At 43.8% G+C, this 125,476-nt stretch overlaps 1 protein-coding gene across 5 annotated transcripts; it reads left to right on the top strand.

The window, feature by feature from the left end:
- Positions 1-20,733: 20,733 nt before the first annotated feature.
- ppme1 (protein phosphatase methylesterase 1) lies at positions 20,734-108,027 on the top strand (the record flags this gene model as incomplete). Of its 5 annotated transcripts, XM_084320907.1 has the most annotated exons (15): positions 20,734-22,855; positions 25,472-25,565; positions 27,565-27,657; positions 29,004-29,061; positions 31,300-31,395; positions 31,668-31,719; positions 40,311-40,465; positions 40,837-40,927; positions 82,930-82,995; positions 83,097-83,223; positions 83,805-83,934; positions 87,686-87,730; positions 105,226-105,290; positions 105,413-105,480; positions 105,759-108,027. In XM_084320907.1, the coding sequence occupies exons 1-15, from the start codon at positions 22,770-22,772 to the stop codon at positions 105,760-105,762; spliced, it is 1,230 nt and encodes a 409-aa protein (XP_084177033.1). In that variant the 5' UTR covers positions 20,734-22,769. The 5 variants fall into 5 exon arrangements, with proteins under 5 accessions (XP_084177033.1, XP_084177035.1, XP_084177032.1 ...); XM_084320909.1 differs by lacking the exon at positions 31,300-31,395; XM_084320906.1 differs by lacking the exon at positions 105,413-105,480.
- Positions 108,028-125,476: the final 17,449 nt, after the last annotated feature.

The raw sequence follows: 125,476 nt of genomic DNA, 5'->3' as shown, positions 1-125,476 counted from the left end.
AAACTAAATACAATACGGAATAAACTAAATAAACACATTTGGCATGTCATATCCCAGTCTGAGTGCAGTTGGGATATCCAAACGTGGCAGTGGAAAAATATGGGTGATTTTGCGCAAACTCCCACACACTCGCCCGTATTCCGATGTGTCATGAATATACAAACTAAGCAAGCTCTATACATTACGAAGTAAACAAAATAGAATACAAAATGAACGGAATACTAATGGTGAAAAATACTGTTATGTCTATGCCTCATTTCGGGTTTATTTTTCCCCTTCCTGATATCTGCCAACAGTGCTGTCAGGTGCAGACTGCTCCGCGAGCCAACTGCGCTGGAGCAGATCAGGAGCAAACTGCACTCATTAGGGCGTGTCTGCGCTAGTATCTCATCCGCGCAATGTCCTTTGTGGATAGCTCGCAAAGACGGAGCAGATACCGTGCACTAAACTCATGCAGTTAAAGGTACAATTAGCACCGCACAATCCATTCTTTGTGGATTCTGCCCTGAATGTGGAAATAGCAGTAATACCATGTTCATTGATACAATGACATAAGGGATGGGAAGGGGGGATGACCGTTTTAGAACGGGGATGATATTGACTGTTTTTATTTCAGGGGGGATCTCATCCCCCCTCAACTGGAGTATTGATTATTATCCTTCCTCGTGCATACATGAAAAGAGCATTGGACCGTGGGGCTCTGCCGCAGCCTCCTCAAACTCAACTGCACACAGCCACACACACACAGCCGCGATCGCGGTAGAAAGACATATCGGATCAACGATCAAATTTATATATAGTGTTCTTACCTTGTATCTGATGTAATGCAAAATAAATAATCCAATTATCTCATCGCCATTTGAAGTACTGGGCGTGGAGGTCCGTGCCACGTTCAACAGCATTGCATATTGATGGGGGGGGGGGGGCCTCGCCGATGCATCGGTGTATCTGCCTACCTCGCCTGAGTATTTAAACCACGCCTGCACGGCTTGGATTGTCCCGGAAAAGAAACTAGACCATTCCCAATGGGGTGCAATACCAACTGGAAGGCGTAGGCGGCGGTATTTGCCCTTTTGCAAGCTCAAACCCATTCCCAATGATAACATCAGGCTGGATGGATGAAAATGAATGGATATCGCTAATAAAATAAATAACGATTAAAACTCGACTATACTCGGGTCTGGCGCTCAAGCGATGGTGAGTTAACCCGACTATCATCGCGACTGGCGCTGAATGAGTTAAAGGCGATGCATATTGTATTCTGATCAGAGATCACATTTGATCTGCAACATCTAGTCTGAAAGTTGGATCTGAATTTCGTTGTTACAGGCTCGTGCACCACTGCACAGAAACAGCTTGTTGAGAACAGGACTGAAACAGTGGTATAGAGGCTGCTAGAATGCTGATTTAGCAAATAACTAGTTTAGGAGACTCAAGAAATACCTATATTAACTTGTTGAAAAGGTCTAAAAGATGTCCCCTTTAAACTATGCCAACAGGTCTATTGTGCTATGAGTTCAATGCAGAGGTTCCCTGAGTGTTGCTGTATAGTTTATTTATTTATGTTAGTTCTGCTGACCTTATACCAAGATACTGGTATAAGCCATGAATGCACCGCTATGAAAACCAGAGACAAAAAATGCTCTGAACTTCATAAAAGTCAGTCAAAGCTTGCTAAAAGCTTCAACAGTGATCTCCAAGCCCACGTGGCTAAACTCGAACAACAAAAAAACAGGCTAAGAAACTATGATCAAATCTGCAAAAAAGAATTTCATCAATGATAAAGCTGAGGAAAACAAAAACAAACCCTGTGAACTTTGGAAATTACTCAAGAATCAACTAGGCTGCAGTAAAAAACTAAAATCCAGATTTACAAACGTCAACATAAATGGCTGCTTTTTTATATAGCGCTTTTATCCAAAGCGCTTTACAATTTGTTACTCACATTTGTACCCATTCATTCACACATTCACTCACACCGACGGCGGAGGCAACCATGCAAGGTGCAACCTGCTCATCAGGAGCAATTAGGGGTTAAGTGTCTTGCTCAAGGACACATCGACAAGCTGCCCGGAAGGAGCGGGAATCGAACCGGGAACCTCCGGATTGCCAGACGACTGCTCTACCTCCTGACCCACAGTCGCCCCGCATAAACACATCAAACACTCATCACAGACAAGCTGGATGTGGCCAATTACTTAAATTACTTCCCACTCTGGGAACTTTGGGGTAGAACACACCCTAGCCTTCTACAAAAACCTAGGGGTCCGCAAAGACGACTTCAAACTCAAAATGGTAATAACAGATGAGGTGCTCAAAAAACTGAGCGCCCTCCAACCTAACAAGGCCACTGGCCATGACAATATCCCCTCTAAATTCCTCAGAGACTCAGCAGCCACCATCACCCCAGTCATCACCCACATAATAAACCTATCCATAAAACGGATACGTCCCCAAAGACTTCAAAATTGCGAGAGTGACCCGCCTGCACAAAAAAGGTAGCAAATTAGACCCAGGCAACTACCGCCCTGTATCTATTCTTACCTGTACTAGGAAGGGGGAATAACAATGTACCTAGCTTTATTGAGGTTGATGGGGCATTTATATATTTATTTATGTCAGGTGCAAACAGTCGCCCTGTGAGCATTTTGCCAGTGTTAGCGAAGATAATGGAGAAAATAGTGTTTACACAAATTCAGAGTTACTTCAATGACAATGAATTGAATACTGATTTTCAGCATGGCTATAGGGATGGTTACTCAACAGCGACAGCGTTGACACAGCTAGTAGATGATTGTCTAATGGATATTGATAGAAAGAAATTAGCAGGATCAGTGATGTTAGACTTCAGTGCAGCATTTGATGGATCATGAAATACTACTGGAGAAACTTAAAGACGGGCTTTGCTTCATCGTCAGTTTCATGGATAACTAGCTACTTATACAGTAGAAACCAGAGAGTATTTTTTAACGGTAGCCTATCTGAAGCGAAAAAAGTGAAGTATGGAATTCCGCAGGGAAGCTGCCTTGGACCTCTGTTATTCACCATTTATACAAATGATTTGCCGTTAATTTTAGAGCAAGCGAAGGTGGCTATATATGCGGATGATACAACCCTGTACATGGCATCCTCCTCTGTGGAAGATCTGGGTGTGGCACTAAATAAAGAGCTACAAAAAGTAGAAGAGTGGATTAGAGCAAATAGAATGGTTTTAAACATAGCAAAAACACCATATGCTCACCATATGCTAATTGCTAATCCAAAAATAATGATGGGGGGAACTGAAATTGAACAGGTAGAAGAAGCAAAGCTACTAGGTATAACATTGGACAGTCATCTGAACTGGTCAACGCATATAAATAACATAACAAAAAAGATGGGGAGAGGGCTGGCTTTAATTAGAAGATGTGCAGAATTCCTAACTCCAGAGTCAGTGATCCATGTTATCCAGGCTCTGATCCTTTCACATCTGGATTACTGTCCGGGGATCTGGGGAAGTGCTGGAAGAGAAAAACTGGGAAAACTACAAATGACAGAACAAAGCAGCGCGCCTTGCTCTGAATTGTAGGAAAAGGTCAAACATAGTAAGTATGCATGAAAAACTGTCATGGTTAATGGTAGAACAAAGACTAAAAGTAAATATCAGAATGTTTTTTAGAAATATATATAAGAACAAAAAACCTGCTTGTCTATATGACGAGATACAATTCACAATCAACAGACACAGTTACTCCACCAGGCATGTGTCAATGGAAATATGTACTGTAAAGATGCCAAGAACAAATGCAATGAAAAGAACTGTGATGTATAGAGCCATGACTGCATGGAATTCCTTACCACCTTATTATTATTATTATAAAGGGTTGAAGACAAACAGACATTTAAAAAACACCTTAAAAATCATATAAGAAAGAGTGGTACTGTCAGTTAAGTAAACATAGTGGGTGATTGAGAAGATGGGTGATTGGTGAACTTAGATTTTTAATATATTTGTATGTTGTATTGAGATGTATTGTTGTGCTTTAAGTGAACATATATGCCTTGAAACATGATTGAGTAGATGGGTATGTGTGATTGGTGAACTTATATATTTTATTATATAATATTTGTATGTGTTATTGAGGTGTATTGTATTGTTTTATTGTATTGTATTGATTTGTGTGGACCCCAGTAATAGTAGCCTATGCCTGTGGCAATGGCTAATAGGGATCCGAATAAACTAAACTAAACTAAACTTACCTCCATCTCGAAAGTTATGGGGAAAAAAATCTACGAACAGGTCGAAAACTACCTTGCGGAAAAAAAGCGAATCTACGAATTCCAATCTGGCTTCAGAACATCCCATTCCACTGACACATGCCTTCTCTATTTGAACGACGACATCAAACAAGAGGTGGACGTGGGCAAATACTGCTGCATGGTCATGCTGGACCTCCAAAAGGCTTTCGACACTCAATCACTCCATTCTGATTGACAAGCTAAAAGCAATTGGTTTTGATAGTTCATCAGTGAGCTGGATGCAATCCTACCTGGAGGGGAGGCGTCTATTCGAACGTGGAAATACGAGTTGTTTGGGCTTCGAATAGACGCGGAGGGGAGAGAACAGATGGTGGAGGTGAACGGTACACTGCCCCCCCTCCCCCCCCCCTCCCAATGAGCTGTGGTGTTCCACAAGGAAGCATACTAGGACAGTTACTGTTCCTAATTTATGCAAATGACATGTCATCAGCTTGTGACTGCAAATTGTTCCTGTTCGTGGACGACTCAGCCCTGCTGGTCTCTGACAGGGACAAGTTGCAGGTTGAAAAGGGCCTCAGCTCCGAACTCGGCAGAATCTGCACCTGGCTCGCTGATAACAAACTATCATTACACCTGGGTAAAACAGAGTCCATTCTCTTTGGATCAAATAACAAACTCAGCAAGGCCAACGGCTTCTCTGTTACAGTGGGTGACAATATTGTCACAAGGAAAGATGAAATTACCTACCTGGGTTCCATACTAGAGGCAAATCTTTCCTGTGACAAAATGGTAACCAATGTAATAAAAAAAAGTCAACCAACGAAAAAGATTCTTGTACCGGATCTTCTCTCTGGTAAACAGTAATACCTTGAAGACTGGAGCACGCATTCAAGGGTACTATGACTATGCATGCACCTCATGGTACCAAAGCACCTCAAAGGCCCTAAAAACAAGACTACAAACATCACAAAACAAACTGGTCAGACTACTGCTTGACCTTACTCCTAAAACCCACCTTACCCCTGCCCATTTTGACAACCTATTATGGCTTAGAGTAGAAAACAGAGTACAGCAACTTGCAATGGGCCTGGTCTACAAGATACACATGTCGAAATACTTCCCAAAGGTCAGTGAATACCACAACACCAGAGGGAGTTCCACAAATCATGTTCAACCCAGATTTGGCACAAACAAAGGACTAAACACGTTTCGCAATTATGCGTAATTTTTTTTTTTGAATCGCTACCCACCTTCAAAACCGCTCTCAAAGAGCACCTACGGGAGGCTGCAATTCGAAACTGGCCCCCGTAAATGTCCAAATCCCCCCTCCCACCCACCCCCTCCTAATGTACAGTTCCCTCCCCCTAGTATGTATATATTTTCTGTTAGGATCTGTGACGTACATGGGTACGTGGGTTGGTCATTACCATTATTACTGTATTTATGACACCATCTGAACATCAGGTTAGTATATGTATATGTTCCAGAATGGAGTGAGGAGGTTGCCCTCTCGTCTAGCTGTCTGGAAGTGATATCTTGTGGTTTCTCTTTGTGTCCCATGACGGGCACAATTGTATTTATATTATTTACTAAGTGTTTGTTTGTATATATGTATGTCTTGTTTGTCCTCCCCTACTTTTTCCCCTTGTGCATTATGGTGGAGGTTTCAATCCCTATCACCATAAATATATAATTTACTATTTGGAAAACATCTTGTGTTGTGGCTTTCTTACCTACCTGGGACATTGCTTTAAACGCATTTACTGAGAGAGGCTGTTTTTTGTTCATGTGCAGCCGGCTCCAGTTATTATTCTGTGTGGTCCTTAGACCTTTGTACATGACAGGATCTCTGTTTAACAGTACTGTATATTTGCATATCTTGTATGTCACAAATGTAACAGTACTGTATACCTGTATGTCATGTATGTCATAAATGTCATGATATATATCTGTATATCTGTATGTTGTGTATGTCATAAATGTCATTATGAATTGAAAATGGGGGACCCTGATGTAAACAAGACGAAAGTCTTTCTCTGGTCTGCATCCCCTTAACAATTGTGTGTATTGAGCCGTACTGTATTGTACCCATTCTGCAATCTGTTAATAAAGCTTTCAATCAATCAATCATGTTATATATTTTTTAAATCTCACACCTGACATTCAGATTGTATACCTGAAAGGGTTCATCAAAATGTGTTAATTTCAGCGCTTTTATTTTGAAGGCAAAATCGCTGAACAGGAAGTACAAGCCAAGGAAACTATAAAAGGAGGAAGGGTCATCACGTCAATGTGTAGTGCGTGAATGGTGGTTATCCTATAACCCTAGTTATATGATTACTGGCAAAGCGTCTTGCTTAGCCTACTGGACTTCACCTCGCGCCTACTGGGCCTACTGAAAGATGTTCTCATGCACCTTTACACCTATCTAACCACGGCCACTTCCGGCCAGTATATAGCCCAGGTGGCGTGGCCATGCTCGCCCTTCCGAGTCTGAATTTCATACGAAAAGCAGTCAGGGGTCCTCAGGGCTTCGAAAAGCAAGACGCTTTGCCAGTAATCATATAACTAGGGTTATAGCCTTATAGGATAACCACAGTTATATTTCATACTGGCTCCGTGTCTTGCTTCGCCTACTGGACTAATGGCGGAACAAGGCGCGTAGCCCTGATAAATGTACCCCCTGAGGTCCCCATTACGACCATCAAAGAAACGGGGGGGGGGGGGGGGGGGGTAGGACTCGTCCTAACGAGGAGCGGAGGGTAAAACTTCGACTGTGCGTAATAGGGCACAGTTACCCAAAACACACAGAGTGAGTAGATCATGCGAAAACCCGCCATCTACCTCACCATGCATCCCGCCGGTTGCCTAGCAACGGAATGCAGAAGAGGTTCCAGCTCTAAGGACCGCACAAGAGACAGGGCCATCAGCCAGGTCCCCGAGATAGAACCCCACCAAAGGTCCTGATGAGGACCATGAAGCTGCAGCATACGTGTCCTCTCGCAGGTTTTTGACAGCGCCCTACCTCCATCAGGGCCGCTGCGACATTCTAATGAACAGTTGACTGGAAGCCCCAAGGTCCCACGTGCGTCTGTAAGATATATCGCCAGCGCACGGAATAGGGAAAAATAGGTGGAGACTGTCTTCCACCCCACTTGCATGAGGGGGAAGATGGAACGGCCCTAGCACCACAGCCCCAGAGCCTCGTTTATAAGAGCTCCGGGCAATTTTTGGCACCAAGTCAGGTCTACAGAGTAATATCCGCTGTATAAGCAGGTATACTCTGGTCGACCTGGACGAGCGTGTACCCACCTGCGCGTCTAATGGAGGTAACCACCAGGAGACATGCAGTCTTTGAAAGACAGCTGCTCCAATAGCTTACGCTCGAGAGGTTTAAAACACCCGAATAACCTAACGAGGGCTAAAGGTTAACCAGAGTAATATCCCTTGTATATAACAGGAACTCTGGTCGACCCTGAACAAGCGTAAAACCCACACGCTCGTCTACGGAGGTAATGGCCAGGAGACATGCAGTCTTTGACAGACAGCTGTTCCAGTAGCTTACGCCTGAGAGGTAAAAAAATTAAATAATAATAAGACCTAATAGCCTACCCAGAGGCCCCCGTTTTTAGGGGACAAATCACGTTTTCACAGGCTTGAGACGCTCTCTTTTGTGCTCACAGCAAAACACGTTTTCCCAGAGGGCGATGGAATAGAGGTTGTGCTCTCGAAGCTTATGATATGGGGACATAGCCGCAGCATATGCCCCACTATCAAGCCGAGGGCCTAACCAAGATAGACTGTTTCTTTACAGAGGGAAAAAACCGAGTCTACAGGATATGACCTCAGGTCCAAATCCTCAACCCGTCACCACTATACATATACAATATACATCACAGCCTGCTTGAACCGCGGCCATGGGGGGAGCGCGCGCACTCTGCTAACGGTATCCGTATCAATACCTAATTTGTTCCATATTCAACCTCTCGGCGACTAGGCCACTTACCAAAGCCGTGCGCCGAGAGAGGGCTCCCGAGACCATGGGCATAGACCCGCTGAATTGGCGTTGGATTGGAACGGGGACCAATGGGCCGAACCTCTTTCCGGTCCGGCACCACCAGGATAAATCCTGTATCCCCAACGTAGCCGCCCGCTGTAAAACTGGTGTACCAGACGGGGGGTGCACGTTTTACCGTAAATCACAGGGGGCACTAGAGGGACTAACTGCCCGAAAGCAGCTCCGCGTTGGCCCACCCACTGGGTGGGGAAACCCCCCTGTGACGACAGGTTTGATTGATTGATTGAAAATTGTATTAACAGATTGCAGAATGGGTACAATACAGTACAGCTCAATACACACAATTGTTAAGGGGATGCAGACCAGAGAAAGACTTTCGTCTTGTTTACATCAGGGTCCCCCATTTTCAATTCATCATAACATATGACATACATGACATACAGATAGACAGTACTGCTACATCTATACGTTTATGACATACCAGATTTACAAATAAAGTACTGTTTGTGATACAAAGAGTGTCTAAAAGAGAGAGTATATACATTTGACGAAGTTGGGTAGGTGGGGTGGGGGGGAAACTGTACATTGGAGGTGGTTGGGGGGGGGGGGGTAACTGTACATTGGAGGGGGTTGGATTAGGACATTTACTGTACATTGGAGGGGGTTGGGTTGGGACAGGTCCCCCCCCTTATTTCCTCGTTGCATTCTCTGGGCTACGTCTGACGAGACAGCCACATATAGAGTTTCCCGGAAATGCAGAGGGCCTTCAGGCTGACAGGTTTCTTAGCAAGAGCCGAGCACGACTGTCGCCTGGTGGACACTAGGCTAAACTGATCCGGTCCGGCGTGGCCAGGATGAGTCCTGTGTCCCCAACGTAGCCGCAATGCTGTTAAACTGGTCTACCAGACGGGGGGGTACACGTTTGACCGCAAATCACAGGGGGCGCTAGAGGGACTAACTGCCCACTGCAGCTCCGCAGTGGCCCACCCGCTGGGTGGGGAAACCCCCCTGTGATGACAGGTCTGCCCCGTTATTTCCTCGTTGGAGTCTCTGTCTGACTAGACAAGCCCTCTCACCCAGAGCCTCCTGGAAATGTAGAGGCCTTCAGTGTTGACAATCACTGACTGTGTTGACAACATTAGTAATAAACACCATCAGTTTAAGTATACTAACAAATAAACAAGGGAACAGGAAACTAAATAAAAATACTGACAAACTGATAAGAAAACATGTCTTCTTTATGGTAAAAATTATATTGAACATAATCAAATTCTCATTTAAACATTCATATGCCATTCCTTAACAACAAGTGTATACCCTATGTCAAAAGTTTAGGGTATACAAGCTTAAATCATGTAAATCAGGCTATATGTACATGCATGTGTAAATAGAACCATAAACTAACATTGGAATATTTTACCATGTTCATAAGTAATATTATATTACCACATTAAGAGGTGATGGGAGGATTTGTCAACTCAGTCAGCATACATGTCAACACTGTCAGATAAAAACTTGACGGAGTTGACAAAAGGGCTTTCTTTTCATGTCAAATGTGTATTGTACACTGCAGCCATGTAGTTTTTCCTTAGTCCATGTTTTGTCCCGACTCAAGAATCAGTGATCTATATCGAAGGTTATCCTATAACCCTAGTTACATGAGTTCTTGTAAGCATTCTGCTCTATGGGACATGGGAATTAACCTCATGACCTATTTATCACTGAAAACTTTCGCTACATGCATCCATCATTTGCCCGGCCACGCCCATTTCCGCTTATGGATATAAGCGAGGGGCGTGACCGTGCCTTGTCCTTCCCAAGTCTTGACCTTCATTCGGAAGACAGTCAGGGGTCCTCAGTGAGTGAGAGCAGAACGCTCACAAGAACTCATGTAACTAGGGTTATAGGATAACCTTTGTTACATTTCGTTCTTGCTCCCGTTCTGCTCTATGGGAAATAGGAACGGGGCAGGACGCGGAGAGCCTGACAAATGCAACCGCTGAGGTCCCCTACAACCATCATAACACTGGGGAGGGTCCTTCCTAGTGAGAGGTGGGGGGGGGGCAGGACACCGACGTGCGAAAAAGGGGACAGCACCCCAAAAAAGCATAAGGCGAGTAGACCGCGGGGCAGAAGGACCTGCGACCACCCCACTGCGTGCCCCGCTCGCTACCAGGGAAAACGTACGCGAAGCATAAGCTTGTGTTACCGCAGGCGAAGCCAATACAGCCCTGAGACACACCAGTCGCGCGCGAAGGCAGGCGGGCGACCAGCGCTTCACTTTCGCTCCCATGTTAATGGACGTAGCTGTGCCCACTGGCCGCAAGCGGGCGAGCGACTCGCGGGGTGGAAGCGATCGGTTTCGCTTTGGTTGGATTCAGAGGCGTGCGCCAAGTGCATTTTCACAGAAATACACTCAATATCTGCATTATTACCACACATATAGATGTTGTTCAACCAGCTAATGTGTCTGTATCTTTCCCAATACAAATAAACCATATTACAAACCATATTACTATACTTTTTCAGGAGTACAGTCACACTGATCATCATTCTAAAATGAATTCTAACCAGGGAACAAACATAACTTTTTGACTTACCAGCCATTTGGCTGGTAGATTTTAAAAACTACCAGCCGGGCAGATTTTTTACCAGCCAAAAATCCAATTAGTATTTATATTGTAACGTTTGGCCACTTTAAATTAAAAAAATAGAAGGCAGGCCTGAAAACCTACCTGTTCAAAAAGGCCTTTGATTGTTAGCTTTTTATTTTAATTTTATTGCGCTTTTGTTTTTAAATTGTCTGTTTATACTGTTTTTAATTAACTATGTTCTATTTTTATCTTATTTTTATTCTGTATTTTATTTTATTTGTTTTACTAATAACTATTTTATTTCAATTTTTTTAACTGTTTTAACCATGTAGTGTAGCACTTTGGGATCCCAGTGAACAAAAAGTGCATTACAAATCCAATATATTATTATTATTATTATTATTATTATTATTATTATTATTATTATTATTATTATTATTATTATTATTATTATTATTATTATGTGTGGCTGCCGCCCTGGCGGACATCTGTGCTCTACTGAGTGCACCTTTCTAGTCTAGAGAGAGAGCGCTGATTCCCCAGCGAGCAGGGTTGCATTTTGTCAACACAAGTTGGAACCCTGGAGGAAGCAATATAAGGAAACGAATTGCCAATAAATGTGAAGTTATCTTTGAACCTGTTGCAGGGAATATGCCTCCACATATTATCAAATGCGAAATAGTAAAATATCAGAGCACAATCAAAAACGCCATTGCAGAGTTTTCTTGTAGGCTAAAGAATGGGTGATATAAGACCTCATGTGCGTCTCATGTTACAAACTTGAGCTCGTGAGCAGAGCGCATCTCATTTACATTTAAAGGCACACACACACACACACGCAGTTTCAACTCACCTTGACCTCGTGAGCAGAGCGCATCTCATTTACATTTAAAGACACACACACACACACAGTTTCAACTCACCAGCGCCGCATCATATTGACACAGAGCACAGACGACCCATTACCTGCCGGCCGCGGTAGATGCAGTGTATTTTGTTAGCCGCCAGGTGGCGGGCAGACCTTAAATTCTAATCGCCAAAGAATAAATCTACAAGCCAATGGCGCTGGGCGTGTAACTATTTTGTACCCTGATTCTAACATTCTAATAAATTATATAATAACTGGTTATACATGCAAAATGGACAATAGACCACTGGAACAGGAAATCTTTAAGAAATCTTCAAACGGGGACTGACTTCGCATATAGACTAGGCATTTACAGCTGTTCCAATGTAAATGTGCCTTCCTCTGTGCACTTTCGCCCGCTCTGAAGTCGGACTCGGTGTGCCAGGCCACGCGCGCGATATTGCACGGAACCTGCGAGTGCCTGAGTGCGCAACTGGTCTGTTTGCGTCGTTAGCAGCGGGGCGCGGAGGAGGTCCCAGCCCCATGGACCACTCAAAGGCAGGCCCGCCGCCGAATCCCAGGGCCCTCATTTATCAATGGTGCGTACGCACAGATATGTGCATAACCCGTGCGTACGATAATTTTGAAGCAAAGTGTGTGACTTATCAATTTGAACGTGTGCTTGACTTTGTGCGTATATATACGCACAGCTCTGACCATGCGTGTGTGGTAGAATATTATTATTACAACGCGGAAATAAGCTTCCGTGCATTAGTTCCAACACTGGCGCGTGTTCTGTATGAACCGTAATTCATTATAGTTTATTATAAAATAGCGACAGTAGTGTAATTATAACGGGCTCACGCGCGAACAAGAGGTTGGCCTGCTTGTTTGGCACGGGGGGGGGGGCAGACGCAGAACACCCACCTCCAAACGCGATTAAATATTGTTTCAAATAAAAAGCGAAATACTATTATTTTGTGTGTCATGTTTCCAAATAAAATTGGTCACAACGAAATGCTTTCTACTTCAATTTGTTGGTTAGATGACCTCCGTTGAAACTTCACTGAGACTAACAGCTAGCTCCTGCACAGACGTGATAATAATAATAATAGCTTCATTTTATATAGCGCCTTTCAAGAGACCCAAGGTCGCTTTACATAGATAGAGAAATAACAAAGTAACAAACATAGTGGACAGACATAACATATAAATATGATGATGGGATTCAAGTTCGCGTTTTTATTGATCACATAGGCAGGCTATACATAGGCTACATGGCACGGTCCATCGTGATATTGGAGATGGATCAAGCAATAGACTGTTACCCATGTAGCTGTCAAAGCTCCATCAAAAATGCAGTTATGTGAATAGAAAGGTTCTTGTATATGCTCTCGTATTATTGTTTATATGTGACCGCGACCAGTGCTTTAGCCCACATGTCTCCATTTTCATTTTCCAGATTTTTCCAGATTGTGAAAGTACAGAATGTAAGCTTTCAAATGATGTGTCATACTTTGAAATATGAGAATGTTTTGAATATCATATATTCATTTAAATCTTGTAACTCAGTCTGTTGTCTAAAACACTCAAGGGGAGAAAACGCCTGTCAAAGATGTTCACACTTCAGCTAGTTTGGGGGGGGGGGGGGGGGGCGTGGACAACTACCCTCACCTGAATGCGTCCATCGTTAACGTTAATGACTCTCTCTGTGTGAATGCCTTTACCTGGCTCAGTGAATCTGAATCCCAACACGCAGCTCTATTCAGATGCAAAAATAAACCCAGCCCCCACCTCTCCTCTGTGGAGAGCACAAACTGTGTTTCAAAATGGCCTTTTTTAAACACAGAATTCTTACAATTAGAGTTATTATATCTGTTCGCTGTTGTACTAAATATGTTCTTCAACTCTCGAACTGTAGTTATATATAAAAAAAAAATATCTTTTTTTATTGTGTCTATCTGTCATTTCACCCTGGCGACTTGTAGGCTACATCACCAGACTGGGTCACATATAGGCTACCCAATGCCGACATCAAAATAGATTGTATGCCTCTACAAATCATATGCAGGTAGAAAATTGACGGAAAATCCATCGCAATTTGGAATGAAATTGACGGAGAACTTTAATCCCTGGGTATTAATCGAACGAAACGAAGAAAAAGCAGTCATATTCCAGCATGGTTATTAATGACACCAATGGCAAACAGTGGTTAACTGTCTTTATTAGTGTTTGCGCTGCCCTGAGGCAGCAATGGTCTTTAGGAAGTTAATAGATGCCTGTCGCGTATTTCTCCGAGGCGTTCGGTCGGCTTAGTCCACTTTTCCACATTTCATGGGGGTGTTCATTATGGTTAATTACAGGCGGTGCTATATGCAAATACGTAAAACCGTGCACGAGCGCGGAGCATAGGACAAGTGGCATAGAACCTGTGTACGCATGTGTGATAAATCCAGATTTTTCTGTACGTACACACATTCTAAATTCTGTGCTTAAGAACGAAAATAGAACACTTTCTAAGAATTGTTGATAAATGAGGGCCCAGGAGCCAGGACCTGACAGAAGGGACCTGGTGAGGTCAACAAGGCCATGGCATCGAGACCTCTCCAGGGCCCTCACGTATCAATTTTTCTTAGAAAGTATTCTACTTCCATTCGTAAGCACATAATTTAGAATGTGTGCACGCACAAAAAAAACGGGATTTATCACACGTGCGTACACAGGTCCTACGCACGGCACACCTGTCTTGATAAATATCACTTTGATCCTACGGTTGAGCTCGTGCATGGTTTTAAGTACTTGCATATAGCACCGCCCTTAATTAACCATATACGGTAATGGACCACCCCCATGAAATGTGGAAAAGTGGACTAAGCCGAGGGAAGCGTGTTGTACACGGTGATGTCGGATATTATATCTATTAACTTCCTAAAAGACCATTGCTGCCTGGACACCGCAAACACTAATAAAGACCATTAACCACTGTTTTGCCCGTTGGTGTCATTAATGCATGCTGGAATAAGAATGCCTTTCTTCATTTATTTTTAATATTAATAATTATTATATTACAATAAAAGACAGCTCCGTCTTTTAATACACACATATATTGTACAGTAACGTCAAATAAATACGTACAGTCCCCGCTGAAATAAAGGTTCTGCACGCACATACCAGCAGTGATCTACAGCATAAAAGATAGCCACTTTATAATACTATTCTGAGTAGATAATTCATCTGTATCGCAACAGAGTCACGGATCTGGTCGGGGCAGGTAGCATTATGTCGGGAAAATCTTTATGAAATAAACAAATGTGAATTAAAGAATTTAAAACGAAGTTTAGCATATTAAATCGTTTTATAAGCTTTCTGAGTAGATAATTCATCTGTATCGCAACAGAGTCACGGATCTGGTCGGGGCAGGTAGCATTATGTCGGGAAAATCTTTATGAAATAAACAAATGTGAATTAAAGAATTTAAAACAAAGTTTAGTATATTAAATCGTTTTATAAGCTTATAGCTTTTTTCGTGCTGATTTGAGAAGGGTCCAGCTGCAGAGCCGGAGAGCTCTCAGGGCCAAGATAGCACTTATACTATTTTGAGAGAGACAGCAGAGAGACAGACAGACAGACAGACAGACAGACACTGTTCCACAGTGTGTGTGTGTGTGTGACTACTAGTCTCCTAGTAGAGACCCCCCCCCCCCCTCTGGACCACCTCCTAGTAGAGACCCCCCCCCTGGACCACCTCCTAGTAGAGACTTCTCTAGGAAGAAGACGAAGATGAGGATTAATGACTTGACTTTTCTGGTTACAGCCGTGTACTGCAGTGAAAGGGTTAAGTTTTGCTTGCGGTGGTTGCAATTCCCCCTCCTCATCGCAGCCGGTCGTACAGTCTCTACTAGGAGGTGGTCCAGAGGGGGGGGGGGGGGGGGGGGAAGGGAGTCTCTACTAGGAGGTGGTCCAGAGGGGGGGGGGTCTCTACTAGGAGGTGGTCCAGAGGGGGGGGGTGAGTCTCTACTAGGAGGTGGTCCAGAGGGGGGGGGGGGGAGGGGAGTCTCTACTAGGAGACTAGTAGTCACACACACACACACACACAGTGGAACAGTGTCTATCTGTCTGTCTGTCTGTCTCTCTGCTGTCTGTCTCTCCGGCTCTGCAGCTGGACCCTTCTCAAATAAGCACGGAAAAGCTTTTTTTAAAGCTTATAGCTCCAATTTGGGTCCCAAATTGCGGTACAAATGAAGGAGGTGTCTCGGGTAGTGGACTCTAGTTAATATTATGTTCTCTCTGCAATTAGACTGCCCCTCATTCATTTATTCATCCCCATCTGATGCTATCTCTGAAAACAGTTCCTGTGAACGCAGTCAGTGCACCCGATAACACTATATATAAACCATATGCTGCATTCATTCGGAGAGAAAGACCTATTCCACATGCTATTTAGGGTTTGACAATAATTACACTACTATCGCTATTTCACAATGAACTATAATGAATTACGGGGGTCATACAGAACACGTCAGTCAAGCTTATTTCCGCGTTGAAACTAATGCATGCAACTGATGAGAGCTATGCCGTTCGTCTGCAGTCCCCATATTCTACCACAGGGCGTCAGCTACGCATGGTCCGACCTGTGCTTAAATATACGCACAAAGTCAAGCACAAGTTCAAATTGATAAATCCCACACTTTGCTTAGAAATGATCGTACGCACGGGTTACGCACATATCTGTGCGTACGCCACATTGATAAATGAGGGCCCAGGTGTTTACTCGTGACACCACCCTTTTCACCGCCAGCACATCAGACAGGACACAACAGGTGAAGGCCCTTCTCCGCCTGGCACGCTGCGAGGAGCCCCTGAGGAAGAGGCTCCGAAAACCCCTGGAGGAGGAGGCTCTGTAAGGAGGCTCTCTCTCCGGGGAGGAGGCTCTGAAAACTCTCTGAGGAGGAGGCTCTGAAAATCTCCCCGAGGAGGCTCTCTCCCCGAGGGGGAGGCTCCAAAAACTCCCTGAGGAGGCTCTGAAACTCCCTGAGGAAGAGGCTCCGAAGCTCTCCGAGGAGGCTCTCCCCCATAATCCCGTGGGGTCAGCTGGCATACCGGGGAGACAACCACTCCAAAAGAAGAGGTTGATCCCTTAACCCAGGCCGACAGGTAACTAGAGCAAAACTACACAGGAGCGCCTAGAGGGGCTGACTGTAAAAACAGTACCCTGACGGCCCACCCGCCGAGCGGGGGGGAAGGGGAGGGTGTTCGGCATGCTGTGCACAATGTCACAATCTCGCAGGGTCATAATCTCGCGGGGTCGGGGTCCCGACCCTGCCACGAACCCTGACCCCGCCAGTCCATTAATCCTGCGGGGTCGGGGTTCAGAGAAAGAGTTTGACACAATTGGCAGACGTCATAAAACATGCGGGGGCATACTCTCGTGGGGTCGGGCCAAACCCGGACTCTGCCAGAGAGTTGACTCCGCTACCGGCATACCGGGGAGAAAACCACCCCAAAAACAGAAAGGTTGCTCCCTTAACTCATTGAATCTGGGAAACACATCTGCATGTATACAGGCTGTATAACGCATTAAGGTGTTTCAGGTCTAAAATGGGTTAACCCAGGCCGACAGGTAACAAGAGCAAGGCTCGCCTGCGCCTGGAGGACCGGGAACTACACAGGAACGCTTAGAGGGGCTGACTGCTAACAAACAGCACCCCGATGCCCCCCCCCCCCGGGGAGGGAGGGGAGGAGCCCCTGTGGCGTCTGGTCTGCTCTGGCATTTTCCCCCCGGAAAAGCACAGGGCCCTTTGGGTTAACAGAATATATCGTACAAGCAATGCTCGCCTGTGACCCGGTGGACACCGGGTTGAACTGATCCGGTCCGGCATGACCAGGATGAGTCCTGTGTCCTTCAACGCTGCCGTACCTCTTCAAAGGAGAGGGGGATAGGTACACGTTTCGATCAAAACACCACAGGAGGCGCCACCGAGACGGTCTGTATATGCGAACGCACAGCTCACGGTGGCCCACCTAACGGGCGTGAAAATCCCTTGTCGACGCTTGATCTGCCCCGCCATTTCCCCCCAGAAATGCATGTGAGCCCTCGAGCTGGCAGTGTCCTGGCACTCGGCAGAGGTAAACTTTTTCCCGGTCGACCGCATAAACGCCGTTATGCCGTTCGGACAGACCAGGGTGCACCGGTCCATAAAGAATCTGTTTCAAATAAACACTTGAGAACAAGCCTGGAGCCAGGCGCTGATATCGAACAGCGTTTAGGCTCGTAAAACCCGAGAACGGTGGGTGGCGAATTCTAATAAGAAAGAGCCCCCAACTCATCGTCTCTCCCCCCTATTTGGGTAAACCGGGGGAAGACCGGTCCTCGCAAGGACACCGACACAGGGTTTATATACAGAGCCTGGAAAAAAAAACATTTGTCACAAATTCCGCTCTCACGAGAGGGGAAGACGCCAGGTTTATCCCGTAGAGACCTCTCATTCGCCAACGCAAGTTGGGATCCGCCATGCAGACCCCAACTCACAGGCATACCCCTCGGGCCAATAAGAGAACTCGAGCCCAGTGACGTCGTTATGGCAGGGGATGGAGGGAAGGGGGCCCACAGACGGTGTAGGCTCGGTCCCACACCCAACACGCCCCATCACATGGGGGTCCCCGGGGCTTTAACACACTCTGAGGAGGAGGCTTCCTCACTGAGGGGGAGACTCTGAAACTCTCTGAAACTCTCTGAGGAGGCTCCCCGCGTTCATAATGCCACAATAATAATTGACAAATGTCATAACCTCCCAGAGGAGGGATCTGACATAACTGGCACAAGCAGTGCTAGCCCCGCGATGCCCACCAAAGGAAAAAAACATACGCCTCACGGCTTAATTTCACAAGATAGACAATTGCCTACTTGACATGAACTCATAACTAGGGTTACAGAATAACCCTCGTTATATCCCGTTTCAGGTGCACGTTCAAACATATTTGAGTGACATTGCTGCATGTTTGTTTCAACCAAAAAACTACCTGGGTATCAGCCTCTGTCACGAGAAGTGACATGTCGGGCTGCCTACGCTTCCCCACAGGAACAGTAACGCAGCCCAACGGCAGAGGGGGAACAGAGCTCTTAATTTCGCATTGTGTACGAGCAGGAAATGCCATTGCCTGCTCGACGCTACGGATGCAGAGGGCGTCAGCCCCAACCTGACAGAGCGGAATCCCACGTACGTGCGTCACCACGCTGAGCGTACAGGGGAACTCTAGTGATGGGAGCACTCGTTTTACGCTACCTGCTCACCACATGCACCGTCAGAATTTCACCAATGGATATAACACACCCAACGGAATGGTTTATATCCCCCAACTTGCCGCCCGCCATATTTCACCTTACCACGTAGAGTGAAGACATATACGAGGCGAAAGGGGAGCAGTGCCCCTAGCCATGTGCTGATGTACATTGCTTTGAAAATCCAACACACACCATAGCAAGTCACCAATCGTGAATTCAGGGTCTACACTTGTTCAGGCACACACAAAATACACAGTGAAAAGATCACACGTTTGTTCCAACAAAAACTCGCACTCAGAGGGATTTTTATTTAAAACTTAGCATTTGGGGGGGGGGGGGGGGGGGGGTAGGGGGTTAGGTGAAAAACAGGAGAGCGGGGAAGAGGGGTAGAGGGAGGGGAGACACAGTCAAGGTCCAACCCCTCGCCCGTCACCTCCAATGCCCGCTCGACGCTGGCGGGAACGCTTGTTTTGCACCACCTCCTCGTCACACGCACAGTCAGAACATCACCAAATTGATATAACACATCCAATGAGCGGTTTATATCCCTCCCCCAACCAACCTCACGTAGTGCCTCCAGCCGTGTGTTGTTTTCCCAAGCGAACCCATATGCGAGCATATGGCCATATGCACGCGTCATCGCACAGAAAAACCACAGCATGGAGCTAGCCACCAACCCTAGATCCACGTCTGAGGGGGGCACTACACTCTGCGCCATTTGCCACTGGGGGGAAGGGCGGAGGTTGGGAGGAGAAGTGCTGGTGGAGCCCCAGGGGCTTCTCGAGTCTTGGTGGTGATGCCATCTCGAAGAAACAGCTACAAGAAAACGATTAGCTAAATTTACAACTGTCTAATGTGCGCTTGTAGCGAAACCTTCCGAATGAAAATATGCGGGAAGGACGAGGCACGGTCACGGCCGTCGCTTATATCCATAAGCGGAAATGGGCGTGGCCGGGCAAATGATGGGTGCATGTAGCGAAAGTTTTCAGTGATAAATAGGTCATGAGGTTAATTCCCATGTTCCATAGAGCAGAACGGGAGCAAGAACGAAATGTAACTGTACATATCCCTTAGCCTTACCTACTAGTTATACCACTGGCCAGTATGACTTACCAGTGTCTTTATACACTTCCCACCAGTTAAAAACACACTTCTTCAATATTTGAAATGGAGAGAATGTTTTATTATAATTATAATTATAAAAACGAACCTACTTGTAGCAGGGTGGATTATCCCTGCTTAGTGGGAACGGTTGCTGGCAGTCACCAGGTAGCTGGACACAGTAGAGCTCCGTCTGACTGCACCCTCGTCTTTGGGCCTGAAGCGTCAAACTGGGACCCGGTAGTGGGAGTGAATGGGGCCCGGGATTTACCAACCTGGTTTGGTACTCTGGTCTTCCCCGCCTCTCCGGAGCGGTCAGCAGTACTTCCCCACTTGCTCTCACTTCTCTGTTTACCTCCGTTAACCCTCCCACACCTAGTGACTGATGTGCATAAATGGATTCGTTCCTCCCGCAAGCAGTACCCTCCCTTGATGACCACTAGAAACCTTATAATGAAAAGGGGAGAGTTGGGTAGGAAGGGGTTAATCATATATACGTTACCCACACCAAAAGAGTTAATGCTGGGCACAGGAATGGACACGCACACAGAACCCCATGGAAGTCTTTATATTAATTGTACTGTTCAGTTACAATTATTTAATAGGAGTGGTCGAATGGACTGAAGTCCTACTATAGCTCCTGTGTGTAACTCAATACCGCCTGAACACGTATATTATACACCCACCTCTGGGTTAATATCAGGGATAATATACTTCACTGTGTTTGACTCATCACCCACGTCTGGGTCTTCACCCTGTATAATACCTCAAAAGGCTTTAATTATACGGCCAGAATAATACCTCAAAAGGCTTTAATTATAATGCACCAGGTCTGTAACTTCCCCACAGGGAAAGGGTTAATCGGATGGGAAAATATTATTAAACACACATGTTATCACGCTCAAAGGAAAGGAAAGAAAACAAAAGTGTGGGCCCACTAATACCTTGCAAAAAGCCCTATTCTAATGCCGGCATATATAGTTTGGGGTTCCCCTTATACACTGTAATAGCAACGCTGACTTCGCCCGCGGCCTGCACCACACTGTGTATGGTGTAAGGCTCCGGAGCATAGGCGCTTGTTTATACTCATCCAAAATGGCCGCCTCGCCGCGCCACTGTTGTCCGGAAGGCAAGATGGCGTCGAGCACTCTCGGCGAGGACACTAGCAGGCGGGGCTGGAGCAGAGAGGCAGTGCTGGCTGAGAGTGTGTGCTGGGCGATGACGACCTCTGCTGGACGGGACGACTCCCGTGCTGGCTGCTCCCAGCCGGTGCAGAGCTGATGCAGAACGCCGGTGAAGACAGCTGCTGACGGCCGGAGCAGACTGTTTGTAGGTCCCCGCACGTATCTTGGCTCGCACTCTATACCGGCACAGTAACTGCTATAACCCGACTACTAAGGACTCAGATATGTTATTAGCCGCACGCTACTTATACCGCACACAGTAACTACTATAACTCGATAGTGTTAGTACCTTGTTCTGTACCGTTTGCTCACACACTATCGCTGGTACTTCTAGGATATCGCATCAACTAGCAAGTACTTCATATCACCCGTCACTATTCCACAGGGCTCTCCAGTTTCACTTCTTCAACGGGGCTATTCCAAAGCACACGCCCGTTGTGGCTGCAACCGTTCACGGTCAAGTCCAAAGCCGAAGAGAGCGTCTTCCGTCTCTCTCCTCCATATATCTCCTCCCAACTCTCTCCGACACTCTCTGCCTGCTACCGCCCCCTGCTGGTCGCCTACTAGCTCCACAGGGAAAAGGATTGTAGAATATGATCCAGTAATGTCGTTTATAATCCATATTCCAGTGATAGAAAGAAGGAGACGCTTGTGTCATTGTTCGTGCGAATATCAATGAAACTAATTAGAATGTCTTTGTGCAGAAAGGGGAGACAAAAAGGCAAGTCAGCAGCTCTGAATAATAAGCAATATCTTCAGGCTGCTACATACTGTATTTTACTATCATCCACTTTTCCACAAAATAATATTCCTTGCATATATTACTACCTACTATACTAATAATTATGTCTTTACTACTATGCACTTGACTTGACTCAACACTGTAGCACCCAAGTTTCAACACTGTTTGATGAACATTGTTACTCAGCTGAAATAGTTTTACCCTTCCTTGTACAGAACTTGTAAGTCGCTTTGGAAAAAAGCGGCAGCTAAATGACTAAATGTATACATGTATCATTGTACATATTTATACTAAAACACTGCACATACATCTGATTAGCATTGTTACTCCGTAGTACTAATTTATATATTTTATATCCAGTTTAATCACCAGGCTGTACATTGTATATTTCTATTGCACTTTTCTGTTACATTTGCACACTGGTTGGATGCCAAACCTATTTTCGTTGTACTGTACTTGTGGTGGTGTATAATGACAATACAATAAATTTGAATCGAATCTAAATCTGGCACCAAGCAGAGCATAGCGCGCTGGAGTTCTGACGTAACGACCCTTCCTTCTTTTGTAGTATCCTTGCTACAAGCCAGGAAGAAGAATTAATAACGTTAGCCTACAGCCAATGTTAGCTGTTTGCTACTGAAATGTATCCCGTCTGAAAACAATACAGCTTCACTACTGATATTGAAGAAGACTATATGCTGCCAGAGAGGGGGACGGTCATATTTGATTGTTCATGAAAGAACGCCCCCCACGGTTAACGGAATGGAGAAACTGATTCATGTAAACCTGTTAGCTTCCAGACCTCCAATCGCAGGTGGTTTGCAGTCGGGTTCCAAAATGAGAATGGGGTGAGTTAGCTAGCATGCTAGCTGAGTTAATAGCATGCTAACAACTTTGACACTTAACGCGTTTCATGATGTAACTTACATCGTTCGCAAATCAAGACATTCGTTATCTAAATGATATCCAACAACAATGCTTTATTCTCAACAAATTCCTGCTGAGGCTCATCTGAGGGCTAAGAAGGTGCTACTGCTAGCTGACTAGCTAGTTGTGTTGACGTTTGTTAGCTACTGTAGCTGTTAGTGGAGCCTATTTGGTTGCAGGGCTGGAGTAAATTTCACGATCAATCACGTGAGAAAGACGGGATTAATATATATATATAAAAACATTTTAAAACTGAATTTCTCTCTCTATATATTTACCTATTGAGATATGTGATGATTTCTTGATTCTGAACGGAATTCTGTCCGGAACCAAAAGAGTGTCGTCTCTGCTTCTGGGTGTGTCTCCATCACAACTTCCCCAGAACTGTCAAATGTGCTGTTGCTTTTGTAGACACAAATGTACTAATATGGTCATTCAAATAGTGTTATAGCTATATAAAACACACGAATGTACCATATCATGCCTATCCCATATATCATGACATAATACCTTTTAGGTAGCCTAATAATATGAAAATGGCATTGCCCTTGTTACAATTGCTCCCAGTCACTCTTATGAAACAAGCTTCTCTGGAAAGCAAGAAATATATGGTCTTGTAGGGATGAGAATTTATAAGCTTTTATTGATACCAATGCCATTATCGATTCTGCTTATCGTTCAGATTCTTTATTGATTCGTGATACATTTTCAGTTTGATGGAAAAAGCCCTCTGGATCCAGCAAAAAGTTGACACTGGCCTCTCAAAATCACACCTTTGGCTTACCTAATATCAATGATAGCAAAGCATGCAAACTAAATTTCCTCCACTAGACACTGTTCACTAGGACACTGTTCACTAGACACTATTCACTAGACACGGCTCACTAGACACTCTTCACTAGGACACTGTTCACTAGACACTGTTCACTAGACACTATTCACTAGACACGGCTCACTAGACACTCTTCACTAGGACACTGTTCACTAGACACTGTTCACTACACTGTTCACTAGCCACTCTTCACTAGGACACTGTTCACTAGACACTGTTCACTAGAGACACTGTTCACTAGACACTGTTCACTAGACGCTCTTCACTAGGACACGGTTCACTAGACACGGTTCACTAGACACTGTTCACTAGACACTCTTCACTAGACACTGTTCACTAGACACTTCACTAGACACTTCACTAGGACACTGTTCACTAGACACTGTTCACTAGACACGGCTCACTAGACACTCTTCACTAGACACTCTTCACTAGACACTCCTCACTAGACACTGTTCACTACACTGTTCACTAGACACTCTTCACTAGACACTGTTCACTAGACACGGCTCACTAGACACTTCACTAGGACACTGTTCACTAGACACTGTTCACTAGACACGGCTCACTAGACACTCTTCACTAGACACTCTTCACTAGACACTCCTCACTAGACACTGTTCACTAGGGCACTGCTCAATAGACACGGCTCACTAGACACTGTTCACTAGGGCACTGTTCACTAGGACACTGCTCAATAGACACTGCTCACCAGGACACTGCAGTGCTCACCAGGACACTGTTCTCTAGAAACTGTTCACTAGGACACTGTTCACTAGACACTAGACACTAGTTCACTAATGCATTACCCTAAACCGCTCTAAATCCATACTTATATTCACCACGGTATAAAACGGGAATGTATGGATAGAAAAAATATCCCTTTTTCACATCTTGAACGATAGATACTCAATGTCAAATGGGCCATATATAGCTATAATATTTAAATAGTTATAGCCCTGCAAAAAAGGTGAGCGACTCCATAGGTTTAATGCATTGGCAGCACATAGTCATATCCTGTTCCCAACGTGGCGGTCAATGAGTTAATGATGTTGATAATGATGTAATGCATTGAATATTGTTGTAAGTGCCGGACCCCAGGAAGAATAGCTTTTGTCAAGTGCAAAAGCTAATGGGGATCCTAAATAAACAAACACATAATGAGTTTACGTCATGTTACCTCAACATTACTCGCATGAAGTAATTGTTTTTAGATTACCTTCACTCTGTCTGCAACAGGTCTCTTCGCTTGTGGAATGGCATGTCCGTATCAATACTAGTCTATGAACGCAATGCAAAGTGACAATTTGAAAATGCAAAAACATGAACCGCTGTTTTAGTGCTAAGCTAGCTTTCAACACAACAAACGGCATGCTCTCATGCTCTACAGCTGATCAGTGTTGTCTTACTGCAACAACTCACGCCTCTCAGGTTTTCAGAGTGATATTTCTGTTTGAATGGAACAAACAAGCACTGTTGGTAATAAAAAAAATCTAGCACCTTCAAAAACCACTTGAGTTCAGCTGAAACGGCGAGTAATCGATTACTCATGCCCATCCCTACTCAACATAATATTTTATTTTGAATTACATGCTATAATCTGAATGTATTTCTTCAGTCAGCCTGTGAGACCCATAATTCAGCAGTAGGGGTTCAGTATGTGGTTTGAGTTGTCTATCTTTTGTCTCCCCCCCCTGACTTATAGACCCGGACGGAAGAAAGACTTCTCGCCCCTGCCCTGGAGTCAGTACTTTGAAACAATGGAAGACATTGAGGTGGAAAATAACAATGGCAAAGACATATCCTTTTGGCTTTAGTCTTGTTTCTATTGTTTCTAGTCTGTTTGTCCACAATAAATTCAACTTTGAAGCTTTAGAAATCGTATTGCTGCGTGCAGCCTGAAAGTATTATTTTGTATGAAAAGACAATGGTCCTCATTCACAAACGGACTTACAAGAAAAGTTACAAGCAAATTTCATTGTAACTCCACTTACTTTCGGGCCGATTTTGGCATTCTCAAACGGTTCCTTCTCTGGGATTCGCTCGTAGCTGAGAGCAGGATATACGAGTGCGGAAAGCCAGTCATAAGTCGGACAGACTGGTGTGCGCTAGAGCTGTGAATCTTCACTGGCCTCACGATTCAATGTGATTATGATTCAGCTGTCTTCGATTCAATTCTACGATGCATCTCGATGCAGCTCAGTAATATATTACATCCTCAATTTTATAATCTATTACTGCACTTGGCTACTTTTTCATCAATTAATACAAGCAGTCTGATAAATTAACTTTTTTATTTAGAAAGTTCTTAAATCCCGGGGTTGTCACCAGCTTGGCTGGCCGTTCACACTAATACAATTGGCAGTATTAGAGGGTGGGAGAAGCTAGCGGGGTGGGTCCGGGTCGTTGTAAACAGCGACTCCTACAGTTCGGTCGGGGCGCCTGCTAAGCGCGGATAGGATCTAAGGGCGGTAGTGTGATCCTTCCACACGTTACACGCTCTCAGTGAGAGTCCGCGCTGCCAGGTGAAAAGAAGCGGTTGATTGGCTAGACGTGTGTTGGAGGAAGCACGTGATAGCCTCCACTCTCCCAGACCGACTGTGGGGGGGTAAGTGCGCAGCGACCAGGAAGGGGATTGGGAATTGGCATAACAAATAACATTGGGATGGGAGAAAATCGGAGGAAAAAGGAGGGGGAAAAAGATCAATACAAAAAAATAAAAATAAAATAAAGTCAGAATGTCAAAATAAATGTCTTTACTAGTGTTACGGTTCAATACTCTATTTTATTAATATAGATACTTGAAATAGTTCAGAAATTGTTCAATAAGCCCTTCTATGTGGCTACAGATGATGGGCTTCAAGTAATTTTTTTAACATTCTGTTGCTCCAAAAAGCCACCAAGCAGAGTAAATACCCCAAAATCTCTGCTGATTATCCTGGAGTGCGACAAACGTTAATCCAGCTCTCCATTTTAGCTGAGTCCAAACAGGTCTGTCTCCCGACCTTGTAGTCCAAGATTCAATGCATTGAGGCGGTCAAAGATGTCTGCTAGATATGCCAGCTGTGCCAGCCATTCATTATCAGCAAATTTCTCTGCCAATTGGTTGTTTTTGTCTGCAAGGAAAATCCGCACTTCCACGTGCCTCCGTGATTATACATGCGCAGGATGTAGTGAGATATATTGGAATACTGTGTGTCTGCCTTTGTTGATGAAGGGGTGAGACATGGCAAATACACATAGCTGCCAGGTGGAAAACTCGATCGGAGTTGGGCTCGTCGGTTTTTCTCTTGATTATTATTATAATTTTTTTGTCGTAGTTTGAGAACCGCTGGTCTAAACCAGATTAGATTCTAATCTAATCTAATTTTGATCAGTCGCAAATTGCTTTCGCACTACCTGTTGAATATTTTCACAGGGGTCAGCACAACCGGGTTGCAATGCTTAACCTCTCCCTTCCATTATAAGGAGCTGTTGAATCAGTTTGCACATGGTCCTTGCATGCCCTATAAGGAGCTGGCGGGGCGTTTCTGTATGCAAATTCAGGTGTACGAGAACGCACCTTCAGTTTAAGAATGCGTGATGTTCTACATTCAGCTGTGATCATTTTGGCCATTTACGAGCACCGCTCAACGCATTCAGGTATCCAGAGGAGGACTATTGTAGGTTTCCTCTTACAAACTTCTTACAAGGTTATTTACGAGGAAACTACAAGAATGTTAGTGAATGAGGTCCATTGATGTCAGAATTTATCATCTACATTTTTTGCTTGCTTTCATTTCCTTGACTTCGTGGCACGTTTTTAGAATTTACTGCAGTGGTTCTCATGGTCCTGTACTGCTGCTGCTCCATGGAGGAGGACACTCTGCTCTCTCTTGGGCAGTTTTCACTGTGAGTATAACGGGGTTCGCACAAGGTCCTTGAAGTGCTTAAAGTGCTTGATGTTTTACCAAAAAAACTCAAGGCCTGGAATTCCTTGCAAACAGCCAATTTTTTAAACAAGGTGCTTAAAAAGTCATTGAAATTCAAATCAACCATTTGCATTGAAAGTTTTGTTCATCCATGATTAAATAGTTCTGAATCAAGAAATATAATTATTTGATCTAAAGTGTAATTAATTGTCGCAAATAGGTTTTAAGCCATAACAATTTTATAAAAAAATAAAAGAAAAAGAAAATGCATTTAAAAGTGAATTGTATCATTTTTAAATAAAAGATTATGCTTGGAAAAGTACTTGAAAGTCCTTGACTTTAATTTCGCAATGTCTGTGGGAACCCTGGTATAATAATAATAAGAAGAAGAAGAATAAAGAGTTTTCTAGTAGGGATGTCCGATATTATCGGCCGATATTGGCATTAAAATGTGATATCGGAAATTATTGGTATGTTAAAAAATCTTTTTTTTTAATTGTCAAAAGTATGCATAATGTTGTGTTAATTCCACGACAAGAGATATGTAATGTTAATTACCTGAAATTATTCCGTTTTTGGGGGGGGGGGGGGGGGGGAACCCTGCACATATCTGTATCTGTTGATATCGGTTGATATTGGTATCGGAAATGAAGAGTTGGACAATATCGGTATAAAAAGCCAATATCGAGCATCCCTATTTTCTAGCCTTTATTTACCCAGGGATGAGACGCTGAGAGCAACGCCCTGGATTAAATCACATTTAGTGATGAAACAGTTACCGGTTTTAATGATTAACCACGGTCAAATTCCCTGATGGTTGGCAATACCAAGATTTTTTAGACTAAGTGTACGTGTATTTTGGTGTGTTGGAGTGCTGATGGAAACTTGATCAAAGATTTAAAAAATAATTCAGGACATTTTAACAATACTGTGATAATACTGATAACTGTAATTATTTTGGTCACTATAATCGTGATGTGTAACTTTCATACTGTTACATCTCTAATCACATTCATACGTTATTCACATTCACACCTCCAAGCTGCCAAGTATCATGTCAGCCTCCTACTGTCTGCCACTGAGCTGCTCTACTGGAGTAGCGAGGGGGTGAAGTGCCTTGCTCAAAGCCACTTAAACAGTAGTTTTTGTGTATGGGGATTTGAACTGGCAACCATTTGGTCACAATACCCGCTGCCCCCTGATCTCAAAATGTCATTCCCTTTTTTTTATCTCAACACACGACTGCTGTATGTTTTCAAGCACATTTTTGAATGATGGAGGCTAATGATTTCAATTTCAAAAATATGTATGCATATGTTTTTGCAGTCAGTGATATGCAGCAGGATTAACTGCAGGGTTGTGGCTATGGACCTGCGAGCCCATGGTAAGTGCTAGAGGTGGTCAGAGTATCAAGTACATCTAATGTGTTATGCTGTCCTCCATCCATCCATTCATCCATCTTGGTTAAAGTTTTAGCCTGTATGGGAGAGACTAGAAGCCCTAGTGGGAACATACCTAGAATGCCTTGTGGTCCAACTAAGACCAAGCACCCGTCGGGAGGCTTTTAACTCATGCGTACTACGGTCACAGACCCTCTTTGTGATTGTAAAGTTACTAGACTGCTAGCCACAATAGACCCATTTGACTGTAGTTAGCAAAGCCAAGATACATAGCATGCTAGTCGCTAACGTTACCACTCGGTCCTGATGTTGTGTAAAATTAAACAAAATTATTAGTGCTGTCAGGCGATTACATTTTTTTATCTAATTAATTACAGGATTTGTAATAAATTTATCTAATTAATCGCATAACCATTTTATGCCTGATATTCTATATTCTATAATCATATTCAAATAGCATGTGTCCGGATTATTGATATTACAATTGACTCAAGCCTAGTAACAGACACAGTATTTCTGACACTGGGAATACATTCCCTGAGATCCATAGATGTCCCTAGAATCAGATACCAAGAACATGCAAATGGCCCATATTAAAAAGAAGTCTGTAAATGTGTATTCTACGTTCTTATGGAATGAATGATAAAAAAAATATATATATAAAAAAAAAAAAAAAAATTGTAATACATTGAGTTAATTTTCATAACGCGATAATTTGCTGTGTAATTAATTAATCTAATTAACGCGATAAACTGACAGCCCTAAAAATTATATAAAGTCACTGTAGCATTGTCCAACTAACATAATCACGTTAATAGCTTGGCTTCTACTCCTGACCTGCTGATTCTACAGTCCGATCCGAGTGGTAACGTTAGCGGCTATGTATCCTGGCTGCCTGTTACTGTTCCGCAACTGTAAGTTACTTCCGGGGTAGGCCTGATTGGCCCCGACAGGCACGTGACAGGCGCGGCCACGCCCCGCGGCAGCCAGAGCTGTCTATTGCCTCGCGCTGCAACGCGGAAATAGGCTGTCTATTGCCATTCTCTAAGACAAACTCTAACCTTAACCAGCTCCTTAACAGCACCTAAACTTAACCCTTTAACCTTAAGCAACTCCGAAACTATGCCTAACCATAACCTTAACCTTAACCATGCCTAACCTTAACCATAAGGCATAACCAACTCCGAAAGAATATTGCCATTCTCTAAGACAAACTCTAACCTTAACCAGCTCCTTAACAGCGCCTAAACTTAACCCTTTAACCTTAAGCAACTCCGAAACTATGCCTAACCTTAACCTTAACCTTAACCATGCCTAACCTTAACCATAAGGCATAACCAACTCCGAAAGAATATTGCCATTCTCTAAGACAAACTCTAACCTTAACCAGCTCCTTAACAGCGCCTAAACTTAACCCTTTAACCTTAAGCAACTCCGAAACTATGCCTAACCTTAACCTTAACCATGCCTAACCTTAACCATAAGGCATAACCAACTCCGAAAGAATATTGCCATTCTCTAAGACAAATTCTAACCTTAACCAGCTCCTTAACAGCGCCTAAACTTAACCTTTCTAACCATAACCAACTCCGAAACAATGCCTAACCTTAACCAACTCCGAAACAATGCTTAAAGTTAACATGCCTAAACTTAACGGCAAACGAATGCACGTTAAAAAAGAAAAAAAAAAATTGAAGGGAATCGAACTTGCCAGCAACGGACGGTAGGATCCACACCAATGCAACGCTGCCAATTGAGCTATTTCTGGATAGTGAAAAAGGGCGTATTACTGCTACATAATGCTGCCGCGGAGCGTGCCGCGCGGCAGAGAAAGTTGCGCGTTCTGAGGCTGCCGCGGGGCGTGGCCGCGCCTGTCACGTGCCTGTCGGGGCCAATCAGGCCTACCCCGGAAGTAACTTACAGTTGCGGAACAGTAACAGGCATCCTGGCTTTGCTAACTACAGTCAAATGGACCGCAAGGCATTCTGGGTATGTTCCCCACAGCAGGGCATCTAGTCTCTCCCAGCCTGTATGGAGTAGTACCTGTTTTGTGTACATACTGACAGATCTTTGGTGGGCATATAGTACATGGAATCATTGTATTTACATTGTATTGATAGTTGATCTGGACTCGTTCATGACTACAAGATTCTCACACTATGGCAATGGTGAGAAGACATACAGTAGTTCTATAACCTTATATAACCTCTCATTGCATCCAGTCACCATGAAACCTGGTCCACCACCACACGGTCATCAATGTCCAGCTTCCATTGGACATCAAGACCATTGGACATCAAGCCAAAACTCTGAATTTGGTAGACCGAATGCCCACCTGCTCTGCTTTTATGTAAACACATTGGTGGCAGACTTCCTCATCCATTCATTCATCCACTCACGCATTCATTCATTCATCCATTCAAGTATCCATTCATCCATCAATCCATTCATTGTAGTAAAGTCAAATGTGTTATTCCCTCCAGAATATTGTTACAACACACGCCGCCACAGGCGTCACCCATCAGATTATTCTCTGTATATTCATTACCATAGATGTAACAGTGAAATTACTTTCCCTCATCTACTGCAGGTGACAGCAAAGTAAAAAATGTGGATGATCTCTCAGAGGAAACAATGGCCAAGTAAGTTGTCTGTTCACATGTACTTGGCATGCAGAATTTAACTCGGATGAGCTGGTTCCATTATCTTAATGTTGTTATTAGTAATTGCTAGGGATGCATCAAAATATCTGTCATCAAAAATATTCGGCCGAAAATAGCAATTAATAACACATTCGGCATTCAGCCGAAAGAGTGACAAGGCTGAAACTTTTACAGAATGTGTGTTTTTTTTGTTTATTTTATTGTAGCAAAAGTATAGACAGAAATGTGATGCTAGTTTCCAAATAATTAGATTATCTCTATGGCTGTTTGCTCTCCTGCAGCTATTGATGACGCGCTCAAACCCCAAACGCATCACATTAATTTCCTATGAGAGCCTGATGCAAACGTTGCCGCCAAGCTCCTCCTACTCAGCCGCTCAGACCGTGGTTCAAACAGTGTCGTCAAGCTCCTCCTACTCAGCCGCTCAGACCGTGGTTCAAACAGTGTCGTCAAGCTCCTCCTACTCAGCCGCTCAGACCGGGGTTCAAACAGTGTCGTCAAGCTCCTCTTACTCAGCCGCTCAGACCGGGGTTCAAACAGTGTCGTCAAGCTCCTCCTACTCAGCCGCTCAGACCGGGGTTCAAACAGTGTCGTCAAGCTCCTCCTACTCAGCCGCTCAGACCGGGGTTCAAACAGTGTCGTCAAGCTCCTCTTACTCAGCCGCTCAGACCGGGGTTCAAACAGTGTCGTCAAGCTCCTCCTACTCAGCCGCTCAGACCGGGGTTCAAACAGTGTCGTCAAGCTCCTCTTACTCAGCCGCTCAGACGGTGGTTCAAACAGTCAAGCTCCTCCTACTCAGCCGTTCAGACAGTGGTTCAAACAGTCAAGCTCCTCCTACTCAGCCGCCCAGACCGTGGTTCAAACAGCGCCGGCAACTCATGCTGATCTGTGAATGCAATGCACTCCGGACTCTGAACCCATGCACTGTATTTCAAGACATATAGTGAAATGAAGGTGGCCATGCCCGCCTTGATTGTGCAAAAAATACAATAATAATAGAATAATATCCCCCGCGTGGGACGGTATCCGTACGGGGACGACGTTAAACAGACTTGGGTTTGCACCACTCCCCTGCCCTGCACGCAGTGGAATCCGGGTGAACATTCTGGCGATTTTATACTTGGCCATCGAGACTTTGTGACTGTACTTGATCCATGGTATAAAAACCATGACTTTGTTGTGGGGGAAAATCAGCATGCAAGCCGCCTTCTGCCACATCCTCACCTCCCATCGAGAGGCAGGGTCTAGTTAATATGAGTGGGCGGAAATTAGACTTGCTGCATCCCCAAATAGTCGTTTTCACTGTGTGTTCCAGTAGGAAGAGAATAGCAGTCTTTTCAAAGCCCTCTGACTTTTGAGGGAAGGGAATTCTTAATTCATATGAGGGGGGTGGTTATTTGGAAGAATTCAACTTTGTAAAGGGAAACCACTTATAACTCCTGAATATTATTCCTATGCCATAGTACAGTCCAATCTGAATTGGTGACTAATTAAAACACTGTTGTCCTTTTTGAATTGGAAACATTGCATATGATGCTGAATATGGATGTAATTAGATTAGATTAAAATGTATTGTCGTCATACAACAGTGCAAATGTAACAGTAAAGTGCAGTAGTAGGTAGTAGTAAGTCATACTGGCCAGTGGTATAATATGTTCGGTAATATTGAAATTTCCGCCTTTCTTAACTCTTTCAGTGCCACTCACGAGATTTCTCGTGTTTTTTTATAGGTGGTTGCTAGCCACTCACGAGATTTCTCGGAATTATTATTATTATAATTTTTTTGCGATCTGAAAAATTATTGCATCACCCGAGCCTACCCGAGTATTGCCGAGCTGCGCCAGTGATCACTGTGGAAAAAAGCGCCCCCTGTCGTCTCCCAGATGACATAAGTGATTTTGGAATGGACTCAATGAAAATGAATGGGGAAAAAAATCCGGTACTCCACATTTTCCAGTTCACTGATCCAGCCGGGGTTACTAGAGTTCATTCTGGAGCCTCAGATCCCCGCGGATCATGGAGATCCACTGTGTCGCGTTGGATCCATACACGTATCGATTTTTTCGAATGGTGATCAGGAATTGGAATATACCAGTTGGATACCATCTGATGTCAGGTAAGGACTCTATGTTATCAGTGGTAGGATAATCAGAGTAAGTTTGATGAAGTTATAAGCTGTTTTGTGAAATGTCTTCTTTCGGTTTCAATGTAAAACTCCGAGAGGAAATCAACGAGGTGATTATCCGCGCGCGGCCGTAATGTGCGTGCGTGCACGTATAATATTGATCATCTAGCGTTTATTTGAAAACGATTCATAAAAAGGCCGACGAATATCAACGTTGTGGAATATTCTACTAAAAGACGATTTTCATAGAATGCTCCAGAATGAGCTGTTTTTTATATCAAAACGGGGGCTTTTCTAACTGCTCTGAAACGGCAACGACGCGATAAAAAAACAATCTGCCTTCACAGCACTGTCTGGAAAATAGTCTTTGATAATGCGATGGGCAGATTAGACACATAGCCATAATCTAAAACATAGATTAGGCGATATTAACGTTAACATTGGCGCGGATGGTGGCATTCAAGCGGTAAAATGGAAAACCAGGCGTGGCACTGAAAGAGTTAATTACTTTAAAATCCCCCTTTTTCCCTTCTACTCCTGGGATGTTCATCCAAATTATTCAGATTGAGATTATTTTATTGTCACTTTATTGTCATTTTAAATGTACATACGTTCAGAAAAACGTGAGATGCTTGTTTTTCCCAGCTAAGGTAAAAAAGAACTGCGGAAAAATAAGAAATGCATTATTCTACAGTGTAAGTAGCAGCAGTGTGTGCGTGTAATAAGTAAATATGTGTGCTTGTGTGGTGTGTAAGTCACTTAACACTTTCCGTGCCGCGGGTCCGGTGCCCCGGAACCCTGTTGCATGCCAACGCCCACTTCAATGATAGAGCTCTCATATTTGCGAACGCATAAACGATATCTTAAATTATGGCTATGTGTATAATATGGCCGTCGCTAGGCCTGTCACGATAACACATTTTGCTGGGCGATTAATTGTCCCAGAAATTATTGCGATAAGTGATATTATTGCGGTTTTGAGAGAAATAATTTTTTTGAGAAATGTATTTCCCAAAAGTTTTCAATCAACTTTTTTTTTTTTACTAATATAATGATAATAGCATAATAATGCAAGGAAACCGTTTCAAAGTGCAATAAACCTTTATTTAACATTGGAAGACATTTTAAATATCCTAAATTACTACCTAACCAATCAGATATGAGGTAGCGTCAGAAGCAGAGTAACCTCGTTCCCAGTTTTATCTCCGTGAGAGCAATGATAAAACAAGAAGCAGGTTGCTACGTTTACTGTAGGAAGGGGCTTTTAGACCCATGTTTTTATTTTTTGCTTCGAAAAGAGGGACGTGGGACATTAGGTAAAATGGCTGTGCAGTATACAACCAAAAGCGGGACACCTGGTCACCCTAATTGTGGCTCGCGTTTGTTTACTGTGGCTCGCGGATTATGTGATGGGCAAGCTACTTGGAAAATGTAGTAAGCTACACTACCAGTTACTCTCGATTAAAATATAGCTCAACAATAATCAAATAAACACAAATATATACTATCTCTATTGGAATGGAGACTTTTCAGCACAGGATAAAATAGGGATGGGCAAAAAAAAACAGATCGATTGATCACATGATGTACTTGAGTACTCGTGGAGGAAAACGCTGTACAAAATAAACGTCTTTTCCGGTGTTTTAGACTTTGCTCTTTTATTTTGAAACCCACCGACCGGAAGTATTGTTGTTATTATCCTAGCAGAACCTATGAGCGGACAACTTGTGTCGTCCAGTTCTGTGTTTTTGAGCTAATGATAAAACAAATGTTGAGATTGTTGGTGAACAACTAACTTTAGGTTAGTTTTAACGTTAGCTACTAACGTTAGATGCAGCTACTACAGGCAATCAACGATGAGGAGGAAGCGTCATAGCATCAACGCTAGATCTTTAATCTTTATTTAGCAGTCCAGTTTCTCCGGGCAGTAGCGTATAGCGTTTGTTAACGCTACATCACTACTTGGGTCTAAAAATAGCTACACTACAAAGAACGCTACTTGGTTCAAAAGGAGCGACGCTACCATCACGCTACTGAGAAATGTAGTTAAGCTATGTAGCGTTGCTACTGCCCAACATACGCATGGTGCTCACTAGGGGTGGGAATCACCAGTTTCATCATGATACGATACGATATCGATTCTTTGGACAACGATACGATATTTGCCGATATCACAAAGTCTCTCACGATACAATACGATACGATTAGATTCAGGTGCCTGCGATCGATATGAGATGATATCATATGCCCATTTAACACAATCAGTTATGCGACTCGCCACAGGATTTTCAAAATAAGAGTATCGATATGAATCGATCTTATTACATCGCATCGATCCGATTCGATCGTTGATAATTACATCGATGTATCGATCTGGATCGATGTATCGTCCCACCCCTAGTGCTCACAGGAGCTCCCGTGCTGTACTCTGTAGTAACGTCAGCGGCCCGCCTCCCCACACGGAGAGGTACTGGTTCCCGCCTCATTAAAACAAACACGCAAATAGCAATTAATTGCGCCCGTCAAAATCATTGCATTCATTTTCATTATTGCGCGATAAATTGATTTATTGCTTATTGCAACAGGCCTAGCCGTCGCTTATCAATGACTTGTTTGCAGTCAACATTGTCGAAACGGATTGTTTTTTAATCGGTTCATTTCCGTTTTATACCATTTTGAAAAACTCGTTTTTTGAAAGTTTCAGGAAAATATAAAGATTCTGTGATAATCGCCCTTTACTGGAATATACTGGAATACACAAAAAACGTTGTAATTTTTCTGCCTATTTATGAATCGTTTTCAAATAAACGCTAGATTATCGATAGTATATATGTACTTATGCACGCTATAGAAGCGGGCTGAAAAATCGATTATCCATTTCCTGATCAGCACACACACACACGCATACACACACAGGGCCCACGTTGATATCTCTGTGAAAAAAGCTCTGATTATCCTAAGAAAGACTGGTAAAATAGATTCCTTACCTCAGATGTTCTCCAAAAAGATTATTCCAATTCCTGATCGCCATTCCAAATATCGACGCGTTTATTGATCCAACCCTGGGTGGTCGAAACACAGATTCCACGCTGTTCTGATGGTCCACAATGAATCCGATCGGCTCGAGTTACATGCCTGAGAAGTAAAATGTGGAAGCAGGATTTTTTTCCCCCATGCGTTTCATTCAATCCAATCCAAAGGGGTGCAGTACCACAGGGAGAGACGATAGGGGGCGGTATTTTCCCAATGGAGCTCAGAGAGAGTTTGCAGTGGTAACGTGAGGCTAGATTGATGAAATATGAATGGAAATCGCTAATAAAAAAAAACGAGATCTATCGTCGTTGGCACTCAACGGTCGGCATGAACTAACGAGAAATCTCATTGCTGGCACTCGTGTTAAGGTGCTTTTGTGTGTATGCTCATGTGATAATTTAGACTTAGAGTATCTGTCTGTAGTAGACTTCAGTACCATCTGTCAGATGGCATGAGCTCAAACAATGTGTGGTTTGGGTGGCTGGGTCTTTCAGAATCCTGTGTGCCTTGCTGACGCACCGCTCGGTCAATACACTGTCTATGGTGGGTAGCTTGCATCCGCAGATCTTTTTGACCATTCGCACTACTCTCTCCAGTGCTCGGCGGTCGTTCTGGTTGGCGTTTCCAAACCATGCGGTGGTGCATCCCGTCAGTATACTATACTCTCTGTGGTGCCTCTGTAGAAGGCCCTCAAGATGTGTTTATGAAACCAACATGTTAAAATATAAATTAGATAGTGATGGGTGTCGTAGAAAATATCATGTCATTATAGATCTGTGTTGAGATATCATTTTATCTTTGTACAGCTTGACTGTTTATGCCCAGCTAGTTTAATGTGTGTGTGTGTCTTTAAAAGGTCCAAAGTACCCAGTTAGCCAAAGCAAGAGAGAGAGAGAGATAGTTCTCCAACTTGTGTGAGTTGGAGTGATATCCTGGTTGTTCCCCACCTAGGTTATCTAACTATTGCGCTGGTGCAACTAGAAACACTGGCCTGGCCTGCTTCTAAGTTCAGTGGCCTGACTGCATACATTTTTATTATTTTTTTTTGACAAAAAAAAAAACCCTGCTCTATAGGATGGTTGGTTGGTCCATAAAAATTCACAGTCGCAGCTTTTACAAATTCTCGCTCATGACGACTCTATTCTCACAAAACTAAAAATATCAACTACTCAGTAACTCGTCCAGTCGTGATGACATTTTAAATGTGTCTATGATGTTCTGCTGCCGCCATTTAAATTTCTTTATAAACACATCTTTCCTGCTCCTCCCAGGCCGTTCACTTGATTCTCATTCAACCTCTTGTGTGGAATCCACTGAAAGATAACAGCGTTTCTAGCCTTTGATAATTTAATCCACTCGTCACCTGCTGCTCCGTGACTGGCCTCCGCGTTGTGTTATTTTACTTGGATATCTCATTAGCTGTCTCACACTGTATCAACCCCTGTTAGTACATCCGTAGTCAGAAGAAACGACACTGCAACGTGATCTCTTTCCTGATGTTTATTTTCATAAACATAGCTTCGTACGTGATGTAACCCATTCTGTAATGTCCTTGAACAGTCTAAAACTAAATTCATTATTCTCCACCGTCTCTTCTCTCATTAGTCCAATGATTCTGAGGCCTCGTCGTAGCCAACAACCATTCCCTGTTAGCCGAAGCTAGTGATGATGTGGCACTTCCCCTCCCCCACCCAGCGAGGATGAGGAGGGATTTCAAAGTCTCTGATCAGCGCGCATGCTTGATTCCACGTTGTGTCTTAACACTTTGTATGCCACTCACGGCTTTTCTCGCGTTTACGCCCCGACCATTGAATGCCACGTCACGAGTATTCTCTTTTTTTTATTTTTATTTTTATTTTTTTTTAATATTAGCGATCTGAAATCATATTGCATCACGCAAGCCTACCGTTGGAGATCCAGGGACCGCCGGCGCTCAGATGTGAAAAAAGCGCCCCCTATCGTCTCCCAGATGGTAAATCACCCTTTTGGAATGGACTCAATGAAAGTGAATGGGAGAACGGATTTCTGACTCCACATTTTACTTCTCACTGATGCAGCCGGGGTCTACCAGAGTTCATTCTGGAGCCTCTGAGCCACGGCGAATATGGGTTATACTGTACACACGATGGATCAATACAATTATCGATTTTTTCGAATGGCGATCGGAAATTGGAATAAACCATTTGGATACCATCTGACCTCAGGTAAGGAATCTATGTTATCAGTGTTAGGATAATCAGACTCGTTTTCACGGATATATAAGCGTTTATGTGATATGTGATATGGCTGTTTTGACTGTAAAAGCCATGAGGAAATAAGAGCAGCGATTATCAGCGCACGGCACGAGCGTGCGTGCGCACACATATACTATCGATCATCTAGCGTTTATTTGAAAACGATTCATAAATAGGCCGACAAATGACAACGTTCTGGAATATTCCAGTAAAAGGCGATTATCATAGGCATGGGTTGTTTTTTTCCCGAAAACGGGTGATTTTCAAAATGCTATCAAACGGAAATGAAGCGATAAAAAAACAATCTGCCTTGACAATGTTGACTGGAAAATGATTCTTTGATAAGCGACGGGCAGATTAGACACATAGCCATAATTTAAAACATAGATTAGGCGATATTAACGTTAACATTGGCCGTGGATGGTGGCATTCCAGCCGGTAAAAAGGAAAACACGGCTGGTGCTCAGTGTTAATCTAACTTACCCCGGAAGGAACTCGCATCTCATAACGTCTCCCCCTAGCAACGGGCCCCGCCCCCTCTTCTCGTTACTACGTGACACGCTACCATGGCAACGGCTGGTCACCTTTAACACACTAAACGTCCGTCTCTATCTATGTCAAACTCTCCCTGTAGCTCTGACCAAACCTCCCCCAGTGCTTATCAGTGTTTATGTTAACAACCTGCCGACGACCTTGGAGCCCAGGGCTCTATTAGCCTGTGGCTTCCAGTCTAACTTGAAAACACACACCACTAAATACTGTCCTCCTCATCTGAGATCTAATAGCAGATGCTGTCATCCACCGATATTTTACATTATATACACATTGAAAAAGATAGATTCCTTCACTAGGGACATCCATTTTTAGAAGCTGTATAAAGAAAACGAGTATCCCAAGCAGTTTGACCAGATTAGGGGCATAGTCAAAAGGTGTCATTGAGCATCGGGACGTTTCAGGGTTATATCCTGCTGTTGACCACCATAGGTTTATGGAATGCACCTGATTGGATAAATGTCATGCTGGTGCTCTAGTGCGACATCTAGTGGCTAAATTTGATCTATAGCACCTTAAGTATGTTTATACTTATTATTATTTTGGTGTGTTATAGCGTATGTGTGTATTCATGCTTTTGTTATTCTCTAAAAATGAGTGCTCATTGGCTGTTTTCTCTTCACAAGGGATATTGGCAAAGTAGTGGAGGTACTCTATGGCGAGAATCCTCCTCCAATCATGATTATTGGACACAGCATGGGCGGAGCTATTGCAGTTCATACAGCTGCAGCCAATCATATACCATCCCTTATTGGCCTTTGTGTCATTGATGTCGTAGAAGGTAAGTGTCAGTGGAACATAGTTTTTGTGGTTGTGTATCATAACATCTTAGATTAGATTAGTTTCATTATACAGCACAAGTACAGTACAATGAAAATAAGTTTCGATATTACTACAACTGTACATATTTCTGATTAGCACTACTCAGTAGTACTAATTTGTATATTTTATACCCAGTTTAATCACCTGTACATTGTATATTACTCTTGCACTTTACCGTTACATTTTCAATCTGGTTGGATGCTAAACTTCTTTTCGTTGTATCTTACCAAACATCTTGACTGAAATGTTTTTGTTTATAGTGTCTTGCCAATTCCACATACTGTTGTAATTGGTACGTTGTTCACAATTGTTTTCCATTATTGTGCTCAGGGACCGCGATGGATGCTTTGAACAGTATGCAGAATTTCCTCAGGAGTCGGCCGAAGACGTTTAAGTCCTTGGAGAATGCTATTGAGTGGAGGTAAAATAACGCATACTTACTTGGATGTCATTCCTTGCTTTGTCAGTATATTTTGTTTGTTATTATTTTATTTATTTACAACAATGAGTTTGAACCTTGATGCATGCATTTTTTGTATATGTAGCGGTACATATACAGCTGTGGTATGAAGCGAGCAAAGCATAGCGGTACATAAACAGCTGTGATATGAAGCTAGCAAAGCGTAGTGGTACATATACAGCTGTGATATGAAGCTAGTAAAGCGTAGTGGTACACATGGGCAAAACGGAGTCCATTCTCTTCGGTTCAAATAACAAACTCGGCAAGACCGACGGCTTCTCAGTTACAGTGGGTGACAATATTGTCACAAGGAAAGATGAAATTACCTACCTGGGTTCCATCCTAGAGGCAAATCTCTGTGACAAAATGGCATCCAATGTAATAAAAAAAGTCAACCAACAAACTAGATTCTTGTACCGGATCTCCTCTCTGGTAAACAAGAATACCCTGAAGACTCTGGCAGGAGCACTCATTCAAGGGTACTACGACTATGCTTGCACCTCATGGTACCAAAGCACCTCAAAGGCGCTAAAAACAAGTTTCAAGTTCAAGTTTATTTTTTTTTGTTTTGATCCACTTTTTCTCCCATTTTTCTATATTTTCTCCCATCCCAATTTCGTATCATCCAATTCAACCCTCCCCTGTCACGAACGCTGTTTCTTGCCTCCCACAAGCCGGCTGCAATGTGGACTAAGTCATACATAGCACCCCAGCGTCTCCGTCGTTTGTGGCGAGCGCCTTGCCCACTACACCACGTAGCCGCCTAAGTTCAAGTTTCTTTATTAGTTGTCATACAGAAGTACAGAATACTTTTATACAAAATGCTTCTTTCTGTTACGCTCCAGAGACTGTGCTAGACAAAAATAGATAAGTATAAAATAAAATAAGTATAGCAAGTAAAAAAAAGTTACGTACGTGGACACAAGTGTTCAGTATGTACAATGTTCAATGCAGAGTAGAAGTAACTGAGTTACAATATACTATACAATATACTAATATACAATATACTATATAGTGCAAAGCAGAAATGGGATGAGGTACAATTTAGGTACAATTTACAGTAAGGTGTAATGAGGTATGGGTTGTAGTGCAAATTCTTTACCAATAAATATAAAGTGTGTTTAGGTATTCTAAAGTGTGTAAAGTGGGTGCTGCAGTGAGTTGTTTGTTTAAGTGAGTGTGCGTGTGGATGTGTGTGCTGTGAGTGCGTTTGATGGTTGTTACATAGTGTTATTGTTTGTTGAGCATCCTGATGGCCTGGGGGCGTGTATCCTTTCCGCAACGGAATTCGGTTTCCGGGTTCCTCTGATTGGCCGCGACCCCCACGTGACCCGCCCCCCTATCCACCGATCTGGCGCTGCCGCGGACACGCTCGCGCTCGCTTCCTCAATTTATACGCATGGAAGTATTGACTGAATGAATGAATGAAAACTTTATTTAACAGATTGCAGAATGGGTACAATACAGTACGGCTCAATACACACAATTGTTAAGGGGATGCAGACCAGAGAAAGACGTTTGTCTTGTTTACATCAGGGTCCCCCATTTTCAATTCATATAGAACGACTACGCCGTAACAAATCATTAAAAAAATATACCGTTAACTGGAATATGTTGTGCCTTTACACATATGTTGGATTATGTAATTGGTTTGTCATGACAAACAAATAAAAAAATCGCGATTTACCCGCTAGCTACAACAACACACAGTGATCGCTGAGCTCTGGCTCTGACTACATGCAGTCACTGAGTGTTGTTGTAGCCAGCGGGTAAATCACGATTTTTTTTAATTTGTTTGTCGCGACAAACCAATTACATAATCCAACATATGTGTAAAGGCACAACATATTCCAGTTAACGGTATATTTTTTTAATGATTTGTTACGGCGTAGTCGTTCTATATGAATTGAAAATGGGGGACCCTGATGTAAACAATGAGGAAGCGAGCTCTGCCGTGCACGGCAGAGCGGTGGATAGGGGGGCGGGTCACGTGGGGGTCGCGGCCAATCAGAGGAACCCGGAAACCGAATTCCGTTGCGGAAAGGATACACACGGCCTGGGGATAGAAGCTTCTTCTGAGTCTTTCTGTGCTTGCCATGAGACTCCGGTATCGCTTGCCTGACCGCAGCAGTTCAAAGAGGCAGTTGTTTGGGTGGCTGGAGTCTTTGATAATTCTCTTAGCCTTACCCATGCACCGCTTGTTGTAAATGTTCTGGAGAGTGGGAAGCCCCCCTCCAATTGTGCATTCGGCTGAGATTACAAACATCACAAAACAAACTGGTCAGACTTCTACTTGACCTTACCCCTAGAACCCACCTCACCCCTGCCCACTTTGACAACCTAGGATGGCTTAGAGTAGACGACAGAGTACAGCAACTTGCAATGGGCCTGGTCTACAAGATACACTATACGACTAAGGTACCCATGTACATGTCAAAATACTTCCCAAAGGTCAGTGAATACCACGACCACAACACCAGAGGAAGCTCAACAAATCATGTTAAACCCAGATTCGGCTCAAACAAGGGACTAAACACGTTTCGCAATTATGCCACATCAATGTGGAACGCCCTACCCAAAGCTGTAAAGGAATGTGAATCCCTACCCACATTCAAAACCGCTCTTAAAGAGCACCTACGGGAGGCTGCAATTCGAAACTGGCCACCGTAAATGTCCAAACCCCCCACCCCCACCCCCTCCTAATAGACCGTCTCCTCCCCACCGCATGTATATATTCTCTCCCCGCCGTATGTATATTTCTCTCCCACCCACCCACCCCCTCCTAATGTACAGTCCCCTCCCCATCATATGTATATACTCTGTCAGGATCTATGGGTAACAGTACTGTATATTTGAATATCGTATATGTCACAAATGTAATGGTACTAAATACCTGTATGTCCCTATGCCATAAATGTCATGTATATTGAGTGTCATAAATGTCTATGAATTGAAAATGGGGGACCCTGATGTAAACAAGACAAACGTTTTTCTCTGGTCTGCATCCCCTTAACACTTTGACGACCAGGCCTCGCCATCTAATATGTGGCTGGAGGACAACGCTTTGTAAACAAACCGATGTACTTTTGGACAGCTATATATACAGGGAGCGAAACTTTTTGACTCACCGGCCAGTGGCGGGTAGATGGGAAGAATCTACCCGCCAAGCATATTTCTTACCCGCCAACTTTTTTTTGATAAATTCTTTTTTTATTATTATTTTATATAGATTTTTTTTTTAATAAAATATATATATTATATAATCATACTTGTGATTGTGTTATCTGCGAGACATCGCCACCTCGCTGTCTGCAAACAGCTCCACTGTCTGTGTGTATACTCGAGTGGCCTCCAGCTCCAGCAAGGATTCTCCGGGGGTGCAGCTGGACCCTAAACGCTACATTCAGCATGCAAAAGAATTCTCCGGCGCTGCACCTGGACCCTAGTCAGCAGCCCTCACTCATGCGATGTAAACCAGGGACTCGAATACGCATGTTGTTGTTGTAGGACATTGATGCCAAGAGCTATCTGTAGCTACTGCTGGATGGCGTTGGTGAACTATTTAGTTTACTGCGACATTTCGTAGTGACTAGTTACCTAGCCAACGGAGGTATTATGCACTGGACTATTGCTGGAGGATTTGTTGATGTCGGGAGCTATCCGTAGCTAGCCGGCTGGATAACGTTACACAATGCCTCGTGTATTAAACTAAGTGAATAGTTGACTGGGTCATTTTGTAACGGTAGCTAACGTTATCTCACGAAGGTCCCACACTGACTAGACTAACGTCACGGTGAGGCAATAGCCTCTGTTTACATGCAGGCATACAGGGGTAGGAGCAGCAGTGCTAACTAACGTCACGGTGACTCGGAGGCAATAGCCTCTGTTTACATGCAGGCATACAGAAACAGGTGGGGAGGGGGTAGCAGCAGCAGTGCGCGGTGCGCGCTTCATGTCTGCTGAGACAGCGAGTGAGAACTCCGCTAAAGAATTGGATCATGATTTTCGGTTTTCACATGACTATTTGATTGCCCGTCACACGGCGCTCAGACGTCTCAGTGGGAGGCGCCAAACGTAAAAACTGAGCGCAAATGGCGGGTGGCGCTCTCTAGTTTCGGTCCCTGTATATATATATACTTTATAGTATTGCTATCTGTCCATTCTCATTGTCACTTGAGTGCATAAACCGTGCCTTCATAATGGCTTAAAGAAAATAAAAATCCATCGGTTGGTTGTCATTTTATAGCGTCGTGAATATAAGCTTTATCGCAGTTTTGTCTCGTATTTTTTCTGGAAAGCTATTTATAGGGCTAAAGGCTAGTAACGTTATATCGAACGGCATTTCTGTTGTATATATACACGAATGAAATAAAACAAAATGCTTATCATCCGGACTATGGCAGAGCATCTATGGATGAAATGGGGGCGGCGGGGGACGCCGATTAGTATTATTGATTAGCAATACAGTGCGTTCAAGTAGCCACATTCACTGATCGATCGCTTGCGTTTTACAACAATGTCTGATCCGGCTGTAATTTGGGTGAAGAGTGTCCTACTGTCAGCCCATGTGATCGCCGGCAGCATTTCCCCATTATTCATCGGCATCTGGTAGATCGATATGTCCATTGGCTGATCATAAATCCCATTATTCTAGGCTGAAATCTGCGCTTCGAACCGTGATCAACGGTGGAGGATGTTCGCTTGGGATCCAGGCTCATATGAAACGCCCATAGACGGTAAAATAATTTTTTTCCCCATTCGCCCTCAATGATACTGCAGTGGAGCGATGGCGCCCCTAAGAGGATCTGGCCGGTATTGCATGTTGCGGAAAACACATATGCGGGTAGATCTGCAGAGTCGATCGGGGACGTTGATACAGTGATTAATATGGAATAAAACGATAACAACTTGCCACGAGTTAACTCAGTGTTTCTCAAAGTGTGGGGCGTGCCCCCCAGGGGGGGGCCCAGAGGCATGACAGGGGGGGGCCTTGAGATTATTTTTTTTATTTAAAAAAATAAATAAATTGGATTACAGAAAAGTATCACTAAAGTGCTATCTGTTGCAGCTGCACTGTTCTCCATGAAAATACCATATTTGGATAAGTTTGACCATTTCTCAATCTGAAAATCATTATTTAATAAAACACAGTCAACACGATTTGGCTTTGGAGACACATTCGTCAAATGGGTTAGATTGCTTTGTACAGGGCTTACGGCAGAAGTTCTGACGAATAGCAAGGTCTCTAAACCCTTTAAAATTAGTAGAAGTTGCCCACAAGGGAGCCCTTTATCGCCCTTACTTTTCATTCTTGCGATCGAACCATTTGCTATAGCGGTGAGGATGCACAGTGATATTCATGGGATTCGAGAAGGTCATATAGAACATAGGATAGCCCTCTTCGCCGATGATGTAATATTAATGCTAAAAAATCTACACAGGTCTATCCCAGCACTCCTAAGTCTTATTGAAACATTTGGGAAAATATCTGGCTATAAAGTGAATCACTCCAAATCATCTATAATGTTACTCAATGAAAGAGAGAGGGAGGATGGGCTTGTTTGTGCTTCTACTCTCAACTCAACAGATACATTCACGTATTTGGGAATAAAAATTGTCCCCGAGGTGAATAAGATTTCTCAGATAAACTATGACCCAATTCTGGAAGCTAGTACTTCTTCAATAGAGCGTTGGACATCCCTACCCATCTCAATTATCGGCAGGATTAATATTCTAAAAATGAATATACTCCCTAAATTTCTCTACCTATTCCAGAATATCCCTTTACCTCCCCCCTCGTCTTTGTTCACAAGAATCAAGAAACTGTTTACCAACTTTATATGGCAAAATAAACGCCCCAGATTACGTCTATCTCTACTTTACCTACCATATGACCGAGGAGGCCTGAAATGCCCAAATATCCAATGGTATTACTGGGCAGCACAATTGCGGACGATCATGTTTTACTTCTCATCGGAGAATCCCCCTGCTTGGATCCATTCAGAATCCTGCTCTGTTAAACCGAGCTTACCCTTGCACCTGTATTTGTATTCTGGAGACCGTAAATATCTGAAGAAAAATACAGACAACCCCATTATTTTAAACATGATAGATGTGTGGTTTGACACACTCAAATATTTGAATATAAATACGTCCCGATCCAGGTTCAGTCCTATTTGGGGCAATGCCAATTTTAAATCAGGGCGAAACGATAGTGGATTTAAAGTATGGGCTGAAAAGGGGTTAAGGAAAGTGCAAGACGTATACAGGGAGGAGGATGAAGTATTCATGTCCTTTGCGGAAATATCTACAAAATATGATATTCCGAAACATCACTTTTTTAAATATCTTCAGCTAAGGAGTTTTATATCATCTCAGAACCATTCATTGGATATACCGAACATTTCCATCTTAGAGGTAGCAGTCACTAGACACTGTTATGGTAAAGGTATAATTTCAATGCTATACGACTTATTTGTATCTGGTTCAGATGAATCATCTGAATCAAAACTGAATCAATGGAACGAAGACATAGAGGAGGAAATATCTTTAGAAGAATGGAGCGTGGCATGTAAAGAGGCACAGAGTCAGACAGTCAGTAGCAACCTAAAACGTATACAATATAAATGGCTGATGCGTACATATATAACTCCTGTTAAATTGCATAAGTTTAATGATAATATTCCAGATACTTGTATTAAGTGTAGTGAGGAAAGGGGGACACTGTTCCACTGCATATGGGAATGTGTGAAAGTGAAAACCTTCTGGCAAGATGTTATTGATCTGATCGATCAAATCTTATCAAAGAAGTTGCCATTGAATCCCAAGCTTTTTATTCTTGGTTTATATCCTACCACCCCACATCTACAACGCAAATAGTTTAGATTTATAGATATGTGCATATTACAAGCAAAACGTGTAATAGCTCTTAATTGGAAAAATGTTGATGGACCAAGAATTGGTATGTGGATTAAAGAAATGGCTTCAAATATGTCAATGGAAAAGATGGTGTATATTGTTAGACGTAAACAAAACATTTTTGATAATGCCTGGGGACCATTTGTGTACTTCTTAAAGCATAATACGAATGTTGGGAACTTGCTTCAACAAGAACGGGATTAGGGGGAGTACTGTGGGACAACTCTTATTATTGTGTAAAAACGACAAGAAACACCCTTTACTTAATGTGTAAAACATTTTGGTTGTATTATTATTTATTTATGTTTATTTTTTATTTAAATCTGTATCCTTCCTATGTGAACCTGTTTTTGAAGTTAATTATTATTTTGTGTGGGGTGGGGTTAGGGGAGGGAGAACGGGGTGAAAATGTTTGCTGAATACTGCTCTGCTGATATACATGTTGTAATTTGCAAACTAAAACCCAATAAATATATTGTTAAAAAAAAAAAAACACAGTCACCAAGATCACCAAGTTACTCTGGATAATTCTTTTTACAGACAACATTGAGACAAAGCTTCCTGACACATCTCCATCCAAACTCTTGGAAGAAATCTCATCTGATACCACCTGGAGAGCTAGTTTCAGAGTGTGGTGCTGAGTACCAAGTATCTCATGATGCAGCAGTTAAGGTGTTGATACCATTCAGCACCACATATCTGTGAAGCTGGCTTTTCATCCATGACAGCTCTGAAAACAAAATATAGGGCCAAGTTGAGCCTTGAGGATGCCATGCGTGTTGCCTTGTCAAAGACTGACAGCAATAAAGACTGTTTGCTTATTTCCTATGTTCGCTTTGTAAATTCCCTGAGTGAAGATCTGCTGTTTTGCAAATATGTCAAAAACAGAGTGACAGCTGATGAGCTCTTCAAAATTATTGACAGTTACCTGACAGAACATGGACTGAAATGGGAGAACTGTGTGGGCTTTTGCTCTGACGGTGTGCAGGCTATGGCAGGGAAAAGGAGGGGGCTACAGGCGCTCATCAAGGGGGTCTCGCCAAACGTGCAATGGACGCACTGTAAATTCACAGAGAGGCGCTAGCGTCAAGACAGCTTAGCCCTGAGCTGAATGAGGTTTTGACAGAAGTTATAAACGTGCTAAATTTCATCTAAACCCGACCCCTGAAAGCGCGCCTGTTCTCTGCGCTGTGTGAGGAGATGGGAGCTGACCATTCTGCAGTGCTGTTTCACAGCGAGGCAAGGTGGCTCTCGCGAGGGAAGGAGTTGTCAATTTGAAAGGTCACGATATTGGTGTTATTTCAATACATTTAAACATGGCCCATTTCATGACTATTTTGTTGGGGCGAGGGGCGGGGGGGCCCAAAATATTTTGGTCCACCAAAGGGGGGCCTGACAGAAAAAGTTTGAGAAGCACTGAATTAACTCGTGGCTCTGGTCCACAACGCATGGCACCAAAACCAGAGTTAACTCGTGGCTGGTCCCCATTGTGTTAACAATTGTGTGTATTGAGCCGTACTGTATTGTACCCATTCTGCAATCTGTTAAATAAAGTTTTCATTCATTCATTCATTGGTACATATACAGCTGTGATATGAAGCTAGCAAAGCGTAGTGGTTAGGGGTGTAACGGTACGTGTATTCGTCCCGCGAATTTACGGTACGGCCATCACGGTGCGGTACGCGCGCCATACGGCGAATACGCCTCAGCGCAAACACACCAGTTGCACATGCGAGAACAGAGCGCGGCACACCGTCACAGTCGGGATACAGACTCGAGCGAGCGAGGGAGAGAGAGCGACAGAGAGGGAGAGAGAGAGAGAGAGGGGGAGAGAGAGAGAGAGAGAGAGACAGAGGGAGAGAGGGACACGGAGCACCCCACACACACGGCACGCGTGGGGAAACACACACGCAGTCGGGAGCGCGCGCAAAACACTCCGCATCCCTCCCTCTCCAACTTCAGTTCAGAGCGGCGAAAGTGCACGAGAAAGGCACATTTACATTGGAACAGCTGCAGGGTCGTTTTCTTGTGCGCTCAATAACGTTAACCAAATGAAACCAATGGAAAGAAACACACACATGCGCCAACAAACACATCAACATTCTCCCCCGCCGGACTCACAGGCACAAGCACAATCAAATAAAAAGAAGAAACATACTTTTCCGGACAGATCATCTGAGCTCCACTGTGTCCAAATATCCAAATAATCCTCTGCCATTGTTGTAAGTAACATGTCATCTGTTCCTGAACACAGAATGACACCAGTATCACTGACTACCACGGCAAGCATATAGAAAATTATTCTATTTAATAATAATTATTATTATTATCATAAATATAATGTATATAAAAAAATATATATAATTATTATAAATATTTCTTTTCTGTTGTACCGAACTCGTACCGAACCGTGACCCCAATACCGAGGTACGTACCGAACCGTGGCTTCTGTGTACCGTTACATATACAGCTGTGATATGAAGCTAGTAAAACGTAGTGGTACATATACAGCTGTGATATGAAGCTAGTAAAGCGTACTGGTACATACAGTATACAGCTGTGATATGAAGCAAGTAAAGCGTAGTGGTACATATACAGCTGTGATATGAAGCTAGCAAAGCGTAGTGGTACATATACAGCTGTGATATGAAGCTAGCAAAGCGTAGTGGTACATATACAGCTGTGATGAAACTAGCAAAGCATAGTGGTACATACATACTAGGGGTGGAACGGTTCACAAAATCGACGGTTCGGTTCATATCGCGGTTTTCGGTTCGGTATACGTTGTTTTAATTTTTTATTTTTTTTAACACTCCAAAAATACACAATCAACATAAGATATATAGCCTAAAAATAATCCCAACTTTTCAGTTATTCTCAAGGACGTAGTCATGCAAAAACTGAAAGAATGAGGCCATTTGACATCAGGCACATTATTTTGACAGTGACGGTTAGAGCTAGGAGAGATTTTGGTACAGCAAGAGGGGAGGCATTGCTGATTTAAACATGCTTCTCATTTATTTGGTAAAAAAAAATGTTTACCTTTTAATAATGTTTGGCACACAAAGACCGAACTGACTGAAAAATATAGGCAATTTTTTTTACTTATTAACTTATTGCAAACAAAAAATTATTAAACCTTTCCATTTTTGTGGCCACATTATAGACAAAGGCCAACATAAAGTATGCATAGCCTAATGCTCAACCAGCACTAGACTTTCTTATCAAAATGTAAAAGTCACAGAAAAGATGATTAGGGTTTTAAATAAGGACGTTTATGGGGTTTCTTGTATTAATAATAATTTGCACTAAGGAATGTTGTAACTGTTATCTTTAAAAAAAAGGAGATGTTACAAGGGAATGGGGAATATAAACCCGCCCACACAGTGGTGTGTGGAGTTGGTATGTCCCAGCAGGGACCAGGATGTTATGGGTTGCAGACGCACACGCTCTAGTCTCCTGGCTCGTTATTGAACACAAACAGTTATCTTTGAACCTCTGTTGTCAAGCCTCGTCAATATACCCCCCTTCCCCACTAATCGAACTGGTGTCGTGGAGTCACTTCTCTGTGAGCGTTTCCACGGTTAGCTTGCGGCTAACATTAGTTAGCTCGCGGCTAAAGTTAGTTAGCTCGTAGCTAACGTAACGTTAGCCTAGCTCAAGGCTAACGTTATATAACCAAACAATACACACATGCCCCGAACCGTGGAGGTCGTACCGAATGGTGTATGGTACGACCTCCACGGTTCGGGGCATGTGTGTATTGTTCGGTACACGGTTCGAATGCGTACCGTTCCACCCCTAGTACATACAGTATACAGCTGTGATATGAAGCTCAAGCTAGTAAAGCGTAGTGGTACATATATAGCCGTGATATGAAGCTAGTAAAGTGTAGCAGTACATGTATAGTCGGGAACCAGCGACTCTCTCGCTGGGCTCACTGTGACATTACTGTACACACTTCTACGCAGAGCTGTCAATACGCCTGTACATCACAGTACACACACACATATTGTATTATCTTGCTCCGCAGAGATAATGCACAGCAATATACCAGCAATATTGTCAGTCAAAACAATCAGCTTATAGACTTGAAACTTGTTTTTAAATGTTTCTAAAACCAAACCAATGAATTTTTCTAACGCCAGGAAGATACCTGTGCCCCCTCCCAGTGTGTTCTCCTTACAAGGAAACAGATCGATTTAGTGCTGTAGGATATTGTGCATATCATGAAGAACGTGCTCAGTCAACTGAGATCCAGTTAATAAAGTTTATTAGCCAGACAGATAGAATATATATACAAGATAGTTAGATACATGGCTGAGGCTTCCGCCCCAGGTGATCAGCTGAAAATGACCCAGGTAGTGAAGACCGATTGTTGTCGGGAGGAGCCCTTTATAGTGTGAAACCGGGGGGGGGGGGGGGGGACACACACACACTCATAATAGGTAAAACGAGTGGGGGTGGGAGACATAGGATAGGGGACAATGGTGATGGGAGGGGGACATTTGATATCCACGACAGTTTGGTACTTTTCTCTTATTAATGTAAAATAAAACGTCTTGGTTTGGGTCTAACAATCACATAGTAATCCAAAATTTTAAACAATGTGATGGTAATCTGATGGTTAATAATTTACTTAATAAAAGTCAATTGAAGTCTTTAACTTGGTGGTTGAAAGAAAAGCTTAAAATTGAAGATTTAATTAAGATTGACTGGATTAAGGTATGTGTGTTATTTTGATATCAGAGATGTGGGAATAGATATCACTTTCTTTTATTAATAATGGTCTGATTTAACCACTCAAATACCTATATCAATGAGTGGTCCTCAACTCTGATATCAAACAACAAACAACATAATCATTAGAAACTATAGCTGTGCACATATCTTGGCCTGGCACTTACCTCCAGTCATTCACGTTGTGAATCAGACATTTAAGTGTTAACTATGTGTCTTCATGATAATATCAATGGGAGCTAAAATCATGGTTGCACACATACAAACATAGTAATACCCAACCAAATAACGCATGTGAACACTGTCTCTGTGTGGTCAGAGTGCAGGGTAAAAACACAAAATCGTGTGCATAATTATCAGGAACAGGATTTACAAATAGACATTAACCTAGTGGCTAATGTATAAAAAAATAACATTTAAAACCGTTAACCTAGTGGTTTATAAAAAAAACTGACAAAAGGTGATTATGATAACCGTTATGCATTGTTCTAGTATATTGTTGTGGTGCATACTATCAACGGTCAAAACAAAACTTGGTGTCTTCTTTTATGAGACAACAAACCAACTGATTCTGTCCTGTTTAACAATATAATTTGGCAACTTAAGGTTGTTCAAATGTGATGCAATGTGACTGTGATCATTCCTTCCTTTAGCAATCCATTTTTGCTTGTTATTATAAAATTGGTTAGTGCAATCTTACTGATTGTATTTCATCACATTCTTAGTTCATAATTTTCCAGATACATATGAAATTTGTGAAACAGTTCTGGTTTGTGAAGGCATGACAGATGCCACTTCGCTGTTGACAAGCTGTTCTCTGCCAGGGGTGTGTCCTTCTGTGGTGATCAACGTATCGTACATTCAGTCAATGTTTCTGTGAGTCTGTCGTGTGGCAGCGCCAGACAGTAAGGGCCTGCGTCCACCTGCCTCATAATTATGACCGCAAGCATCTTTTTTCAATGTATCCCAATGGGGAGGGAGCGTATGCGGCCGCTTGGGGCCGCCAATAGGAAATGCGCTGCAGTCGTCTTCTTTTTTCAGCGCCTTTCAGCTTTTTTGTGCGGCACACAGCGGTTAAAGTTGAAACTTTCTGAACTTTTCAGAGCGATGCGCTGAGCTAGGGCTGGGCGATATGGCCAAAAACGTTATTGCGATAAAATTATAAAATTATTTTCATATAACTCGATATCGATAATTATCGTCGATATGTCTGTCAAGTTTAATTAACTTCTTATGCCCGGCGCCGATGGACGGGCTATTAATAGACTTGTTTTGCTGCTGCGAATGTCTCGAGTTGATGCCGTCATCAGTCCGCGCACGTTAGCAGTTAGCCAGAGCAAGCAGTGTATCCCATGACAATGTACTAAATATGACCCTAAAATACTCCGTTCCGCCCCAATACATTGCAACGACGTCCACCGCATACCCCACACTACTATAACCGTGGCCTCAGAATTCACGCCACACACCCACTCGGCACGTAAACTATAAAATAGCTGCCCTGTGCAAGCTAATTATCCTAGCCAGCCTTGTTTCCAAGCGGTGTATCACATGACAATGTACTAAATATGACCCTAAAATACTCTGTTCCGCCCCAATACATTGCAACGACTTCCACCGTATACCCCACACTACTATAACCGTGGCCTCAGAATTCACGCCACACACCCACTCGGCACGTACACTATAAAATAGCGCCGTGCAAGCTAATTATCCTAGCCAGCCTTGTTTCCAAGCGGTGTATCCCATGACAATCTACTAAATATCACCCTAAAATACTCTGTTCCGCCCTGATACATTGCAATGACGTCCACCGTATACCCCACACTACTATAACCGTGGCCTCAGAATTCACGCCACACACCCACTCGGCACGTAAACTATAAAATAGCGCCGTGCAAGCTAATTATCCTAGCCAGCCTTGTTTACTACTTGAGTCCTACCTCTCTACGTCTCCTTCTGCTGTCGGCCATCTCCTTCACTGATTGGTTGTTAGTGCGTGTGCTCATATCCAAGCTTGGAAAATCGATATATCGAAACTTTGCGACCACGTTTCATGTTTATTTCGAGGAAATAATTTATCGTTATATTGATCGTTATCGTTTTATCGCCCAGTCCTACGCTGAGCGTCTTTTCAGACAACCAATCGCAGCCTATCATATCTACCACTCTGTTTGTAACCTGACACCGGAGCTGCCTGCCTGTCTACCCACAAGAGACGGCACAAATAATAATAACTACACGAATACACTAATAAAAAGCTAATAACAAGCAAAGGGCGAACTGTGGTGTAATAACAATATATATATAATTAATATACAATAAAGTATATTAAAATATACTATATGTACAAAACCGCGGCGGTAAAATACGATAAGTTATTATTACAAGATGGCTGTCATGTAGGTGTCGCTAGAGTTCTTTCTCTCTCATCATCAGGTAGGTTGGTGACTGACAGCTCGTTGTCATAGCTACAAAAGGCTCGCGCTGCATTTCTTTTTCTCACCGCAAGCGCTCCACCCCAGTACTTCCAGCGCACTGCCAGCGTTTTTCAGCTGGAAATGTGAGATAGGTGGACGCATGTCCTTAGACAGTAATCCCAAAAAAAATAACAATGTGGACATTATGTGCTAGGCTTGTTTTACTGCAGGTGTTAGGCGTTTCTCGTGTGTTCAGGTCGCCATCCACTCCTTGTGTACCTTGTCAAAGGTCACTGGTAGCAGTGGGGTGGTCGACTATAGTGACCTTGCAGACTCCCTTCCTGGAGCCTGTGTTGTTCTCCACCATCACCACATATCTGCCACTGAGTGTGCTCACACTTGGCCTTCATCAGGCCCAGAGACATGGTGGTCAGGGTGTTCTTGAACGTGTTGTGCTGGTCGGCCTTCCACTCCTCGTCATCCCGGTACCACTTGATGGAGGGCGAGGGTTTGCCGGTGTAGCGACCAGTAGGGATGGGTACCTTTCACATTTGAACCGATACCGGTACCGGTACCTGTGAATCGATACCGGTACCCAACGGTACCTATTTTCGGTACTTTAGTCTCAAGAAATTTTATTCACCTACCTCAGTCGTAAAAAAAAAATCCAAACTTCAAATAACTACAATTTCGACAGTTTTCGGCTTGTCATTGCTCCGACTGCTTTGTTGTTGAATCAAGTCAAATCCTAGGTAAGCATATATTGTGCGTGTGAACGTTGACATGAAAAAGAAAAATTAATAATAAAAAAAAAAAAATTAATACAAAACTTTTTTTTTTCTTCTTTTTTCCGGTTTCTCACTTGATTCGATACTCGGTAGTACCGACGTGTTTCGGTTCGGTACCTCAAAAGTACCGAATTCGGTACCCATCCCTAGCGACCAGTCAGTAGGACGCTCTCTCTCACACGGATGACAATCTTGTCATGGAAATCCACCTTGATGGTCGGGGGCTCCAGCTCCCTTCTGCAGGTGATGGGTTTGGTGGAGATACACGGCGTTGGCCTTCATCTGCCGTAGGCTGCCGGGATGGCACAGTAGGCCCAATCTCGTTGACGATGATAACTCTGAACTCGTAGGTGTCTCCCTCTCTCAGGCCGTCGAAGGTGAATCTCCTCTCCGTCAGTGTCTCCTTGGTCAGTCTCCTTGGTTCGTCGCTCTTTCACCGCCCTCATCTGGTTGTGGGTTGTCCAGGTCTCTGGGTTGTGTTCCTGCCGCTGTTCGTGGTTCAGGCCGCGCGTCGTCTCACTTGTCCTGTCCTCTCACCAATATATGATCTGAGGATGATAAAAACCTGCCTTAGACAACTCCTCATATACATGATTCAACACCTTTCTGCTAAAGAGGAAAATCATTTAGGATTAATTCAATTCATTGTGTAATACCATCATGCATTTGATATCGCTTGGATCTGATCTTTGCATGGAATCAGACAAAAATGGCTCTTTATCTTTATAATCTGTGATGTCAAATTGAAGTTGATCTTACCTCAGGATGGGTGCGATGGGTGTACCTCAGGATACATACCTCGTCACGACTTCTCTGGCTTTTCCCACATCTCTAGTGGCTCATGTGTCACAATATTATGGCATCCTCCGTGGACCTGTTGGCTCTGTAGGCGAACTGGTGGGGGTCTAGTCCGGGTGGGAGGCTAGAGATGCCTACAGAGCCAACCGGTCCACGGAGGATGCTGGTTGGGGGTCTAGTCCGGGTGGCAGGCTAGATGCCTACAGAGCCAACAGGTCCACAGAGGATGCCATCGCCACAACTCTTCACTCTACCCTGTCCCATCTAGAGAGAGAGGGGGGGGGGCTACGCACGGCTGCTATTCGTGGACTTTAGCTCTGCATTCAATACCATCCTGCCTGACAGACTAGTGCCCAAACTCATGGATCTTGGACTAAAGTTTACCATCCCCTCTGCCGGTGGTCCAAGGACTTCCTGTCTGAACGCCCCAGAGGGTCAGGATAGGCCCCCACACCTCCACAGCCATCAGCACCGGATCCCCCCAGGGCTGCGTGCGGAATCCCTTATTTTACTCTATTTACACCCACGACTTTACCGCAGTCCACCCCAGCAACACCATCATCAAGTTAGCTGACGACACCACCGTGGTGGGCTGTATCTCAAAAGGTGACGAGACCGTGTACCGCGATGAGGTAGAGCAACTGTCAGCCCTGTGCAAAATTAACAACCTGCAGCTGAATAAGCTAAAAACCCAGGAGATGATCGTGGACTACAGGAGGAAGAAGACCGACATACAGGCCCTGTACATCGACGGGGGATGCGTGGAGAGAGTCTCGGACTCTCGGTCATAAAATTCCTGGGCGTCCACCTGGAGGATGACCTGACCTGGACAACCAACACCAAGGCGATCGTGAAGAAGGCACAACAGAGACTCTACTTCCTGAGAATACTCAGGAATTACCACCTTAGACAAGACCTGCTTGTGTCCTTTTACCGCTGCTCCGTGGAAAGCATCCTCACCTACTGCATCAACGTGTGGTTCCTCAGCTGCACAGCCGCAGAGAGGAAGGCGCTCCAGAGGGTCGTCAACTCGGCCCAAAAAATCATTGGATGCCCTCTCCCCTCCCTGGAAGAACTTTACAACTCCCACTGTCTTAACACATTCGGGACGGGCCACGTATAAATCCGTGTTTCGAATCCATGCGTTGTGGACAGAAGCACGGATATATCCGTGGGAAGTTGTTATTGCTTTTATTCCATTTTAATAACCTATTCAAGGTCGCCGAGTGGCACTGCAGATTTACCCTACTCTATGAATTCGAGGAAAGTGCAATACCGGCCAGATCCTCTTAGGGGCGCTATCGCGATAAAGCAGTGTGCCCTGTGGCTGAACGGATCAGTCTTTTTTTTCTTTTTTTTTTTACTTTCAATGGAGATTTCAGTTAGCAGGATTCTAGATGTGTAGCCTGTAGCTTGGATTACGTTTTGGATCGCAGATTTCACCATGCAATAAGGGGATTTATCATCAGCCAATGGACATATCGATCTACCAGATGGCGATCGATAACAGGGAAATGCTCGGGGACATCCCACCGGACCACGGTAAGATATTTTTCACGTAAAGTACATCCCGATCAGGCCTTGTTTCGGCTTATGAGGCTAACGCGGTTATTGGTAATCGATCATCAGAAACCACGTCCCCCGCCCCCCCCCCCCCCCCCCCCCTTTCATGCATACATGCGTGAGGATCGTACCGATCATATGCAGTTTGAGTTTTAACTGGAGCGTATCTATAACCGAAATGCCATTGGATTTAACGTTATTAGCTATTAGCCCTGTATCTCGGCTTCCAGGAAATATACTAGACCAAATCCGGTATAAAGCTTATATTCACGGTGCTATAAAATGAGAACCTATTGATGAATTTTTTTTCTTTAAGCCATTTTGATGGGACGGTTTATGGACTCAATTGACAATGAGAATGGACAGATAGCAATACTATAAAGTATAGATTTAGCTGTACAAACATTTGTTTACATTTCCCGGTCCTCTTGAGAATAATTAGACTCATAGCAGTGGCCGCGATTGTGTTAAGAAGGCAGTCAAAATACTTAAGGACCCACACCACCCTGGCAACAAACACCTCATAGGGCTGCGCTCGGGCAGGCGTTTCAGCGTCATGCCCACCCGGACTAACAGACTGAAGTTTAGTTTTTATCCCAGGGCCATATGTGCACTAAACTCAGCAAAAATTTTAAACAACAATCTCCCTGCACGCACACACACAGTTTTAAGTACCTCAGAGTCCACATATCCGAGGACTTGACATGGACCACACACATTGACAGTGTTGTGAAGAAGGCACAGCAACGCCTCTACTTCCTCAGGCGCCTAAGGAAGTTCCAAGTCAGTCAGAAGATCCTTAAGAACTTCTACTCATGTACAATAGAGAGCATCCTGACTGGCAATATCACCTCCTGGTTTGGAATAGCACCGCACAAGACCGTAGCAGACTACAGAGAGTGGCCCGTTCAGCCGAACGCACAATTGGAGGGGGACTTCCCACTCTCCAGAACATTTACAACAAGCAGTGCATGGGTAAGGATAAGAGAATTATCAAAGACTCCAGCCACCCAAACAACTGCCTCTTTGAACTGCTGCGGTCAGGCAAGCGATACCGGAGCCTCATGGCAAGCACAGAAAGAGTCAGAAGAAGCTTCTATCCCCAGGCCATCAGGATGCTCAACGAACAATAACACTATGTAACAACCATCAAATGCACTCACAGCACACACATCCACACGCACACACTCACTTTAAACAAACAACTCACTGCAGCACCCACTTTACACACTTTAGAACACCTAAACACACTTTATATTTATTGGTAAAGAATTTGCACTACAACCCATACCTCATTACACCTTACTGTAAATTGTACCTAAATTGTACCTCATCCCATTTCTCCTTTGCGCTATATAGTATATTGTATATTAGTATATTGTATAGTATATTGTATGGTAACTCGGTTACTTCTACTCTGCATTGAACATTGTACATATGTACATACTGAACACTTGTGTCTACGTACGTGACTTCTATTTTATACTGCTATACTTATTTTATTTTATACTTTTGTCTAGCACAGTCTCTGGAGCGTAACAGAAAGAAGCATTTTGTATAAAAGTATTCTGTACTTCTGTATGACAACTAATAAAGAAACTTGAACACACACACACACACAACACTAAGGGATAGTGCAATTATCTTTTATACCCCCCCTGTTTATGTTTGTTATGTCTATTATGCCCTACTCTTGTTTTTATATTTAATACTGTGTTTAGGACTGTTTTTATGATTTAGGGCTGTGTGGCGGCTAGCACCTACATTTTTTATTCCGTTGTAACATTGTAACAATGACAATAAAGATCATTCTATTCTATTCGATATTAGCATAGAGAAAAAACACAAAACGAAAACCTCTAGGCAGCCAGGCAGTTATTTTGCATGAAATACATTCATTAATTTTCTCATCTACTCTTAAGTAGCATTAATTCAATTACCTCTAATACACCTTGTGCATTTTGATAATCATTGTGTAAATGATTATCCTGCTTCCAACTGATAAAAATAAATCTAACCCTAACTAACCTTATTGTCATGCACTTGTCCTAATAAACTAACCTACACTGTAGTACTCAACACTTTGATGGATGTTGTTACTCAGCTGATAGAGTTGTGCCCTTCCTGATGACTTGTCACACAGAACTTGTTGTATAAAACTTGTAAGTCACTTTGGATAAAAGTGTCAGCTAAATGACAACCATGAAATTGTACACCTTGTACGTTTTGATAATCATTGTGCTCCAACTGGTGGTTTTGATATTTGCAGTCATGGAAAGTACTTGAAATAGCAAGGATTTAGTGGTTATAAGCAGAGGATAGATTGATTGATGTTTTTTATTTGTGTCTTACATACAGGTGTATGCCCAGCCCATATGGGCTTACAAGACACATAACAATAAGTATATAATATTATACTTGACAAATTACTTGACAAATTATGACATATAGACCAAGATAGGAGGAGCAATTCTACTTAGTCTGATTTTAATCAGAACTCATATCTCTAATTCGTGTGCCTTCATGAACAGAGAGATGATGAAAATGACTGGTTAGTTATTCTGTTAGTATGAGAACTAGGTAGCTTTTCATAACTGCAATATCATCACCTGTGTCTAATTCATGTTAAAAGTTATGTAAACCGTGGTGTTCCAAGCTGGTAGGCTTTGCATTCGTTTAGCGTGTAGGGTCCACCTACAAGATACCAGATACTTTAATGCCCTTTATGCATTTGCATTGTCTTTGTCTCCCTCATGCCCTCCCCTGTGGTTTTCAAGTGCCCACTCTGAATAGTGTCTGCTATTGTCTTTGTTCCTGTAAAACTTATTTACATGAGGGTGGTTGGATGCAGATTTATTTCAAATGGTCAATCGATTGCCCTTCAGCTCCAAACCGTCCTCAGCTGAATCTCGTGTTCACATGCAAATTATTGGAGTCTCAATTTACATGGCTGCAGCAGGTATTTCAATGGTTAACAGCTGTAAGTACTATTTTCAATCAGTCTGTGTCCTGTCTGTGTTAACATGCAAATCACTGGAGTTTCAATGTAGTATGTCTTTTGTGATACGAGTGATTGTTTAAACACTGCTCTGTAACTTAATTTAGAGTTAAATCAGTCTGTCTCTCGATTGTCTGCTGGGTGAATGAATGAATGAATGAATGAATGAACTTTATTTAACAGATTGCAGAATGGGTACAATACAGTACGGCTCAATACACACAATTGTTAAGGGGATGCAGACCAGAGAAAGACGTTTGTCTTGTTTACATCAGGGTCCCCCATTTTCAATTCATATCGACATTTATGACATACACAACATACATGACATTTATGGCATAGGGACATACAGGTATTTAGTACTGATACATTTGTGACATAAACGGTATTCAAATATACAGCACTGTTACCCATAGATCCTGACAGAGTATATACATATGATGGGGAGGGGACTGTACATTAGTAGGGGGTGGGTGGGTGGGAGAGAAATATACATACGGTGGGGAGGAGACTGTACATTTGGAGGGGGTGGGTGGGTGGGAGAGAAATATACATACGGCGGGGAGAGAATATATACATGCGGTGGGGAGGAGACTGTCTATTAGGAGGTGGTGGGGGGTTTGGGCATTTACGGTGGCCAGTTTCTGTGTTAGTCTGTGTTAACATGCAAATCACTGGAGTTTCAATGTAGTATGTCTTTTGTGATACGAGTGAGTGTTTAAACACTGCTCTGTAATTTAATTTAGAGTTAAATCAGTCTGTCTCTTGATTGTCTGCTGGGTGAATGAATGAATGAATGAATGAATGAATGAATGAATGAATGAATGAAAACTTTATTTAACAGATTGCAGAATGGGTACAATACAGTACGGCTCAATACACACAATTGTTAAGGGGATGCAGACCAGAGAAAGACGTTTGTCTTGTTTACATCAGGGTCCCCCATTTTCAATTCATATCGACATTTATGACATACACAACATACATGACATTTATGGCATAGGGACATACAGGTATTTAGTACTGATACATTTGTGACATAAACGGTATTCAAATATACAGCACTGTTACCCATAGATCCTGACAGAGTATATACATATGATGGGGAGGGGACTGTACATTAGGAGGGGGTGGGTGGGTGGGAGAGAAATATACATACGGTGGGGAGGAGACTGTACATTTGGAGGGGGTGGGTGGGTGGGAGAGAAATATACATACGGCGGGGAGAGAATATATACATGCGGTGGGGAGGAGACTGTCTATTAGGAGGTGGTGGGGGGTTTGGGCATTTACGGTGGCCAGTTTCGAATTGCAGCCTCCCGTAGGTGCTCTTTGAGAGCGGTTTTGAATGTGGGTAGGGATTCACATTCCTTTACAGCTTTGGGTAGGACGTTCCACATTGATGTGGCATAACGTGTTTAGTCCCTTGTTTGAGCCGAATCTGTGTTTAACATGATTTGTTGAGCTTCCTCTGGTGTAGTGGTTGTGGTATTCACTGACCTTTGGGAAGTATTTCGACATGTACATGGGTACCTTAGTCGTATAGTGTATCTTGTAGACCAGGCCCATTGCAAGTTGCTGTACTCTGTTGTCTACTCTAAGCCATCCTAGGTTGTCAAAGTGGGCAGGGGTGAGGTGGGTTCTGGGGGTAAGGTCAAGCAGTAGTCTGACCAGTTTGTTTTGTGATGTTTGTAATCTTGTTTTTAGCGCCTTTGAGGTGCTTTGGTACCATGAGGTGCAAGCATAGTCATAGTACCCTTGAATGAGTGCTCCTGCCAGAGTCTTCAGGGTATTCTTGTTTACCAGAGAGGAGATCCGGTACAAGAATCTAGTTCGTTGGTTGACTTTTTTTATTACATTGGATGCCATTTTGTCACAGGAAAGATTTGCCTCTAGGATGGAATCCAGGTAGGTAATTTCATCTTTTCTTGTGACAATATTGTCACCCACTGTAACTGAGAAGCCGTCGGTCTTGCTGAGTTTGTTATTTGAACTGAAGAGAATGGACTCTAGTTTCAAGTTTCTTTAATAGTTGTCATACAGAAGTACAGAATACTTTTATACAAATGCTTCTTTCTGTTACGCTCCAGAGACTGTGCTAGACAAAAGACAAGTATAAAATAAAATAAAATAGTATAGCATGTAAAAATAGAAGTCACGTACGTAGACACAGTGTTCAGTATATACATATGTACAATGTTCGATGCAGAATAGAGTAACTGAGTTACCGTACAATATACTATGCAATATACTAATATACAATACTATATAGTGCAAAGCAGAAGATGAGGTACAATTTACAGTAAGGTGTACTGAGGTATGGGTTGTAGTGCAAATCCTTTACCAATAAATATAAAGTGTGTCTAGGTGTTCTAAAGTGTGGAGAGTGGGTGCTGCAGTGTGTTGTTTGTTTAAAGTGAGTGTGTGCGTATGGATGTGTGTGTTGTGTGTGTTGTGTTGTGAGTGCATTTGATGGTTGTTGCATAGTGTTATTGTTCGTTGAGCAACCTGATGGCCTGGGGATAGAAGCTTCTTCTGAGTCTTTCTGTGCTTGCCATGAGACTCCGGTATCGCTTGCCTGACCGCAGCAGTTCAAAGAGGCAGTTGTTTGGGTGGCTGGAGTCCTTAATAATTCTCTTAGCCTTACCCCTGCACCGCTTGTTGTAAATGTCTTGGATAGTGGGAAGCCCCCCTCCAATTGTGCGTTCGGCTGAATGCGTTCGGCTGAACTCTGTTTTGCCCATGTGTAATGATAGTTTGTTATCAGCGAGCCATATGCAGATTTTGCCTAGTTCCGAGCTGAGGGTTTTTTCAACCTGCAACTAGAGCTGCCGCGGTATTGATGTTTTCCTTACCGCACAAATTTGCGAAATATTTCCTACCGCCGCGGTTATTACCGCACGCACACACAAAAAATTTAAAAAGTTTGAATGCATTTTTTTTTAGTAGTCTACTCTTTATAGCATATAGCCTGCCTCTAGTCTAAATGTCTATCTTTAGAGGATGACTTTGCAGCATGAATATTGTTTGGGATTCGGCAAGCACGCATTCGTTATTGAAAGTGAAACACTGATTCGAAGTTTCCCCTCTGGTCGTGCGCCGTTCACTCGGTGTCGCGGGCAGGGGTGGTTACCCCCCCGACCATTTCTTCTTCTTATTATTATTATAAAGTTACTACTTTATAATAAAGGCATTCGTTTTGTGGCATTAACGTTATATAGTTACACGTTCAATAACATCAGCGTATTTACCGGACCATAGCAAGGCAAGCATTACTCGATTCATATCTCAGTTCCTTTCTTTGCTCAGAGCGTGCTGAGTTGTCCCATTCTGCGGTCTGTTAATAAAGTTTTCAATCAGACAAGTGTATAGAATGAAGGGCTTTTATTATAACATTCGTTGCAGTAAAATCATTATGCCTCGTTTAGTACTCCTGAGGAGCGATGGTAGTCCACTCCGGCGGGGAGCTAAAGCTAACGTTATTAGCCGTGTTGTGAGCTCTGATCAATGGCTGACATTCAGGACGTAAAAAACTAATATGCGCTTGCCGATTGGTGGTAACACACTGCAGGACGCTCCAACGTATGACGCGTCTCTCTTCTGACCAATCAGTGGTCTGAAATGTTTCATGTGACTTTTCTGGTACACAATAGGGTCACTTGGAACCTCGACAGAGGAGTAGGGTATATCTGCAGAGCCGCAAGCCCAACGAGAGCAGGGTACTTTATTATTATTATAAAAAACAGCTGTGATGCGGTATTCAGCCTAACTCTGCGGTGGGCGTGATGTAACAGCGATACCGCGGTAATGCGGTAATCGTGGCAGCTCTACCTGCAACTTGTTCTTGTCAGAGACCAGCAGGGCTGAGTCGTCCGCAAACAGGAACAAGTTGCACTCACAGGCTGACGACATGTCATTTGCATAAATTAGGAACAGTAGCGGTCCTAGTATGCTTCCTTGTGGAACACCACAGCTCATCACAGCTCACTGTGAGGGGGGGGGGGTAGAGTACCGTTTACCCCTACCTGATCACCACCACTACCACCACCTCTACCCGATCAAAAAGTTTAAACTGAAATTGGGTTTCTTTTATCGCCACCGCCACCGGACATGCTTTACATTTGCTGCCAGGAAGACGTTTTTTTTTTAACAACTGTTTTTTTATTTACCCTTTTTTTTTTAACATAAAACCAGACACATAATACATAAAGAGTAGAAATCCACAATAAATCACAGGACTATGATTGACATAATAATAACAATGACGAGTCCGGTATGAGAGCAGACGGGTAACACACGTGCGATAGAGCTCCTGGTCAAATGAGCGAAAAAACGGATAAAAAAGGACCCGAAAAGTGATTAAAAATGAAAATGCACACGAGAAGTAAGGAAGAGACAACGATTGTGAAGGAAAGAGAAATGGAGAACACACGAGAAGAAGAGAATTTGAAGAAACAGAGTCCCCGAAGCGAAGCCGAGAAGAGACAGGCGGAAGAAGGGGGAGGTCCCGCTGAGGCAGACACGGGAATGCCAGGATGGGCCGACGGCCGTGGTCATGCAGGCCGCGATACTGGAGAACATAACAGCGGCGATAAAACTGAACACGGACACGATAAGGAATGATATTGGGAAGCTACGGGAGGAATTGAGGAAGGAACAGGAGGACTTCAGAGGTGAAATGAATACAGAACTCAAAAGGGTGGAGGAGAAGATGGCGGAACAGGACAGAAACGTGACCGAGTTACAGACTAGGACGGCACAAGCGGAGGAATGGAACACAGAGATACACGAGGTATTAACATGTGCGATTCAGAAACAAGAACAGATGGAGACAAAGATGTCGGACATGGAGGGGAGGTCACGGAGAAATAACATCAGAATATGGGGATTGAAAGAAGGAGTCGAAGGGGAATCGGTGACCCATTATGTAGAAAAGCTTATCAAGGAGCAATTGAAGGAGACGGGACTGGAAAAAATGGAGATTCAGAGGGCCCACAGGGCGTTGGCTCCGAGACCGAAACCGGACAGACCTCCGAGAGCGGTGATTATTAACTTTCTGAGATTTGAGATTAAGGAATTGATACTCAGAACCGCGTGGACCAAGAAGATTGAAATCGAAGGGAAAAGACTATCGTTTGATCACGATTACTCGACAGCGGTAGCAATAACACGCAGGTCCTACGCGGGACTGAAGAAAACTCTGAAAGAAAACTGAATGAGATTCCAGTCACCCATGACCTCGCTAAGGATTCACTGGGAGGAAGGGACGGTGACGTATGCGACGGCACGAGAGGCGGCGCAGGAGATGAGACGACGGGGATGCAGATGGCGGAGGACGGAGAAGGAAGGAGACAGGAGGACCAGACGCGGAGCCTGCAGCAGAGATTGGAGGGGGCACGCAGATGGACCAGAGTAGGAGACCGAAACCAGGGAGAGGAGGGAGGAGAGAGGAGAAGGCCGAGGTGAAACGTGACAGAACAAGGGCGGAGACGGACGAGGAGGCCAGAGACGGAGAAGGAGGGGAGAGGTGGCGGGAGGAGGCGAACGGATGAGTACACGCACAAGAGATTGAAAAAACTATTCAAATAGAGACAAAATATAGAAACTGAAATAACATATGCATAAACACACATTCCCAGGTAGAGGCAGGATATAGAAATGAACATAACGTATACATGGACACATAATACACAAGCTGATGGAGGAAATAAATGGAAATATAACTAGGTTTGATAGACGAGACACAGAACATACTGAAACAAATACATAGACACACGCTGCGAGTAACACAGTTGGGAGGGATTATGGGGATAAATGGACATCACATAGAAAATAGAGGGGAGGAAAAGAAAGTAAAAAGGGATACACAGGAGACACCGCACACGGGTATGGGAGGAAGGAGGGACATTGAAACATATGAGTCACATTGAGAGGGACCTAGGAAAAGAGGGTCTTTGGTCAGAAGGAAGGACAGAGCGCTTTTGACCAGGAGCTCGACAGCACAAAAAAAACAGTAAGAAAGCTGGACAAATATGACGAGCGATTGGGGGTAAGGGTTTCAAACCCCCAAGCCGTCAGGAGGGGGCCTCTCGCTAGGAGAGCAATTACCCCTCACCCACCAGCAGGGGACAGGGGGGGACACAGGGACCCCCCGAACGCCTTGGGAGCACTTTATGTAAAGTTTATGTTTTTTATTTATGTTAATCATTATATGTATTCGGTGAAGAGAGCGGAGGCTCCAACCGGAGGGGGGAATGAATGTGACATGGGGGGGACTGACAGACGAAAGAAGAAGAAAGATGACAATGGTTAAAGGTATAAAAATGATGTCGTTAAACGTTAATGGAATGAATAATGCGATAAAGAGGAACAAAGTGATGTTGAAATGTAAAAAAAGTGAGATGGAAGTGATTTTTCTGCAGGAGACACATTTGGTAGCACAGGATCATGAGAAATTGAAGAGATTTGGATATGAAAATGCATACTATAGTTCCTTTAAACGGAACCCGAGGAGAGGAGTAATCACGTTAATCAAAAACAGTTAAATTTGAATTGATCAAGGAAGTAAGAGACAAGGAGGGAAGGTTTGTTCTGGTGAAGGGGAAAATGGAGGGCCAAATGGTTACGTTAGTGAATGTTTATGCACCCCCAGAGAGTGAGAGGGATTTATATGAGACCATTTTTGATATGATAGTGATGGAACTAGAAGGGATATTGATATGCACGGGAGATTTTAACGTAGTACTGAATCACGACCTAGACACCACGAGTACTAGAAAAGGACGAGCATCCATCAGTAGATATATGAATATTCAGATGACGGAAATGGGAATTACAGATGTTTGGAGGGGGATGCACGCCATGGACAGGGAATACACACATTACTCACACCCACACGTGACATATGCGAGAATAGACTACTTTTTGATGACGACGGGGGACAGTTACAGGGAACGGGAGAGCAGTATAGGAGTGGCGGACATATCGGATCACAGTGCCATATATCTGACAGTAGATCTAGAAGGGAGACGGAGGAACACGATTTGGAGACTAAATGTAGGAATATTAAATAACAAGGGGGTGGTGAGTCAGATCAAGGAGGAGATAGCCAGATATAAGGAAGAAAATGACAACGGGGCGGTAGACCCGAACATTCTATGGGACACACTGAAGGTGGTGATAAGGGGGAAATTGATGGAAAAAACAGCAATGCTGAAGAAGGCCAGAACGGAGACATATCACAATCTGATAGGGAAGCTGAAGAAGCTAGAGGGGAGACACCAGATATCAAAAGAACAGGAAACGCTCGGAGAAATCAAAGAAGTAAAGGCCAGGATAAATAGGGAATTATTGACGGAAATAGAAAAGAAAGCGAGGTTCATGAAACAAACGTACTATGAAGGGGGACCAAAAGCGACCAGACTGTTGGCTAGGAGAATTAGGACGCAACAGAAGTTGAACACGATACACACAATAAGGGATACAAAGACTAATGAAATATTGAGGGACCCAGCTGAAATAGAGAGGACATTTAGAGAATACTATGAGAAATTATACACACAGCCAAAAGCAGCGGGAGAAGAGGAAATAGAAACATATCTGGAGAAGCTAGAGTTACCATCGATAGGGAAAGAACAGAATGAAGAATTAAATAAAATAATTACGGAACAAGAACTGGAAGAGGCAATTAGTAGAGCTAAAAACAACAAGTCTCCGGGGAGCGACGGATTCCCATCGGAATTCTACAAGACATTTAGAACTGAATTAGCACCCATGTTAGGGGCGGCGTTCAGACACACGATGGAAGAGGGAAAAATGCCCCCCCCCCCCCCCTCGTGGAAGGAAGCCATAATCACCACGATACCGAAGGAAGGGAAGGATAGGGATTTATGTAGTACAGTGGTGACCAACCTTTTTAAGCCAAAGATCACTTTTTATTTTTTTGGTGAAGGCAAGATCTACCTATTGAAGCATTGAGAGAAAAAGACAGCCAAGATTGTACTTTAAACTAAATTACTTTTATTTGCCTGTATTCTAATTACATGCAATTCTTTGGTCCAACATTAAAACGTTAAAGTAGAACTATTATGTACTTTCTCAGTCAGTGCTAAGTGCAGTCATATTATGCAGCATCACTTTTCACATCAAAACAAAAGTAGAACTGTAATGTGGACTCTCATATTATTAACATTGACAAACATATTTACAATTAGCATTTTATAAAGTAGAACTGTAATGTGTACTTTCTCAGTCAGTGCTAAGTGCAGCATTACTTTTCACATCAAAACAAAAGTAGAACTGTAATGTGTACTTTCTCAGTCAGTGCTAAGTGCAGTCAGTGCTAAGTGCAGCATCATTTTCACATCAAAACAAAAGTAGAACTGTATGTGTACTTTCTTGGTCAGTGCTAAGTGCAGCATCACTTTTCACATCCAAACAAAGGTAGAACTGTAATGTGGACTCTGAGGGTAAGATCTAAAAAAAAAAAAAAAAATCATGGAAAGATCTACAGGGACAGTCTCAAAGATCGACCAGTCGATCAAGATCGACGGGTTGGTGACCACTGATGTAGTAGTTTCAGACCTGTGTCCATACTTAACGTGGATTACAAGATGTATACATCGATAATATCAAAGAGATTTGAGACGTTTATGCCAGACATTATAGATGAAGATCAAACTGGATTTATTAAAGGGAGACAGACACAGGACAAAGTGAGAAAGACATTACACATAGTAGAGGAGATACAAAAACAAGGGGGTAGCGCGGTACTGATTAGCCTAGATGCAGAAAAAGCATTCGACAGTGTGAGCTGGACATTTTTATATAAAACATTGATAAGGTTCGGACTGAACGGGAGGGCGATGAAGATGATCAAGGCGCTATATCAAGAACCGACAGCAAGGGTTAAGGTGAATGGCAGCTTGACGGATAGAATCAGATTAGAGAGGGCTACCAGACAGGGATGTTGTCTCTCACCGACGCTCTTCGCCGTTTTCATAGAACCACTGGCACAACTGATCAGACAGACCGAGGACATTAAGGGAGTAAGGATAAAGGGAACGGAATATAAACTAGGCCTATTTGCAGACGACGTGATAGTATACATGAGGCAACCAGACAAGAGTTTCCCGGCACTGATGGATCTACTGAAGGAATATGGCCACTACTCAGGATACAAACTAAACGTGACAAAGACACAGACCTTAGCATGGAACTATACCCCAACGACGGAAATTAGAGAACAGTACGGGATAAGATGGGACATGGACAAGATTAAATACTTAGGGGTGAACATCACGAGAGGGGTGGAGAAACTGTTTGAGGCGAACTATACACAGATAAATCAGAACATCAAGAGAGACTTAGAGAGATGGACAGTAATGCCCTTGGACTTCAATTCAAGAATAGAGGTCATTAAAATGAACATACTATCAAGGTTACTGTACCTATTCCTGTCACTACCGATACAAATACCACAGAATCAATTCAGGGAGTGGGACAGACTGATATCGAGGTTCATATGGGCGGGGAGAAGACCACGGGACGGGTCAGATATAAAACACTACAACTACCAAAGGAAGAGGGAGGGATGGCAGTACCCAGCCTACAAGATTATTACTATGCAGCACAACTGAGAGCAGTGACGTGCTGGTGTAACGACAGATATGAGGCAAGATGGAAAGACATTGAAAAAGAAGGGGAGGGATACAAGGTACAAGCTCTGGTGGGAGATAGGGAACTATTTAAAGAAAAAGAGGGACTATTAGATCCAATCACCAAATGCACCTTGACCATATGGAACAGAGTAGTAAAAACACACAAATTGGAGAAGCAGTCAGGGGTCCTGAGATGGGTAGCACATGACAAGAGATTCAAACCAGGGAGGTTAGACCATGGATTCAGAAGGTGGGAGAGGGGGGGGGGGGGGGGCAACAGCGATATGCAAAATGATAGAGAAGGGGGAAATGCAAACACTACAAAAATTAAAGGAGAAATTTGGACTAGAAAACAAGGACCACTTCAGATATCTACAGATTAGAGATTACTATAATAAAGAAATAAGAGGGGACAAGGAAGAAGAACAGAATGGAATAATTAGGATGATAGTAAGGGCATACGAAGGAGGGAAAGGAAGGGTAATATCAGCACTGTACCGGGCTATAATGACCAGCAAGGGACACACGACCGATTATATAAGGGAGAAATGGGAGAGAGAACTAGAGATAGGAATAACAGGGAAGGAATGGGGGAACATATGCGAGGTGCAACATTCAACAACAGGATCGAGGATATGGAAAGAATTTGGATGGAAAAACATAATCAGATTCTTTATAACCCCAGAGCTGAAGGGAAAATATGCACCAACACAAAGAGCATGCTGGAGGATGTGTGGGAAGGAGGGGGCAAATCACACGCACATATTCTGGGGATGTCAGAAGCTGAAGGGGTATTGGGAGGAGATAGGGGAAGCAATGATCAGAATATTAGGATACGGGTTACCACAAACAGGACTGGTGCTTTACTTAGGAGACCTGACACACAAGGGAATACAAGGGGGGGACAAATATTTAATAAAGATAATGTTGATAGCGGCCAGAAAAGCAATAACGAGACTGTGGTACAAGGAAGACCCACCGACAATAGCACAATGGGTAGGAATAGTGGAAGAAATACAGGATATGGAGAGGATAACACACATGCTGAGGTTACAGGAAGAGACATTTGGGGAAAGATGGGGAAAGTGGGAGGATTATAAAGGAAACGAAAACGACATCACAGAGGAAGAACCAAATGCAACACAAGAGGGCGAAGGGTAAAGGAGGAAAGAAGTTCAAGGAGGGTCTCTGAACCCATGTCACACAACTATGCTTTAGTTAGTATTTTCTATTTTTTTTGGGGTATTACAATTGCTTTATGTTTTTATACTTTATTATTTATGTCTGTTTAACGGTGTTATATTAATATTCAGGGATGATGTGGTTTGTGTATGGGTGAATCAAAAGGCAAAGTGAAAATTAACAAAAAAAAAAAGGACGAAGGATAAGGGAAGAAAGAAGCTCAAGGAGGGTCTCTGGACCCAGATCACACATACATGCCTTAGTCAGTATTTAACATCTTTGAGTAGGAATTACATTTTTATACCTGTTTAAGGGAGGTACACAATCAGCCTTTGTATTAAGTACCTGGAAAACAACTGTAGGGGAACCAGACAACTAACCATGATACCCATGTAACCATTTATGTGCAGTTTTGTTTTTGTTTTTATTGTGATGTTAGTTTCTTTCCTTTTTTTTGTTTTTGTTTTGTAAGTGCTGTTTGTCTATAACTGTTAATAAAAATGTAAGTTTAAAAAAAAAAAAAAAACAATGACAGTCCAGTACTTAAATCAAAATAAATGTAGATTAAAAGATTTACCCATAAATACAATACAATACAATACATATGCTCTTGCTCGTTCTTCCCCCCCCCCCCCCCCCTCAGGACCCCCTCTTGGACAATCTATCCATTATTCCGTTTAACACCAGGAATTACAAATTCATATGCTAAACTTTATCCTCTCCACCACCTCTAACCAGATTGCTATGCTGGCTTCATTAACACCTAAAATTCTTGCGGTAGATATCTCTAGATAAATCACATCGAGATAGGTAAGAGCCCATACCTTCCCGCACATTTTATCCGGTTGAATCCAGCGTGATGCTATCAGCTTTTTAGCAGCCGTAAGACCGGACAAAATTAGTCTCTTTACCTGTATAGAGGCTGCTAACTGAGAAACATCATTCAACAACAATACAGAAGGCAGTACAGGTATGGTCAGAAATAAAAATTCTGATAATTGCGTGGTTACTTCTTCCCAGAATATCTTAACCGGAGGGCATTCCCAATACATATGCATAAATGTACCAATATCACAGTTTAAACATAAGGAGCATCGAGAGTCTTGTTTAAGCCCCATTAGGTACAAACGTCTAGGAGTTAAGTAAGTCCTATGAATAAAATTAAGATTAATCTGTTGATGATCCGGGTTGCGTGATGAAAGCCGTACGTTTGCCCAAACTTTATCCCAATCAAAATCTACTTCCAAGTTTGGTATATCCTTCCTCCAGACTAAGTCTAGAGGAAGGACCTCATATGAGGACGTAAGTAAGTGACGATAAAAATCCGAGACAAAGCCTCTCGATGTCTCCTTTCCATAAAAGAATTTGTGATATCTGTGGTGTTCAAGTGGCACCTTTAATGGAACTCCATGAGCCCTTAAAGCTGCTCTTAATTGTAGATAGAAATAATTTGGGAGGTTAAATTTGTTAGATATATCTTTAAAGCTGCAAAAACCCCGGTTGTTGAAAACATCCCCCAATGTATGTATGCCCTTCTTTTCCCATTTGGTAAATCTGATAGGTTGTTGTGCAATAAGGAGTGAATTGTTATTAAATAGGGGAGAATGACTATGCCATTTATGTTGGTTAGTAAATTTTTTCTGTGTGTCACGCCATATCCGAATCACATGTGTAATAAGAGGGCCAAATTTCAAGTTGCATTGCTTAATTGATAAGTTGGTGTATACTATATCCTGCAGTCTATGTGGTGCCACTATGTTCTCCTCTAATGGTCTCCAGGATACAGATGCTTGAGGATCAAACCAGGTGTGCCAGGAAGGAGTTAGTTGCATCCACCTTTCTTCCTGTATTGGATTATGGCAACCTTTTTTATATGCACGCCCCTGCAAAATGTTTTCAATCTCTGGACTCTGTGTATCACAGTGCCCTAAGGTTCATCACATGTTGCAAAGTCTTCATTCACCACTGTACCTTATATGGCAGAGTTGAGTGACCCTCATTGGCTGCACATCATCTCTCACACTGGCACACCTTTATATATAAAGCCATTTTAGGCCTACTCCCCCATTATTTATGTGGTTATATTTTAAGAACCCAGAGTACTTACTCCTTAAGCTCCAACGACTGTTGTCTGCTACATATCCCCAACGTTCTTACTGAATTTGGCAAGCACTCACTACAGAGCACTCTGGACCTGAAGGAGCTCATTTCTCTTAACAACATTTTTAAACCTTGTGAGTAACATGGAATCAGCCTCATATCTGTTGTTGATTTGGAATTGTTTTATTGTGTAATTTTGAGAGTTAGTGAGAAGGATATGAAGGAATGGTCAGATACATGCAGGTGAGTTACCGTGGTGTTAATGATGCTGGAGTTATGGGAAAATACGAGATCCAAGGAGTTGCCTGCTTTGTGGGTGGGAGGCATGGCAGTGGGAGTCGGGTCAAAGGATTGTAGGAGGGAGACCACTGTGTTTGACTGAGATGAGTCAGGCAGGTTGAAGTCGCCCAATAGAAGGAGGGGGGTACCATCTTCCGGTAAGGAGCTTAGAAGCATGTCCAGCTCATCTGGGAAGTGATCAAGCGGACCTAGAGGGCGATACAGTGTAACAATGGTGAGATTGAAAGGATTAGAGACAAACAGCATGATATTCGAGAGAGGAGAGTGACAGTTCTGGGAGTGGTGTTAAGTTTGTAGCCCATGTACTGTGCCTCCCCGTACTGTGACAGGTATATTAGTGGCTGTAGGAGGGTAGGAGAGATTAGCCGGGTTGCTAGCAAACTGTCGTGGGTGGGTTGAATCTGTTCTGGAGGAGCAGATTGTGGATATAGGTATGAGACACATTGTGGTGTCAAGAGTGGCAGGGAGAAAGGTGAAGGGAGTAGGGAGGAAGAGAGGTAGAAAAAATAGCAGAGTGGGAGGGAAAGGAAAATATGTCAGAGTGGAGTGAAAGATAGGATTATGGTATACTTAGCACTAGATGGGTTGGTCGGATCCCTCTGCGGACTCCTCTTTGTCCCTCTTCAGGGAGGGTCATCAAAGAGAAGTCGCCTATTCTCAATCCTTGCCCCACAATGGTGGAATGAACTACCAACCCCAGTTAGGACAGCCGAAACACGTCCAATCTTTCGCCGTCGACTAAAGACGCACTTCTTCAACCATTATCTGAATAAAAAATTAAAAATATATCTAACCCTAACTAACCATGTCATGCACTTGTCCTAATAAACTAACCTACACTGTAGCACTCAACACTTTGATGAACATTGTTACTCAGCTGATAGAGTTGTGCCCTTCCTGATGGCTTGTCGTACAGAACTTGTAAGTCGCTTTGGATAAAAGCGTCAGCTAAATGACTAAATGTAAATGTCTTCATTTCTCGACGCTTCGCTGATGCTTACCCAGCAAGTCTTTAAATCTCTATCACTAATTACTGCTGTCTAACACCTGGCGCTTAATGGGGTACTTAAGAAAACAAAATTGCCGTTTTAAACACGCCCCTTAATCAAGTCAGCTGGTTCCTTAAGTCTCGGTTTTAAGATTTCACTAAATAACTTAAAATGGCTTACCCTGGTTCAGTATAAAGCAATGTCTCTCAGGCCATGGTTAGACTAGTGTTTTTGTGGTCTTTTTTTTAATACGTTTGAATACGTTTGCTGTCCCTATTAGATAGAAATAATAATAATAATAATAATAATTAATTTAATTTATATAGCGCTTCTCAATAACCCGAAGTCGCTGACAGTAGTCGGGAGCAGGAGTACAAACAAAGAAACGAAAGCAAAGAAACAAAAACAACAAAGAAACAAAAACAAAAGGAACATGAGACCATGGGGGGAACAGGGGAGACAGCCTGATAGCACAAAAAATACTGGAGACAGACATCAATCAGGTTGGAGGGGAGGGGGGGGGTTTAGGGGTGGGGGGGGTTGAAGGCAAGGGAGAACAGGTGGGTTTTGAGGCGAGCTTTGAAGGTGGAGAGTGTAGGGGAGTCTCTGATGGACTGGGGGAGGGAGTTCCAGAGTCGGGGTGCAGTACGAGAGAAGGCCCGATCTCCGAAGTTTTTAAGCTTGGATGTCGGGACAGTGAGGGAGGCAGTGGAGGAGGACCGGAGGGAACGGGTGGGGCGGTAGGGGAGAAGGAGATCAGTCAGGTAGGGGGGGGCCAGGTTGTGGAGGGCTTTGAAAGTGAGGAGGAGTGTTTTAAAGTTAATGCGGTGTTAATGCGGTGTAATGCCGTTTTGGCAGGAAACGTTTTGGCCCTACTGAAAACGCTAAATTGTGTTTCCGTTTTGGAATAACGCCAAAAACTCGCCGACAACGTGTCGTGTAATCTGCGCGGAGCCGTTGTTGCTCAACGCCCATGCGCAGTAGATACCATCTGCGTGCCCTTCCGGTGACAACAGAGCTGTCCCAAATAGCTGCAGCTACCATGTGTTGTCAAGTTATTGTTATAAGGACCCCAGTCCAAGCTACAACAGTCTGCATTGCCTTAACAATTGTTTGTATTGAGCCATATTGTATTGTACCCATTATGCAATATGTTAAATAAAGTTTACATCCATTCATTCTGCTAGCATTACCGATTGCATGAGCAGCTGGCTAACGTGAGCTATCAGACCCTGTTAGCTCAAGCTCCTCTTTCAATATTTTTTTTTCTTTTTTTTTCTTTTAATCTTTCTTCCCCTCCTTTTTCCCCGATTTTTCTCCCATCCCACCCTTCCTGATTGTTGCGTACTTTCCCCTACTGTTGGTCCGGGAGACCGGAGACTGTCACATGCTTTCCTCCGACGCATGTGCAGCCTGGAGCAGGCCAACCTGGCCGCGCAGGTTCTCACCGGGGAGAGTGTAGCGTGTGGGAGGCCACACTATCTCTCCTTAGTTCCAACCCTTGCTGAGCAGGCGCCCCGACCGAACTGTAGGGGTCGCTGTCCACAACGCCCAGGACCCACCCTTCAGCTTTCCCACCCCCTGATACAGCCAATTGTATCAGTGCAATTGGTTTTGATAGTCTATCAGTGAGCTGGATGCAATCCTACCTTGAGGGCAGGGAACAGATGGTGGAGGTAAACGGTACCCTATCCCCCCCTCTCACAGTGAGCTGTGGTGTTCCACAAGGAAGCATACTAGGACCGCTACTGTTCCTAATTTATGCAAATGACATGTCGTCAGCTTGTGACTGCAACTTGTTCCTGTTTGCGGACGACTCAGCCCTGCTGGTCTCTGACAAGAACAAGTTACAGGTTGAAAAAAAACCCTCAGCTCTGAACTAGGCAGAATCTGCATATGGCTCGCTGATAACAAACTATCATTACACATGGGCAAAACAGAGTCCATTCTCTTCGGTTCAAATAACAAACTCAGCAAGACCGACGGCTTCTCAGTTACAGTGGGTGACAATATTGTCACAAGGAAAGATGAAATTACCTACCTGGGTTCCATCCTAGAGGCTAATCTCTCCTGTGACAAAATGGCATCCAATGTAATAAAAAAAGTCAACCAACGAACTCGATTCTTGTACCGGATCTCCTCTCTGGTAAACAAGAATACCCTGAAGACTCTGGCAGGAGCACTCATTCAGGGGTACTACGACTATGCTTGCACCTCATGGTACCAAAGCACCTCAAAGGCGCTAAAAACAAAATTACAAACATCTCAAAACAAACTGGTCAGACTACTGCTTGACCTTACTCCTAGAACCCACCTCACCCCTGCCCACTTTGACAACCTAGGATGGCTTAGAGTAGATGACAGAGTACAGCAACTTGCAATGGGCCTGGTCTACAAGATACACTACACGACCAAGGTACCCATGTACATGGCAAAATACTTCCCAAAGGTCAGTGAATACCACGATCACAACACCAGAGGGAGCTCCACAAATCATGTTAAACCCAGATTCGGCTCAAATAAGGGACTAAACACGTTTCGCAATTATGCCACATCAATGTGGAACGCCCTACCCAAAGCTGTAAAGGAATGTGGATCACTACCCACTTTCAAAACCTCTCTCAAGAGACACCTACGGGAGACTGCAATGCAACACTGGCCCCTGTAAATATCCTAACCCAACCCCCTCCAATGTACAGTCATTTACCTAGTATGGTCTTGTCAATAGTCCAATGTACAATTTTGTTTGTTTGTACAGAGTCCCCCCCCCCCCCTCAATGTACAGTTTTGCTTGTTTATACAATGTGCCCCCCCCCCACCCACCTCCAATGTAAATTACCCAGTATGGTTGTCAATATCCCAGTGTACCCAACCCCCCCCACCCAACCTCCTCCAATGTACAGTTTCTACGTCAAATGTATATACTCCCTTTTCTTGACTCCTTCTGTATCACAAACAGTACTGTATTTGCAAATCTGGTATGTCATAAATGTATAGATGTAGCAGTACTGACTATCTGTATGTCATGTATGTCATATATGTCCTGATGAATTGAAAATGGGGGACCCTGGTGTAAACAAGACGAAAGTCTTTCTCTGGTCTGCATCCCCTTAACAATTGTGTGTATTGAGCTGTACTGTATTGTACCCATTCTGCAATCTGTTAATAAAGTTTTCAATCAATCAATCAATCAAGAGGCCAGCCAAGCTGATAGCAACGCCGGGAGCTGGATTCGAACAGGCGAATCCAGTGTCTCCCGGTGTTGGTGACGAACGTAATCTCCGTGCGCCACCTGCCCCCCCTCTTCTTTCAATCTTAACAAGCATTAAACAAAATGGCCCAGTCATCTATTCACCTTTGTTTAATACACACAGCGTTGTCTCTAATGTTATCTAGCTACTGATAGCTCCCGATATCATCAGTTTGGTGCTGGCTGGTTAACGTGAGCCAAATGTTAGCTTCTAGCCACAATGCTATACTGTTATAATGGCATATTCCTATCGCGTTAGCATGTAAGTTAACAAAATGCCGCGCCGATGAGATTAAACTCCGCTCTTGGTGGTCAATTGTGTTGATGATAGTTTTGTTTCATCAACAAATGAGAGGCAGAACACACAGTGAATGTATCCGTTTTGTTTATTGCACTTTTATTACACTTTGCTGAAAAATAAGTGCTGCATTGGCTAAATAGCCGAAGCATTTAAAGATGGCGGCGTGTTGACATTTCTTTGCAGGAAGTGTATTGGCACATTCAAGTTCTGATTGGTTGAAAATTGCCTTCATGTTCACCACCTACTGCCACCTACTGCTTTGGCAGTGTACTACATCACTGTGCTCAGGTGACAAAACGAAAGTGTGACTCGCCTCCCGCTACGTTGCGACCTGGAAAAGCGAAACTCATCTGAAAACGAAACGAAAGTCTAACCGCAGCCTCAGTGAGTGTCGTATCCTTCCTCAACAGATTGTCAATACAGAGTGATTCCAACAGAGGCTGAGCTGCTGCTTTTAAAACAGGAGACAGCCCCTTAATGGCTTACTTAGTAAAACAAGTGCTGCTTTTAACTAGGAAACAGTCCCTTAATGGGGCACTTAAGAAAACAAAATGGCCATTTTAAACCCGCCCCTTAACACAAAAACGAGTTAACTTGTTATAGCCCGCCAATCTAATTCTGCCAACAACGAGTAAACTCGTTATTGGATCGTTATTTCTTTTATTCGCTATTTCCATTCATCATTTATCCTGCTATGCTGTAGGACTGTGTGGCACTCTGTCTGAGACCGCAACAGTCCGATACCGCCGCCTAACGCCTTGCGGCCGCTGTTGCACTCCATTTGAAACAATGTGGTTTGTTTTCCTGGCCGAGCTGTAGCATGCAGGCGGGGTCTAAACACTCCAGCAAGACAAGCGCTTATAGGGATGGCATCGACGAGGGTCCCCACCCCCCGTTCATTTTCTTTGGTGGATAACGTTGGACACACGATTGCGACCAGTATTTGGAATGGCGATCAGATAATTGGATTATTCTTTTTGCAGTACATCATAGACAAGGTAAGGACTGTATATTATCAATCTTGCGTTGATCCGATAATTTTTTCCCCGCGATCGCAGCATGCGTCTGTGGTGTGTGTGTGGGCCGTGTCCCGTTGGTTGCGATCAAAGCACGGAAGGCCGGCTTCCCCCGCCCCTTTCATGCATCGATGATGAAACATAATTCAGATAATCTAGCATTGATTTCAGGATGATTATTGATCCAGACGAGGAGTGGCATAATTTATACAGTAGTGGAATGCAGTAAAGCACTGTTTGGCGGAGTTCCATGGGATTACACAGAATCACTCTAGAACTATACTCATATTCACCACGGTATAAAACGGGAATGTATGGATGAAAAAATAATCAGTTTTTTGCATGTTGACCGGAAGAAACTCACTGACAATCGACGTTGTTAGATCCATAGCTATAATATTTAATATAGTTTTAGCACTACAAACACAGGCATCTACCCCCATTGCATTACAGTGGCACAAACGGCCATACGCCCACAGCGACCTCTGGCATCCAATGTGTTAATCAACTCAGCTGGTTCCTGAAGTCTCAGTTTTAAGATTTCATTAAATAACTTAAAATGGCTTACCCTGGTTCAGTATAAAGCAATGTCTCTCAGTGAGTGTTCTGTCCTTCCTCAACAGATTGTCAATACAGATATTACACATGTGTGCATGCTTACCAACTGTCTTGCCTGTTTTATTGCAACACTAATATCACCAACATCTAAGGGAGATCCCCCCCTTGAACGGCCCTTCTAAGGTTTCTCTCCACATTGCCCGTGGTGCATATTTTCCTATTGCTAGGTTTTAGTGAGTTTTTCCTTACCTTCGCATGGGGTATGTCTGGGAGTGTTGCATTCATTTATTTAAAATGTTTTGGACTTCATGGTGTTTTTGTTTTGTTCTTGATTTATTGTGATGTTTCTTCTTGACTTGTTTAACTCATTCAGTGCCAGCTATTAGTCTTGGCCTTGTAGCTAACGTGCCAGGTTTCCATTACATATTTTCACTGTGCGTCACTATGTTTGGAGAGCTATATCTATATTCTATATTATGTTTCTTAGTTTCTTTAATAGTTGTCATACAGAAGTACAGAATACTTTCATACAAAATGCTTCTTACTGTTACGCTCCAGAGACTGTGCTAGACAAGATAGTATCAAATAACATAGTATAGCATGTAATTTAGAAGAAGAAAATGAGGTCACAGTGTTCGGTATAGACATATGTACAATGTTCTGAGTTACCATATAATATACAATACTATGCAGTGTACTAATGTACAGTACTATATAGTGCAAAGCAGAAATGGGGTGAGGTACAATTTACAGTAAGGTGTACGAGTTGTAGTGCAATCCTTCATCAATAAATATAAAGTGTGGGGAGTGGGTGCTACAGTGTGTTTGTTTAAAGTGGGTGTGTGCTATAAAGTGTGTGGAGTGGGTGCTACAGTGTGTCTGTTTAAAGTGAGTGTGTGCGTGTGGATGTGTGTGCTATGTGCGTTTGGTGGTTGTTGTTGTGTAGTGTTCATTGTTCGTTTAGCAGTCTGATGGCCTGGGGATAGAAGCTTCTTCTGAGTCTTTCTGTGCTCGCCTTGAGACTCCGGTATCGCTTGCCTGACCGCAGCAGTTCAAAGAGGCAGTTGTTCGGGTGACTGGAGTCTTTAATGATTCTCTTAGCCTTGCCCTTGCAACGCTTGTTGTAAATGTTCTGGAGGGTGGGGAGCCCCCCTCCAATTGTGCGTTCGGCTGAACGTGTCACTCTTTGTAGTCTGCTTCGGTCTTGTGCAGTGCTATTCCCAAACCAGGAGGTGATGTTGCCAGTCAAGATGCTCTCTATTGTACATGAGTAGAAGTTCTTAAGGATCTTCTGACTGACTTGGAACTTCCTTAGGCGCCTGAGGAAGTAGAGGCGTTGTCGTGCCTTCTTCACAACACTGTCAATGTGTGTGGTCCATGTCAAGTCCTCGGATATGTAGGCTCCGAGGTACTTAAAGCTATGGGGACAATACTATGGTCATTTGACAGTGACTTTCTTCCGTCCAAGATGCAAAAAAGAGATAATTTCTTCATGCATTCGCACGTTATCCCTTGGTGAATATAAGTATCATTTCAGAGTGATCCGGGATAATCCATGAAACGCTGAGTTATAGGGCGCGTGAATTCTACTAATTCTACATTGGCGTTTCTTGCCTGGACACGCTACTATTTCCAAATCAAATGTATATAAGGTATTATGTTTCATCATGAATGCATGAAAGGGGGGGGTCGTTTCTGATGCTTTGATTGCCGGTAACTGCATTCGTTTTGAACACTAAAAACACTGATCAGCTGAATCGGTATGAAAACATTGCACGATCAAGCTGGAATTGACGTCAGATAGTCCTTACCTCTGATCGGGGGTATTCCAAAAAGAATATTCCAATTGTTTGATCGCCATCTGGTCCATCACGACATAACCCACCACAACACATGCATCGGGGGCATTTGACGCGCTTCAATGCGACCGGGCGAACCGCTCGACTCGCCTGACCCAGAAAACTGCGCCCAAAGGGATTTGAACGTAACACAGGGTAAGATATAAGGTTTCAAAGGGTGCTCGATACTGCTGTCTAGCAGGATGCGGCCGGTATTGCACTTTGGCGATCTCAGACTCATTTCCTATGGTAACACAGAGGTCCCTGGATGAATAATGAATACAAATATTGAATAAACGACCAAAACCTGAGCTATCTCGGGTCTGGCCATTAAAGAGTTAAAAGAGACGTGTCCGGCCAATGGGGACATTAACGTGTGTTGTCGGGCCTTACAAATAAATTGTATTTGATTGTATATGCTTTTTTGCTAATTTCTGTATTAGTTGACTGTAAATGAGGAAAACCTCAGTTGCCTTTTGAGTTTGAAATAAAATTTAATGAAACATGTCAGTCATACTGTAGGTGCTCTTTTCCTTTCCCCCCAGTGTGAAGAGTGGGCAGATCCGCAACATGGAATCGGCGCGTGTTTCCATGGGAGGGCAGGTGAAAAAGTATGTCCTGTGTTTCCTAGCCTGTCAATAAATCCAAGGGCAGTTGTACTGTAGTGCAAATGTGTCCCGTGTGCACCTTCTTACATACCCAACCTCCACAGACTAGAGGAGCCAGTCAGTGGCCCCGGTGTCGCCAACAGCATCAGAGAGGGGATCATAGAGGAGGAAGAGGAGGAGGAAGCGGCAGAAGAATCCAATAATAAAAGGATGAAGGAGGACGACCAAGAGGTACAAGTACAGTACAAAGAAAATAAGTTTGGCATCCAACCAGAGCGTGTAATGTAACAGTGAAGTGCAATAGTAATATACAATGTACAAGTGATTAACTGGGTATAAAATATATAAATTAGTACTACTGAGTAATAGAGCTAATCAGATGTATGTACAGTGTTATAGTATTATTATGTACAGTAATACAGGTATAAAGACACTATGGTAGTAAGCCATACTGGCCAGTGGTATAACTAGTAAGAGTAGGTAAGGGATATGTACAGATATAGATGTACAGATATATATATATAGAGGTTTGTCAAAAATATTATATGCAGGTATATTCAGACCGATAATTATATATTCGGTAATGTGTGTGTGTTTTGGAGGGGGAGTTGAAATGTAAACCCTTTTTGAAAGTTATAGCTTTTGGAATGTTTCCTAAGAATTCTCATTTGGAATTCTACATCCATTTCTTCCCATGACCAGTAGTAATTGTACATCATTATAATGTTCATTTATCAGTATTCCGATGACACTGGTGTTCACCTGAAAGGAGTTTTTAATGGTTGACATATTCTCTGTATTTATATATATAGTCAAAGAAGGAGACTGTCTTCACGTGGCGAGTGGACTTGTCCAAGACAGAAAAATACTGGGAAGGCTGGTTTAAAGGCCTGTCTGCTCTCTTCCTCTCCTGCGCTGTGCCAAAACTACTGCTGCTTGCAGGTTTGATCCCCAAATCATTCAATATACGCTCTTCTCTTCTCTTCTCTTCTCTTCTCTTCTCTTCTCTTCTCTTCTCTTCTCTTCTCTTCTCTTCTCTTCTCTTCTCTTCTCTTCTCTTCTCTTCTCTTCTCTTCTCTTCTCTTCTCTTCTCTTCTCTTCTCTTCTCTTCTCTTCTCTTCTCTTCTCTTCTCTTCTCTTCTCTTCTTCAATCTGCAACAAATGGAAGCATGATCTACAGAGAACAATTTTTTTAGTCACTGGTGTGTTTCAATGGTGCATTAGCCCTGTAGATTAGATTAGATTAAAATGTATTGTCATTATACAGCACAAGTTCAGTACAACGAAAAGAAGTTTGGCATCCAAATGTAACAGTCATGTGTAATATACAATGTACAAGTGATTAAACTGGATATAAAATAGTAATATAAGATTGTTTTTATTAGTTATCATAGGAAGAGGGATGGTTCCTGTTTGCTGTCACATTGAAGTTTAAAGGGGAACTATCTTACTATTTCTTTCACTATTTGGGCAATTTTACACAATTCCTGTCAGTCTATGGAACACATCTGTAATATTTTTTTTTAATGCATTGTTTTGTATTTCTAATCAAGTACTGTAGAGCAGCAGTTTCTGCCCTTAAAAATTCCAAGCTGTTTTTGGCTGGGCTCCGCCCATACTCGCAATGCGCTTTGAGTGACAGTCACCCACTGTACTGCAATGCACTGGCAGATACCTTTTGGGAGATAGAGAGGGACTAATTAATTTCGCCGCGGGGGGGGCATAATCCCACGGGACAATACATTGGTAACTTGTTTCAAATGACAATATATACCCCTGTGAATATTATTGCACGGATAGGAATACGTGTGGGAGTGTGCGCTATGATATTTTGCAACAGGTTGACGTGAGTGCTGATAATACGAGAGAGAGAGAACGAGATAGAGAGAACGAGAGACAGATAGAGAGGGAGAGGAGAGATCACTCCAAGAGCGTGTGTGTGCGCGTGTGTGAGCGGCTCAGGGGAGAGACAGAGGAGAGATTGCTCCGAGAGCCTCTCTCTCCCTCTCTCTATCGGTCTGTCTCTCCCTCTCTATTTTTCTCTTTTGAGGAAGTGTCAGTGACTAAACCGATTCAGCATTATTCCCACTCGCTCAGCAGCACCTACTTACGTCAGGGAGCGAGTCAATTCTGAATGGCTTGGTTCAGTGGGGGAGGTTCTTGTCTGAGCTGAACTGAAGAAACGGGACTAGCTAGAGATTTCAAATCTAGTCAGTGTTAGTACAACCCCACATTGCTAGAAAACAATGCAAACCACTGGAAAAAGCCATTTATAAGATAGTTCCCCTTTAAAGTGCAAGGAGAGAGGAGAGCACAGTGTTCACTGTCTTCCCCAAAAGAGACCTGTTGAGTGAGAACGCATCAGACGTTTTAGAGAGTAAAGCTAAATGAATGTAACAAGTTGTGTAAGTAATTACTTTCCCCAGGGAGTAATAAATAATGTGTACTGTTAACACTTTGAGTGCCACGGACGCGTTTTGTCGTTAGTTCATGCGACTGTTGAATGCCACCAACGCTATATAGCGTTTCTTTGTTGTATTTTCTTTATTAGCGATTTTAATTCATATTTCATCAATCGAGCCTCACGCTAGTGCTGCAGACTCTCTCTGAGCTCCATTGGGAAAATACCGCCCCCTATCGTCTCTCCGGATGGTACTGCACCCCATTGGATTAGACTGATGGGGGGGGTCCAGCCTCCTCATTTTACTTCTCCGGCGAGGCATCTGAAGAGACCGAAGTGATCGCTGAGCCGGAAAACGCGTGGAATACATATTTACAGTACCCAACGCTGAATCAATAAACGCGATCGATACTTGGAATGGCGATCAGGAATTGAAATAATCTTTTTAGAGAACATCTGATCTGAGGTAAGCAATTTATTTTACCAGTCTTGGGGTAATCGGATCTATTTTCACAGATGTGTGTGTGTGTGTGTGTGTGTGCGCGCAATTTAAGACAGAGATTATGCGTTCACAATGCTATCATTGAAGTGGGTGTTGGCATTCAACCACGTTTTACCATGTTAACAAGTGGCAACCAAAGTGTTAAGAGTCACATGTAATCATAAAAGAAAATTATGATGTTTTGCAATGACCCCATCACTACTTACCAATAACACATAAAAGCAAATGCACGGATCCAAAGATGACTGAACTGGTGTTTTAATTTCATACCATACCACACTGCTTGTTTGCTATTTCAGCACCAGGCGCTGTCCACCAACTTTATTCATGTTGAGCAAGCGCTACATTGCACCTCGCTGCCGATAGCCTACCTGTTATTCACTCTCAACATGGTTAAAACAAAGTATAATAAGCATTATTTAGGTGGTGGTAGTTTCTCTGTTTGGACATTATAGCTTAAAGGTCCCCTGTCTTATAAATTGCCTTTTCCAGTGTTTAGCATTGTTTTCTAGCAATGGGGGTTTGTATCAATGGGGTCTGTGTCTCTAATTCTCATATTGGCGGATTGCTCCAATTCAGTTGAGACAATATCCTCCCCCAGTGAACTAAGCCATTCTGATTTGACTCGCTATCCTACGTAGCAAGGAGCTGATCTGCATAACTAACGGCCCCTCTATGGTTGTAGAGCGAGTGGAACAGAGCGAGTGGAAATACTGACACTTCCTCAAACGGGTTGACGTGGCGCGGGTGCCGACAGAGAGCAGAGAACGAGCGAGAGAGAGAGGGATACGGAGCATTTTACACACACTCCCGACTGCACGCGGGGAAACGCACACATGCAGTCGGGACACAGACCGTGACGAGCGAGAGGGAGAGGGAGAGAGAGAGAGGGACACGGAGCACCCCACACACACTCCCGACCGGGTGGAGCCCAGTCCAAAACTTGAAGTGGAAAAATGCTGCTTTAGAGTACTTGATTAGAAATACAAAACGATGCATTTTTTTTGAAAAAAAACATACAGATGTGTTCCATAGACTCACAGGAATTGTGTAACATTGCCCAAATAGTGAAAGGAATAGCAAAACACGGGACTTTTAAATATATAGCCTAGCCTATAGTCGGTCTGATATGTATATATATAATAAAAAAAAATCATATTAGAATTAAGTTATTATTATTTACTTTGAAAAAAGATTAAACTAGGGGCTTGATTTAAAGGCTGCAGGGGGAGTAGGCTGACAGCCAGTTGTCCATGACTGACCAGCGATGACAAGCATTGGTGCTGCTCAAATGTCATTGACTACATCTAATTATTACATGGCGTTTTAACATTCGCCAAAATGCTTGATTGTGATTGGTCAATAGCGCTCGGTTGCCCCTGACAGCGGTGAATTATTTCTCGATAACTGACCGCTGCCATGGGCAACGCGCAATAATGACCGCTGATACGGGTAACAGAGCGCTATTGACCAATCACAATCAAGCATTTTGGTCGCAGTCACGAAAGCTAAGCTCATATGCACAGCTGCACTCATCAGTGCAATCAGACCACACAGCTGCCGGCTGCCAGCGATGACAGCGGAGCCACAGAACAACTGCGTCTGCATTTGATCTCGTCTTGTCGATGGTGTAAAATGAATTGGGTATATTGTTAGTAAGTTAGCCATGTAATGTAATGTAAGTTCTAAACTCCGTGTCGGTCAATTATTTTGTGACAATGACCTCGTAGCTATACATTATCCCTTACTTAGACCACTGAACTCTACATTTTGAAATGTCTCCTCTACAGGGGTGGACAGACTCGACAAAGACCTAATGATTGGACAGATGCAAGGTGAGGAGGATTAATTTAGAACTGCATTGCAAATAGTTCTAGTTTTACTCTCCTTTTCCATCCTTAACACTTTGAGTGCCAGCTATTAGACGAAGCCGTCTGTAGCGAGGCCACCACTAGATAGATAGGGAACAGTCACCTTGTTTGTAGAGCTATAACTACTGTATATTCTATATTATAGCTATGGATACAATACTATGGCCCATTTGACATCTCCTATCTATCGTTCAATATATGTGAAAAAGAATAAATGTTTCCATCCATACGTTCCCGTGTTATACCGTGGTGAATATAAGTATGGTTTTAGAGCAGTCTAGGGTAATTCATGAAATGCTGAGTTAGAGCCCTATACGTCCATTCCACTATAGACGTTGCCATTTCTTGCCTGTATACACTATTATCCCGAAATCAAATCTATATCATAGGCATTATGTTCCATCATGAATGCATGAACGGGGGGGGGGGGGGTCGTTTCTGATCAGTGTAAAATCGGTGTAAAAGCATTGCAGGATCAAGCAAAAATTGACATCAGATCATTCTTACCTGTGATCAGGAGTATTCCAAAAATTATATTCCAATTGTATGATCGCCATCTGGTACATCCAATGCCCATTTGGCCCACGGCATAATCCACCACAACATATGGATCGGGGTTATTTGACGCGCTTCAATGGAACGGCAGAACGGCTGCCCTCGCCCGACAAGGAAACATGAAACCGGAGATATTTGGCCGTCCCACAGATAAAGATACAAGGTTGCAAAGGGTGCTCGATACCGCCGTCTAGCGGGATGCAGCCAGTATTGCACCTTGGGGACCTCAGACTCATTCCATATGGTACAGCAGGCTCCCTGGGTGGATAATGAATAAAAATATCGAAAAAAAGGAATAACGACCCAGAAACTATTTTTCGTTTTTGGCACTGAACGACTTAGGCCCAGAAACTACTTTAAACGAGTGTTAACTGTTGGTTATCCAGAATAGTAATGGACTGTTTCCTAGTATTCGTTTTTAAATGAAACTGTCCGTGGCAATAGTATTAGCTGAAGTACAACATCCGGTTGAGCGAACGCAGGCGCGATTAGCTGCCGCTGCTCTCCGGTTGTTTTTAATGTTTTTATGACTATCTGCATAGTTTGCAGCAGATCACCTACTCTTGGCGAACGTGGTACCGTTGGTCTCTACTCTGGAATTACTGTCAAATTGATCCGTTTGTCAGTATTGTGTGTTAGACTGCTCAAACGTTAACAAAAGCGTGTTGGCGTTCTACTCACCCGGTCACTGCTACTGCTGTTCGGAACGTAACATCTGCCCGTTCATCATGTTGATTTACAACCTCGCTGTGAGCTCTGTGCTCTTGTGGACTGTCCTGTCCTTCTTAATATATCCAGCGTCAACCCTGATCCAATACATGAGTACGGAGCTCCATCAACTCCGATTCCACCGGTCTGCTCCCCCGCCTGTACTGTACCATACTGAGGTACATCCATCGCAGTGCCGGACGAAGCTACCACATCGATGACTCCACTGCAATAAACTCTATCTGGACCTCCACCCGCCGCCACCCTCTGAGAAACACTCGCAGGAAGGTGGACCACAGCGCGTTAGCTAGCCTAGCCAGGTCGGCTAACGTTAGCTTCTCCAACCAGCACTCCGACATCAAACTTGGATTATTTAACATCCGCTCCCTCACTGGCAAGGGACAATTACTGCAGGACCTCCTCCTCGACCGCAAGTATGACTTTTTCTGTTAACAGAGACTTGGCAACATCCCAATGACTTCTCTCAGCTGAACGAGTCTACCCCACCTGGGTTTGTTTACACCTGCCAACCCCGTCTCACCGGCAGAGGGGGAGGTCTCGCGCTAATCTACCGCGAGTCTTGGAAGGTCTCATCTGTCACACCAGTGTCTCAATCATTTGAGTCTGTAGCGCTACAATTAAATGGACCTACACCAACTATTTTAGTAAATATCTACCGCCCACCCAAACCAAACAAGGATTTCATTGATGAATTCAACACATTTCTCACCCACATCTGTTCACTCTCATCCAACATAATTCTGTTGGGTGATTTAAATATTCACATGGACAACACAAATCATGCTCTCACTAAGGACTTCATCTCTTGCCTGGACAGTTTTGGTCTCAAACAATTCATAGATTTCCCAACCCATTCTAAAGGTCATATTTTGGACTTGGTCTGTTGCTCAGGTGTCACCCCTCTCAACTGTTCTGCTGTCGATCTCCCCATCTCTGACCACATGCTTGTTTCATTTAATTTAAGTCTGACACTATCCCAAACCAAACAGTCACGTATTATGTCCTTCCGCAACATCAAAAACATTAATTTAGCAGATCTCACCACAGGCATAGACAGTTTCCCCATCACCATCCCCCCATGCACCCCGGATCAGCTCGTCTCTCACTACAACGACAGTCTCCAAACTCTGCTGGACTCACTTGCCCCCCTAAAAACCCGGACTGTCTCATTCCCCCACTCTGCCCCCTGGTTCTCCCCTCACGTCTGCTGAAAGCCAAAGGACGTCAGCTGGAGCGGCTTTCCAGAAAAACCGGACTCACTGTTCACAAACCGATGCACCATACCTGTTGTGAAGGATCAGATTAAACCGAATATGTATATTTATTTATATATATATATTTAATTGTATTTGTATATCGTTTGATATCCCCTGTATATTCCTTGTACAATATGCATTGAATATCCCCGTTTCTACTAAACAGCCCATAATAGTTTCATTCTACCATTGGACTAGAACCTGGCGCCAGGTTGCCATACCCCTAGGTTCAAGTTCAATCGTGCCGCCTAACATGTCGAGGCAGCCCCCGGTTCCGCGCAGTAATATGCCGGGCGAAATACGTGTGGTACTATTTGTTCATAGCGCATATATATATGACGCTCGTAAAGTAGAACTTTCTTTTAGTCCAGTTCTTTACCCTCCAACAGAGTGACAGACGCAAAAGCCTCCCCACGAAGCACGTGCGGTGTAGTAGGGCCTACTTGGCCCAGAATAGGCATTGAGATATCGTGTAGATTAATAGTTGAATGGTCATAGTTTGGCACCATACCGTCGAGTTGGACGTATTCTATTAAGCTAATAATAGTCTATTTATGTATGGTGCATCGTTCGGTTCGAGTTCTACAGTTATCAGTACCCCCATCGTTCCTGACGTTATCTGGACGCTTATCCAGGCTGGTCAGACCCCTAGTGGTGATTGCATCCGAGGAGCTCCGGGTCAAGAGCGACTGGACCTGTATATTGGATTACTCTACCCGACGACGGCGAGCCTTCCACGGCTCTTGGATTATGCTTTATGTGCTTTGATTATTCCATGGATAAAGGCCAACACTGTCGAGTGTTGGAATTACCCCCCGGAGAGGACTACAGGTGAGGCGGCGCTCTACACGTGAGGTCGCACCACGTCTCTCCGTTGTGGACCGGCAGATACCGTTCCACAGAGGGTCCAGCTGTGTTCGTCTACGGCCCCAGGTTCTGTGGGCACTGGGTCTAAGACTTTGGATTCTCCCAAGACACCGTCGGCCAGATGGGATACCGCCAGCGACTTCTCTAACCCCCCCCTCCTACTGTCTTACAACCAGCGGGACCCCCCCCCCCCCCTTAGTGTATCCAGCTATAATTATTTAAGTACTATCGCTATCGTTTCCTAAATATTCCAGGTTGTATACTTACTCCCTGCGCAACCAGAGATTGGACATTCAATGTTGATTTACCTACGAATACTCATTTGCCATAAAAGTGCATACTTAACATTTCAAATCATAAATGTAATTAAGTGAATATTGTGTACACCCTTTGCTGTATTAAATATTCGATTTGGTCCATTTATGTTGGTTCGTTTCATCAGGTGGGAAAGTGTTCATCATACTTATATCTTGTACTGGGTGGCCAGAAGTTAAAGTACATGAGGTAGTGGTATTAAATATCATATCTAACAATACAGTCAGGGAATTGTACCCCTCAGCTACAATACCCATATCCTCCACTACAAAGACGCCCTCTCCTCAGCCAAATCCCAATATTTTGCAGACAAAATCAGTGCTGGTGCTGAGAACACCAGGGCCCTGTTCTCAGTGGTCAACAACTCACTCCGCCCCCCTGACTCCCTTCCCTCACACTTCTACTCCACTGATCATTGTAACTCCCTGATGTCATTTTTCAATTAAAAAATAGCCAATATACACCAGCAACTGACCTCATGTCCAGTTGTCCATCTCCTCTAGCTCCACCCCCCCCTCTCTGCACCTCTCTCCTGCTTCCATCTCCCCTCTGCTGCCGATATATCAAAACTCATCCAGAAATCCAAGCCATCCACCTGCCAACTTGACCCCCTGCCCTCCTCCCTGGTCATAGCCTCCCTCCCCTCTCTCCTGCCCCTTATAACTGCAATCATCCATTCCTCCCTCACCTCTGGTTCTGTCCCATCATCTCTCAAATCCGCTGCTGTAACACCGATTCTAAAGAAACCTGGTTCAGACCCCAACATTTTCAATAACCTCCGCCCCATCTCCAACCTGCCATTTCTCTCAAAAATCCTGGAAAAAGTAGTGGCTTCTCAGATTCATGCTCACCTCTCCAACAATAACCTCTATGAACAGTTCCAATCTGGTTTTCACCCCCGTCACAGCACAGAAACAGCCCTCCTCAAAATCACTAATGACCTCCTGATGGCAGCTGACTCCGGACTATTATCCATCCTCATCCTCCTTGATCTAAGCGCCGCATTTGACACCATATCTCACTCCACCCTCCTTAACCGACTAGCCTCCATTGGAATCTCCCACACATCCCTAGACTGGTTCCATTCATATCTCTCTGGTCGTACTCAGTTCATTCAGTTAAAATCATTCACATCCCATCCATCCCCCCTCTCCTCCGGTGTTCCCCAGGGCTCTGTCCTTGGCCCTATCCTCTTCATCATCTACCTCCTCCCACTTGGTCGGATTCTCCGTAAATACAACATCAATTTCCACTGTTACGCTGACAACACCCAGCTCTATGTTTCCTCCAAACCCACTTCCACCCTCCCTCCCTCTTTCCTCTGTGCCTGTTTACAGGAAATCAAATCCTGGTTCACTTCAAATTTCCTCAAACTAAACAGTGATAAAACAGAGGTAGTCCTCATTGGCTCCAAGTCCACACTCACCAAGCACCCCAGTTTCACCCTCACCATAGACAACTCCTTGGTTTCCCCTTCCCCCCAGGTCAAGAGTCTGGGTGTCGTCCTCGACGGCACCCTATCATTCCATTCCCACATCAATAACACCATCCGGTCCGCCTACTTCCACCTTCGCAACATCAACCGCCTCCGCCCATCACTCACTCCCAACAGCGCCGCAATCCTGGTCCACTCCCTCGTCACTTCCCGCTTGGATTATTGCAACTCCCTTCTCTTTGGTCTCCCCCACAAACTCCTCCATAAGCTCCAACTGGTCCAGAACGCTGCTGCCTGTATTATAACCAGAACCCCTGTCATCAGTCACATCACCCCTGTCCTACGCCAACTACACTGGCTTCCCATTAAACACAGCATAGACTACAAGATCCTCCTCCATACATTCAAGGCCATCCACAACCTCGCCCCTCCATACCTGTCCGACCTCCTCCACATCAACATTCCCACCCGGTCCCTCAGGTCTGCCTCCTCCATCAACCTGACCGTCCCCCCAGCCTGTCTGTCCACCATGGGGTCAAGAGCCTTCAGCTGCTCTGCCCCCCGCCTCTGGAACTCCCTCCCCCCCGACATCAGGAACATTGACTCCATCATCCCATTTAAAACCCACCTCAAAACCCACCTGTTTAGGCAGGCGTATGTCTGATTTAATTTTTTTAATGGATTGTGATTGTAACTGAGGGGTACAATTCCCTGACTGTATTGATAAGTATGGTATCATTAAACCACTACCGCTTTATGTACTTTAATTACTGGCCATACAGTACACGATATATGAATATGATGAACACTTCCCACAATGAAATCGGTTCCAGTCAAAGGTATTAATCAAGTATTTAATGGAGCAAAAGGTACATAGGATACTTTACATTATTCTTTGAATGCACTTGTAAGGCAAAGGAATATGCGTAGGCAAATCAATAATGAATGTCCATTCTCTGGTTACGCAGGAGGTAATTATACAACCTGAATCTTAGGGAATTATATCTATGGTACACTAGTAATATAGCGGGAGATACTGGAAGGGGTTCCCCCTGGTTGTAAGCCAGCGGGGGGGTAGAAGATCTGTCGGTAGTAGGACGTCTGGTCAACGATGACTAGGGAGACTTCAGGTACAGAAGCCGGTGCAGTAGCCTCTTGATCCACAGACGAATACAGCTTGGTTCTCTTGTAGACTGTAGCTCCACAGTGAAGAAAGCTAGTCGGCCTCAGGCTCTCTGAGACGCCGACTCGACTTGACTCCTCGCGGGGTAAATCCAACACGTGCAGGCGTCGGCGATTATCCGCTCCATAAATCACAGGACCAAAGCAAATATATTCCAGCCGCAAAGGGCTATGTAGTCGTCGGGTAGATTAATCCAGTGCACATGTCCATACGGTTCCCGTCTAGGTCTCCTCGGGTGAAAGCTCCATGCGGTCGGCCCAGCCTGGATAAGAACTCTAGCTAATATGAGGAAGCGTTGGAGATGCTGGTTACTGTAGAACTTTAACCGCACGATACACTATACACAAATAGACTATTAATGACTTAATAGAAATATGTCGCACTCGACGGTATAGCGCCAAACTCTGACAATTCAGTTACTAATTCGCACGCGGTCTCAATGCTCTATTCTGGGGCCAAACAGGCCATACTTCACCGCACGTTGTATCGTGGGTGAGGCTTCAACTTATCGGTAACATGCTAAGGAAGGGTAAGGGGCTTCTACATTCACCTGCGCCGTATTTATACGCACGGTGAACAAACTAGTTCCACTCTCATTTCTGTCGCGTATCCCTGGGCAAGGTCGGGCATGTCCAGACACATCTTGACGGTGACTTTGAACCTGGTTCCGGAGGCCGGTCCCTGGCGCCGGTGGACCGCTGTCCAATAGGAGAATGAACTATTATGGTCTGGGCTAAAGGGATATTCTGTGTATATGTACAAGGAATATACAGGGGATATCAGACGATATACAAATACTATGCAATATATATCAATAAATAAATATATATATTCGGTTTAATCTGATCCTTTGTAACAGCCGCCCCCTAATTAGTCCCACCTAATTAGCTAAGCAGAGACAGATTAACCGCACTGTCCACTACTCAATGTCTGTTGTGAGGGATCGGTCAGTTCACAAAGTCATGGGGTCATGGTCGTCATCGATGGTATCGGGGAGCCTTGGCAGTTCTATTAGCCTCGCCACGGGTCGGGTGTAGGTCCGCCCTTGGACGAGCACTTCGGCTGCTCGGACCTTTCCGTCGGCACCGGTGATCACTTTGCTTACGCGGCCAGCCGGCCACATAGCTCGGGGTAGTGACTGGTCGATAATCATGACGACTGTTCCTTCTGTCAAATTGTCTCTCTCTTTCACCCATTTCTGGCGGGTCTGTAGAGACGGTAGATAGTGGAGTAGGAAGCTGTTCCAAAACTTGTCAGCCAATACTTGACTGTACCTCCACATTCTTCGGCCGTTCGCTTCTTCAGGCCTGTACATTGTCTGTGGTAGCGCGGGGTCCAGCCGCCCCATCAAGAGTGTGTTGGGGGTGACTGGGTCGACATCTGCTACATCACTTGAGACGTAACCGAGGGGCTTTGAGTTCAATACTCCCTCGATCTCCGTGAGGACTGTCATTAGGACTTCTTCCGCCACGGTCTGGGCCCCAAGCACGGCGTACAGGGCTGTCTTTATTGAACGTACTTCTCGTTCCCAAGTTCCACCGAAGTGAGGTGCGTTCGGGGGATTAAACTGGAAGTCAATCTGGTATGGAGCGAGGTGGGTCTTAAGTTCTGGGCCCATAGCTTGGAAGCTCTCTCTCAGCTCTCTTTCTCCGCCTTTGAAGTTTGTCCCGTGATCAGACAACAATATAGACGGTTTACCTTTCCGCGATGTGAATCTTCAGAAGGCCATAAGGAATGAGTCTGTGCTCATGGTTGGAAGGAGTTCTATATGCATCGCTCGGGTGGTCATGCATTTGAATACAATACCCCACCGCTTCTCGGTTCCTCTTCCTTTCTTTATATACAGCGGGCCGAAACAGTCCATACCGGTGGAGTGAAAGGGCTTGTCGCCGAGTCGGAGGCGACAGGGAGGTAGGTCAGCCATCCGGGGTATACTGGGCTGCGCTCGCCACTTACGACAGTGTAGACAGGTTCGCTGGAAGCGCCGCACTGCTTCTCTCCCTTGCAGTATCCAATAACGACGTCTGATCTCCGCGAAGACTCTCTCTGCCCCGGCGTGATGCACATCCTCGTCGTATTTCTTTATGATCAGCTCTGTGACCTTGTGTCGGCTGTTTAAGACTATCGGGTACTTGACGTCATCCGGTAAGTCTGGAGCTCTCCGCAGACGACCACCCACTCTGATGAGACCATGGGTGTCGCTCTCGGGGGCTAGGTGGAGCAGTCTGCTGTCTGATGGGACGGGCTTTGCTCCCTGTAGACAGTCTAGCTCATCGGGGAACGAGTCTCTCTGGGCTCGTTGTAGTAGAAGAAGTTCTGCTTCTTCGTAGTCAGCTGCAGTAATGTCAGTAGTGAGCTGAACCTCTGGGTGGTGCCACAGGAATGTCTTTAGCTGCGCACTTTCTAGGGTGAGGCAATCGTCTATGTCGGGGTCTGTGGAGACGAGTGTGTTCAATCCACAGAACATAGATTTCTTGTTTTCTGCCTCCTCTTTACTCGCTTCCCGTGGGGTGGGTGTAGGCCACTCTTCTTCCGGGAGCTTGAGGAACTCTGGCCCGTCACTGTATAGGTTGTGACGGGTGAGGTCATCCAGGGACATTCCCCGGGTGATGACGTCAGCTGGGTTGTGCTTTGTGTCCACATACCTCCAGCTTGCTACTTCTGTTAAATCTTGAATCTCTGTGACTCTGACTCCCACGAAGACCTTGTATCTGCACGAGAGGAAGTATAGAAAGTCACGCCTCACTGCTGACATCGACACATATCACAACCTCTTGTTAACATTCTCCAAAACCATTACTAATGCCAAAGCTTCTTTCTTTCACCATAGGATCGAGGCCTCTGCCAAGAATCTTCGCAAACTGCATGCTACCATGTCCTCCCTCCTCACTCCCCCCCCACCTCCTCCTCCCTCATCTTTTTCTGCCGAAGACTTTGCGATCTTCTTTGAGGAAAAAGTGGAGAACATCCGCAGCTCCTTCTCCCAACCCCCACCCATTCCAAACGCTGAATCGAGAACCTCATCCTTCACTCTGTCATCTTTCTCTCCCATTACAGAAGCCGAGACCCTGACACTGGTAACGTCGAACCGTCCGACTACATGCCAGCTGGACCAGCTACCCTCCCCACTCCTCCAGACCATAGCACCGGACATCCTCCCATTCCTAACTGCAACCATCAACTCCTCACTCAACTCGGGGGTGGTCCCCACCTCCCTAAAACAAGCCAGAGTCACGCCCCTCATAAAAAAACCAACCCTGAACCCCACCGTCATAGCCAACTATCGCCCTGTCTCTCTTCTCTCCTTCCTTTCTAAAACACTTGAACGTGCTGTATCCAACCAACTTACTGCTTATCTCTTACAGAATGACCTCCTAGACCCCAATCAGTCTGGCTTCCGGACTGGCCACTCCACAGAAACGGCCCTCATTGCGGTCACAGAGGCACTTCACTTAGCAAAAGCGAAAGGCCTCTCCTCTGTCCTGATTCTCCTAGATCTATCTGCAGCCTTCGACACAGTCAACCATCAGATCCTCCTCGCGGCCCTCGCAGGAATGGGAGTGGCTGGATCTGCGCTGACATGGCTGACATCATACCTCAATGACCGCTCCTACCAAGTGTCATGGAGAGGGACTCTGTCGGCCACCCGCCCCCTCCGGACGGGTGTCCCCCAGGGCTCGGTCCTAGGACCCCTTCTCTTCTCCCTCTACACTAAATCACTGGGTAACATTATCACATCTCATGGCTTCTCATATCATTGTTATGCCGATGATACTCAACTCTTCCTCTCCTTCCCTCCCTCAGATATCCACGTCTCTGAGCGGATCTCGGCCTGTCTGTCCGACATCTCCGCCTGGATGACGACCAACCACCTCAAACTGAACCTAAGCAAAACAGAATTGCTCCACCTGCCGGCCAAATCCTCCCCCCTGACCGACCTCTCCATCACAGTCGAGAATGCAGCTGTGACCGCGTCGCCGACCGCCAAGAACCTTGGTGTTGTCCTCGACGACCAGTTGAACTTCTCTGCTCACATCGCAGCGACAACCAGAACCTGCAGATTCCTCCTGAGCAACGTCAGAAGGATACGCCCCTTCCTGACAAAAGAAGCCACCCAACTCCTCGTCCAATCAACAGTCATCTCCCGCCTCGACTACTGCAACGCACTGCTAGCTGGCCTCCCGGCCACTGCCACCAAGCCTCTTCAACTCATTCAAAATGCAGCGGCCCGCCTGATCTCAAACCTACCGAAGTCGGCCCATGTCACCCCACTTCTTAGGGACCTGCACTGGCTCCCCATTGCTGCACGTATCCGCTTCAAGGCCCTCGACCTAGCATACCGTGCGGCAAAGGGAACCGCTCCCGCCTACCTCCGGTCAATGGTCTCTAACTACACACCCTCAAGACCCCTACGCTCTGCGTCTTCTGGCCGCCTCAGATCTACTCCTATCCAAGCTCCCGGAGGGTCATCAAAGAGAAGCCGCCTATTCTCAGTCCTTGCCCCACAATGGTGGAATGAACTACCCATCCCAGTTAGGACAGCCGAATCCCGTCCAATCTTTCGCCGTCGACTAAAGACTCACTTCTTCAACCATTATCTGAAATGATAAAAAAAAAGAAAAAAAAAAAAAAATCTAACCCCGACTAACCTTAATGTCATGCACTTGTCCTAATAAACTAACCTACACTGTAACACGCAACACTTTGATGAACATTGTTACTCAGCTGATAGAGTTATACCCTTCTTGCTGTCTTGTCGCACAGAACTTGTAAGTCGCTTTGGATAAAAGCGTCAGCTAAATGACTAAATGTAAATGCACGAATCAGACCGGATCCATGTGAGTACTGTCGTGGAGTCTGACCACAAGATTGTTCTTTGCACCGGAATGGTGAGTTCACGTTGGATTAACGTGGCGAGTTGCGCTCCTGCTAGGGCTGCGCAGAGCTCTAGACGCGGGATAGATTGTTGCTTTCGTGGGGCTATTCTTGAGCGGGCCAGGATGAAGGCAGTATGTATTTCTCCTCCCTCCTCTCGGGCACGCAAGTAGGCCACCGAACCGTAGGCTACTTCGGAGGCGTCGCTGAAGACGTGCAGGTCCATCTGGCACGTCTCCGGCCTCACTGTGGGTGGGAAGTAGCTGCGGCGTATGTTAACACCTGGGAGTGAGCTGAGTTCCGTCTCCCACTCTCTCCATGTGGATGCAAGGTGTTCGGGTATGGGGTCGTCCCAGCCCTGGTCCTTGTCCCATAACGCTCTTACAATCATCTTTGCCCTGGTGGTGTAAGGTAGAATACATCCCAACGGGTCATATTGTCTGGCGAGTGTTCTGTATACACTCCGTCTGGTGGTCGGTAGTGCAGTCGACCTTCCCTGCTCCTTGGTCAGGGGTGTGTGTTTATAATGGAGCGAGTCTGTTTTGAAGCGCCAGACTAGTCCTAATGTCATTTCTTGGGCTTCTCCTGGGATGGTCGCCATCCAGGTCTCGCTGCTTGCTGCCTTGTCCTCGGGGGAGAGGCTGCGCAATACTTGCGGGTCGCTGCTGGCCCACTGCCTGAGATCAAAGCCGCCTTTGATCAGGGAGGCGCGGAGCTTGAGTAGAAGGGCCTCGGCTTCTTCTGGCGTCGAGACGCTTTGCAGACAGTTGTCCACGTAGAAACTATTTCCTACACTTTGTCGGACCTCTTCATCAGCTGCTGGGTCCTCTGCGACGTGTTTTTGCAGTGCAAACGTAGCACAGCATGGGCTGCATGTGGTTCCGAAAGGGAGGACTTCCCATTGATAGATGGCTGGTTGCTCATCCCCGATCCTCTCTCTCCATAGGAACCGCAGCAGGGGCTTGTCCTCTGGGGAGAGGCTGCGCAATACTGGGGGGTCGCTGCTGGCCCGCTGCCGGAGATCAAAGCCGTCTTTGATCAGGGAGGCGCGGAGCAGCGCACGACGTCGCCAGTCAATTTTCTTTATGTGTCCCGCTGTGATTAGCTTGTTAATCTCAGCGCGGTACACAGTCTCTTGAGCGGGGTCTCTGGCTAGGCGCCGCTCTGTGTTCAATAGATACCGCTCCGTCGCTTCTTTTGGGGCGTGGAAGGTAGGCATACCCTCTCGCCTCGGGAGTGGAGTTGCGTATCATCACTCCGTTGACTTTGACTCTCTTTGTCCCTTGCTCGAGGAGGGCTATAGCGTAAATGTCTTCCTTGGAACGAATGTCTTTCTTTTCGTTCTTAAAGGGCATTGTCTCTAGTGTCCATAGCCTCTCGACATGCTGTAGGAGGGTGGTGTCTTCTTCTGTCACTCTGGAGTGGAGGCAGTTAGTGGCTGCTGTTCGGTTAAGAGACTTAGCGAGGGGGCCTTGTAATGTCCATCCTAGGCGGGTCTCGACTGCTGCAGGACAGCCTCTGGGCCCTGTGTGGACCCGGTCTATCGGGACTATGAGGTCTGCATGGTCGGAGCCTATCAGCAGGGTCGGGGTGGCACCGTCTATGAGCGGTATAGGTAGTTGACGCAGGTGCACATATTTATCCATCAGCTTGGCGATGGGGTAGGTGTACTGCGACAGGCCTATTTCTTGGCTGGTGAAAGCATTAGTAATCCTATACCGTCTCTGGCTGCCCGCTTGCTGCGATAGTGAAGGAGACATTCTCGCCCTTTATCGTCTTTAGATCTCTTCTTATTGTCCGAATCGTCATCTGGTTTTCGCTCCCCCGCAGCCCCAGCTGGGCCGCAGCGGACGCGAGGAGAAGGGTCTTCTCTGACCCGTCGTCAAGGACGGCGTAAGTGTCCATGACCTTGTCTTGGTAACTCAGTGTTACGCGGACCACCTTTAAGAGCACTCGGGCGCCCCCCGCTGCTGGCGGGGTCAATGTACATAACACTTGCCTTTGTGCTGCTTGAGGGTGCAGGCTTTCTTCTGTTACTGTCGTGTAGGACATCTAGGTGGGCTCCGTCACACCGACTACACCTCTTCTTTAAGCGGCAGTCGGCTGCCATGTGACTGCGCGCACATCGGTAACAGCGTCGGTTGGACTTTATCCATTGACCCACCTCGTCGGCGGTCATCTTCTTAAACGTGTCACATTGTGACAACCAGTGTTCTTTCTCGCAGTACGGGCACACCATCTTCCACTTCTCTTTCATCGAGGGGGTACTGTGGTTCTTGCTGCTCGGTACTGGTTCTGATTGGTGCATGACGGTCACCAATCTTCGGCCATCGTTTGCTCTCCTAGGTCCCTCTCTGGAGCTTGGGGTGCTCCGCATGAACGTATCCAACCGTAGGCTGTTGACTTCTCTCGCCAGGAAGTCGGCTAGGTCTAGGAGGGATGGCTCGGGACCGTTAGGATCACGGTGGTCTCTTTGCCGCCTGAAGCGCTCTTGTCGGGCGGGCGGAAGCTTCTCTAAAATCCTCTCGACATTAGAGTTCGCGTACAGTTCGTGCATACCCTTTTCTCTTTGCGCCCCCAGCATCCCTACCAGGGATTGTACCTTGATAGACAGGTCATCTAGTGAGCGATTGTCTGTGGCTGGGGGTAGGCGGTCGATATGCCTTATCTCTTGTATTACGTAATCCCATATGCGTCCATATCTTTGGTCGAGTGCTGCTAGAGCCGCTGTGTATGGGGTAGTAGAGGTGGCATAGGCCAGCGCTATATTGTGCGCTCGGGGCACCTTGAGGTGCTTCAGTAGGATAGCATACTTGTACGGTTCGTCAGCTACATCGGACATCATTGTCTCTAAGCACATTCGTAGCTCGGTGTACTGTGCTCTGTTCTCGTGGGTGAAGTCCGGAAACGTCGGTGTGCCAATGTATGATGCCATGGATGGCTGGCACATCGGTGAGCGTTGGAAGAGAGGCCTCCTAGGCGAGTCTCCTCTTACGCCTCTTGGTGGGCTGGTACCTGCTGGGTACCATGGCCCGCGTATCCAGGTGCTATTCCTCGGGGCTGGTCGTGCGTCAAGCTCACCCGTGAATTGAGTCGGGGGTCTGTAGCGCAGAGCCGCGGGGGTAGAGCCTGGGCTGTACTGGACCTCCTGGTCCTGTGGAGTTCTGTGCTGCTGTCGGGCTTGACTCTCCTCCTCTCCCTCTTCTTCTTGCTCTGGCAGGTCCTCTAGATCCTGTAGTCGTCTATTTAGCCTCTCCGCGGTGTAGACCGTTTCTTCCTTGTAGCTGGTCCTCGCGTGGACCGGTCGGGGAAGGAGTTCGGAGGGGGGTATAGGCTCTCTCTGGTGGTCGGGCTCAGGGTCGCTTGATCGGGTAGGGGAGGGTGCCCTTGACCCGTGTCTTGACGAGGCCCTGGAACCCCGTGCGGAGGGAGGGGGTGTCGCCCTGGCGATCAGCTGCTCCATTATCTGCGCTTGTAATCGGTCGCGCTCGGCTTCGCGCTTGGTGAGAGCGAGGTCGCGCTCCGCTTCTCTTTGGGCACCGGCAGCGGCGCGCTGGGCTTCGGCGGCGGCGCGCTCTGCTTCTCTTTGGGCACCGGCAGCGGCGCGCTGGGCTTCGGCGGCGGCGCGCTCCGCTTCGGCGGCGGCGCGCTCTGCTTCGGCCCGGTCTCTTACCATATTCTCTTCCGTCTGAAGGCGTCTAATCTCTAGACGTATACGATCTTCGTCGCTCCGTTGCTGCGCTTGAAGGCGTTCTCTTTCCATGGAAGAATGTTCCCGCTCGCTAAGCATCTGTGCTTGGAGTCGATCGCGCTCTGTAGAGGCTGCTAGGCTGGCGAGGAATGCCTGTGCCAGCATCTTGTCCGCCCCGCTGGGGGAAGACGCTGGTTGAGGTGATCCGCTCCTGGCAGTACTCGTTGGAGATCTGTTCTCCGGTGGCGAGTCCTGGAGATCCATCTCCGGGGTGCTCTCCTCTTCTTGTAGCGGGTAGAGTTCCATACCTGGAGAGCTGTCTTTATCCTGGAGCTCTCCGGGGACTACTTCTTCGGTCTTGGCGGGGGGTAAAGTCGTGTCAGGTCCCTCCTGGTCCCTACCGTGAGCTTGGTCAGTTACATTAGAACCCACTAGGGCCTCTATTGGCGGGGTAACCTGGGCGATAGGGTCGGACATAATTTTACTATCTACTTTTTCCGCGTTTACCGTCTGTAGAAGGCTAGGTAGTATATTGGCAACGTAATCCTCTAAGTACTGAGGTGTCTGCCGTCTACGCTGCGGGCGATCTACTTTAGGAGAACCGTTTTGTGGAGTGTTCATCATAGGCCATGTCAATATTAATACCACTATATTAATATTACACTAGTTACCATCCGGCTCGAAGGACCAATTGTAACTGAGGGGTACAATTCCCTGACTGTATTGATAAGTATGGTATCATTAAACCACTACCGCTTTATGTACTTTAATTACTGGCCATACAGTACACGATATATGAATATGATGAACACTTCCCACAATGAAATCGGTTCCAGTCAAAGGTATTAATCAAGTATTTAATGGAGCAAAAGGTACATAGGATACTTTACATTATTCTTTGAATGCACTTGTAAGGCAAAGGAATATGCGTAGGCAAATCAATAATGAATGTCCATTCTCTGGTTACGCAGGAGGTAATTATACAACCTGAATCTTAGGGAATTATATCTATGGTACACTAGTAATATAGCGGGAGATACTGGAAGGGGTTCCCCCTGGTTGTAAGCCAGCGGGGGGGTAGAAGATCTGTCGGTAGTAGGACGTCTGGTCAACGATGACTAGGGAGACTTCAGGTACAGAAGCCGGTGCAGTAGCCTCTTGATCCACAGACGAATACAGCTTGGTTCTCTTGTAGACTGTAGCTCCACAGTGAAGAAAGCTAGTCGGCCTCAGGCTCTCTGAGACGCCGACTCGACTTGACTCCTCGCGGGGTAAATCCAACACGTGCAGGCGTCTGCGATTATCCGCTCCATAAATCACAGGACCAAAGCAAATATATTCCAGCCGCAAAGGGCTATGTAGTCGTCGGGTAGATTAATCCAGTGCACATGTCCATACGGTTCCCGTCTAGGTCTCCTCGGGTGAAAGCTCCATGCGGTCGGCCCAGCCTGGATAAGAACTCTAGCTAATACGAGGAAGCGTTGGAGATGCTGGTTACTGTAGAACTTTAACCGCACGATACACTATACACAAATAGACTATTAATGACTTAATAGAAATATGTCGCACTCGACGGTATAGCGCCAAACTCTGACAATTCAGTTACTAATTCGCACGCGGTCTCAATGCTCTATTCTGGGGCCAAACAGGCCATACTTCACCGCACGTTGTATCGTGGGTGAGGCTTCAACTTATCGGTAACATGCTAAGGAAGGGTAAGGGGCTTCTACATTCACCTGCGCCGTATTTATACGCACGGTGAACAAACTAGTTCCACTCTCATTTCTGTCGCGTATCCCTGGGCAAGGTCGGGCATGTCCAGACACATCTTGACGGTGACTTTGAACCTGGCTCCAGAGGCCGGTCCCTGGCGCCGGTGGAGCGCTGTCCAATAGGAGAATGAACTATTATGGTCTGGGCTAAAGGGATATTCTGTGTATATGTACAAGGAATATACAGGGGATATCAGACGATATACAAATACTATGCAATATATATCAATAAATAAATATATATATTCGGTTTAATCTGATCCTTTGTAACAGTGATTGTAAATTAACTGTTTTTAAATTGTTGTACGGCGACCTTGAGTGTCTTGAAAGGCGCCTTATAAATAAAATGCATTATTATTATTATTATTATTACATATCGGTAAGGATAAAAAGACAACTGTGTGAGTATGACTGTGCTATATGATGATATATATTGTGAGACGATAGAAGGATTTCTATTGATAGATTTTCCACTATCATTTCTATCGCTATTGTTGGAGAAAAGCCACATAACTGCTTTATAGCTGTATTTTATGTCATTCAGACCCTGCTTTACAGCAGTATTTTATTATTTCAATTATTTCATAAAATGTACAGAAAAGGTACTATATCATAATATATATCGTTATCAAGATATGAAATCACCCATATCGTGATAGAAGATTTTGTCCATATCACATAGTCCTACGTGTGAGTAATACATTTGAGAAATATTGGATTTGGTGAAACCCCTGAAATCCCTCAAGTCACATCTGTAATCTCTGCTGCTTTTTGTCCACAGGGAAGTTTCAGATGCAGGTTCTCCCTCAGTGTGGTCATGCGGTCCACGAGGACGCACCTGAAAAAGTAAGTTTTGTCCACCTGAAGAAATACTTTGGCTGTAGTTGACTGTTTTAGACAGCATGGAGAACAAAGTATAGGATGACAGGGTAAAGGTTTGGACTAAAATATTTCTCATCTGTCACCAGGTAGCAGAAGCTTTAGCAACATTTATGGTTCGACACAAATTCACTGAATATAAGGAGGGATTCCTGTGGTAAGCAAAGATCTTAATATTCTTAAGGTTTCTTGTTTGGTTTGTTCACTTAATTTCAATCTACTAGTTGAAGAACTACAAAGAACAAAATCTTCTGGTTACACTATTAGGCCAAGTATCTCAATTGTACTTGTGCATCACAATACCACACCAACGAACACTGAAAAGTACTTAATAAAAGGTTGGAGCATAAATGGAACAGTAAAATGCAGAATGAATAGGTGGAAGTGGCCCACCTCTGATTCTTGCAAAAAAAAAAAAAAAATCATCTTTTACAGCTAATTTCCGGTTTCCAGTCGAGACATAGCCAGCCGTTACAGAGGAAATGTGTGAAGATTCATGGACACCATCTTCTTCCAGTTTAATGCCAAATTGGAGAAAATAAATACATTTAAATAAACATTTGCATTATTATTATTATTATTATTATTATTATTATTATTATTATTATTATTATTATTATTATTATTATTATTATTATTATTATTATTATTACTACACTGTTTTCATCATATTGTTTTGCTGTTGTTAATATCATTATGTAGTTATGCCTTCAAGCTTTGCCTTTGATTTTATTTAATTTCTTAAGAGTGCAGGGATTTGGTTTTCTTATCCTTTCCAAGATGTTATGGTTTAAATAGCTTTGATGTTATCCTCGTTTAATGTTTTATTTTGGGTGATTGCATCATGTTGTGCTACAATAGGGGTGGAATGGTATATGTAAATAAAGCCTTTTGGTACGACACCCCCGGGTCAGGATGCACCTTGAATTCAGTTGTATCTCATGGCTAGTTATCTGAAGAAATATATAGGTTAATTGCTAAGCCACTTGTACATCACGTAAACTGTGATGTTCGGCTACTTAGCTACAGTATATGGTAGAAAAGACTAGCTGAAATGTCAGGAGTGAATAAAAAGTTCTAAGAGCACAAGTTGCTTGATGGTATGAATATCTCCTCTACCTAACATTGACAACATATTCTACTTAAAAAGGTCTGCCAGGTTAATTTGCTGATGCACTCCCTAAATAGGCATCTGAGTGAAGTTATGACATACAGCCTTGCTATAGAATAGTCTTCATCAAGTCACCATATTCCCTGTGACCTTGTTAGCCTGTAGTTGGAGGTTAGACCTCGTTAGCCTGTAGTTGTAAGGAGGTTAGACCTGGTTAGCCTGTAAGGAGGTTAGAGAGAAAACGATGGCTCATTGTATTTTGGGACATTTTATTGTAAAATTGTCATTTAAAGGGGACATATGTATCTTCAATAATTTTACTGGATTATGACTTCCTTTTGGTAATCTGTGTGGAATGTTAAATTTGTTTGCAAAGAAACCTAAATGAAATTGAAGTCTAAATCGGAAATAAAAATGTCTTGCTGTTTTTGTTGGGTGGGCACACAACAAATGTTAAATTAATGACTTCCTTCCTGCCTGGCTATCCCACACCCAAACTGGGAAGTACATTATTTAGGCAGTGTTCCTGGCTCCACATAACATCACAACGAGCAATAATTCTGAACAGTTTGTTCATCTGAAAACTAAAGACCCTGGCCAAACAGCAAAGAGTACATATGTCATTTTCAATCCATTTTCCATAATATGTCGCCTTTAAAGGAATATAATAAAAACATGACAATTGTATCCATAGCATTCATACTTTGGGTAATGATAGAAGTTGGGTTTAGTTTTACTGTATCACAGACAATTGGATAAAGTTAAACATATTGATTGAAGATGATTAATAAATCACAACTTTAACTTGGATTTGGTTGTAAGCACAAACTTTGTGTGCAAGAATCTTTTTTAAATGGTCCCTGGAGTGGTGAGCTATGTTAATATTGGCTCATGTAAGCTGATGTAAGAATGAATGTGGGCTCTGCCTACTGTATATTAGGGCAGTAGCAAAGAATAATTAGTCTTTTGCTAATTTAGCTCACCAGTAAATGGATAATTTCTTTGGAAACATATATTCTTAAAGAGAATAACATTTAGGCCAGGCCCAGGGACAGTTTACAGATAAATTAACCATTTACTGGTGAGCAAAATTGGTAAATGAAAAATGATTGACTGGTGTTCTGAAGTGCATGCTTATACTGTGGTCAGGTGTAGTTAAGCTAATAAGCCTTTGCTAGTTTGCTAATTCAGACATGCCAACTCAATTATTAATAAATGTAAATGCACAAGCTCTTCATATTTGAGACAAATATGTTTTCACAACAGACATGTATTGCTTACTGGCCCCAAACAATACAGGACAATCCCAGAGTGCAACACATGCAAGTATAAAAGGAGAATATGTGAAATCCTTACATTAATTACCATTCTTTCTCACTAATTACCAGTAGGCCTATATCCAATTTACATCTACTGAAGCATCTTTGTCACCACTCACACTAAACTGGCACATTTACAGAAATGTTAATTAATGTGCATTGTCCCTGCAAATAAATAAATAATCTCAAACTCATACTGAACTATGACCCCAAAACCGAGGTATGTACCAAACTGGGGGTTGTAAACCGTTCCACCCCAAAATGTTTAGTAGTATTGGATTTGAAGAATGATGATTAAAAATGTTTAAGGAAAATAAATCTGGAATCCATGCTTTTTATTTGTTTGTCTCTCTGGTTGTTTTGTTTGCTATGTTTAGTATTATATATATATATTTTTTACATCGTACTTTTCATAGTGGAAAGAACATTCCTCACTGGTACTTAGCAGTCACAACAAATAACGTTAGTCATTCAAAACCCACTAAACAACTGAATTGTTAATACAAACGTTTTCTAACATTGTGACAAACGCATGGTGAAGTCATTTGATAATTTAGTTACAGTATGTTCTTGAGAGACTAGTGAGACATAACCAAAAGTTCAAGAGAAGTCTGCTCATGGTCTTGCCGCCATCTTGGGCAACTAACGGCAAGACCTGACCCCTTCTACACATGTGCCATCCAGTGGTTTCTGCCACTGTTGGTACTTGGTTACCAATGCAACCACTCACCTCAGAGATACATTTGAATCATCCTTAAAACTCACTCACATTTCAACTTAACATGCATTAGATAATAATTTTACACAAAAATAAAACAAAAACACATCACATTTAATTATTTTATCTGAGTAGGTTTTATTTTGTAGCACTAGTTTTGTTGTTGTTTGTGTTTTGTTAAGTGTTACGTTTTCTCCATTCAAAACTCTTGGAGTGCTCTGTCTCCTGACATAGCTAACTACCTTCTATAGCACATGAGTATATAGACGGGACACCAACTCCCAAATTTCAGGGCAGCATAAAAAGCTAACATTACATTTTCCTTGGGTGAAGCCCAATTCTAGTAAAATTAGACCTGGGCCCTATTCCCCGTACCTGGTTCAACTAAGTCGATCAAAAGTTCCATTATCCAGATTCAATTAACCCTATGTTTGAATCCAGGCTTTCCCTGTTCCTCGAAAGGCTGATTCAGTCTCGTTAATTCGAACCAGACTTGATACTCAGGATAATTGCGCGCGGCCGCCTCACCTGAAAAGACAGCAGGTGTCGATCGCAGAAATCCTGATTTTATAACGGCATTGATTGATTGATTGAAAACTTTATTAACAGATTGCAGAATGGGTACAATACAGTACGGCTCAATAGCCTTGCAGACAAGTTAAATGCATAATCTATAGTCAAATTTTAAGTCCCTCATTACCCCAATCAATCAGATTATATTTCTTTAAATCTGCCTGCTGGCAGTAGGCTTAATGGAATGAATAATCGAATGAGAAAATAATTAGTTCAACTCTTTCAGAATAAGTAGATACAAACAAGCCCAAAGAGTATCTAATTCATACGAATTAATAGATACTTATGAGGATATCATTCTGTACTGTATGCGCTTCGTTAAGCAAATACATTCACAGCGGAGAATATGAAATGAATCGGAGCCAAACGCCCGATAGGTTTCATTCATTAAAAATATCCCTGCGGGATTCACATTTGCAATGCGCCGTTATTAAAATAACCACAGTGTGTATCGCGACCGAGCGCCGTATCCGTATAAATATGACGTGCATTATTTAGGACAAAGTAAATCTATAGGCTCAATATGATTTATTATCAGCATTTTAGGTATATTATTTTACATTTCAAAAGCCCCCTTTAGAAGAACGAAGCACAAAAACATAATTCAGAATGGTATAATGGGATCTAGACTGTGAGAATTATTTCAGGAAGCGAGCTGGGATTTCTTCGCGAGGGTGTGGCCATGCAGGTTATCGAGCTAACTGAACTAAACCCTGCTCTGGAGCAGGTTCAAACTTTTTGATTTGTTGCCATAGCGATTTAGACAATCGCACGTCGGGGAACGGAAAGGTCTGGCTTAAGTCAAGCTATGCTGAAAATTATCCAGCTAACTCAGTTAGCCAGGTATGAGGAACAGGGCTCTGATGTTGTTGGGAAACATAGTATAAACATAGTATATTTACATATTGTATTGAAAATGTACAGTAGGTATGTATTACAAATAAGTACATATTCAAAAAATAAACACTGTTACCTTAACACATTGACTGCCGCACTGTTTCCCCATCTTTGTACTTAGTTGGCCAGCGCTGTAAAGTATAGGGATTTTCACTGTGCATTGCGGTGTTTGCAGGGCTATAACTATATTCTATATTATAGCTATGGAGACAATACTATGGCTCATTTGACATCAACTATCCATCATTCAACATGTGAAAAAGAAGAAATGTTTTCATGTATACGTTTGCGTGTTATACCGCGGTGAATATTGTATAGTTTCTGAGTGATCCTGGCTAATTCCTGGTAACTGTGTTATGGAGCAATACGTGAATTCTGCTAATAGCGTTGGCGTTGCTCGCCTGTACACGCTACTATTTCCAATTCAAAGGTATATAATAGGTATTATGTTTCATCATGAATGCATGAAAAGGGGGGGGGGGGTCGTTTTTTGATACTTTGATCGCCAGTAACGGCATTCGTTTTGAATACTACCTACGTTGATTGGCCGGATCGATATGAAAACATTGTAGGATCAAGGTGGAATTGATGTCTAGTCCTTACCTTTGATCGGGGTTATTCCAAAAAGAATATTCCAATTGAATCGAATAAAAGAAAAAACAATCAAAACCTGAGAAATCTGCGGTCTGGCAGTCAATGGGTCTCATTCCCGAATATTTTCCAAAGAGTTCTCGTGGAAGACTTATCTTGGAACAGACAGACAGAATCTACGACAAGTTCACTCTGAGTCCCCAACACGTGGGGAAGATGTCTTAGTGGCTCAAACTATCTGAGCTGAGATGCCGCGATGAGGAATTTCACCGCTCTGAAACATGAACGCGCGTCCCCGTCCGAAGCTTGATTGATTGATTGAAAACTTTATTAACAGATTGCAGAATGGGTACAGTACAGTTCAATACATACAATTGTTAACACTTTGGTCGCCAGGCTTATATTCTTAATATTTAAGAATATTTAAGCACCTATAGCCAGGGCCGCCTGGGAGAAATGCGAGGCCCTGTGCGAGATTTAACGTGAGGCCCCCCCCCCCCCCCCCCCCCAAAGGTAAAAAAAAAAAAAAAAAAAAAATTATATATATATATATATTTTTTTTTTTTTTTTTTCATACAGTCAACATATTCTTAAATAATAGCGCTGCCCGAGGCGGGGCATGATACAGTCAACATATAGCAAAAGAGAGAGCGAGAGAGAGCTCCCGTTCTACAGTCAATATACAGTGTACAGAGAGAGAGAGAGAGAGAGAGACACATTAGAAAGAAATTGAAATGCTATTTGGCCCTAAACAGAGAGTACACAGTGGCAGAATACCTGAGCACTGTGACTGAAGATCCTTGACTATACAGACTCAGCGAGCACAGCCTAGCCATCGAGAAAGGCCGCCATAGGCAGACTGTGTGTGTTAGAAAGAGAGAGAGAGAGAGAGAGCATGTGTGTTAGAGAGAGAGCATGTATGAGAGAGAGAGAGAGAGAGAGAGAGAGAGAGAGAGAGAGAGAGAGAGAGAGCATGTGTGTGTGTTAGAGAGAGAGCATGTATGAGAGATCAAAAAGGACAAAGATCAACACTTAAATCCAAAGAGAAGAGGGTCTATAGAGAAACCAAAGCAGCAAGGAGCCAATGGCCGACATCAGCTAAATAGGCTAGCCAGGTACTGTGACACACACAGCTTTGGCCAACGGCCCAACGCTACCCAAGCTACACAAACGACCAAGACATTCACACACAGCACATGTCGTATCTCCAAATGTTGTGAAGTAGCATATGTTTTGCCTGGAAAAAAACATTGTTATTAACAAAACATTCGGGAGGGGAAGGAAGGAAGAGTGGGGTAATGTCATGACATTTTCATTAATCTTACCTTACCTGCACGAGGAACGCAGGGCGAAAGGCCGCAACACAGGTCTCCACGTTGACGAAAGGCCTCTCGCTGGCGGGACAAAAAGAAGCTATGGCCAGAGCCTTGTCATGGTGCAGGCCCGACTACATCTTCTGTCAAAGGGCCTGCTATTCTCAAGGCTAACTGATAGCATCAAACGAACGTTCCCAGCTGACGCTAAACAGCTAACTGGCTAACAGTTAGCTCAATCAGGCACACACCGTTAGCTACTAGTAGTATTAGCTAGTCGACCAGTTTGGCTCCAGAGAGAGAGAAAGAGAGACAGGTCCACGGCGGGTATATAATCATAGGTTGACTCACCATAACGCAGTATCAACGCCGGCGCCAATGGTAAAGTTGGAAGGAGACTTTCTTGGCCCACGCCACGGTGTAATTTCTTCTTCTTCTTCTTCGAGTACTTTCCGGCAGACTGGACACCTTTCGGCGTATTGCTGCCTAACAGATTTATCTGCTCACAAGTTCTCTTCTCCTTCTTTTGAAAAGACATCCACTCGCCTCGCCTCGCTCCTCTGAATAGGTTAGCTAACGCTAGTTAGCCTTTAGCTAAGCTAGCTACTAGCCGCCGACATCATCATGGCTATACCATGACAAGGCTCCGGCCATTTGTCCCGCTAGCGAGAGGCCTTTCGTCAACGTTCCTTGGTGACCGACCGACTGATAATGATGATAATGACCGACCTCTTTCTTCGTCTTGGCTGGCATAACTAAGCATAGTCAAAAGCTGCACGCGCGAAATAGTCAAACGCAGCTGACTCACGCGGCGCCGGCGTACTACTACACATGATGTAAGTAAAACCACTCCCTTCGTTGAAACCTGCCTGCTGCTGCAGAACCCCAGAAGCTGAGCTCCAATAGTGAGTATGTCTGCAGGACTGCAGACCCAGGAACAAGTCAGACACATTCTACAAACGTGTCTAATGTGAAATATATAAGCATATAAGCAAAACTAGATTTTAGGTCTGTGATGAAAAAGGGCCTCGCGGGAAGGGGGGCCTCGCAAAAAAATAAAAAAAATAATAAAAAAAAATTAATACTTTTTTTATTATCTTTTTTTTTTTTGCGAGGCCCCCCTTCCCGCGAGGCCCTGTGTGACCGCACTGCTCGCACACCCCCTGAGGCGGCCCTGCCTATAGCTATATAGTGGAATAGACTATTAATATAGTAGTAATATAATAGTAGTTGCGGTTTCTGGCCACCTCCCGCAGACTGCCGCAGTGCGCGCACACACGCACGTACTGTATATACAAATTGTGCAAAATGAATCGTTCCAGCTCTATTTGTCTATGGAGAAGTTCCCCTTCTTTGCAGGGCTATAACTTTTTAAATTGTATTGCTAAATTGACATTACTATGGCCCATTCAACATCAAGTATCTATTGTTCAGGGTGTAGCAACGTTATACTTTTTCATTCACATATTCATACTAAAATACGGTCTAAAGTATAAGTATGTTATCGTTTTCTGCAGCTTTCTCCAGAACGTGATTTATAGCCCCAAATGCATTATATTGATGATCAAATACAGTTTGATAGGAATCTGCGCGAGATAAAAAATGTCAAATGGACGTGCTTCTAGAAGTTACTACTGATCATCTGATGTTGACCGGATGGGGGGGGGGGGTCGTTTATAATTCCGTGGCCAACGTTAGATTATTCATCTAGTGTGGGTGATATGATCATTAGAGCAGTTAGTATCGAACACGTTAAAGATCCTGGCTAATTCCTGGTAACTGTGTTATGGAGCAATACGTGAATTCTGCTAATAGCGTTGGCGTTGCTCGCCTGTACACGCTACTATTTCCAATTCAAAGGTATATAATAGGTATTATGTTTCATCATGAATGCATGAAAAGGGGGGGGGGGGGTCGTTTTTTGATACTTTGATCGCCAGTAACGGCATTCGTTTTGAATACTACCTACGTTGATTGGCCGGATCGATATGAAAACATTGTAGGATCAAGGTGGAATTGATGTCTAGTCCTTACCTTTGATCGGGGTTATTCCAAAAAGAATATTCCAATTGAATCGAATAAAAGAAAAAACAATCAAAACCTGAGAAATCTGGGGTCTGGCAGTCAATGGGTCTCATTCCCGAATATTTTCCAAAGAGTTCTCGTGGAAGACTTATCTTGGAACAGACAGACAGAATCTACGACAAGTTCACTCTGAGTCCCCAACACGTGGGGAAGATGTCTTAGTGGCTCAAACTATCTGAGCTGAGATGCCGCGATGAGGAATTTCACCGCTCTGAAACATGAACGCGCGTCCCCGTCCGAAGCTTGATTGATTGATTGAAAACTTTATTAACAGATTGCAGAATGGGTACAGTACAGTACAGCTCAATACATACAATTGTTAACACTTTGGTCGCCAGGCTTATATTCTTAATATTTAAGAATATTTAAGCACCTATAGCCAGGGCCGCCTGGGAGAAATGCGAGGCCCTGTGCGAGATTTAACGTGAGGCCCCCCCCCCCCCCCCCCCCCCCAAAGGTTAAAAAAAAAAAAAAAAAATTATATATATATATATATATATATATATATATATATTTTTTTTTTTTTTTTTCATACAGTCAACATATTCTTAAATAATAGCGCTGCCCGAGGCGGGGCATGATACAGTCAACATATAGCAAAAGAGAGAGCGAGAGAGAGCTCCCGTTCTACAGTCAATATACAGTGTACAGAGAGAGAGAGAGAGAGAGAGACACATTAGAAAGAAATTGAAATGCTATTTGGCCCTAAACAGAGAGTACACAGTGGCAGAATACCTGAGCACTGTGACTGAAGATCCTTGACTATACAGACTCAGCGAGCACAGCCTAGCCATCGAGAAAGGCCGCCATAGGCAGACTGTGTGTTAGAAAGAGAGAGAGAGAGAGAGAGCATGTGTGTTAGAGAGAGAGCATGTATGAGAGAGAGAGAGAGAGAGAGAGAGAGAGAGAGAGAGAGAGAGAGAGAGAGAGAGAGAGAGCATGTGTGTGTGTTAGAGAGAGAGCATGTATGAGAGATCAAAAAGGACAAAGATCAACACTTAAATCCAAAGAGAAGAGGGTCTATAGAGAAACCAAAGCAGCAAGGAGCCAATGGCCGACATCAGCTAAATAGGCTAGCCAGGTACTGTGACACACACAGCTTTGGCCAACGGCCCAACGCTACCCAAGCTACACAAACGACCAAGACATTCACACACAGCACATGTCGTATCTCCAAATGTTGTGAAGTAGCATATGTTTTGCCTGGAAAAAAACATCGTTATTAACAAAACATTCGGGAGGGGAAGGAAGGAAGAGTGGGGTAATGTCATGACATTTTAATTAATCTTACCTTACCTGCACGAGGAACGCAGGGCGAAAGGCCGCAACACAGGTCTCCACGTTGACGAAAGGCCTCTCGCTGGCGGGACAAAAAGAAGCTATGGCCAGAGCCTTGTCATGGTGCAGGCCCGACTACATCTTCTGTCAAAGGGCCTGCTATTCTCAAGGCTAACTGATAGCATCAAACGAACGTTCCCAGCTGACGCTAAACAGCTAACTGGCTAACAGTTAGCTCAATCAGGCACACACCGTTAGCTACTAGTAGTATTAGCTAGTCGACCAGTTTGGCTCCAGAGAGAGAGAAAGAGAGACAGGTCCACGGCGGGTATATAATCATAGGTTGACTCACCATAACGCAGTATCAACGCCGGCGCCAATGGTAAAGTTGGAAGGAGACTTTCTTGGCCCACGCCACGGTGTAATTTCTTCTTCTTCTTCTTCGAGTACTTTCCGGCAGACTGGACACCTTTCGGCGTATTGCTGCCTAACAGATTTATCTGCTCACAAGTTCTCTTCTCCTTCTTTTGAAAAGACATCCACTCGCCTCGCCTCGCTCCTCTGAATAGGTTAGCTAACGCTAGTTAGCCTTTAGCTAAGCTAGCTACTAGCCGCCGACATCATCATGGCTATACCATGACAAGGCTCCGGCCATTTGTCCCGCTAGCGAGAGGCCTTTCGTCAACGTTCCTTGGTGACCGACCGACTGATAATGATGATAATGACCGACCTCTTTCTTCGTCTTGGCTGGCATAACTAAGCATAGTCAAAAGCTGCACGCGCGAAATAGTCAAACGCAGCTGACTCACGCGGCGCCGGCGTACTACTACACATGATGTAAGTAAAACCACTCCCTTCGTTGAAACCTGCCTGCTGCTGCAGAACCCCAGAAGCTGAGCTCCAATAGTGAGTATGTCTGCAGGACTGCAGACCCAGGAACAAGTCAGACACATTCTACAAACGTGTCTAATGTGAAATATATAAGCATATAAGCAAAACTAGATTTTAGGTCTGTGATGAAAAAGGGCCTCGCGGGAAGGGGGGCCTCGCAAAAAAATAATAAAAGAAAATTAATACTTTTTTTATTATCTTTTTTTTTTTTGCGAGGCCCCCCTTCCCGCGAGGCCCTGTGTGACCGCACTGCTCGCACACCCCCTGAGGCGGCCCTGCCTATAGCTATATAGTGGAATAGACTATTAATATAGTAGTAATATAATAGTAGTTGCGGTTTCTGGCCACCTCCCGCAGACTGCCGCAGTGCGCGCACACACGCACGTACTGTATATACAAATTGTGCAAAATGAATCGTTCCAGCTCTATTTGTCTATGGAGAAGTTCCCCTTCTTTGCAGGGCTATAACTTTTTAAATTGTATTGCTAAATTGACATTACTATGGCCCATTCAACATCAAGTATCTATTGTTCAGGGTGTAGCAACGTTATACTTTTTCATTCACATATTCATACTAAAATACGGTCTAAAGTATAAGTATGTTATCGTTTTCTGCAGCTTTCTCCAGAACGTGATTTATAGCCCCAAATGCATTATATTGATGATCAAATACAGTTTGATAGGAATCTGCGCGAGATAAAAAATTTCAAATGGACGTGCTTCTAGAAGTTACTACTGATCATCTGATGTTGACCGGATGGGGGGGGGGGGTCGTTTATAATTCCGTGGCCAACGTTAGATTATTCATCTAGTGTGGGTGATATGATCATTAGAGCAGTTAGTATCGAACACGTTAAAAAATAACGCTGAATCTTACCGTAGCTTCCTCATAGCGTTGGGCGATGAGCGTGGAACAGAAATATTCCTATTATGGGATGTAGAAATATGCGATCCATTTCCAGGTTGTATAATAGTATATATACGTCCAAATCATGTTGTTTATCGAGTTATTGGTAACGGATTGCTATCTGTTGTGTCTAGCTCGAGTCCTGGGACTATTACAGAGTGATCGGACCGAATTGGAATGAGCACCAGCTTCCATTTCCTGTTTCCGCTCTGGGCGATCCGCCGATCGGCCACCAGATGGCGCTCTTGAACCGTTGGAGAGTTGAGAGGGGATCAACAGTAGATCTCAAGTCTCCGGGGGAGAAATATGATTTCGATCACAGATTTTTTAAATATTGATATCAAAGACGTGGTACGGCGTCTTTGGCAGAATGAGCATGGCGGGGAATGACGTGGTACGGCGTTTTTGGCGACCATAGTGTTAAGGGGATGCAGACCAGAGAAAGACTTTCGTCTTGTTTACATCAGGGTCCCCCATTTTCAACTCATCATAACATATATGACATACACGACATACAGATAGACAGTACTGATACATCTATACATTTATGACATACCAGATTTACAAATACAGTACTGTTTGTGATACAAAAAGAGTCTAGAAAAGAGAGTATATACATATGCAGCCGATCAAAATGAGATTAGATTAATGTATTGTCATCATATAGTACAGCTCGTGGTGCACCTGCCGCAGCGCGCATGCACACACACACACACACGCGCGTGCGCAGTACTGTATAGCCTACGTGCGTAATTAGCACGTTGCGCTTTGTGATGGATCAAAATTAGATAGGTATCAAATGTATTGTCATCATACAGCACCTATAGCTATATAGTGGAATAGACTATTAATATAGTAGTAATATAATAGTAGTTGCGGCTTCTGGCCACCTCCCGCAGACTGCCGCAGTGCGCGCACACACGCACGTACTGTATATACAAATTGTGCAAAATTAATCGTTCCAGCAAAGTAGGCTTTGTCAATACTGAACGATTCAAGAGCCAATCGCACAGTAAGTTGGGAAATACTTAAGGGTTAAGCAGCCACTCATCTGGCTCTGCAAATAGATCTAGAATCTGAAATATCTCCGCATATAAGCCTGGCTGGCAGTGCGCATAGTACAGTGCGTGCTCCAAGTCAGACTGGATGGCACATCTCTCTCAAATCCATTCTGAGAACGGAACGCAGTGCCCGCGACATGGGTCAAAGTCAGTTGTTTGTTTATTTTTTTTTTTTTTACTGTTTGCATACGATACGAGGTGGTCCACAAATGTTCTTGATAACAATCTAGTGGTCCGCATAAACAAGAAGTTTGGGAACCACTGATATAGACAATCTCTAAATATGCGTTCTATGCTACGTATACAGTACTGTATTATATCTGTATGTCATAAATGTCATGATATATCTGTATGTCATAAATGTCATAATGAATTGAAAATGGGGGACCCTGATGTAAACAAGACAAAAGTCTTTCTCTGGTCTGCATCCCCTTAACAATTGTGTGTATTGAGCTGTACTGTATTGTACCCATTCTGCAATCTGTTAAATAAAATCTTCAATCAATCAATGGCCTGGGCGGCCAGAGCATAACTGTTCTAACAGCAATATATAATCCATTTCAGACAGAACGCACGCAATAAGTTATAATAATAATTATTATTATTATTATAATTGAAAAGTTCTGTATTTTTAAAGTTGTATTTGGGGGCAATTAACCAGTGGTATGCTTTTTTTTTTTTTTTTTATAAAAAAAAAATGTTTTGTGTACGATTTTCTTATGGGTAAGAGTGCTCTCGACCACTCTTAGAATTTGGTCTTGCCTGAGAGAAAAGCAACAATACGAAAACATTGCTGAATCCCAGGTAAGAACAAAATAAGAAGAAATGCTAGTTAAGAACGAAATCTGTTCTTATATCGCTTCATACATGAGGCCCATTTGTATCTTTGCCTTTCCATGGTGCTTCTAAATTTGTTCAAATAAGGGTTTGTCCTGTACTTTTGCAGTGTGAACATTACTATAGCAGGGGTTCTTAAAGATTTTCACATTGAGTAATTTAGTATTATCTTGAGACCCAGACCCATTAAATCTGATTATACTCTTGTCTTGTGGAATCCCATCAGAAACAGGTCTGTGACCCATTTTGGGTCTCAATCCCATGATCCAGATCTCTAGAAACACTGTCCTCTATCGTTCTTCCTATAGCTAAATGAGACTTCTTCATGTAGCCTTTTAATTTTCTCAATTAAACCTTGTTACGTGATCTTTGCTATTTGAGATCTTCAATCTCTGTGTGACTATATATAGCCAGTCAAGTTGTCAGGAATTTTGCATATCAGCTTTAAGAGAGGTTCCCCCCAGAATTAAAGCCTTTTGTGACTTAAAATAAAATTAGGTCCAGGTCCACTCTTAGTTTGAATTAATACTGTAATGCAGTAAGAATCCAGCAGCCGGCAGTAATGCAACATTTCTGGATCCCAGACGCCATGAAACACTAATGAAAAATACTTTGTCGTAACTGGTGCCTGAACTATTGTATAATATGTAATTATTTAGTATAGATAATAATATAAATAATGATTGTATAAATTATATAAAATAAGTATTTCATTATACAGTTAAGTACAATTCTGGTATATATATTTTTGTAATTACTGAACATAGTTATACCATAGGATAGGTATGTATGTAATTGTATTACTTTCTCTGTCATCCAACCCTAGCCAGTATTTAATTGGAATACACTTCATTTGAGTTTGAGCCAGTGAAGCTATTTGACAGACAGATATGTCCTTGTGGATTGTACAATATCAGATAAACAATGGCACATATAGATTATTATCACTAGATTACTTAATCAAATAGGTATCTCTCCCCTACACTCATTTGAATGGGATCGATTGATTGTTCGAAACTTTTATTAACAGATTGCAGAATGAATAGAGTATGGCTCAATACAAACAACTGATAAGAGGATGCAGACCAGAAAAAGACTTGTCTTGTTTACATCAGGGTCCTCCATTTTCAAATTCATCTGGCGGCTGCTGACCAAATTTTTTGGTGAAGCACAAATGATTATATTATGTTAAATTATATTTTTAAAACATCCCCAATGTGTGTGGCAGTGGTGGCTGTGAGTTAAAAATATTGGGGAGGACATGAGAGATAAAAAAAAATAATAATAAAGAAGTACAGACACACAGTGTGGTTATGAAGACAGCAGACAGACACTACAGTTAAAGACAACAGGCACTAGTAATAAATACCTTGGAGTAACTCTTGACACACGCCTCACTTACAAACATCACGAGAGAGGAGGAGGAGAGGGAGAGGGGAGGAGGAGGAGAGGGAGAGGAGGGGGAGAGGAGGAGAGGAGATGTTGTACAGAATGCATCACCAGATCAATCTCAGATGCACATCACTCAGCACTATATAGAACTGAACGACACACACGCACACACACAGAGGCCAGGCCACAGCGGACCAAAATAAATCGCTTGTTACCTAAATATATAAAAAAAAAAATCACTCACCATTGACGACGTTACAGGAAATAGTGTCCCTCGTAAATAGACTCCCTCCCATCTGATCACTTGTAAATTAAATCCATCCTTCGATATTTTCTGATGAAAAAGGTCTCCATTCGTCTTCCCCAGCCAGCCCACTCAGAGCAAGGCTAAGTCGGCCCGTCTGACCTGGTAGTCCGATAACCTTGGTCGTGGGGGTCTATCTTGGTAGGTTTCAATGCAACTCCCGGTTCTCCCTGGCCACAGGTAAACGCATGTTTCGCGAATCCTCCCCCAAACTCCTTATACTATCTCCGATTACTGGAGATCACTGGTGATGACATCACAGTCACGCTGCAGCCCTAATGTTGGCGCAAAGTTTAATTTAGCCTACTGTGTTGTTACAGATGTACTGTATTGTACCCATTCTGCAATCTGTTAATACAATTTTCAATCAATCAATCAAACAGCCGGAGAACTTGATGACATCTCACAGTCACGGAGCTCTTCTCTGATTTGAGTGTCAGAACTTTGAGGGCTGTCAATCATTCAATCCCCGTTCGCGAGTGGCGTGCGCAATAATGCACGGGCGGGAGCTATTTTGATTGGATAATAATCAACTAAGATCAACCCGTGCACTATAAGTTGCACTATAGTGATTGACAGCTCGCCATCACTGCAGTTATGTGATGAGCAGGCCTGATCAGAGAGCTCAGAGCTGTCACTTGGCCATTTTTGAAGAAAAAAAGAATTCACTGGTATTTTTTTACAGAGGAAAACATTTCTAATAAAAAAATTATAATAATAATAATTAAAAAAGAATGTGTGTGTAAATTAATAATAATTATGAGTGAATTTGTGCTTCACGTGTTGTCATTGAATAACCTCCATTCAGGACATTTATGACATACATGACATACAAATATACAATACTGTTTCATCAAGACATTTATGACATACAAATATACAGTACTGTTTCAGAAAAAGATTGGAACAAGCGAACGGTCTATCAAACCCTCTAGTAACACACGCACATGTTATGTGCATAACAGTTGTAGGCATACACAAAGGCCTGCTGCTAACACATAGCTGCCTGCTAGCTACTTAGCCGGTGTGGCTTTGGAGGCATCCTGATGCATTCTCATTGGGAAGGGCATTCTATGTTCTGCCCAAAATCAATGGTCGCCTATTGCTCCTTTAAGTTCCTAGGGACCCACATCACTGAGGACCTCAAATGGACCACCAACTCCACTGCACTGGTAAAAAAGCGGCTTTACTTTTGAACACTTTGAGTGCCAGGGATGCGTTTTGTTTAGTTCATGCCGCCAGTTGAGTGCCACCAACGCTATATAGCATTTGTTTGTCGTATTTTTTTTTATTAGCGAATTGAATTCATATTTCATCAATCGAGCCTCGCGCTAGTGTTGCAGACTCTCTCTGAGCTCAATTGGGAAAATACCGCCCCCTATCGTCTCTCCCTGTGTAACTGCACCCCATTCGTTTAGACTGATGGGGGGGGGGGGGGGGGCAGCCTCTTCATGTTACTTATCCAACGAGGCATCTTAAGAGACCCAAGTTGATCGCCGGCCCGGAAAACGCGTGGAATATATATTTACAGTACCCAACGCTGAATCAATAAACGCGATCGATATTTGGAATGGCGATCGGGAATTGGAATAATCTTTTTGGATAACATCTGATCTGAGGTAAGCAATTTATTTTACCAGTCTTAGGGTAATCGGATCTGTTTTCACCTATATATCAACGTGTCCCATATGTGTGTGTGTGGCTGTGAGTGTGTGCTCGCTGATCAGGAAATGAGAGAATATATTTTTCAGATCGCTTCTCTAGCGTGCATAAGTACACATAATCGATAATCTAGCGTTTATTTGAAAACAATTCATAAATAGGCAGAATAAAACGGAAATGAACCGATTAAAAAACAATCCGTCTCGACAATGTTGACTGCAAACAAGTCATTGATAAACGACGGGCAGATTAGACACATAGCCATAATTTAAGACAGAGATTATGCGTTCACAATGCTATCATTGAAGTGGGTGCTGGCATTCAACGGCGGTAAGGCGCACCGCATCGCCGGTAATTAAAGTGTTAAGGAGACTTTAAAAAAAATCAACCTATCTGCTGAGCTGCTTAAGGCCTTCTACCACTGCTCTATTGAGACAATTTTAACATACTCCATAACAGCATGGTATGCAAACTGCACAGAATATGAAAGAAAATCCCTCCAGAGTCATAAACACCTCCCAAAAAAATCCTCTGCCTCCCCCTGCCCAAACTGGATGACATATTAAGAACGTGCTGCCTCCACAGAGCTAGCAGCATCCTTACCATGACTTGCTGTACATGTTGGCATAGGCTATTGAGAGTGAGTCCCACCGTTTTCTCATCTTATTGCCTATATCCACTTTTCTCTTCTTAAAAGGAACATGCCAACATTATGGGAAATGCGCTTACTGTCTTCCCCAGAGTCAGACAAGATAGATACCAAATTAATGGAAGCTGGAGATTCATATCGTAATCATAATGTATGGTTCTATTAACTGTTTTTCTCTTCAAGTTAGGAAAAGAATCATTATACAGCTGGTACTTCCAATAGTGGACTACGCAGACAGTCTATCAGAACACCACACTAACAAATCTCCGTCCTTTAAATGTCACTTATAATAGTGTTTGCAGATTTATATTGAGGTGCCCTTATAGAACCCATCACTGTCTTATGTTTGAGTCGTTAAACTGGCTTTCTCCCCCATTCAGAAGACATTTTCATTGGTTGCTTTTTGTTTACAAATGTATTTACTTTAATTATCCCCCCTATCTAAAGCAGTTCTTAACACCATATAGTTCAACTTATAATTTAAGACACACGGATCCTCCTTTCTTTACTATACCTCGAAACACCAAAGCTATTGGTCGACTTGCCTTTAAATATAAAGCACCAGCAGATTGGAACAAACTGCCTAGTTCACTCAGATCTCTCACTTCTTACCGATTATTCAAGATATATTTGTTCACTCACCTACAGACTACTTGCACCTGTTATTGATTGATTTACTGTGTTAGGGCTTACATGTTGTTTACAGATCAAATTATAATTTTGTATGTGTTTTATAAGGGAAAATAAATACATATATATATATTGGTGATCCTCTTGGAAGGAATCAGTGTGGATTGTGGGGGTGAGCTTGGGAGAGCGTCTGTCAGTGTATAAGTGTATTTGTTGTCCTGTGTTTTGTTTTGTTATGTATTGTATTATAGCATATCTCAAGGGGCTTATCCTTCCAATAAATTTCAAATATGGAATATTTCAGTCTTCTATGATCAACAAATGACTGGAGAGTCGTAGGAGGAGATTGAATGTCTAGAATGACTAGAAGGATGGTTTGGTGTACTCAGATCATTGGCGTTGATGAGGGGAGGATGCTTGTGAGGACACCCACTGGGGTGTGGTGTATCCTCCCCTTGGTGGAGCCAGCTGAACGTACCAGCGATCTGACTCCCCCCGCTTGAAGGAACGGCCTGTGTGGTGGAACCTCTCACCAAACAGGCGGGTTTGGGCTGGATAGTTTAGAGAAAGCAGGTTAGACATACTCGTCCCTGGCCTGCATGGCAGGAGGAGGAGAACCCTCCCGGAAAATCCCCCTGGACTACAACGTATGACGTATATCATGTCATGTTAGGGTACCTTGTGTATACTGTTTACTTTTACTCATAATATATATTCAGATTAAAATTCTTTATTGCCTATATTTATTGTAACTTATAATATAACCGATAGGACATACAGACCCTCATCTGCACCGTTTTTTTTCTCCTCGTATTTTTCAACATTTATTGCCTATATTTATGTCTTTCTACTATACCCTGCTCATATCTGTACCCCCACGCTGCTATAACCCAAATTTCCCCAAGGGGATCAATAAAGAAATATCTTATCTTATCTTATTTGAGGAAGGGGAGCCCTGGCAGGCACAGTCCTTCCCAGGTAAGATTCAGGGCACAGGTTCCCTGTCCCTGGCTTGTGTGGCAGAAAGGAAGCAGAGTCTGAATGAATGAATGAATGAAAACTTTATTTAACAGATTGCAGAATGGGTACAATACAGTACGGCTCAATACATACAATTGTTAAGGGGATGCAGACCTGAGAAAGACGTTTGTCTTGTTTCCATCAGGGTCCCCCATTTTCAATTCATATAGTTTCAATAAGCTGATAGCTTGGAACTGGCGGAGGCGTCTAACGTGATTGTGATTTATATACTGTCTTGGCTGATAGGGAACACCTGGAGTTAATCAGAGGTGAACACCTGAGAGTAATCGGAGGTGGTTGAGGCACTTGTCAAGTCAAGTCAAGTCAAGAGTTTTAATTGTCACGGCATACAGGTATACAATGAAATGCGGGTGGTCTTGCCCGCGACGATGTGCAATACAGTGGTACAACATATAATAGAATCCAATAAAAAAAACAGTGGTACAACATATAATAGAATCCAATAAAACAACAGTGCAATAAACAGGTAACATGGTGTGACATCTCGGTATCTGTACATAGTATTTACAGAGCATATAGGACATGCTAGGTAGCTTTAGTAGTGCAATACACTGTTCCTGTTGTTATACTAATTTAAAGTAGCCTTTCCTCTTGGCCATAAGTGTGCGTGTGTGCGGCATGAGTGTTAAAGTGGCTGCTAGTGTGTGAGCGTGCTCAGCGTGCGTGTCGTGTGTGTGCTTGTGTGTGGATAGTTCAGTTTCTGTGGCTCTCAATGTTCATTTGTTCAAGGCTCTGATGGCCTGGGGGAAGAAGCTGAGCCTAAGCCTCTCCGTCCTAGTAGCTGGGGTTCGCAGGCGTCTGCCTGACCTCAGCAGCTGGAACAGGCTGTTATTGGGGTGGTGGGGGTCTTTCATTATTCTGCAGGCTCTGGATTTGCACCTCTTGTTGTATAGA

The sequence above is a fragment of the Notolepis coatsorum genome (assembly GCF_963971535.1).
Source record: "Notolepis coatsorum genome assembly, chromosome: 8".
NCBI lineage: Eukaryota > Metazoa > Chordata > Actinopteri > Aulopiformes > Paralepididae > Notolepis > Notolepis coatsorum.
Note: the sequence above shows the minus strand (reverse complement) of the source record. Positions and strands in the feature narration are given on the sequence as shown.